This window comes from Patella vulgata, chromosome 3 (genome assembly GCF_932274485.2).
Source record: "Patella vulgata chromosome 3, xgPatVulg1.2, whole genome shotgun sequence".
Taxonomy (NCBI): domain Eukaryota; kingdom Metazoa; phylum Mollusca; class Gastropoda; family Patellidae; genus Patella; species Patella vulgata.
Window position 1 is genome coordinate 12,046,153 of NC_065881.2, and position 144,179 is coordinate 12,190,331.

The window sequence follows — 144,179 nt, forward strand, 5'->3', positions numbered from 1 at the left end:
ATCGTATAACAGTGAGTTGACAACCTATTGAGCAAAACACATAGAAATAATTATGTTTTGACTTTCTTAGAAAATATGAAATTGTAACTTTAAGTTTTGTGTGGTTTCAATCCCTGGTGTGAGCGTATGTGGCTTGGAGATAGGGGCGCCTTTTCAACCTCGTGGGTTTACTCCGGGTACTCCGGTTTCCTCCCACAGCAAAGGCCCCTGTCCGTGTGCTAAGATCATTAAAATGAAAATAAGACTTGTCTGCGATATCACCTTCGGTAGAAGCGGACGTTAAACACTAAGTACAACAACATAAGGTTAGGGTAAAGGTTTAAATGTATCAGAAACAAAGTATATGTTTTTATGAAATAATTCCATCGTTTTATATTTTGTAATATTCAGATTTTTGTTCATATATAATATCTGTTCGGCTATTTCTAATTTGTCTAAATTCTCGTTATATATTTTATGCCAACTTGCAAATAATTGTTTATAGAAGTATGATAAGGTTTTAATCTGCTGTGGATCGTAATTTGCAGACATCAAGATTAATGGATTGTAAGGATGTACACTTAGGATCATTAAATTTACCCAAAGTTGATTATTTCTGTATAGAAATTTCTTTATCTAAAATAAAAGATTTACACATGATATGTTCATGAATATTAATCATCTTTAGACCATTATTCTTGAGTGTCATTTAGCAATTGAGCACATTAAAAAAACACAACACAATTTATATGGAAAAACAATCACTGGTTTATACATATTAGGGTGACCCACCATAAATAAATATCTCCAAATATCTCGACAATTACGCCACAATATTTATATATATGCCAAGCCTCAAATCAGTTTCACACACTTATAGTCACTAAATAAACGATCATGTTGTACTTAATTAGCTATGACCATTAATCATCTATAAATAATAGACTGAAAACTGGTTCCAAATGTCGTCTATAACATCCAGACACTTTTGAGTAAAAGATAGGTTACGTGCCCTTGTTTTGAAATTAGTCTCGCTTAACCAGTCTATCGACCATCCTACGTCTGATTGACAGGTCGGGATAATCAAGACTACTTTTTTTACGAAACATAACAGAAAGCTAGAACAAGAAATTGAATTTAGAAATAAACACTTTAGACAACTCACGAATTGTTTTAAGAAACTTGTAAAAGTAAAATGAAACTACTGCTAGTATCATGTTCCTGCTAACGAAAGTGATTCAGAGATATTATTTGTACTAAACCAAAAGATGCCGCTCTTAACGGTACAGTTAATGATTAAAAAATAAAACAAACGTAATTTCTAAAGCTGCTGTAATAACCAAGAAGTTAAATTTTACTGCTATTCAAAATCGTCAACAATAGATTTTTTACGGCCGTAATAGTTGATATATTTGTAGAGAATTGCACATGCCATGGCTATTTATCGACTCAAAGAGAGTGCGGGGTAGTCAGAAATCAGTTCGAGACACGCAACTGAAGCGTGCACATTTAGCCGTGTCGAGACCAACTTTCTGTAGAGTGCACGGGTCATCCTATATCATATATACGAGGGGTGATTGACAAGTAGTGAGCCTCGATTGGAAAACCTGGCAACACAATGATACCACGTTTTGCACGTGCACTATTATGTTCCTCGGGCTCTGTCACAAACTTTCATCACATTCGTTTAAACTGTTTGGATGTGACAGGTCATAACAATCAAGTAGGGTCTGTTGTTATCAGAAAATGGACCATATCGAGGCGAGAGCTGTGCTTGATAACAACAAGATGATACTTGTCGAAACGTCGTGCTATATGTGCAAACCAGTGATTGTTTCTCAATATAAATTGTGTATAGGACATTTTATTTAATTTATCAATTATAGATTCTTGGGTATATAAACATTGCAGTAGGTAGGATATTTTTGACAAGCCAAATGTTTTGATTATTAAAATTTTCCCACTTAATGTAAAATTTGTTTTAGTCTCCATTTCCCTCATGCTGTACTTAGTTTGTCTAATATTTTGTCTAAATTAAAGATACATTATGGGAGATTAGATAAAGAGCTGGTAGTTCTCACTATAATAGTTAAAAACTAGATACTGTAAAGGGAATTTGCTGAAAATTTCAGTCAAATTGATCCACTATGAATCGAGAATTAAGCGATTGAAATTTCGGCCTAGCCCCGATCATTATTACTAAAGTCGGTACGATAAAAAAAAAATAGTCTCGATTATCCATTTCATGATTAAATCAGGAATAAAAGTTAAGCAACAAATCGGATCATAATCCAATAAATATCGCAGACTAACCTTGACATCGGGAGTTAAGTATGGTCTGGATAAGTTATTTAATGTCTAATTAATAATTTAGATAACATTTCAGGCTAGGCAGATTTAGCTCTTGCATAATGTATGTTTTAGATTATTTTGATAATCTTTGTCTGAAGAAAAAAAAATTGCCGAAAATCTTGATAGCTGTAGTGTTTAATGTTAGATAAATTGATTTAAGAACAGACTTCAAGGTCTTTATGTTAGAATTCAAATTATAAGCTTCTGTTTTAGCTAAGTTAAACGATTAAACCAAGATTAATTTAAAGTAGCTAAGTCTCTAAGTCAGTATCATCCAAAACCTTCGACAATGAAAACACGAATTATTTGTCAATTTTAATCAACATTGGTGTTGTGATCTTACCGGGAAAAGATGGGCTTCTGATATTCAATATTTATGACAAAATAAACATTTTACGATTGGTACACGAATCGTGTACCATGATGCGTTTAAGTGCAATTTGTAACAAACCACTCGGAAGAACGAGGTTAGACCTATTTCACAAGTCATGTCAAACGGTGACCCCATATTCTTATCTGGAGAGCATGTGCAATAAATACTATCAGTGTAGACTGGAATAACCAGGCGCTAGAGACTGACATTCGATTGAGACTTCTGGCGTATTTCGCCGAACATAACTGCTTTGAAATTAGAGTAAAAACGGAAACGATGAATGTAAATCAGTTTATTTACATTCATATTACATTATTATATATGTTGCGACCCATTTGTGTCAATTTGTAGGTCCCAAATATTAACGATTTAGCTCCTTTAAATTGTTTTAAAACATCTATGAGTTGCCTATCTGACTTATAGTCATTTAATAGGTTAGCAAGCCAATGTCTTACACCCACTGAGCCACTGTGGCTCCAAGGAGTTATAATGATGACAAGGAAAGTTGATTACATTATAGAGTAAACAGTGGTAATTGGTCTCGGTAGTGAAATAATTATGATTTAATACAAACCAATATAAATAAAGAACTATCTACATCTACATACAGAATGTAATGATAAACATGGGGGCTATTACACAACCAACACAGAATGTAACAAAACACGTTAGTCACATATATCGGTTCTGATATTTTACTTTTCCGACGTGGTTTCCCCTTGTCAGTGGTGCAGAACGGAGGGCCTGACAAGGACAGCTGTCTAGTCCTTCGGATGATACGGAAAACCGAGGTCCCGTGTATACATTGGAATGCACGTAAAAAATCCCTTGGCAGTTGGAATTCGATATAAGAGTAGGCGATAGTGCCGCTGCCCGGGCAAAATTTCCCTCATAGCACACTGTATGGCGTATGCCCGTCTTCATTAGCCCAGTATAGGAGCACAAGAGTAGGACGTTAAACCCCATTTCATTTCATTTCTGATATTTTACACAACCAACACAGAATGTAGCAAAACACGTGGTGGTCATGTATATCCGTTCTGGTATTTGTAACAGCCTTCAATATCAACATTAACAAAACTTTTATACAAGGGAAATTTTACATAATAAAAACATAATTGGGGTGCAGAACGTAGAAAAGCGAGACGTTAACCCACATTTTGTTTTAATATTGCCTTTAATAAATAACATTTTATATCCTGTAATATGTATCTTTCGTAGACCGACTTCACAATAAATATACACGAAAATCTCGAGAGTCTACTCAATAAGAATAAAATTATATTAGCAAACTAGAACAGGTTTTAAATGGGCACTAAATTTAAACAGGCAGTATGTAAGAGTATACAGGTCACAATTCTATGGAATACAATTACTGCTTATTACTGAGCGACGTTTCGACTAGGCTTCTCTAGTCATTATCAAGCTATGATAAATGAAAATGAAATGAAATGGGGTTTAACGTCCTACTGTTCTGCTCCTGTACTGGGCTAATGAAGACGGGCATACGCCATACAGTGTGCTATGAGGGAAATTTTGCCCGGGCAGTGGCACTATCGCCTACTCTTATATCGAATTCCAACTGCCAGGGGATCTTTTACGTGCATTCCAATATATACACGGGACCTCGGTTTTTCGTCTCATCCGAAGGACTAGACAGCTGTCCTTGTCAGGCCCTCCGTTCTGCACCACTGACAAGAGGAAACCACGTCGGAAAATCTGGGTGAACTTTCTTGGCCAATGCAGGGATCGAACACCCGACCTCCAGGCTAGCGAGCCAGCGTCTTAACCACCTAGCCATCGTGGCTCCATAAAAAATGAAAATATGACAGGACAATATATACATGTACACAACAATACTTAGTCAATGCTGACAAACAAGCGATCTCCCTTAATTACGTGTACTTAAAGGTATTCTAATTTAATAAAGGCTAATAGGAACATTCAATAATACCAATTAACCTAAAAATTGACTAATTGATTAATGGATAAGTGTTGTGGAGTATATACAATAATTAGTAGGTTTTAATAATGACAAACGTTGAAAGAAAATGAAATTTGATAAAGTGTTATGAACGACCCCTTTCACTGAAATAAACTCAAACCATTAATGAATAGATTGTTGTGGAGTATTTACAACGATTTGATGAGGTTTTAATAATGACAACATCCCAAGAAGATGAGATTTGATTGGTTTTGGATACACAAACATCGAGGAAGGGTAGTTGGTTATCATTTTCGGTTTCCATTGTGAATTTTATACGTGGGTGTTGCCTGTTGAGGTGTTGTAACAGCGTTTCTGGATCGTTGTTTGATAATAACAAAGGTATCACCCACTTACCTAAAGAAGCATGTTGGGGTAATGGTGGACGTTTGAAGCGCCTTCTCTTCTAAATCAGTTAAGAATATTTCTGAAATTAAAGGGGAGAGGGGGCTTCCCATGGGTAATCCATTGGTCTGTTCGTAAAAATCGTCACCCCAGGAGAAATATGTTGAATTGATGCATCGTTTCAACAGGAGTATGATATAAAACACACAAACTTATATGGAAAGCAATCACTGGGTTTATTTCACACTACGTTTCAACAAGTTCCTCTTGTCGTTCTCAAGTGAGTAATGACAGTATAATAGCAAGAGAAATCAAATATATACCACAAGGTGACAAAAACAATAATTAGAATTACTATGTGAATCCATCACAGGGCTGACAAACAGAGCCGTAATAACAAGGTGAATAGCAAGAGAGAGAGAGAGAGAGAGAGAGATGGGGTTTAACGTCCACTCGACACAAACTAGGTCATTTCGGGACTAACATATGGTTTAATTTTATTTACATAATTCGCTTGCGCGTAGGGGTCTTTAGCAGTGGGAGGAAACCGGAGGACCCGGAGAAAACCCACGAGGTTGGACAGGCGACCCTACTCCTTGCCACGTACAACCGGGGATTCGAAACCACGCCAGTCGACTCAATGACAGACTTTTTGATACAGCGCGCGCACGCTAACCATTCAGCCATCCACCCCCCGAATAGCAAGAGAAATCAAATATATACCACAAGGTGACAAAAACAATAACTAATATGAAACCATCAAAGGCTAATAAAAAGTACAATAATAACATTACAAAATAAACATTGAGGATATTGATTAAAAATTAATTAGAATTACTATGTGAATCCATCACAAGGCTCACAAACAGAGCCGTAATAACAAGGTGAACATCAAAGATATTGGTTAAGGATTAATTAATTAAGATATGAATCCATCTAAGGGGTAATGAACAGAGCTGTAATAACATAACAAAATGGACATCTGCGTTATGATATCTTAATGAATCCTTAATTAAAATTAAGGATTAATTAAGATATCATAACACCTTGGGAGATTTAATCCCTCGTCTCTATTCAGTTCAGGTTTAAATCTCTTGATTTGGATGGCTTCTTGTAGTTTTCTGGATTTCTTATTATGAAGCTGATAGTTTAATACTTGGACTTCAGAATAGTTGACTTGGTGGCGTTTGTTTAGTTTCAGGTGTTCATAAACAGCGGAGTTGTTGTCTGGGCTTCTCGATTGATGTTGTTTCAACCTCTTAACTAGTGGGCATTTGGTTTCACCGATGTATCTCTTCGAACAGGAACACGTGATTTGGTCACGCAGCCCTTGGGTTGTTTACCTGTTGAGGATTCCGTCTTTCCATTGGCACCAAGGATATCTTTTAGAGTTTTACCAGTTTTGAAGAAGACAATGATACCGATTTCTTTGAGGATCCTTCTTATCTTGTAAGATATATTTCCTTGAAATGGTACTGAAATGGCTATCTGGAGATCTTCTTTAGGGGGTCGGGCATTGTTTCTATTGTTGATGGTTGATGTAATGGTTTTCTCAACGAGCTCTCTGGGGTACTGATTTAGATTAATAAATACATTCTTAATATGGTTTAACTCCTCTTCTAGGTGGTCATCACTGCAAATGTTGAGAGCCCGGTGAGTGAGGGTGGCGATGATCCCCTTTTTTGTTTCGAGTTGGTGGTTGAGAACGACAAGAGGAACTTGTTGAAACGTAGTTTGAAATAAACCCAGTGATTGTTTTCCATATAAATTTGTGTGTTTTATATCATGTGCTCAGTTACTAAATGCCGTATTAGGATTTCAACAGGAGTATGATGTTGTCTGTTGATAGGGAAGTCTCTAGTGGGTTGTTAAAACTATCTATGTGCTTGCGTAGAATCTTCAGAGAGAGAGAGAAATGGGGTTTAACGTCCACTCGACACAAATTAGGTCATTTCGGGACTAACATACGGTTTAATTTTATTTTCATAATTCGCTTGCGCGTAGGAGTCTTTAGCAGTGGGAGGAAACCGGAGGACCCGGAGAAAATCCACGGGGTTGGACAGGCGACCCTACTCCTTGCCACCTACAACCGGGGATTCGAAACCACGCCAGTCGACTCAATGACAGACTTTATGATACAGCGCGCGCACGCTAACCATTCAGCCATCCAACCCCCCCAAGAATCTTCAGAGCCTCCTCCCTGGGTACATTTGTAAACAAATCTACAACATCATATGAGACCATCCTCCCGGGGTTTTGAATATTTTTAAGTGTGAGAAAGATAACCTATGACCGTATAATAGTGAGTTGACAACCTATTGAGCAAAAGACATAGAAATTATAATGTTTTGACTTTCTTAGAAAATATGAAATTGTAACTTTAAGCAAGTTTTTATTCATATAGCTGTAAGTCCTAGATTTATAGCTTTTAATCTTAGCTTAGTACAACAATGTTAATAGAATACATAGTAAGAGAGAGAAATGGGGTTTAACGTCCACATGATACAAACTAGGTCACCTTGGGACTAACATACGGTTCAATTTTATTTCAATAATATGCTTGCATGTAAGGTTGTTTAGCAGAGGGGAGTTGAGAAAATGAAATGAAATGAAATGAAGTTTAACGTCCTACTGTTCTGCTCCTAACCTGTGCTAATGAAGACGAGCATACGCCATACAGTTTGCTATGAGGGAAATTTTGCCCGGACAGCGGCACTACGGCCTACTCTTATATCGAATTCCAACTGCCAAGGGATCTTTTACGTGCACGCCAATGTGTACACGGGACCTCGGTTTTTCGTGCCATCCGAACGACTAGACAGCTTTCCTTGTCAGCCCCTCCGTCCTGCATCACTGACAAGGGAGAACCACGCCGGAAAATCTGGATGCAGGGATCGAACACCCGACCTCCAGGCTAGCGAGCTAGCGTCTTACCCACTTAGCCACGTGATCCCCTGTGGGGCGGAGGTCCCAGAGAAAACCTAGTACTTGTCACGTACAAGCGCGCCACTTGACTCAATGACAGACTTTATAATTTCACGCGGATTAAGTTTGCCTGTCCAAGTTCGTGGGTTTTCTCCAGGTCCTCCGATTTCCTCCCACCGCTAAAGACCCCTAAACACAAGCGAATTAATGAAAGACAATTAAACCCTAGATTGTGATGAGTTGACATTAAACCCTCACCGCCCCCCCCCTCTCTCCTCCTCTCTCTCTCTCTCTGTTGGCCGAGAAAACATAGCCTTGAACGTAGATTAGCAAAAGTAATCTCTCTCTCTCTCTCCCTCTTCCAGTGTTGGACGAGGAAGTTTAGATGAGTCGGTTTGAAAACATAGCCTTGAACGTAGGTTAGCCGAAGTAATCATTTAGAGTAATTTATTATAATTATGACTGATGAGTTGTCAGTTTACTTCATGGATCTATGAATGAATCAATGAATGAATGAATAAATCAATGAATGAATAAATGAATGAATGGTTTGTAATAGTTCTGATTCTGGGTAAAGCTATAACCATACATACTCTATCAATAACGCTTAATTCAGATAATGTCATTTATATCTGCTACAGGAATTCGCAATTTGTCTTAACCACAAGAAATAGATTAAATACTTATATACCGATTCCCTCTGCTACAGAAAAATCCCCATTTCTCTTAGCTGCCACAACTAGACTATATATTGACACAGAATAGTAGGACGTTAAGCCCCACTTTATTTCATTTCGTTTATATACCGATATGGGGGTTGTTTGGCCGAATGGTTAGCACGTGCGCGCTGTATCATAAGGCCTGTTATTGAGTCAACTGGCGTGGTTTCGAATCCCCGGTTGTATGTGACAAGGAGTAGGGCTACCTGTCCAAACTCGTGGGTTTTCTCCGGGTCCTCCGGTTTCCCCCTCTGCTAAAGATCCCTACGCGCAAGCGAATTATTGAAATAGTCGATTGGAGTTAAACCCCCTCTCTCTCTCTCTCTCTCTCTCTCTCTCTCTGTATATACGTATATAGTATATTTTTCGGAGGCTAACAAAAATGGGGATTCCGTAATATAGCAGAGGGTATCGGTATATAAGAGAGAGAGAGAGAGAGAGAGAGAGGGTTTAACGTCCAATCGACACAGACTAGGTCATTTCGGGACTAACATATGGTTAGGTTTATTTCAATAATTCGCTAGCCCGTACGGGTCTTTAGCAGTGGGAGCAAATCGGTGGACCTGGAGAAACCCCACAAAGCTGGACAGGCGACCCAATCCCTTGTCACGTACAAGCGAGGAATCGAAACCCCGCCACTTGACTCCATGACAGACCTTATGATCAAGCGTTTACGCGTTAACACAGTGATTCTCAACGTTTTTTACCAACAGCACACATGGAATACATGAAAATATAGCGGCACACCTGGCTAAATATATATGAAAAATATTTGAATTTGGAAAAATTCAAAAAGATGGTAAGTCAGACGGTATACAACCGTAGACCGAGACTAGTCATAAACACACAGAATGTCTCAAACTAAATAAAAACACAACTATGAACTTAGCAGTAGACACCAATGAATACTCAATTGGGATCATATAGTTTTTCGCATTTTCTTAGTGTGCCGTGAAATTAGGAAGATCTCGCGGCACACTGGTTGAGAATCACTGCCCTAACAAATAGACTATAGACAGAATCACCCTGCTTCATGAATTCGCCATTTCTCTCAGCCAACCACAAATACAATACATATTTAAAGACCGATCAGTGAATGACATGTCACATGGGGTGAGAAAATTGTCATCATTGATAAGGGAAATGTCACCAAGAATGAGAGAAATGTCACTAGTATCACCAGAGTTGGGGGATGTCACCAGGGAATGCAATATCAGCGGTCACGACGCCCTCCTTTAATATAAACCAAACATTTAAACATGCATTATACAAGAGCTAAATCTGCCTATTGCAGGTCTTTCTTTGGGCCTGAAATGTTTTCTAAAGTATTAACTGACCCAGGCCTTGATCAACTCTCGATGGCATCAGATTTCTCCGATATTAAATTGATTAGAATGGTTCAGCGATACTTTGATTTAATCAAATATGGAGAACCGAGATTTAGCTTCGATCAACCAGTACGATGGTTGAAATTATTGCACACGTCTGTCAAACCTTCAAAGGCTAATATCTTCGCTTGCAATAGAGTAATTTGAATGAAATTTTCAAATTATTCATTTTACATCATCTACTTTCGAACTATTATAGCAAGAATGGCTAGTTCTTTATCTAAATCTTACATAATGTATCTTTAATTTACAAATAAGGTATTACCTACTCACTGTATAATCATCTTAGAAAACAAGATCACAAATATTTTAATTTCACAATCATCTTTGTTCCTTACTGCACAAACTCAAATAAAATGAGGTTTAACTGTCTTACTGTTCTGCTCGTACTGGGTTAATGAAGACGGGTATACGCCATACATTGTGCTACGGCCTACTCTTATATTATATTGCAATTGACGGGGGATCTTATACGTGCACGTCAATTTTTCAATTTCCAATTGTCGGGGATCTTTAACGTGCTTCCAACTGCATACACGTCATCTCGGATTAGACACAGAGGAAACCAGGAGACCCAGGAACTTTCCTGTTCAATACCGGGATCGAACCCGTGACCTCCTGGCTCGTGAGCAAACACCAAACCGAAATTGCCCACCACGGCTACCATAGAACCATCGACATAACGTCGCCGTGAATAAATCTATTAGTTTTTATTCATGGAACTGTATCTTGTAATATAGTAGGGGGGGGGGGGGCTGAATGGTTAGCACATGTGCGCTGTATCATAAAGTCTGTCATTGAGTCAACTGGCGTGGTTTCGATTCCCCGGTTGTACGTGACAAGGAGTAGGGTCGCCTGTCCAACCTCGTGGGTTTTCTTCGGGTCCTCCGCTTTCCTCCCACTGCTAAAGACCCCTACGCGCTAATGAATTATGAAAATAAAATTGAACCATAATATGTTAGTCCCGAAACATTTCAGGCCTAAAGAAAGACCTGCAATAGGCAGATTTAGCTCTTGCATAATGTATGTTTAAAAATAAGCACAACAGTTCTATGGATAACAATTACTGTATTTCTATTGAAGATACATTATGGGAGATACGGTAACGAGTTGGCAGTTCTCACTATAATAGTTAAAAACTAGATAATGTAAAGGTAATGTGCAGAAAATTTCATTCAGATTGATCCACTATGAACCGAGAACTAAGCAACTGAAATTTCCCCCTAGCCTCGGTCATCATTACTAAAGTCAGTACAATAAACAGCATAGTCTCGATTATCCATTTAATCGTTAAATCGAGAGGGAAAGTTGTGCAGTAAATCGACTCACAATCCACTAAAGATCGCAGGCTAGCACTGCCATCTAGAGTTGATTATGGCCTGGATAGGTTAATTAATGTCTAATTAATAATTTAGATAACATTTCAGGCCTAAAGAAAGACCTGCAATAGACAGATTTAGCTCTTGCATAATGTATGTTTAAAGCTACGTTTCAACAATGATTCTCTTGTCGTTATCAAGCACATAAACGACAAGAGAATCATTGTTGAGAGAGAGAGAAATGGGGTTTAACGTCCACTCGACACAAACTAGGTCATTTCGGGACTAACATATGGTTCAATTTTATTCCCATAATTCGCTTGCGCGTAGGGGTCTTTAGCAGTGGGAGGAAACCGGAGGACCCGGAGAAAACCCGCGAGGTTGGACAGGCGACCCTACTCCTTGTCACGTACAACCGGGGAATCGAAACCCCGCAAGTCGACTCAATGACAGACTTTATGATACAGCGCGCACGTGCTAACCATTCAGCCATCCAACCCCCCGAATCATTGTTGAAACGTAGCTTTAATAGAAATACAGTAATTGTTATCCATAGAACTGTTGTGTTTATTCTTTTAATGTGTTCAATTACTAAATGCCATTCAAACAGTAATAATCCTCCCTAGCGACGACAATAAACATTATGATGAAGCCCTTGGGTATCTATGATGACGCTGCGTTAACCTAGAAAGAGACGGGCTGACGTTCAAACAAATCTCCAATTTCTTGAATCGTGATAAATAAAAGCCCACGATTTTACGATGAAATTCCAAGATTTTCTTTAAATCAATAAAATCTGTATATCTGTAGGTACACGGGTGATGTTTTATTTATTTAATAGATTTCGTCAGATCCAGAATAAGAGAAATCGTGAGAACTCCTACTATATTATACAGAGAGAGAGAGAGAGAGAGAGAGAGAGAGAGAGAGAAATGGGGTTTAACGTCCACTCGACACAAACTAGGTCATTTCGGGACTAAAATATTATGGTTCAATTTTATTTTCATAATTCGTTTGCGCGTAGGGGTCTTTAGCAGTGGGAGGAAACCGAAGGACCCGGAGAAAACCCACGAGGTTGGACAGGCGACCCTACTCCTTGCCACGTACAACTGGGGATTCGAAACCACGCCAGTTGACTCAATGACAGACTGTATGATACAGCGCGCGCACGCTAACCATTCAGCCATCCAACCCCCCTACGATATAAGTACACCATATATAAAATACTATTCCTGAACAGGGCTGTCGGTAATTTTTCACAGTTGATTAGCAGCACTGCTAATCAAAAAGTCCAATTTCGGCAAATTTGATTAGCAAATTTAAAAATTGATTAGCAGTTTTTCAGTTTCAATGTAAAACACCTAAATAACAAGATATTACTTTAATTCATAACAAATATGATTAGATTCCATTCTGACTATTCTTAGATTTTTTAGCACTGCCACAAGTACTTGTGACAGTTTGTGAATGTGATGTAGAAATTTAGTTAGGTCTTATGTCTGAAGCCAATTCTTGACAGTGACTTCCGAAGCCCCACTCATTTTAATTGTTATTTTTTTGTTACATTAGAAATCTGCGTTAGAAAACAATTTCGTCTGCTTTTTATCGTGTATTACTATTTTTGTTCAATCGGACACACCTCGATTAACTAGACACACACGATATAAACAATAATGTTTTACGGGAATTTTTACTTTGATTTATCATTTTACAATACGTTAACATGTATTTATTTTTTTATATTTTATTTACAATACGTGGGGGATACATTGGATTTATTTCTTTCAAAATGAATATGATATAATTACTTGATGTCTCGCAACGTGAGTGGTACTACTTGATTCCCTATTTCCGGTTTAATAGTCCCTATTCATAGAGTTATGTGTTATATAGTATTGTGTCTGGTAGTTCGAGAAGAAAATATCACACGGAGAATTCAGTTTTGTTTATAAAATTTTATTCAACATTTTATACACGTTGAAAGTGTTGAGTAAGCCTTCTAGTCTTCAAAATGTGGATTATTCTTGTGTCAATATCCAAAATGACAGGCATATTGATGATTCGCAGTAACTGCGAATCCAAAACGTTAGATTTTAATTTTTGGTTAGCAACGGACAAAATATGTATCGCAAATTGCGCTGCGATACTGGTTGTCGGCAGCCCTGTTCCTGAATAGAGATAAAAGTGGATTGTTTGAAAGTGTCGATTTGTTCTCTCATTTCGCTTTTATTCGACCAGTCAAACAGTGCCTAACAAAGGCTGGTACATTTGAAAGGGACGTGAAAAAGATTGTCTAAAATAGAATTAAACCACTTACGACTTCAGAGGGTCCAAGACATTTTCCCGAGCGAGTTCGTCTGCCGCCGTGGGGAAGCCCTCGAGAACTGATGACATAGCATGCAAAAAAGGGAATCACCTCGATAGCGGAGTGCATCTGCACCTCTCTAGTGCCTTGTCAGTGAACGGGGGTGGCTGTCATATATACTATTCAAAAAAAGTAGGGGATATTTGATTTTTAAGTGTTATTAAAGTCACCTAATGAAACTGACGAAGAAACAAATGACAAAATGAAATGAAGTTCACATTCATCGATTTATTCCAAATTATCGTTAGACTAAGTAAGGCACAGACTGACCATTATAAGGGTAAAATGATACCCGGGGTCAAACAGCAAAGTTACCACAGCATCACAACCAAGTCAGTAACGGGTAAATCCTCCTCTGTTTGCCAAACAAGCATTGATCCTACGTGGCATACTCCTAATGAGACGTCTAAGGTCATTTTGGTCCAGATTGTCCCATTCCTGTTGCAACGCAGCAGCAAGTTCTTGGACATTGGCAGGACGTTGTTGACGTTGACGTAACCTCTGTCCAAGCATGTCCCAGACATGCTCGATGGGGGAGAGGTCGGGACTCAGTGCTGGCCAAGGTAATGTGGTGATGTTCTGTTGTTGGAGGTAACCTGTAACGATCCTGGCCCTGTGACATCTTGCGTTGTCATCCTGGAAGATGAAACGGCGGCCATGACGTCGTGCGAACGGCACAACATGGACTGCCAAGATGTTGTCCCGGTAGTACTGGCCTGTAACACGCCCTGCAACAACATGTAAAGCCGTTCTTCCAGCAACAGTGATGCCTCCCCACACCATAACAGAACCACCCCCAAATCGATCACATCTGATGACGTTAACGTCTTGGAAGCGCTCGTTTCGACGACGCCACACCCTCCTACGTCTGTCCAAAAAATCAACAGTGAACCTTGACTCATCTGAAAACATCACATTGCTCCAGCGTCGATTATCCCAGTGTTGACGATCCCTACACCAACGACGTCTTGCCTGAATGTGATGATCTCTCAAACAAGGGATCACGCGAGGACGTCGGGCGCGAAGGTGACCCCTATGCAGTCGATTCCGAATCGTCTGGCCACTCACTCTCACACCAGAGTCTGTTTGAAGACGAGCGCTGATCTGATTTGCTGTGATGACACGATTTCTCAAGGCCAGGGTACGGATAAATCGATCCTGGGCTTGAGTTGTCGCCCTTGGTCGACCTGAGCGTGGTCTGTCCTGTACAGATTGTGTATCACGGTATCTGGACCATAGCCTGCTTATGACAGACTGAGAAACATTCATCGTCCGCGCCACAACCGCCTGTGTTGTGCCGATCTGTAGCATGCCAAGGGCACGTAACCTTTCATTTTGGGTAAGCCGACGCATATCAAAATTTGTTTTCTGGTCACTAAAACAATTAAACTGATGTTTCCACCCTGGAATTCAATGCCACAATGACTGTAACATTCAAAGTCAGAGTCGTGCAAATCTTGGGTTGGACCCCCATGATGATCCCAAGCATCACCTGCATTCCATGCGGTAGCTATTGGTGCGTTTGGGCGTCACATGTAACTGGAAATGTTTCTTCTGTTAGGTTCTATAGTGACTTTTTTCGTAGTCATTTGCATATTTTAGTATTATGCCCCCAAAATCAAATATCCCCTACTTTTTTTGAATAGTATAGAAGAACGGTACGTGTCTGGAGTTTGGTATAAAAAAAAGCCCACAACGTGATATGAGTGATATTAAAGTTTTTGATCAAGTTATTAAACGCCTTCATCTTTTCGAATCTTTGTATAATAGAAATAAATCATGTTTTGTCAGTTTTTTCAATTGTTTGCGCAATGACTTAACATTTCCTTGTATCATCAAAATTCTCGTTCTTTACAATGACTGGCAACATATGGTATTATGAACTTACGTTTCATAAAATAAATCAATATAGTTTTTTTTTGCCCTTTTTTATTGGCAATTCTGTTTTTAAATATTCCTTCACTATTAAAAAAAAATGTTTCTCAGGATTAATATTATTTACGATATTATCCTCATCAGTTTATTTGTCATTTCTCTGTCAACTTACAATGGCATATTTTTCAATTAATTATCCTTATTTAACATACATTATGCAAGAGCTAAATCTGTCTATTGCGGGTCTTTATTTAGGCCTGAAATGTTATCTAAATTATTAATTAGACATTAATTAACCTATCCAGACCATAATCAATCAACTGTAGATGGCATCGCTAGCCTGCGATCTTTAGTGGATTGTGAGCCGATTTACTGCATAACTTTCCTTCACGATTTAACGATTAAATGGATAATCGAGACTATGCTGTTTATCGTACTGAATTTAGTAATGATGATCAAGGCTAGGCGGAAATTCAATCGCTTTGTTCTCAGTTCATAGTGGATCAATTTGAATGAAATTTTCAGCAAATTGCCTTTACATTATCTAGTTGTTAACTATTATAGTGAGAACAGCCAACTCGTTATCGAATCTCCCATAATGTACCTTTAGAATTCTAATGAGTAAGACGCTGGCTCGCTAGCCTGGAGGTTGGGTGTTCGATCCCTGCATTGGCCGAGAAAGTTCATCCAGATTTCCCGGCGTGGTTCCCCCTTGTCAGTGATGCAGGACGGAGGGCATGACAAGGACAGCTGTCTAGTCGTTCGGAACGGTACAAAAAACCGAGGTCCCGTGTACACATTAAAATGCACGTAAAAGACCCTTGGCAGTTGAAATTCGATATAAGAGTAGACCACAGTGCCGCTGCCTGGGCAAAATGTCCCTCTCAGCACAGTGTATGGCGCATGCCCGTCTTCATTAGTCCAGTTTAGTAGCAGAACAGTAGGACGTTAAACCCCATTTCATTTCATTTCTATTACTGCTTATTACTGAGCGACGTTTCGACTAGGCCTCTCCAGTCATTATCAAGTAATGATAAAATAAAATAAAAATATGAAATTATCATTGTTTAATAATGGATTAGAGAAGCCTAGTCAAAACGTCGTTCGGTAATAAGCAGTAATTGTATTCCATAGAATTGTGACCTGTTTACTCCAGTTCAATTACTAAATGCCATTAAAACAATTTATATAAAAACGTAGAAGCAGATTTGTGTGTATCAAGCTTCAAATGACTAGAAAGAATCATATTCCTGAAGCAATGGTCCGAGAAATCCCTCCCTGCCTATTGCTGGAAGCTGCTAACGAATAGAAAGAATCATATTCCTGAAGCCATGACCCGAGAAATCCCTCTCTGCCCATTGCTGGATTGGCTTCTGATACTTGAGCTTTCTTCCGTCAAAAGGCAACACCCAGTAACTCATGTTTTCTTATTTTGAGAAAACAAAGGAAAACCTAATGAATGAATATTAAATCCCAACTTATCCATTTATTTGACTATTGAGTTACTAGGTTTTTCTGTGGCATACTAGGAAAATGAGAGAAGTTGCTAGGTTGTGTCATGGGTGTAATAGCTTACAAAATGAAAAGATCGGAATATCTAGTACAACAACAGGAAGCACAAACATACCCTAGTAACTACAAATTTGGTCCTAACTCAATTTTGATATAAAAAAGTGAGTTACTGGGTGTTGCCTTTTGACGGGAGTTTTGAGGGAGTGTGTCTATTCTTCAATCAAATCTATCCCAAGTAAAGCAAGTACATGACAGCCCTTCGTTTAATCTGGGATCTTCCCTAAAACTTTGGACAGTGATTTAAGGTATTTTTAAAAAAACGGTGAAAGTCTTGTTCGTCTACATACAGTATTGTTTACATGATATCTGTATTGCTAGCCTCGTTTGTCACGCAATTAGTTTTTCTGCAATATTCTGCTATGCACTGGTTATTTGTGCATAATAAAATCGTGAGTCGTGACGTAACGTTATGTTAACATATTTGGTCCAATTTGGAGTTTTGTTTAAAGCGTAATCATATTGTTACGCAGTTAGCTATTGGTTGTTAATCGGACTATTCACCAATCATAATTTTGAACAGAAATTTGCTTTCTTTAAAGCAGTGTTTAGTGGGATTAGCTCTAATCAAACGAGGGGGGTTGGGTGGCTGAATGGTTAGCGCGTGCGCGCTGTATCATAAAGTCTGTCATTGAGTTAACTGGCGTGGTTTCGATTCCCCGGTTGTACGTGATAAGGAGTAGAGTCGCCTGTCCAACCTCGTGGGTTTTCTCCGGGTTCCTCCGGTTTCCTTCCACTGCTAAAGACCCCTACGCGCAAGCGAATTATGGAAATAAAATTGAACCATATGTTAGTCCCGAAATGACTTAGTTTGGGTCGAGTTGACGTTAAGCCCTCTTTCTCTCTACGGATAATATTGCGCGAACATATGAAATGGAAATGAAAATGGTCACAAACTGTTTATATGTTATAACGGACACTGTTTTTACCAACTAGATGAAATAATAATTTTTGGTTTTACTTTACCCGTCTGCCCGAAAAGTTAGATTGCCTGAAAGTAAGGGGGCAGCTATCCCCCCTCCCCCGCCTCAGGATTGTACGCCTATGCAGTATTATTATCTTGAATTGTAGCCATTTACAGCTGGAATACAGGCAAACCGTGTGATATTGAATGATGGAATGATGCCATACACAGCCGTCTGGTTGGCGAGCCGCAGTAAAGGGACATAACTCGTTTATTACAGCTGACTGTGAAGAATATTGATGTCTTCATTCGGTCGTTAGTACAGCAGTGTAATATTTCTTTCTGTCTTGCATATTGGATTGGGAGTGGGCGTACTCAGGTGTTTAAAGATAGTCGGGGAGGCTGTACAGGTAGGATAAGGGTATGTAGACGGAAAGAGAGAGAAATGGGGCTTAAAGTCCACTTCCGCACAGAAAGAAATATTACAATGTTAACAAAACGACCGAATAAAGACGCATATTTCATTATTCCGGTCGGTGCAGAAACGTGGGACGTTATACCCTATTTCATTAGCCCGGTCGGTGCAGGCACGTAGGATGTTATACCCTGTATCAGAAACTTAGCCCGGTCTATACAAAAACATGGGACGCTATATCCTATTTCATTAGCCCAGTCGGTGTAGAAAAGTCAGACATTAAATTCCGTTTTATCTCATGTATACACTTATTTTTTTATTATTTTTTCTTTCTTTGTTTTTTTTTATAAAAAAAAAGAGGTAAATTACTCATTTCTAGAAGAATATTGCGCAACTGCTTGTCGAAAAGATATAAATAAACAAACCAACTGACATGATAAACAATTATTACTGCACAACACACGCGTAATGATTAAAGATGCATAATGTAAGATTTAGATAAAGAGCTGGCTATAATAGATTATGCAAAATGAATATATTGAAAATTTCATTCAAATTACTTTTATTCTGTTTGGAGTTTTGACAATATTTGCCATTGGTTGCTTATTAAATTCAAAATTGGATAATCGAGACTATGTTTTTATCGTACCGACTTTAGTCATGATAATCGAGGCTAGGACTAAAATTCAATCGCTCATATCTCGGTTACGAGTGAAGCAATTCGACTGAAATTTTCGGTATACTCCCTTTACATTATCTATTTTTTAACTATTATAGTGCGAACTGTCAGCTCTTTATCTAATCTTACATAATGCCCCTTTAATAAGCGGTGTACATATTAGCGTGGATTAAAGAGAGAGAGAGAGAGAGAGAGAGGGGTAACGTTCCCTCGACACAGACTAGGTCGTTTCGGGACTAAGATATGGTTTAATTTTATTTCAATAATTCGCTTGCGCGTAGGGGTCTTTATCAGTGGGAGGAAATTGGAAGACCAGGGGAAAAGGCAACCCTTCTCCTTGTCAAATACAACCGGGATTCGAAACCACGCCAGTTGACTCAATGACAGGCCTTATGATACAGCGCGCCCCTCTCCCCCCAACAAGTGTGGATTAAGCCGTAAGAAATTTGATATTTTTAGCGAATAATAGAAATGACAAATCTTTACTTTAACTCGATAAGAACTAGACAAATAACTTCTGTTATAACACTTATTATCTCCTCAACTATAATTAGTCTTTGTAGAAATCGCGTTTAAAGTGGTTTCAACCATCTCTATTAGTAAGTGCAGGAGGACCACACTACACGCAAAACAAAAATCTACAAGATAAACCTGCGGACAAGACAGAAAAAAAACATGGCACGAAAAAGAACACTTGGTAGATGGAATTCGAAATAAGAATAGGCCGTTACGCAACAGTCCGGGCAAAATGGAATGTACCCCGTAGCACACTGCCTGCGTATGTCCGTCTTCATTTGGGGGGTTGGATGGCCGAATAGTTAGCAAGTGCGCGCTGTATCATAAGACCTGTCATTGAGTCAACTGGTGTGGTTTCGAATCCCGGTTGTACGTGACAAGGAGTTGGGTCGCATGTCCAACCTCGTGGGTTTTCTCCGGGTCCCACTGCTAAAGACCCCTACGCGTAAACGAATTATTGAAATAAAATTAAACCATATGTTAGTCCCGAAATGACCCCATTTCTTTCTTTCTTTCCGTCTTCATTTACCAGTCGGTGCAGAACAGTAGGATATTAAACCCCATTTCCAGACCCGTAGCTGGCGGGGGGAGGGGGCAAGGTGGGCAAGATGGGCAGACTAACCAATGTTGGGCACGTTGGTAGTTGGTTTCGTATTACATCCAATGAAAAGGGCGCGGTTCGGTGCTGCCCCCTTGTCCCCACCCCGCCCCGCTAGCTACGGGCCTGATTTCATTTCATTCCAAAAAGAAACTGGGGTATCTTTAACCATCCATGGTGATGAACTCGGTGAAATGGTATTACTTCAATGTTAAAGTATTCTAGCCATTGGAATTCCGCCTGATAATGGGTATATCTCTACCAGAAATAGCAGGGACATATGTGCCACTGGTTGCCGGTATAGAACTATGTCTAAATTTAGATTTGACAAGTAAGGCATTTGATTCAAGGCTAAATTCATTTTATGGGAAACGAGTAAGAAGGCGTGTCAAATAGAAAATATTCACGCGCTCAAACGTCAGGTGAGATAGCAACACTATCCCGTTCATTGGTTAAAACTTATCTCGGCTATCTTCGGTATTTTCCGTGAGGTATTTAAAACACGAATAGCAAACATCTTGTATCATTGGGATAAATTAATCCGGGGTGTAATCATTCAAGTTAAACTGTGTGAAAAGTTTTTATTCATTCAGTTCATCATCCAAAATGTCTTCCCAGCGCCCGGAAATTGAAGAAGGATATTTGGGACCACAGTCCGGTCTCAAAGAAGCCGGTATGTCGCCATCATCACACAAAAAGGATGAATTTGTTATTTTGGAAAACGAAGTTGAAATAAAATTCGATGTCACTGCTCCGGTGAAATGCACCACTAATCTTATTCAATGCAGAACTGAGAAAGATATGAGCGAGTTTGTTTTCGTTCAGTCCAACCAAAAGGATAATACCGTTACGTTTGTCCTCAGTGTGCCGGAGTCTGGATATTACAAGTTTCAGATCTTCGCCTTGCCGAAATCCAACGAGAGTAAATCCCTTCCCAACGTGTACAACTACCTGATTCACTGTAAACAAGCCTTGAAAACTGTTTATCCATATCCCAAACAGTTTGCTATCTGGAAAGATGGATGTTTTCTGTATGAGCCTCTTATGTTGAACTCATCTGTTCGTCTTCGCAATGTCAACTTTAAGGTGAGTTATCAGTTTTAAATTGTACATTTATTTACGCGCAATATTCACTTTCATAAAGACCGGAGAGGTCTAGACAAAATGGCACTCAGTAATAAAAAGTAATTAAAATAGTAATTAAAATGTCTTGTTAAATACATGCGTCAATTGCTAAATGCCGCTCAAAGAAGAAACAGAAATAGCTTGAAACGTCGGAGTATTTGTATTCTATAGAATTCCTACCTGTATATTCCAGTTCAATTACTAAATGCCATTGAAATATTTAGTTTTGTCTTCTTGTATGCACACTTGATTAAGTATTTCAATAAATGATGCACACCAATAAGTGACGTGATGCTCATCAATAACTGACGTTTTTTGAAATAATGCACACCAATAAGTGACGTGGTTGAAATGATGCTCATCAATAAGTGACGTATTTGAAATGATGCACATCAATATGTGACGTGTTGTTTGAAATGATGCACACCAATAAGTGACGTGTTTGGAATCAGTCACGTGTTTGAAATGATGGAGATGTTAATCTTTAGTGATAATTGCGCTGAAGACCGTATTTCTTCTACTTATGTCCAGTTTAGGAAATGAAAAGACAAACACGCGATTGAGAGAGAAATGGGGTTTAACGTCCACTCGACACAAACTAGGTCATTTCGGGACTAACATATGGTTTAATTTTATTTACATAATTCGCTTGCGCGTAGGGGTCTTTAGCAGTGGGAGGAAACCGGAGGACCCGGAGAAAACCCACGAGGTTGGACAGGCGACCCTACTCCTTGCCACGTACAACCGGGGATTCGAAACCATGCCGGTCGACTCAATGACAGACTTTATGATACAGCGCACGCACGCTAACCATTCAGCCATCCACCCCCCCCCGCGATTGAATTATTACAGTATTATCAGGTACCACGGTGTGGCGGGTTGTTTGAACAGATTAAGATAATTTAATATCATCGAATAGTGACTTGTTTTTAAAAATTAAGTTAATACAACATCATCGAATAGTGACTTGTTTTGAAACACTAAACGGAAACCGACTTGTTTACCAATTCCAGTTTCGTTAGAGGGATGTCCTCTCTAAATATTCAACCAGCTCTTCTTGGGGCAACGCTTTTACGAAAATCCAAAAACTCCATCAATTCGATATGCTTGCTCCGTGAACAATTACACGTTGATATCGCGGACTTTGATTTTTGATATGACCTCACAATTTCAAGATGGCTGAATATTTGTTCATAGTACGGTTGTATTTGTTTCGAAAGTCATGTAGTAGATTTTGGTTTAACAGTTAATCATATGAAAACAAATACTTTTTTTTTATTTTTTTAGGTGCTCGTACCGAAAGCTAACGCCGTGGCTGTAGTTGTCGAGGGTGAATGGTTTCAGCTGGAGAAAAAGGGTGACGACATCTGGGAGACCAAGATTGACCTCGACAAATGGAGGGGCAAGGACACGAAGTTGACCCTGAACGCTAATCTTGAAGCTGATGAGACGAAATTTTCAACTCTTTTAGAATACAGGCTTTAAAAAAACAGCAAATAACTTTTTTATTTAATGAAAAGAAGAACGGAATGGTTACGTTAAGTGATATCGCCTTTCTGTATTTTACGCTAAGTTATAGCTAGAGGATGGTGTAATGGTTTGGTTTCCAAGGCAACATACTGACCATTGGATGTACATCAATTTTTGGAGACATCTTACTATTTGAACTGTTCAAAGAATTCTGGAAACTTTTTGTGTTCGTCTTGTTCTTAATGTTTCATTTTGTTTCAGTTTTTTTCACCCCGTTCAAAAAACACCACAATCATATTCAAATAAACGTTTCGTTCTGTTGAACAATGGCGAAGGTCTTGGTGACCAAATCATTGCACCAACTACATGTATAACGTATGGAAGCTTATAGGGGTCAATATCGTGCAGTGGTAGATATCGCGATATTTTTACGATAATATTTCAACATATTGTGATTGTTCCAAAGATTTTACGCCTGAAAAGACATTTTTTGCTAAGATGAATGAATCAACGCGCTCCGCTTGCATGTCGTCATTTCTTTTTCAGTGTGCATGTTTGTGCTAAAATATTGCTATTCTGGGGCTGTGTCAACATTGCATTTATCGCCATATGTCGACACATATGAATATGTTGACAAAGCTTCAGAATAGCAATATCTTAACGCAAACGCTATGACGGTATACAACACAGCGCGTTGATTCAAATAACTCGGCAAAAATAGTCTTTCAGAGTTTTGATAATCGCAACGATCACAATAATATGTTGACATCTTACCTTATTATTATCGCGGTATCCATCGCTCTATTGGCCCCGATATGCTTCCATGGTAACGTGCTTGTTTATTTCGTTGATTTAGGTCAATTCGGTTGTACGGTTGGTTTTATTCAACAAGACTGCTGTGTAAAAACTGTTGGGAGATGTTAAAATTTCTAGCCGTACAAACGAATCGTGTAATGCTAGATATTGTGTTTTCATAAAATTTTAATCATCGTGTTTTAAAATTTTAATGGTTTTTTCGTCATTAAGATGTGCTTGATGAAGCGTGGTCTTTTGTATATGTAATACATACAGCCGAAATTCTGGCGGGTGCTTTTTCCATAAAAATTTAATGTCACCATGGACATTGGCTTCCGGGCAAAGTTTTTTGGGGGGAATTCATCGCATTTTGAATTGTAAATTGTCACGTCGATAACTCCCAAACCTCTGTACAATTGGGTACCAAGGGAAGTCTTTAGATCTCCACGATTCAGGGTCAAAAACTTAACCTTGAACGAATTTTTTAAATTATAAGCTACGTCACTAAAACCACCCCCTCCTTTTCGTTTTAGTTTTATAAAGCGACTGTTCTATTTCTAATAGATCACTCTCCAGCACTCTATAAAACAGTGTTGTACCTAGCAAGAGACTGAAATTAGAATCAATCGAGTAGGGTCAGGGGTGGAAGGTAAAGTCTAAAAATGAGTGCCAACTGAAGATTTGGTCAAGGTCACGAGATGTAAACAAGGCTAGGGCACGTGATTATTGACGAAATTGTGATCTGGGGTAAGGGTTAGGGCTAGCCCAGTTTGACCGTTGACCAGATCTGCCTTAAGTTTTAGACCTAGCCCAGGGTGGAATACATTTGACTATTACAAGACCGTACAACCGCATTTTACCCAGACACCCAATGTCTTAGCGTAGCATGTTCATTAGTTGGTATTTATATATTGTTTATGTTTTTCACTGTCAAACATGCGCTGTGGGTGTTTTTTTCTGTTCAACTGTCAGACATGCGCTGTGAGTGTTTTAATCTGTTCACTGTTATTATTCTTGATAAATTCTTTACTTCATTTCTTATTCAAAATAAACATAATTTAAATGTTAAATAATTTTTGGTGTATTTTTTTCTGTTCTTAACTGTAGGAAAGGGGACAAACATTTTAAGACGCCATTGAGTCAACTGGCGTGGTTTCGATTCCCCGGTTGTACGTGGCAAGGAGTAGGGTCGCCTGTCCAACCTCGTGGGTTTTCTCCGGGTCCTCCGGTTTCCTTCCACTGCTAAAGACCCCTATGCGCAAGCGAATTACTGAAATAAAATTGAACCATCCCGAAATAACCTGCTCTCTCTCCCCTCTCGTTTCATAGAAGCAGAATCATAATTGTTTTTTGGTTTTTTGTTTTTGGTTTTTTTTTTTATTATTGTTATGTGGGGGTGGGGGGGCTCGGATCCCAGGACCATCGGGACATCTAAACACTGCCCCTTGCCTCACTGACAAAGGGGGTGGGGGGGCGTGTCGGAAAATCTCAGAAAACTTTCTCGGCCAACACCTGGATCGAACCCCAGATCTCATGATTAGCGAGCCTTACTCACAGAGCCACCGCGGCTCCAGAATTTTGTGGCACTAGAAATCTCCATAGACTTCAAGATGAAAACAATCTGTGATATTTTAAGCCGAGGTAGACGTGTTTTGATTTACTTGTAGTGAAGAAGTCCACCTGCTGTTCCAGGGGTAAAAGGTCAATTGAAATGCCGATGATTAAGAGTTGATTGGAATTTGATATGAAGGCATGCTGCACGGACGTATGATTCATTTACCTTTAATCGTAGAATATTTTTATTTCACGTTTTACCTTCCGTGTATTATTCTATAAATAGGTCAAGCTTTAAAGATGCATTATGTAAGATTTAGATAAATAGCTGGACGTTCTTGCTATAATAATAATAATAGTTCAAAAATAGAAATAAAAATTAATATTATATTGAAAACTTCAATCAAATTAATTTATTCTTTGTGAAGTTATGACTGTTTGAAGATATAGTCTAGATCGTTCATTATCTATTATGTTACTTGACATAGCCTCGATTGTCCAGTTTATCGTAAAAAAAAATAAATCTTGGGGATGTTTAGATCCATTCGATGATCTAGAGAGTTGATTATATGCTTGTCATATTAATAAATATCTAAATAACAATTGAAGCCAAAAGAAAGACCTTCTTTAGGCAGATTTATCTCTTACATAATGCATCTTTAAAGTCTAGATAACTGGCTGGACACGTAAAATGGAAATGAAATGAAATGGGGTTTAACTTCATACTGTTTTGCTCCGACTGGGGTAATGAAAACGAGCATGCCGTGTGCTATAAGGGAAATTTTGCCCAGACAGCGGTGCTATGACCTACTACTCTTCTTTCGAATTCCATCTGAAGCGGGATCTTTTACGTGCAAGCCAATGTATACACGGGACCTGGGTTTTTCGTCTTGTCCTACAGCACTGACGGGGGGGGGGGGGCACGCCGGGATATCCCGATGAAGTTTCTCGCAGGGATCGAACACGGGGCCTCCGGGTTAGCGAGCCAACGTCCTACTTACTGAACCACCGTGGCTTCCGCGTTACTTGCTGCTGTTATTTCTATTTCCAACTGTAAGGGAATATATAACGTACTGTTCATGGTAGACACTGGGCCTCGGTTTTTAGTGCAATGCCAACAACTAGACGCTGCAGTCAGCTGTAGGCGGTGCCGTCGAGAGCAGTAGCTAGACCTTGAACAAAAAACCACCTAGGACATCGTACACAATATACATACTCTAAGTAATTGAATCTATAATGCTTAATTCTCAATTATTGTTTGCTTCACAAGAGGTAGACGGGTCCCGTAGGCATTTCCTAGCTCAAGGTCAATTATTGTCCTCGCTGCCCACCACCACCACCACCACCACGAGATGATGAAGACGTGTTGCTCGCTCGTAACTGATCAAAGTTAAAGATACATTATGGGAGATTAGATAATTAGATAAAGAGCTGGCAGTTCTCACTATAATAACTAAAAACTAGATAATGTAAAGGGAATTTGCTGAAAATTTCAGTCAAATTGATCAACTCTGAACCGAGAATTTAGCGATTGAATTTTCGGTATATCCTCGATCATCATTACTAAAGTCGGTTCGATAAAAATATAGTCTCTATTATCCATTTCATGATTAAATCATGAATAAAAATTGAGCAGCAAATCGGATCCTAATCCAGTGACTATCGCAGGCGTGCGATGACATCGAGAGTTGATTATGGTCTAGATAAGTTAATTAATGTCTAATTAATAATTTAGATAACATTTCAGGTCTAAAGAAAAACCTGCAATAGGCAGATTTAGCTCTTGCATAATGTATGTTTAATTACGAGAACTTTATTTTAAAATAAAAGCATCCTCCCAAGTCTGCGTATCTCCGATAAAGCAAAACTAAAACCTAATCCGTTTTCTTTTACAGTACATATTTTACACAACATGACTAGAGTTTTTATACAAATTATTAAAGTTTTTACACAAACTATTAAAGTTTTTATACAAACTATTAAAGTTTTTATACAAATAATTAAAGCTTTTATACGTGTGTCATCAAGAGATATACCACAGTTTGCTTTCATCACAACACGAGATAGAATTCCTTCACGTGTATATACGTTAGTTATATACTTTAAATATTGCATGATTCAGCCGAACTTATATTTCATAAACACCACGATAACACACGAGCAAAAATTCACACGCATGCCTAACATTCCATATTAACTTTAATTTGCCTTAAAGATTCATTATTCAAGAGCTAAATTTGCCATCGGGTGCTCTTGATTTCAATGGATTTAATCACGATTGGCGGTTAGTAATCAAAGAAAATGGATAATCGAGACTTTGTTTACTATCGCAGCAACGGTAGCAATGACAATCGAGACTTCGCTATTCTTCAAAAAGCCCTAACATCGCTCAACATGAAGTAATTCGACTGAAATTTTCTTTCGTTATCTAGTTTTTAACTATTATAGCGAGACCTGTCAGTTCTTTATCTAAATCGTACATATTGTATCTTTTAATGTTTTCTTATCGAACCGCAGTCAATTGAGAGGGGGGATAACGTCCACTTGACAGGCGACCCTACTTCTTATCACCTACAACCGGGGAATCGAAACCACACCAGTTGGCTGAATGGCAGACCTTATGATACAGCGCGCACCCGCTAACCGCTAACCACGCTTAAGGCGTGTTTTTCATCATCAGCGTGGAATAGATAGATGGACGTACTGTGTTTCGGCTGTAGTCTATAAATCGTCAGTCGTGAATTAACTAGTTCTCTTTTACAATCTGAGAAAAATGAAATGGGGTTTAACGCCATGTGGGGAAATTTTCGCATTCCAACTGTTCTTTAACGTGCACGTCAATGTGTACGCGGGACGTCGGTTTTTCTTCCCATCCAAACGACTATATGTTGTCCCTTGACCTGCACCATTGACAAACAAGGGGGAACCACGCCAGAACATTCCCATGAGCTTTCAACGCCTTAATCACTGTTTTGATCGAGAAAGTTCATCGGAATGTTTCGGCGTGGTTCCCCACTGTCTATCAAAATGAAATGAAATGGGGTTTAACGTCCCACTGTTCTGCTCCTATACGGGCTAATGAAGACGGGCATACGCCATACAGTGTGCTATGGGGGAAATTTTGCCCGGGCAGCGGCACTATCGCCTACTCTTATATATTCCAACTGCCAAGGGATCTTTTACGTGCATTCCAATGTATACACGGGACCTCGGTTTTCCGTATCATCCGAAGGACTAGACAGCTGTCCTTATCAGGCCGTACCTTCTGCACCATTGACACGGGGAAACCACGTCGGAAAATCCAGATGAACTTTCTCGGCCAATGTAGGGATCGAACACCGACCTCCAGTCTGAACCAGCACCCGAACGCAAATGGCCCTAGCAATTGACTATTCAATATGGTGGCGACCATGTCAGTTGTTCCGCCTGCTATATGTTCTCCTATTTACTCATGTATTTTTAAAAAATGGTTAATTTTCCATACTGCTATGTGAAAGCAAGTTTAAAATAGGTTAAAAATAGGATTAGTCAATATCAGAATATTTTTAATTGGATTAATGTCACCCAACCAACTAGACCATTTCACGTGTACAGTTTTTTGTGGTGGGCCTATATATATATTCGAATAAGAAGATCCTAATCTGTCAAATTCATCAAAAAAAGACGAAAAAAAAATTCAAACTTAACATCTATACTCCAAAGCCCATTCACTAACTTTCAGGTGTTAACATGGACCCTATAATACCGACCAATGTGTAAATAACCCAACGGCAATCGGCAATTTTATTATATTTTGCAGAAAATCTTCTCAAGTGACAGTTATGTCAGCCATCTTTGAATTATCCCGACCGTGCTTTATCGCATGGTACGGCTGGTCACGACCACTGGTTGAACTAAATGTCATTCGCATGCAGATAGTTCGACTATAGTACGAAAATCCGTGCAACCCAACAAGGTCGGCCAGGCTAGCGAGCCAGCGTCTTAACCCCCCCCCCCCCCCGTCTTTTCAACCAAGTAACTCGCATGATACTCTTAAGCTTTCGGAAGCCGCCGTGGCTGACTGTTCAAAGCTTAAGAGTATCACGCGAGTTAATTGGTTGATAAGTCCTGATATAAAACAGAATTCTTGATGAATGTGTAAATGTTAAAGCACGTGTTTTATGTAAATAAATTATTAAGAAAATAAGAAACACATGTGTTTTATATAATATACATTAATAAAAGAATAATTTCACGAGCGTGTATTAACAAAATAAATATATATAACATATTATACTGGTAATACATTATTTTGATGTAAAATGGCTGCACGGGATAATTGGCACAAAACCTAAAAGCTATTTCTTACAGTCTACATATTACACAAACACTTGAGTTATGTCAGATCATATAAACATTAATAAGGTTGCTTCTAAACTTGGTGTATTCATGGTCAAATCTATTTGACAAGGTCAAATGCATATTTCCTCAAGGTTACGAGATGTAAACAGGGTTAGGGCACGTGATTGTTGCCGAGAATTGCGGGTTAGGGTTATGGTAATGCGTAGGGCTAAGTTTTATTGTTAGCGCTAGCCCTGTTTATATTTCGTAATTATGCAATTGACCTTGTTAAATAGATCTAACCATGTATTAATGATTTATCGTGTACCATTGTCACATGAAGCCGCGGTGTAGTGTATTTCGGAGTTTAGAATCGAAAATTTCTTACAAAATATCCAATATATCATGGTCATCGGTCGGCGTGGTTCGCCCTTGTCAGTGGTGCAGGACAGAGGGGCTGGCAAGGGACGGCGTATAGTCGTTCTGATGGTACGAAAAACCGAGGCCCCTTGTACACATTGGCGTGTACGTAAAAGATCCCTTGGAAGTTGGAATTCGATATAAGAGTAGGCCGTTGTGCCATTTCCCTCATAACACACTGTATGACGTATGCCTGTCTTCATTTTCCCAGTCGGAGCAGAACAGTAGGGCGTTAACCCTCATTTCATTTTATTTTATTTCTGCATATTATTATTGTGTAGCTTTGAGAAAATAATTTGTTTAAAAGTGTTCATAAGAGTTAGAGAGAGATGGGGTTTAACGTCCATCCGACACAAACTAGGTAATTTTGGGACTAACAGATGGTTCAGTTTTATTTCTATAATCCGATTGCGTGTCGGGGTCTTTAGAAGTGGGAGGAAACCAGAGGACAGTCGACCCGGCTCCTTGTCATTTATAAACGGTAAATCGAAAAGTCGCCATTTGACTCAATCACATACCTTATGACCTAAAGCGAACGCATTACACCACTCGGCCTCTCAACCCACGTGTATGAATAATAAAAGAAAAAGGAAAATAAACATGATGGATTGAATCCGTTTGACATTGGCTTTTTGTGCGGAGGTGCACGAATGTGTCTGCGTGTATTTTTGTTTGTTATGGGTTAGAAAAACGCCAGATGGAAACAACATACTGCCCCACTTCATGTCTCCATCCTTTCGAATCCGCCAGTGTGCTTGAGCTATATACAGAAAAAAACCGAATAGGTCCGAATAATACAGGAAAAATCTAAACAAAACAACGAAAGGTACCGAAAAATACCGAAGACACCGAAACATCTTTTTTGATACTATTTACAGAAAAATCCGAAAACCCCTAAACACCAAAAAATCACTAACTACCGAAAAAAAACTTTTTCGGTATTTTTCGATTTTTTTCGGAGTTTGTCGGTATATAGAACAATCGGTGTGGTTTCAGATGAAATTTCCACATTCATCTCACCAGTGTGCTTACATAAGAAATGTTCTCGTTCATCTCACCAGAATTTCTGAACGTGAATGGGATACAATGTCTGAATAAACAGAAGAGTTTTTTTTTTCTCAAGGAATGTTCCTGGTTGTTTATTTAGACTAAACATGATATTTCTGGCTTTATATTAATGAATAAAACTGAGTGTTAACAATTTTATAGTGTAAACTTTTATGTTATTGAAAATGCTAATATCTTAGTGTTTTAATAAACACGCCAATTTTAGTGTGCTATTCAATATTTTAGTTTGCTATTTAAATGCCAATATTTTAGCGTGCTAATCAAAATGCCAATATTTTAGTGTGCTAATAAAAATGCCAATATTTTAGTGTTTTATTCAAATGCCAATATTTTAGTATAATATTAAAATGCTTATATTTTAATGCGCTGTTAAAAATGCCAATATTTTAGTGTGCTATTAAAACGTCAATATTATAGCATCAGAAAAAGGGATCAATATTTTAGTATACTACTAAAATGTCAATATTTTAGTGTGCTATTGAAAATGTCAACCTTTTAGTGTACTATTGAAATGCCAATTTTATAGCATCATAAAAAAAGGCTAATATTTTAGTGTGTTATTGAAGATGCCACTATTTGAAATTGCTGTTATGAATGCTGTTTTTGAAAAAGGCCCACATTGTAATGTTTTTATTATTGTGTGTTATTATTAACTAGGTCAATATTTTAGTGTTTTATTTTTTTTTTTTAAAAAAAGCCAATATTTTTATAGAAAGGAGTTTAACATCTCGCCTCAGTATGGCCAAGAAGTGTGTGAATATCTATAATAATACATAAGAGAAATATTTATTCTATGAATAACTTATACTACTTAACCTTTTTATTACACAATTAAAGGGTCAATACTAACATGACTATCTTTAAATCTTTCATTATTAGCCGCCATATTGTGTGCAGATCGTGTAAAAATTTACACGATTCTCAGCTTTAATAACAGTACGGGCGCCCATCCCAGACTGACGTCATGGCGAATAATCGCCAGTTGCGTCCTTATTAGCGAGTCGCGATGACTCACTGAGTAAGGCATTAGGAGAACGGGGTTCTCGGGATTATCTGTGATGGTTATTATTGGGTAGTAAACTCATCCTTGTATGATATTAATAATTGGTTACGTTTTATCTTCCTTTAAATCTTATATGATACGAACTTGCTCAAAGAGAGCTAATCGTTATTAGCATCCATCGCCAATGTATAATGGCAGAACAACCACCGGTAACACAGAATCCAATAGTTCCCCCTTGTCTCTCTTGTCTGTGGCAAGAAACATCGTCTAGTCTGTCAGATGGGGCGCTAAACCGAGGTTCTGCGTACACGTTGGCGTGCGCGTAAAAGAACCCTTGAATTCGAAATAAGAGTAAACCATAACGCTGCTATCCTATGGAAGACCAAATGGGACAATATTCATGATTCATGTTTCTACATTCCAGTTTGAACATTTTAGACACGAAAGCAACATTCTAAACTGATGATTCTTGTTTCTACATTCTTGTGTCAACATTTCATGCACAAAATCAACATTTTAAACAAAAAAATGACTTTATGTTTCATTTTCGGCGTTTTATCGGTAACTATTATATATCATTAAATATTAAAATTGAAAAAATAATTTCTTAATTTTACACGACAAAGAAATCAATTCATGGGTTTCTGAAAGTATCTAAAAAACATCTGGAATTTGAATTCTTATGAAAATATTTTCTATGTTTCAAAAAGTCTTGAAGTTAAAATCTTGAAATGAAAATGTCCAGAAAAATATAACCCGGATATAGTTGAAAAGAAGGACGTTACACCCCATTTCATTTCCGACATTATTAATGCATCAAATTGAAAATAGAAATGAAATGAAATGTGGTTTAACGTCCGACTGTTCTGTTCCGACTGGGATAATAAAGGCGGGCATACGCCATACAGTGTGTTATGAAGGATTTTTTTTTTTTGCCCTGAAAGCAGCGCTACGACATATTCGTATATCGAATTGCAACAGCCAAGGGATCTTTAACGTGCACGGCAATGTGTACACGGGATTCCGGCTTTTCGTTCCATCCGAACGACTAGGCAACTGTCCTTGTCAGTCCCTCCGTCCTGCACCACTGACAAGGGGAAACCGGAAAAACTCTGATGAACTTTCTCGGCCAGGAGCGAACTCGCGCCCTCCATGCTAGCGAGCCAGCGCCTTACTACCTTTGCCACTGTGGTTCCCAAAATTGGCAATAGACGTTTCTAGAACGATGATGAGACTTAAAAGAGAACAAAAATTCTTAATCGACAAAAACAAACCCTTAAAACTAATATGATCACCACAAACAGTCTTATTTTGGCAAGACGCCATATAAATTAAATTCCCGAAATAAATGGTGTATCGAGTTTAACCAGATTTCTTTCTAGAACGTGCAAAATGCGGCATGTCATCATGTGTATCGTTCTCACGTGTATGTGAATATGCATGTGATCGCATTCATTACGTATAATTACATTATAATGACTTTACCTGTCTCGCCAGGAGTAATTAATGACGTCACGATTAATTAATTAAACAGTTGATCCAGACAAAAGAGTTGTGGGATATCTTTTGATGATAGAGAAGCCGGCCTTTATATATAACGTTACCCAAATAGTTTATCGTCGTTTGATACTATAAACTGATTTAGTCTAGGAGATTTATGAAATGAAATGAAATGTGGTTTAACGTTCTACTGTTCTGCACCGATTGGGCTAATGAAGAGAGAGAGAGAGAGAGAGAGAGAGAGAGAGAGAGAGAGAAATGGGGTTTAACGTCCACTCGACACAAACTAGGTCATTTCGGGACTAACATATGGTTTAATTTTATTTCAATAAATCGCTTGCGCGTAGGGGTCTTTAGCAGTGAAAGGAAACCGAAGGACCCGGAGTAAACCCACGAGGTTGGACAGGCGACCCTACTCCTTGTCACGTACAACCGGGGATTCGAAACCACGCCAGTTGACTCAATGACAGGCTTTATGATACAGCGCACACGTGCTAATCATTCGGCCATTCAACCCCCCGGCTAATAAAGACGGGCATACGCCATATAGTGTGCTGTAAGGGATATTTTGTCCGGACAGCGGCGCTACGGCCTACTCTCATATAGAATTCCAACAGCGAAGAGTTCTTTCACTTGCACGCCAATGTGTACACGGGACATCGGTGTTTCAACCCACCACTGACAAGGCGAAACCACGCCGAAAAATCCCGATGAACTTTCTCGGTCAACACGGGGAATCGAACACGTGACCTCAGGGTTAGGGTGCCAAGGTCTTACTCACTGAGCCACCGTGGCTCCACTTGGAATTTAAACTCCCCAGGTGAATTAATTAAGATCTACCTATATACAGTAATGGAATAATCTACCAAGGATCGAACACGTGACCTCCGAGTTAGAGTGCCAGCGTCTTACTCACTGAGCCACCGTGGCTACACGTTGAATTTAAACTCCCCAGGTGAATTAATTAGGATCTACCTGTATACAGTAATGTAATAATCTATCAAGGTCACGAACCTTGACATCCGCCCGCGCATTTAGTCTACACAACAACCACATTTATCACTATTCTATCATGAAGTGGCACTTTTCTTTAAGACAGAATCCATTTTGCCAAGTTGTTGAAATTTTTATCATCTGACCTTCAAGTAATATACAAGGTCAAGTGAGATGAGATGTCGAGATGATAATAAAACTGCTGAAGATTTAAATTCTGATCACAGCTGGGTCGATAAAACGCAGATAGGTAGAGATTAACCACATAGTTTCTTTGTCTATGACTATATGTAAAGACATCTACCGAGAGATACAATAACGGAATCGTGTTCTGCTCATTACAGTACCTGAAATTCTTGTCCCGATGCGTCATTTCTTTTTTCGCTAAAATATCAAATTTGGCACAGCTCTTTAACACTTTTTTGAAAAAAAAATAATAAAAATACTAACGCTAGATAACCTCCTGGTTTGGATTCAGTCAGATTTATTAATCAGGCCCTCGGGTTTCTCTGCTACCGATACACGCCCAATCTGATTAAAATACAGGGGCCTGTTTCACGAAATTTTAACTAAGATATAATCCAAATTTTAGTAATTTGATTGGATAATATTAAATTGATTTTAGTGCTTAGCCAATCAAAATTGAAGTATCTACTAAAATTTGGATTTTATCTTTAGTTAACGATGGGTTCCCAGAAAAGTATTTATCGGGTGGTTATTTCCAATAAATTATGGCAATTTTGGTATATATGGAAAGTAGAGATATCCAATCTTACTAGAAATATTCTGGATTCCCCGAAAAACATTCATGGAGCGTGTACAGGACTGAAAAGGTAAGGGTTCCCCTAATCAACAGCCCGACGATTAAGAACTTCTGCACGCGTGATGTCAAAGGTCACAAGCGAACATTGAGCGCTTGATGTACAAGTTGATAAACTTTATGAAGAGTTAGACGTACAAAACTTTCTGAGATAAAAATAACGGAAAAAGACACGGGTAGTGGATAATCCGAGAATTTAATTAGGATTCGATATTTGTAATAAATAGTAAGCGTTTAAAGACAACATCGTCTTATGTATGCAATGAATTCTCCTCTGACTCCCAAGACGTGACGTAAACATGGCCTGGTTTGATCGAATTTTAATAGCCTTGCATTCCTTCGCAATTACAATGTTTGAGAAGGATTTGAAGCATAATTATGACAAATTAATTAGTTTGAATATGTTTTTGGTCCATATATACCATTAAATCACCCAGTTTGTACGCGGGAACCCATCTTTAAGATTTCGAGAAACAGGGCCCAGATTTACATTTCGAATCATTTTTTTTTTTATACTTTCGATGGCCTCTACTACTTGAAGATCTGACAAGTTGTAGTGGGAGGTCGCGTCAGGGGTCATACGAGCGGCGTTTGGCATTTGATTAACCAATCAGTGATGATGTTTCTAGTAGGATACTCACAGTTCCGTGCATCACACCCCAAGAACTCGCCGTAACAGACCTTTTTTATTGGCTATTCCCTCATCTGAACCAGAACGCGGGTTATATAACAACTCTTCCCGATCCTAATGTAGTAAAGACAAGTTAAACGAAATTTTCAACTATAAATAAAGAAACTAAATAGAATCTGTGTTTTAAACATACATTATGCAATAGCCAAATCTGTCTATTGCAGGTCTTTCTTTAGGCCTGAAATGTTATCTAAATTATTAATTAGACATTAATTAACCTATCCAGGCCATAAGTGGATTGTGAGCCGATTTACTACATAACTTTCCTTCTCGATTTAACGATTAACTGGATAATCGAGACTATGCTGTTTATTGTACTGACTTTAGTAATGATGACCGAGACTAGGGGAAATTTCAGTCGCTTAGTTCTCGGTTCATAATGGCTCAATTTGAATGAAATTTCCAGCAAATTACCTTTACTTTTCTAGTTTTTAACAATTATAGTGAGAACTGCCAACTCGTTATCGAATCTCTCATAACGTACCTTTAATCAGATTGATACAAGCAGTATCGATGAAATTTCAATTCCACATATCTTTGTAAATACTGAACGGAATTGAACCATTAATGGATTGATATTCCTATTAGAGATTCACTCTTCACAATATTATAGTTTACGTGTGATTCCTATTGTTTTAAATAGCGTGGTTCTCCCTTGTCAGTGATACGGCTAACTTGGGCTAATGAAGACAGGCATACGCCATACAGTGTGCTAAGAGGGAAATTTTGCCCGGGCAGCGGCGCTACGGCCTACTCTTATATCGAATTCCAACTGCCAAGGGATCTTTTACGTGCACGCCAATGTGTACACGGGACCATCCGAACGACTAGACAGCTGTCCTTGCCGAGCCCTCCGCCCTGTATCACTGACAAGGGGAAACCACGCCGGAAAATCTCGATGAACTTTCTCGGCCAATGCAAGGATCGAACACCCGACCTCCAGGATAGCGAGCCAGCGTCTTACCCACTTAAGCAGTGGACACATTAGCCGAATCGTTCGGCCGAATCAATCGGCGCCGAATTTTATTCGGCCGAACGGGTGGACACACTAGCAGTGTTCGATCCCTGCATTGGCCGAGAAAGTTCATCGTGATTTTCCGGCGTGGTTTCATCTTATCAGATATGCAGGATAGAGGGCCTGACAAGGGACAATGCATAGTCGTTCGGATAGAACAAAAAACTGAAGTCCCGGTTACACATTGGCAAAAGATCCCTTGACAGTTGGAATTTGATATAAGAGTAGGCCCGTAGCGCCACTGTTCGTGAAACATTTCCCTCAAAGCACACTGTATGGAGTATGCCCGTCTTCATTAGCCCAATCGGAGCAGAACAGTAGGACGTTAAACCCCATTCCTTTTCATTTCATGCAGATCATAGCTTTTAGTTTAAAACGCTATAAATCCAATTACTTTATAAAACATTAAGAGGCGGTTTTCTTCTTATTTGATAAAACTGTTTAAAATATATTTATATCATATCAAATTTCTTAGAAACGATCTCACGAAACACATTAAATGTTTAGTGTCGGTATGTACTCTAAGAATTAGATATCAGAAAACCGCCCAAATCTAATTTCTACATTAGATTACAAACAAATTTATTATATATTTCCACTTTAAATTTGAGACGAAATATCATTTTTACTCAAGTATATCATATTATTTTATCTAAATTCTATTAAAACGCTGAACATCAGACAACTTATACAGGACGTAATCTTATCTTGAAAAAACGAATCGACTTTACTAAATAGTAGAAAAGTGATATCTCGTATTCATTAGCCCATTCCGGTCGGAGCAGAAAATGTCATCCTGTCTCCATTAGCCCAGCCAGGACAGAAAAGTAGGCCGTTAAACCCCATTTCATTTCATTAATTTAGCCCCCCCCCCCCCAAAAAAAAAAAACAAACAACAAAAGAATCAACACAATTTATATGGAAAATAATCACTGGTTTGTACACATATAGCACGACGTTTTGACAAGTATTCTCTCTCTCTTATCGTTGTACCCCCTTGTCAGTGATGCAGGATGGAAGGTCTGACAAGGACAGCTGTCTTGTCCTTCGGATGAGACGAAAAACCGAGGTCCCGTGTATACATTGGAATGCACGTTAAAGATCCCTTGGCAGTTGGAATTCTATATAAGAGTAGGCGATAGTGCCGCTGCCCGGGCAAAATTTCCCTCATAGCACACTGTATGGTGTATGCCCGTCTTCATTAGCCCAGGTTAGGAGCAGAACAGTAGGGCGTTAAACCCCATTTCATTTCATTTCAATTCTCTCTTATCGTTTATCAAGCAAAACGTCGTGCTATATGTATTTAAACCAGTGATTGTTTTCCATATAAATTGTGCTGTGTTTTTTTTTTAAGTACTCAATCGCTAAACGCTATACTCAAGCATTATATGCATAAGCCCAGTCAGAGTAGAAAAGTAGGAGAGAGGGAGAGAGAGAGAGAGAGAGAGAGAGATGGGGTTTAACGTCAACTCGACACAAACTAGGTCATTTCGGGACTAAAAAAGGATTTAATTAAATTTCAATAATTCGCTTGCGCGTAGGGGTCTTTAGCAGTGGGAGGAAACCGGAGGACCCGGAGAAAACCGGGGATTCGAAACCACGCCAATTGACTCAATGACAGACTTTATGATACAGCGCGTGCACGCTAACCATTCAGCCATCCAACCCCCCTAGAAAAGTAGGGCGTTAAACCCCATTCCATTCAATTTCAGTAAAGTTAATAAATCCTGATGAGAAATACCTCTGACTATAAATTTATAGTCTTAACTAATGGTTGGGGAGGAGGGAGGCGGCAATGGCTAACACGTGCGCGTTCATTCGTAAGGTCTGTCATTGAGTCAAGTGGTGGGGTTTCGATTCAACGCATGTACGTAACAAGGAGTAGAGTCGCCTGTCCAACCTTGTGGGTTTTCTCCGCGGCCTCCGGTTTACTTCCACTGCTAAAGACTCCTACACACAAGCGAATACTAGAACCATATGTTAATAACTGAGAGTCTTGTCTTGTGAAAATGGTGACTTATCTTCCATCGTTTTCTCTACGCTACTGTATGGTGTTTATATTAGTAGAAAGATTATTCCCACTTAATGACTCTTAAAACTTGAAATACCTTTCTGTATACTACGGTATGGTGTTTATATACTGAAATTAACAGTTGATAGATACATGTATATACGTCTATATACACATGTACGTGTAAACAGCTGACTGGAGTCATTATACACGTGCTGACGGATGTGGTGTATGTTTTATAATCTATAAATAACCAGAAATATTTTATATCTATAACTTTTGCTTTCATAGAAAATAAATTTCAGATGTACGTGATATTTTTAGATAGAAAGTTTTGCGTACTTGCCTAACCTTTTTTTTAAAAAATAAAGCAGAGTTTATGAAATGAAATGAAATGAAATGGGGTTTAACGTCCTACTGTTCTGCTCCGAACTGGGCTAATGAAGACGGGCATACGCCATACAGTGTGCTATGAGGGAAGTTTTGCCCGGACAGCGGCACTACGGCCTACTCTTATATCGAATTCCAACTGTCAAGGGATCTTTTACGTGCACGCCAATGGGTACACGGGACCTCGGTTTTTCGTCCCATCCAAACGACTAGACAGCTGTCCTTGTCAGGCCCTCTGTCCTGCATCGCTGACAAGGGGGAGCCACGCCGGAAAATCTGGATGAACTTTTTCGGCCAATGCAGGGATCGAACACCCGACCTCCAGACTAGCGAGGAAGCGTCTTACCCACTTAGCCACGTGATCCTCCGCAGAGTTTATGTGTTCGGTACTTATTCCACTTATGAGGCCCCTCGAAACCATGTACCCCCACAATCTGATTAAAACACAGATTCTATTTCGTTTCGTTTTTTATGGTTAAAAATTTCGATTTTACTTGTCTTTACTAGGATCTGGAAGAGTTGTTATCCTTGACGTTTCTGGGTGGCGTGAGGGATTAGCCAATGAAACGGTCTGTTACGGCGAGCTTTAGACGTGTCTTGCACGGAACTGTGGGTAATCCACTAGTAACATCAATGCTGATACGTTAATCAAATGTCTGACGTCATAGGGTCAAAAGCCGCTCGTATAACCTCGGACGCGACCTATTGCTAAAACCAGTCAGATCTTCATGTAGTGTAAGCCATCGAAAGTATAAAAAAATGAAACGAAAAATAGATATGTATTTTAATCAGACTAGAGAAAGATTCAAGCCTGTGTTAAAACACTGGGGATTGTGACAGATGTTTAATGACGGAGTGAGAGAAATTGGGTTTAACGTCCACTCGATACAATCCAGGTCATTTCGGGACTAACATATGGTTCAATTTTATTTTAATAATTCGCTTGCGTAGGGGTCTTTAGCAGGAGGACGCGGAGGAAACCCACGAGGTTGGACAGGCGACACTACTCCTTGACACGTACAACCGGGGAATCGAATCCACGCCACTTGACTTAATGACAGACCTTATAATGCAACGCGCACGCGTTAACCCCCGCTCCCTATGCTTAAACTACAGGTGTGTAAGAAAAGCTTATGACAGTGTCACAATTATTATACACATATACCAGAGTCCCCAGGCTTCGGGATGTCAAGCCTATAGGCAAATCCGGCACTGCTTGGTGGGTGGGCCTACATGATGGAAGGCCATTTTTCTTTCAACTACACGGGTGCCATAAATTGAACCCTCGCCACAAACGTTGTCATTATTCGTAAATTGTTGCAGGAACAGCGTCTAGTTGTTTGGTGGGACGAAAAACCTATTTAAGGCGCTAGCTCGCTAGCTGGATACCTCGGGTTTGATCCCGGTGTCAGCGGGAGGGGGGGGGGACAATGACAATATCTAGACATTCGGGTGGGATGAAAAAAAAACGAGGCTACGTGTGTGTTTACAGCAACGAACTATTGGCAATTGGAATTCAGCTGCTGCCCGGGCATAATTTCAGCCATAGCACACTGTATTACATTATGCCCGTTTCCATTAGCCCAGTCTGAACAGAACAGTCGAACGCTAAATCCCATTTCATTTCCGTATCCCCGACCTTTCTTAAGATTTGTTATGGGTTCTTTTACGTGCGTCTCAAGGTCTCCCTGGAAAATTGGGGTTCGTCTTATTTGAACAACTAGGCAAATCTACAGTTCTATTAAAATACATATAGCTCATAGTAACGAAAGAAATTCTGTGTTTTTATTTTCTACAGGTCGGCAGTAGACAGACTGATGATGATTGAAGGTTAATTTAACTATAAAATACCACGGTGTAAATCTACAAGACGCGCACCTGTTGTTAGTCATCTATAAATAGAATGATGTAGAATAGTTCGCCTAAACATTGTAAATATCACGGCTTATAATAGATTTGAAACTTTATCCGGTATACAATCTGAAATAGACAGTCTTAGATTACTGGACTGGTTCAAAGTGTGTGTGTGTATGAGAGAGAGAGAGGGGGGGGGGGGAGAGAGAGAGGGGGGGGGAGAGAGAGGGGGGATGGGAGAGAGAGGGAGTTTAGCGATAATTTTGGGCCAAGCCTCGATGATCATTACTAAAGTATGTACGATAAAAAAAATATAGTCTCGATTATCCAGTTTTTGATTTAATCATGAGCGTTAAGTAGCAGATCGGATTATAATCCAGTAAATATCGCAGGCTAGCAATGACATCGAGAGTTGATTATAATCTGGATAGGTTAATTAATGTTTAATTAATAATTTAGATAACATTTCAGGTCTAAAGAAAGACCTGCAATAGGCAGATCTAGCTCTTGCATAATGTATGTTTAATGTATTTTTGGATGAATCCAGTTTAATCTATTTCCATCTAACTGCTGCTCTTCTCATTATTCATGCAGTTTAGTAGGATGTAAAAAAAATATTATTCGGTGCTACAGAATAAATAAATAAGATATCTCAATCTGAAACGGCAGCCACGGTGGCTAAGTGGGTAAGACGCTGGCTCGCTAGTCTGGAGGTCGCGTGATCTATCCCTGCATTGGCCGAGAAAGTTTATCGGGATTTTCCGACATGGTTTCCCCTTGTCAATGGTGCAGGACGGAGGGCCTGATAAGGGCAGCTGTCTAGTCTTTCGGATGAGACGATAAACCGGTGCCCCGTGTATACATTGGCGTGCACGTAAATGATCCCTTGGCAGTTGGAATTCGGTATAAGAGTAGGCCATAGTGCCGCTGCCCGGGCAAAATTTCCCTCATAGTATACTGCATGGCGTATGCCTGTCTTCATTAGAGCAGAGCAGTAGGACGTTAAACCCCATTTCATTTCTCAATCTGAAGTTGCTATGTTTAGAATTCTAGAAGGAGTTATTCATACCCTGCCACGTGTACAACTCTCGCCATTAGGTTATTAAAAGCTAAATGGAGCAGACACTTGAACGCTGAGTCCAGAAGGCCAATGTACTCGGTTTAAGATGACCCCAGGCCACAAATAGAATCCCTTCGTTCCCTTCGTTCCTTGGATGATATCGCAAAGTGTTTCCTACAAAACGTGCTAGAAAATGCCAAAAAGTTTGCTTAGACCACCTTGGGATAGAGGAAATAGATACCATCGAACATACCTTTAAATCTACAGTGGGTCACTGTGGTCAGTGAGTAAGGGGTTGACTCGCTAACCAGGAGAATCCTGGGTTCGGTCCTTGTGTTGGCCGAGAACGCTCCTCGGGAATTCTCAGCGTGGTTTCCCTTTGCCATTGGTGTCTGGCAAGAAACAACGTCCAGGCGTTCGGATGCCTCGAAAATCGAAAGTCCCGTGTACACGTTGATTTACACAGAACTCTTGATATTGTAGTTGGAATTGGAAATAAGGGAAGGAGGTAGCGCCGCTGTCTGTCTAACGTTTTCATATTTATTCGCCCGGTTGGAGCAGCAAAGCAGAATGTTACACCGCATTTCAATTGTTTCTACACACAAAAAAAAATGCAATCTTTAATACAAGTTAAAATTCCGTCGTCATCGGGGCTTTTATCTGATTCAATTTTACTTGGCACGTGATAATAAAGTTGGCAACCGTCTCTAACGAGTACCGAGTACTTTTCGCGCGCTATTTTAGGATCCAATTTAATGCATAGTTCACACATTTTATGCCATCGACTCACAGGAAATATATTTGGTATAATGGTGTAGTGCATAAAACATATTCCTTGGTGCACAAATACACACTGTAAATTTTATGGCAAATCGTCAAGTTTCCCGAGGCAGGGTATGCTGCTAAGATTTTTTAAAACACCTGATTGATATATTGTCTGGTTGAATGATGATATTATGTAGTTGAATGATGATATTATCTAGTTGAATGATGATATTGCCTGGTAGAATGATGATATTATCTAGTTGATGATGATATAATCTGGTTGAATGATGATATAATCTGGTTGAAAGATGATGATATAATCTGGTTGAATGATGATATAATCTGGTTGAATGAAGATACTATTTAGTTGAATGATGATATTGTCTGGTTGATGATGTTATTATCTATTGAATGATGATATTGCCTGGTAGAATGATGATATTGTCTGTTTGAATGATGATATTATCTGGTTGAAGGATGTTAATATCTGGTTGAGTGATGATATTGCGTAGATATTCCGTGGTTGAATGAAGATATTGCCTCGTTTAGGGTTTGACGTCCATTCGTAGGGGTCTTTATCAGTGGGAGTAAACCGGAGGACCCGGGGGACCCGAAGAAAACCTACGAGGTTAGACAGGCGATACTTCTCTTTATCACGTACAAGGCGGGATTTGAAACCACGCCAGTTAACTCAATGACAGGCCTCATGATACAGAGCGCATGTGCTAACCATTCAGCCATCCAAAGGCATAGGGGTATTATGCAGTGGGAGGAAGCCGGAGGACCCGGAGAAAACCTACGAGGTTAGACAGGCGATACTTCTCCTTATCACGTACAAGCCGGGAATCCTAACCACGCCACTTGACTCAATGGCAGACCTTATGATCTAAGGCGAACGCGTTAGACCACTAACCAAACCCCGTTCCCAATAATACCTCGTCTACAGAAACAAGAGATGAGATTTTCGCTGTTTGCCAATTAAAGAAACAAGAATTCACCGTCTATTGGCCACGTGGAGACCAGATTTACACGCAATAGTCGATATATAGAATTGATGATCAATTTGGGACCCGAGTAAACGTCTACAAGCGTATCTTGCATTCTTGGCGCCGAATTACCATCAAAATAGATTTAATCCTACACGAATAGCGATAAAACAAATTCCGATTTTTTTAAGGAATAGATGAGACTTACATTTGGTAATTTTAATGGTGACAGATGAAAGGAGAATTTTGCAATGTCAGCGTCGTTTTGCTGCTACCGGGATAATAATGAAGGGCGTAAGTCATGTTGTGTGCTTTGGAGAATATGGTGCCCAGATAGTGACGTTGATCAGGGGGTCTTTTGTGTTGCCAATGATTTTTATACTCAAGAGAGAGAGAGAGAGAGAGAGTTCTAGTAAACCCACGAGATTGGACAGGCGATCCTATTCCTTGTCACGTACAAGCACGAAATCGAAACCATGCCACTTGATTGAATGGCAGGCCCTACGGTCTAACGCGCACGTGTTAATCTTCAGGGGTCAATATTATTACCCATGGAGCGAATGTCTTTGCATTTGGATGAATGATGTGTGTAATAAAAGAATATATTTTATTAGAACGGATTTCACTTATAAATTATTTTTCTGTAACACTTGATACCACGTTGTTGTTTTTTTTTTGTTTTTTTTTTGGGGGGGGGGGGGCGTTTTTTATTTCTTTTAATGCGAATGTTGTAGGCTATTACTTTATTTAAACAATGGGGTCGGTGAACGTGTAGGTGCGGCTAGCCATTGCAGGGGGCTGGTGGTCTAGAGTCCCAAGTAACTCAAGTAAATATTGCCAACTAACCTCGTAACGTTGTTTATCTACGGATGCCTCTCTCTCTCTCTCTCTCTCTCTCTCTCTCAATACGTCGAGAGAAATATGAAATTCATTTTCATTCGAATAATAATTCATTCAAGCAAAGCCTAATACAAATCTTCTGAGGGTTTTGTTTATTTGTCTGTTTTGGTGTTTTTTTCTTGGGGGGGGGGGGTATAATTTTTGGGTGGTGGGGATGGGGATGGGAGGGGGGCTAGGGTTTTGTTTTGCTTTGTTTTTGGTTGAGATTGTAAGGGGTTCCTTTCAGTGGGCCGGGGGGGGGGGGTAAATTCTATTGCGTGATGGTGAAGTGTGTGTGGGTGGGGGGGGGGGGGGGGTATTTGTTTCCCACTTAAAATGAATAATAATTTTCATGTTCCCAAATGTATTTATATAAAACCATTTATTATATTTAAAATCAAATCGTTTTCTTATTTTCATAAAGAAAACAACCAAAAAAAAATAAATAAAAACAAAACCAGAGAGAAAGAGAAATGTGGTTAAACGTCCACTAGGTCATTTCGGGACTAACATATATGTTTTGAACAGTGGAAACAGGTAACCGGAGGACCCGGAGAAAACCCACGAGGTTGGACAGGCAACCCTACTCCTTGTGCACGCACAACCGGGGAATCGAAACCACGCCAGTTGACTCAATGACAGACTTTATGATACAGCGCGCACCTGCTACCCCCCCCCCCCCCAACCCCGCCAAACCAAAAAAAAAAAAAAAAAAAAAGGGGCATATGAGGCTAATTAACACAATAAGGGTCAATCTAGTATAACTGTTGTTTAAATTTTTAATTTATCAATATCGAAGTGTGTTGATGGAGGTATAGCAATATAATCCTAACCGCATTTTTTTCTATATTTAAGAAATAAAGTTGATGGAAGAAAATAATTAACTCTGTAAAATACGTGATATTCAAATGTATTTGTATTTTCGCTACATTGTCATCTGGCTAATGATCAGTCATTGTGTTGAGATTTTGTTGTTATTTTGTAACTAGGCCAAGCCAAAGATTTGACTCGAGCGCCCTCTTAGTAATGGCGTCCAACCGGTAGGTTTCTTCTCGACTTTTCACTGAAATAATCCATGTTTATGTTCACTTTCGTTTAATTTTCAGGTATATTAATGTTGTAATTCCGTCTTTCGCAATGCCTTTTAAATGTTACTAACATTTAGAAACTTTGAAATTATGATGAATTTGAGTGATATGCAAATCGAAAAAGTACGTTGTTTTGGCCTTGTTTAACTCGACATTCGCGATCAAAGATGGCTGGCCATATTCGTGCTGTTGTCCCGTTATACGATAACTTTGTACACATTACGTATTACGTTTAGTGCGTGCACGTGTGATTTTATGTGCGTTCCTATCGATTATATATCACCGTTTCTTGACTTAATATTAAAGAAGTTAGGGTTTTTATATTAAATATATCAAAATGCATGGAATAAGTGTGCACAGTGTTTTACATTGTAACGGTTTTATTTAGGAAGGGGGATAACTCCATTATTGATAGTTGGAATAAGGTATCGACCCACAGTTATTTTTTCTCCATTGAGTTCAATTTTAAATTCAGATATATCTATGACATTTGTTTTGGGCTTTTTTTTAACATTTCAAGGCCAGTTAATATGTCAGAAGTACCGGTGTTGAACACCTAGCTTTTTTGATAAAATGCAAGGAGACGCGGTAGCTCAGTAAATACAACACTTGCTCGCTATCCATGAGGTCTCAGGTTTGCCCCCGGTGTTGGCCTAGAAAGTTCCTTGGATTTTTCCGGTGCTGTTTCCATTTGTCAGTGGTGCAGGAGGGAGGTCTATTAAGGACAGTGTCTAGTCATTTGGATAGTCCCAAAAAAATGAGGTCCCGCTATACATTGGCATACAAGTAAAAGAAATTTGCAGCTGTCAGGTCAAAAATTCCCACATATCAAAAAAAGCTAACATAACACAGCAATTTAAGGGAAAATCTCAGATGCAGGTTTATCTTCTACTTTTCTGCACCAACTGGGCTAATGAAGATAAGCACATGCCATACATTTGAACAGGACAACAATTGAACTTTAACACAGAACCTAGGTTTTTGTGAGTCCATCCGAAGGACTAAACACTGTTTCTTGCCAGGACTCCGTTCTGCATTCCTGACTACAGCAAACCATGCTGGAAAAATCCCTGGGAACTTTCTCAACCAAAGCCAGGATTAAACACTGGATACTCCTGGTAAGTGAGCCAGCGCTTTATTCACTGAGGGAGGGGTAGGGTGGCCGAATGATTAGCACATGCGGGTTGTATCAGAAGGTCTGTCATTGAGCCAAATATTATGGTTTCGATTCCCCGGTTGTACGTGACAAGGAGTAGGGTCACCTGTCCAACCTCATGGGTTTTCTCCGGATCCTCTGGTTTCCTCCCACTGCTAAAGACAAAGACCTCTACATGCAAGTGAATTATTGAAATAAAATTGAACCATGTGTAACTCTCGAAATAATCTAGTTTGTGTTGAGTAGCCGTTAACACCCCTCTCTCTCTCTCTCTCTCTCTCTCTCTCTCTCTCTCTCTATCTCTCTCTTTATTCACTGAGCCAGTTTCCTGTTGTATTTGAGAAATATGACGGGTTGTAAGGATTCTTATAATAGATGACAATAATGTGGTATGTTTTAACTCTATGCAAAGCTGTGAACTAGTGAGTGAGACGTTAGCATCGCGATTTGGGATGTCTTTTGTTCGATCTCTGGAGTGCCTGGCAAGGGACAACATATACATGTAAAGTTGCTCGGATAGGACAAAAACACACATAGCACACTTCATTTCATATGCTGATCAGTGCAGAACAGTAGGACGTTAATTCCCATTTCATAAAGTCAAAAATATATTAATGCACCTCTCCCTCTTTTCAGGTCTGATGTGGAATTGCAAAGAGTTGGTAATATTGAAGATGGACAATATCCGTCTGTCCATGATCTCATGTCTCTCAGACGTGAAGTTACGATACAACCACTCTCCGGGAATACTCTACAGCCCACTAGACCTACAGGAATTCTGAACCTGCGCGAGAAGGTTATCCAGATTTTTCAAGAGGAGTCCGAGAGAGCCTGTGAAGAAGATGCAAAATATCGGAAATTTCTTTTGAAAGGGAGACTGACTTTGACTGTCAATGGTGAGGATAGAATATTCATCGAAATAAACGACACCTACCCCCATGATAACGGGACAACATCGCAAGAAATACCATTAGAGAGTATCCCACCCGTTGGCCAAATTCAGCCAATGAACACATCTGGTACTCAAATCATCCAATCGGCTTTAAATTATGATTTTTCACCAACGAACTATATTGACCAAGCAATGATTGACAGAGTAACCTCCCTTGGACAGTTAGAATTGCTGAGAAGGTACACAGCTTCACAGATTACCCAGAAACCACCCATCGACCATAACGATAGTAACCATGGCGACATTGTCAAGGACGGAAATGAACCAGTTAATCTCAATACCATGACAGGTGAGTCAGATTCAGATTGAGTACGGAGGGCCTGACAAGGACAGCTGTCTAGTCGTTCAGATGGGACGAAAAACCGAGGTCCCGTATACACATTGGCGTGCATGTAAAAGATCCCTTGACAGTTGGAATTTGATATAAGAGTAGGCCGTAGTGCCGCTGTCCGGGCAAATTTCCCTCATAAGCACACTGTATGGCGTATGCCCCTCTTCATTAGCCCAGTCGGAGCATAACAGTAGGACGTTAAACCCCATTTCATTTTAGTGAGCTAGTGTTTTACCCAATTAGCCAGCATGGCTCCTTTGTTGTAGTGTCACTTAGAGGTGAAATTTGGAATTTTTGGGAATATTTAAGAAAATTATGGGCCTTGCGCCTCTTGTACCGGGCACTGGCTCTAGTTCTATAAAATTTGTTGTCTGTCCATCCTTGTTGCATTTCTCCAGTTCCTCCCACTGCTGGGGAGGGGGGGGGGGATGGCCGAATGGTTAGCGCATGCGCGCTGCATCATAAGGTCTGTCATTGAGTCAACTGGTGCGGTTTCGATTCCCCCGTTGTACGTGACAAGGAGTAAGGTTGTGCAAGCAAATTATTGAAATAGAATTGATCAATATGTTAGTCCACATTTCTTTCTCTCACTCTCTCTCTCTCTCCTCACACCGCTAAAGGCCCCTCCCTGCACGCCATTTATTGAAATCTAATTGAACCATGTTAGTCCCAAAATGATCTAGTTTGTTTCGAGTTTGACAGACTTATCTCTCTAAATAAATTCTGTAACATTTTGACAGCTGGGCATGTTCCTTTTAACAGCCATCTATTGTTTATAGGATACATGTAGCTTCCCAGTATAAACACAAATCCCATCAATATTTAAACATATATTATGCAAGAACTAAATCTGCCTATTGCAGGTCTTTCTTTAGGCCTGAAATGTTATCTAAATTATTAATGAGACATTAATTAACTTATCCAGACCATAATTAACTCTCGATGTCATCGCTAGCCTGCGATCTTTACTGGATTAGGATCCGATTTGCTGCTTAACTTTCATTCATGATTAAATCATGAAATGGATAATCGAGACTATTTTTTTTATCCTACTGACTTTTTAGTAATGATGATCCACACTAGGCCGAAAATTCAATGGCTAAATTCTCAGTTCTGAGTGGATCAATTTGACTGAAATTTTTAGCAAATTCCCTTTACATTACCTAGTTTTTAACTATTATTGTGAGAACTGCTAGCCCTTATCTAATCTCCCATAATATATCTTTGAATATGTGGTAATTGTGAAATAATGTGTCCAGTTATATTTAGTTTTAAAAAAATTACTTATTTTGTCAAACAAGTGACCTCAGAAATGACATTTTATGGATAAATAATGTGAAACTAAAAACCAGATATTATTAGCTTGTCTGATGCCATATAAAATTGGGCCCTTGGGAACATTTTACAAAATGACATTTTATGGATAAAGGCTCTATAAAAATAATGTGAAACTATAAATCAGATATTATTAGTCTGTCTGGTGGCATATATATATATAAATATATATTGGGCCCTTGCGAACATTTAACAAAATCAATTTATTCTGAAAAATAAAAATGTTATTCAATTTCTAAGTTGGTGCATTAAACGTACCAGAAAATGAAATAGTTGGTGTTGTAATTCAGAATAGTGCTTAAAGATCCATTCTCAGTATCCCCAGAGCATCGTTCTGTTCTACTCCACTAACCCCAACTCTGGGTAGTCTCTATCATCCAGAAAAATATTTTACGAATATAGATGCGTTGTTAACATTTGAGAATAATAGGTCATTGGCTAGATTAACAAGTCTTTTATATTGGTTAATGGTATAATTGAAATAATATTGAACCATATGTTAGTCCCAAAATGGCTGGTTTGTGTCGAATGGATATTAAACCACATCTCTCTCTCTTTCTCTCTCTCTCTCTCTCTCTCTCTCTCTCTCTCTGAAATTTAAATGGGCTATATCATTGCTTATTGATTTACATGTACAATACCCCCCCCCCCTCCCTTTAAAAAGGTTTTAATTTTGGGGTTAACCTCGTGACAGGAAGTGATCAAATAGGGACACTTATTTTCTAAATATGGTTAAATGTGACGTTAGTGATAATGGAAGATAATTAATAATTTGACTTTTTAAAATGTTTCTAGCAAAGAATAAAAATAATATCTTGATTATTCTTTTCACTTCATTTCAGGCAGTCCAATGTTTCCCAAAACCGTGGAGAATGATTCTGAGAGACGATCTGAATCCCAGTTAGAACCACAGACACCGATAAATTTACAAATAACCTCTAATCCACCAGTGTTTCCGTCAAGAACAACTTCGACCAGCGTCACTAACACGTCCCCGGTGGAAGAATCAACAAATTTACAACCGAAACAAGTACCTGCTCAAAATTCTGAAAACGCCTCTGAGACATTCCCAGTCCCAACTTCATTAAATAATAAAACTATCGACGAGAGTAGTATACAGGAGGCTCGCAAATGTTATTTGTGTGAGGAAGTCTTTGAAGACAGAATGGCCTTTCTTCTCCATGTTGAAAAACATTATCAAGATCTGGCACAAAAATTTCAGCAAGATCAATCGGCGGACACCCTACTACACCAGTTAGAAGAATACGGGATGTCGTTGGAAAAATCAAAAAATCAAACAAAATCCAAACAACCATCATCAAAACCCCAAAAGAAAACCAAAACTCCAAAAGCTAAGACCAAAACCCCACCCAAAGAATCTCAAACTGCTGCAGTTGTTTATAAAGAAGATTCAGAAGAGGATGAGAATTTTCTGGATGGCTTTACAGATGATGAGGCAAATGATCCTAATTTTGTTGAAGACAGCATCCTATTTTCAAAATCAAAACAAACTCATGGACCATCCACAAGATCAAGATCTAAAAGCAATTCAGATCACCAAACTCCTTCAAAACGGAAAAATCCAGTTTCCCGCAAATCAAAGAAATCGACACCCAGGACGCCCTCTATATTAGAATCAAATATCACCGAAATCAGCACGGACATAGACACAGAAGCTGATCCGTCCTTGTCGACTGAGAAAACACCAGAAAGCTCTCCTCCAAAGCCAAAGAAATCCAGACGTAGTGCAAACGTCACGGCCCCTTTCATACCTCGACAAATCAAAACCAAACAAACCCCGAAACTCAACCGGTTAACAACCACGCCCAAAATGGCGCTAAAAATTCGGATGAAGGAGAAAACCAAAGCGCTGGCGATTAAAGCAGCCAATGAAGCTATTGCCGTGACAGTGACTCCGGATTTAAAGTGCACCGAGTGTGATAAACAATTCACGAACAGAAAAGCTTACATCCGCCATGCCCGGCGTCACAACACGAAGAAATGCCAGTGTGATATCTGCGGGAAGTCCTTCTCCACTCTAGATTCATTGTGCCACCATCAACGAGGTCTCCACGGCAACACGAAACCCTACTCGTGTGAAGAATGTGGGCAGACGTTCAACTTCCATCACAGTTACAAACTACACAAGCAGAAGCACTCTGGAGAACGTCCGTATAAATGCGAACATTGCAACAAATCGTATCTTACGTCCAGTCATCTCAAGGCCCATTGTACGGCAGTTCACAACCAAGGCAAGAAAAGTAAATTCGTTTGTACCGTCTGTGGCAAAACCTTCAATTATCAGAACAGTTTGCGGACTCATCAGATGATTCACTCTGGGGAGAGACCACACACCTGCCCCTTGTGCCAGAAAGGTTTCGTTAGTCGTCAAGCTCTTAGAACCCACGAACAATCCTATCATGTGACCGCCAAGAATTTCAAATGTGATATCTGCAGCAAATTCTATAAATCAGAAATGTTACTCAATGTACACAAGAGACGTCACACGAGTGATGTCAGTCGTTTCATGTGCGACATCTGCGGACGACAATTTATGTTCAAATCGAATCTCGAGGCTCACAAGTACGTGCATCAGGACGGACGGCCATTTGGATGTGACACCTGCGGTAAATCTTTTAAATGTATGTCGTCACTCTACACCCATCAGTACACCCACAAATTGGAAACGCCCTTTTTGTGTAAACTTTGTGGAAAAGCTTTCAAGACGAAAAACTGTTGCAAGGCCCATGAAAGGAGACACACAGCTGAGAAAAGTTTTATTTGTCCAACTTGCGGAAGCTGTTTTCCGGACAAGGGCGGACTTTCGAAACACATACGAACGATCCACAATCCACACAAACATTTTGTTTGTAAATTGTGTAATAAAATCGGAACGCGCGCTGACAACATGCGCACACATGTCAAGAGTCATGGAAAGGATATCGGATCGGAGAACATTGAAAACTTTATTATTGAGGTTTTTAATCCTGACGGAGTCCCGTTAACCGAGAGTGTCATCAAAATGCCGACGGAAGCGAAACCAAGATACAGCACCAACCCAGTTTCTCAAGAACAGCATCCCCAGACGAACCAAGATCCCCAACAGCAGATGTCCACATTGAACTACAGTCAGCTTGATCTCTTTCAGTCGCCTTCGACAACCATGCAAAGTCATCTACCACAGAGCACGCTGCTTGTCAATAGTCAGATTCCCAGCTCGGAGCACAATCAGCACATGATTCAACATTTCACCCAACAGCACAACCTTGTCAATATCATCAGCCATAACAACACCATGACAACACAGCCACCCCCACTCCCTCAAGGTCATATAGCACACGCTAGCAACACCCATGTTCATGCCATGACTCCGCCTCTAACACAATCTAACAACTCAATGACACCTCCTTTGAGTCACTCCTCCAGGATGACTCCGCCCATAACACACTCGGTCACACCCACCCCTCCTATGGCTCAATCGATGAGTCCTTCACCCGGCATGGTACAGATGAACCCTTCCTATACAACCCTACATCCCCTGACAACAGAAACCATGGTGATGGGTGGAATGGGTGGGGGGTATCAACCCCTCTATGCACCGTATAAGCACCAATAGAACTGACAGGACATTGATTTTGGATGACGAAGCTCGCTGGAAACAGGGCACATGGGTTTTTCTATTTACACTAAAATAGGGACACTAGAATATTATTTGATCATTTTTATATAAATGCATGGATTTGTTAATGTTTGATTATTTTGAGAATTTTTTTTAATAGGTTTTTGGCTTTTTCATCATGCTCTTTATGTTAAGGATGGATCTCGTCTTGTTACTATAAATAGGCCTAGCTGTATTTGGTGAGGGTGGGGTTTCCTGTCATTTTTTAACAAAGCATTTACAAGAGGTAATGAAATGAAATGAAATGGAGTTTAACGTCCTACTGTCCTGCTCCTAACCTGGGCTAATGAAGACGGGCATACGCCATACAGTGTGCTATGAGGGAAATTTTGCCCGGACAGCGGCACTACGGCCTACTCTTATATCGAATTCCAACTGCCAAGGGATTTACAAGAGGTAACAAGGTAGCTTAAGTCACATATCGGACCACAAAATTATCTTTATTTATTAACTTGTTTAATGACCTCTTTGAGTGCAATGTATATCAATTTACTACACTAGGATTCTGGATGGCGTGAGAGATTAACCAATGAAACCATCTGTTACGGTGACTTCTTGGCGTGCGATGCACGGAACTGTGGGTAAACCACTAGAAACGTCAACGCTGATTGATTAATCAATGCCTGACGCCATAGAGTAAAAAGCCGCTCATACGACCTCTGACGCGACCTTCTACTATAACCGGTAAGATCTTCATGTAGTGTAGGCCATCGGAAATATAAAAAAAAACGAAACGAAATATAGATCTGTATTTTAATCAGACGGATTGTATAATAATAGTGTCAATCAAGGGAAGCGAATATTTTGAATTCTTGTTTAGATTGTTTTAAATGAATATTTTTATATTTGTATCATCTTATCTTGTTATAAATGTCTTAAAGTAGCAAATATTCTTATTATCTTATAAAACAAACCAGGCCCCGAGTTCACAGAGCATTGTCAGACTTAAAGATGGGTTCCCAGAAAAGTATTTATTGGGTGGTTATTTCCAATAAAGGTATGGTAATTTTGGTATATATGGAAAGTAGAGATATCCAATCTTATTAGAAAAATACTGGAGCGTATACAGGACAAAAATGTAAGGGTTCCCCTAATCAATAGCCCGACGATTAGGAATTTCTGCACGTGTGATGTCAAAGGTCAAACGCGAACATTGATTGCTTGATGTACAAGTTGATAAACTTTATGAAGAGTTAGACGTACAACACTTTCTGAGATAAAAAAGACGCGGGTAGTGGATAATCCGAGAATTTAATTAGGATTCGATATTTGTAATAAATATTGAGCGATTAAAGACAACATCGTCTTATGTATGCAATGAATTCTCCTCTGACTTCCAAGTGAAGTAAGTCACGTGACGTAAACATGACCTGGTTTGATCGAATTTTTATAGCAGGACATTCCTTCGCAATTACAATGTTTGAGAAGGATTTGAAGCAAAGTTATGACAAATTAATTAGTTTGAATATGTTTTAGTCCATATATACCATTAAATCACCCAGTTTGTACGCAGGAACCCATCTTTAAGAATTTACTCAAAATTGTTCACCTTATTTTAACTAAAGTATAGCCCTTTATAAAACTTTTGTTGTTTTAATGTATCAAATACATAATAAGACACAATGTGCAGAGTTTTATGTTTCTGGATCAAAGATATTTCTCATAAACAGTGATTGAAAGTTGAGTAAATTCCTGAGAATGCGTTGTGAACTCGTGGCCATATTCTATCTTTGTTAAAGTTGAAATATTGTTATTATTTATAAAAAAAAAACAAATGAAATTAAATGGGGTTTAACGTCCTACTGTTCTGTGCCGACTGAGCTAATGAAGATGGGCATATGCTATACAGTGTGCAATGAGTTTTCAGTCCTATCCGAACGACTATACGTTATCTCATGCCAGGCCCTCTGTCCGTCCTGCGCCACTGACAAGGGGGAACTGCGCCTGATAATCCAGACTAACTTTCTCGGCATACACAGGGATTGAACACTAGACATCTTGATTAGTGAGCCAACATCTTACTCGCTGAGTCACCACTTTCCATAGAGTTAAAGCATACTGCCTTGTAATCATCTATTATTTTAAAGAATCCTTACAAACCTTCATATTTTTCAAATACAAAATTTGAAAACACTAAAACTCTTAATTATGCTAGGTTCCCACTATCAGGATTCGCGCGATTGAAATCTTGGTTTTAAACATACATTCTGCAAGGGCTAAATCTTCCTATTGCAGGTCTTTCTTTAGGCCTGGCCTGAAATGTTATCTAAATTATGAATTAACTTATCCAGACCATATTCAACTCTAGATGGCATCGCTAGCCTGCGATCTTTAGTGGATTATGAGCCGATTTACTGTTCCAGTTCCATTCATGATTTAATCATTAAATGGATAATCGAGACTATGTATTTTATCGTACCAATATTAGTAATAATGATCGAGGCTAGGCCTAAAATTCAATCGGTAAAATCTCGGTTCAGAGTGGATCAATTTAACTGAAATTTTCAGCAAAACCCTTTACATTATCTAGTTTTTAACTATTATAGTGAGAACTGCCAGCTCTTTATCTAATCTCCCATAATGTACATGTATCTTTAATCATTGAGTAATCATGGTGATCCTATCAGGTCATATCATATATTGAGGTCAGTTGTAGCAGTCTTGTTAATCGTATTGATACATACCCAAACGTATCTGCGTGTAAGGTTTATTTACGATGAGCGACCTCATAAAGAGAAAAACAGTGAGATCTTTTTTTAAAAATCGCTAATACCAGAGCTGATAGGATTTCTTAATTAAAGTAACAATGCCCATTAGTACTAGACAGCTGTACTTGTCAGGCCCTCTATCCTGCATCACTGACAATGGGGAACCACGCCGGAAAATCTGGATGACTTTTCTCGGCCAATGCAGGGATCGAACACCAGGCTTGCGAGCCACCCAACCACTAAGACACCGTGACCCCCAAGACATATTATAAACAATAGGAATGAGTAAAGACTGATTATAAACAACAACAAATATCTACGGCTTGCAGACTCAAGGCTGCTTTAATAGTATCCAAAATGGATCTCTGATATTAGTTTGATAATAGAGAGAGACAGAAATGGGGTTTAATATCCATTCATGGTGGCTAAGTGGGTGAGGTGCTGGCTCGCTAGCCTGGAAGTCAGGTGTTCATCCCCGCATTGACCTAGAAAGTTCATCCAGACTTTCCGGTGTGGTTCCCCCTTGTCAGAGATGTAGGACGCAGGTCCTGACAAGGACAGCTGTCTAGTCATTCGGATGGAACGAAAAACCAAGGTCCAATTTGTACACGTAAAAGATCCCTTGACAGTTGGAATTCGATATAAGAGTAGGCCGCAGTGACGCTGTCCAGGCAAAATTTGCCTCATAGCACACTCTATGGCGTATGCCCGTCTTCATGTCACCAGAACAATAGGACGTTAACCCCCATTTCATGTCATTACATTTCGGGACTAACATATGGCTCAATTTTATTTAGCAGTGGGAGGAAACCGGAATACCTGGAGAAAACCCACGAGGTTAGAAATAATCTATAGAGAGGAGGGATGATTCATTAGAATATACTTGTACTTGTAGACGGGGGAATGCAATAAAATGATTTTCTGTCTCAATCTTTACACTGCTGGAAGATTATACAATAACTATCACATTTATTTCTTTTATTTTTTTATATTTCAAACTTGTCTTTTTTATATCTGTAGAAATTATTTTATCTATATTTAAATGTGCATATTCAAATTAAATAAATATATTCAATTAGCTGTGTAAAATTTTAAGTAATTTTATTATAAGTTAAGAGGCATAGCTGTACTCCAATCCTTGAGGTTTTAGTCCCAAATCTACCTGTTTAGAGAAGATCCTCTGACACTTTAACGAGAAACAAATGATCCCAAATCTGTAAGATCGAATCAGTGTGTCGATGGATTGAAATGAAATGGGGTTCTGCACCAACTCAGAACTGGGCTAAGGAAGACAGAGACATATACCATGTAGTGTACTCTAAGGGAAATCTTGTCAGGGCAGTGGGGCTACTGCCGTCTATCCATCGAATTCCAACTGTCAGGGTTCTTTCACGTGCACGCGAACTTGTACATGTGACCCTGGAAAAATATCTGTCCACATTGCACTGAACTTTCTTAGTCAACACTGGGAGCAAACCCAGAAGGGACTGAAACGTGATGGCATTCACGTAAAAGAACCCTTGACAGTTGGAATTTCAAAATACATGTAAGAGTCTGGACACTATTGGGCATGGGAGGTTGAGTGGTCTGTCATTGAGTCATGTAGCGTGGTTTTGATTCCCACGTGAACCTGACAAGGAGTAGGGTTGCTTATCCAACCTTGTGGGTTTTCTCCAGGTCCTTCGGTTTCCTCCCACTGTTAAAGACCCCTACAAGCAAGCGAACTATCGATATAAAATTAAACCATGTTAGTCCTGAAATGATCTAGTTTGCGTCAAATGGTCTTCAAACCCCATTTGGTGCAAAATGTAGGATGTTAAACCCCATTTCATTTAATCACGAGACGTCATCCTCTTTGTGAACAACTAGAATTGAATCAGAAGAATTAATAATGTCTCTGATTTCGTCTCTTTTAATAACGGAACTTTCCTCCACTGGGAGTAAACATTCAGCTTCTGTAACAAATGTATCTATGGAAACATGAGGTTCGATCGGAGTTGTCTCCCCCTCCATGACATCACCCGCATTCTGACAAAAGTTATGCAGAGCACAACACACTAATACAATTTTCACAACCTCCTCCATCTTACCATTCTCCACATAATTGAGTCTCGGAAATCTGGTTTTGAGTCTCTGGAAAGTCTGAGTAATTAAATCAAGAATCTGGGAATGAACGTGGTTGTATTTTAAGTAACTGTCGTCTGGCGTTTCCTCGTAAGGGGTCATGATCCAATCCAACAAAGGATACGCGAGATCGCCTATTAAAAATGTTCCATTTGGGAAATAACGGTTTGTATCTTTCTGGACATCCTCAAAGATGTCAGAGTCTTTTAATACAGCCATGTCTGCCATTAATCCTGGCCAACCTGTACAGCAATGTAGAAAGTTCATCTTGTGGTCACAGACGGCCTGAAATGAAATTTGAAAAAATGTGATGAACAACTCCTTACTAAATGATGTACATGCCAGGGACCCCCCCCCCACACACACACACACACACACAACCCCTTATGGTCCCAGAACTGAGACAGCCTGAAATGAAAAAAAAACCAACAATTAAAGCCCAGATCATTTTTTTTTAAAAATGTATAAATATATCACAAGGAGTTGTAAAAAGCCTTCCTTCCCCCCTCCATGCGGTAACAAGTAGCCTGAAATTTAAAAAAACAAAAAAAAAACAACAACAGATAAATAGAAAAAATTGATGAATATCTCAAGGAGATGTAAATGACCTAGATATCAGTATAAGTAGGCCTATGTATGGCAGGTCAACCATCATGATTGATAGCCAATTTATAATACATCCATATACGTGTACCTGTAATGCTACTGAAGATTTTCCTGTTTTATTCATATAAAATGATTCATTGTCTTGAGGTGTTTTGATGCGAACCTGACAAATGTCTATCGCACCAATACAGTTTGAAAATCCTGGCTGTTCTAGCGGGTTGCATAGAGCCGAATCACAAATCTCCTCTGGCTTCGGCCATCGAATAAATAAAAACATATTTTGATATATCACAGATATTGCTATGGTTACAGCTTCCAGTATCGCGCTCTCTGATAAGTTGTATTTCTGAGATAATTTACTTATTGGTAAATTGGATCCAAGATATTCTAGCATAATCAAAAGTTTGAGTTCGTCTCTAATGACAATGTCATTTTTTCCCGTGGTGACTTTCGTTGACGTTGGAATTGCAAGCGGAACTAATTTATCAATAAATAATTTAAGAAATTGTTCAAATACAGGCGACGAAATTCTATAAATAGCTCTAAATTTATCTGGCGGCAAAACAGACCAACCATTGGGCAAACTGGATGGTAATGCCACACATGGATCACTGTCAACGCGAACACTGTCATCGCTACTTTCGATTTTATCGTCTTCATCGCTTGTTTTGTCATTCGGTTCTGCTGTACTTTGCACTTTGTTTTGATAATGGTTCACTACAACCGCTGTCACGACATCGCCTATTTGCGAATCTGATAAAACGTCTGAAAATAACACATCATCCAAGTCAATATCTAAGAAATCCATCACAACAGGAATCATTGCTGTCAAAATTTCTTTGGGTTCGGCCATTTTGGAGGTAGAGTGGCCGTCCTTGTTTTTATCAAACATGGGAGACAACTTCATTTAAAGAGTAGGAGGCAGACCACCATTTTAATTAAAATTTCACATTGACTTCAATGTTAATTCTGGCCCCTTTGCCCACCTCCAACTTTTCTCCAAATTTTCGTTGGGCTGAATGCTTTTCACTACAGACAGAGGAACAAATGGTCATGTCTTTGCATTAAAAATTGTATGAGGTTGACCACCAAAATTTTGAGATACACAAACTTGAAGAAGCATACTAAAAACATGTAACTAGTTGCCGTACATATCGCCGTAGCCAACCTGATAACCCCGTTATCCTTCCGCCTCAAAATCATAAATATTTACCAAAACCTGGCAGAAAATGTTAATTCAAACCCTCTTCGTCCATTCTAGACCAAAAAATCAACAAAAATGGGCATGTAAAAGGGGAGAAAAGAGAGGGAGAGAGAGAGAGAGAGAGAGAGAGAATTGCTACAAATAGACGAACTACAATTGGGTACCGAGATGCTGAAATTTAATGGTAGTCTGCCTCCAGTAGAAAAAGATTCAGCCCACTTCGGTATCTGATGTGGCTCGGTTCCTGGGACCAATGTAATACGTAACATCTGGTGCTTTGCGCCCCAGTTTAGAATTTCTAAAGGGATATATGGAAACCCCTTATTTGAAATTGGGACAAATATTTGACAAAAATCGTTTGCATTTGGTTTATCAGATTACATATAGAATTAAAATGTATAGCAAAATGTGCTTCTTTGCATTATATAGATTCTAGATTCGGCTGAGTTCAACGACTATCCACGGCAACATTTTGATCTCATATTCTTGAATTATTTTAACTCTACCGAAGTGTTCTTAAGTGGTGGTGTTACTAAACACAGTAGGACGAATGGATGGACAAGGGTGGTGTTACTTAACATAGTAGGACGAATGAATGGACAAGGGTGGTGTTTCTAAACACAGTAGGACGAATGGATGGACAAGGGTGGTGTTACTAAACACAGTGGACGAATGGATGGACAAGGGTGGTGTTACTAAACAAGGTCGGACTGATGGATGGACAAGGGTGGTGTTACTAAACAAGGTCGGACTGATGGATGGACACGGGTGGTGTTACTAAACAAGGTCGGACTGATGGATGGACATCGGTGGCATTACTAATCATACAAATTAGCATATGTTTGTATATAGAAACTGTTCCAAATCAATATGAACTGTCACAGGTATTAAAATACCTTTGTTACATGATATTCAAAATTACACAATATTCAAAATACTTTTATTACATGATATTCAAAATTACACTATATTTAAAATTACACAATATCTAAAATACGTCTATTACATATAATACAAAATTAAGAACTATTAAAAGACATAGGCCTATCATCTACAGGTTCATTACGTCATAATGTACAACCTAAAAACTTATTTTTAATTGAAAAAAATATGCTTTTTTTTATATGACCTAGAAATCCATTAAATATGAATAATTGTTATTATAACATAGTTTGGAGGTGTGTAAATACTATAATAGACTTGTTGAAGACTCGATACGTCATTTGGCGGTATAGGAATCCCTTGCAAACTACCATAATGTGGAAGTTGAAACTCTAATGGGAATATCAGTCGGAATATGGTTCAGGTCCGCTCAGTAGTTGCAAAGTTATGATAAATTGTATCTTTATCGATCTATGTTGATCGAGTGTAAACAAGAGACCGCCGTCTTTTATTGGTAGTAGGAGAGAGAGAGAGAGAGAGAGAGATATGGGTTAACATTCGCTCAACAAAGACTAGGTCATTTCAGGACTAACATAGTGTGCATTGGGATCTTTGACAGTTGGAGGAAACCGGAGAAAACCCAGGAGGTTGGACATTTTGAAATTAACGTATGGTATTTATCATGTCAATGGTTACGAAAGAAATGGAGTTTAACGTCCACTCGACACAAACTAGGTCATTTCGGGACTAACACATGGTTCAATTGTATTTCAATAATACCCTTGCTCGTAGGGGTCTTTAGCAGTTGGAGGAAACCGGAGGAACCGGAGAAAACCCACGAGGTTGGTCAGGTGACCCTCTTTGTTACATACAATCGGGGAATCGAACCCTCGCCAGTTGACTCAGTGACAGACCTTATGATACAACGCACATGCACTATGCATTCGTCCATCTAACCCCCATGTATGTAACATGCTTTATTGGTTTGATGTGGCGTACGTTTGTCTGTAGCTGATTTTAGGGATACTAGGCGAAGCTCCAGCCACGGTCACCCAGTACAGTGTAAACACTCTACAAACCACATTTATTACCACATATTTTTTTAAATATTGACACAAGTTGCTTATATTACTGTATTGGATTGGATGTATTTTTGATAATAACTTACAAAGTTATTGCCCTTGATTACTTGAAGAACCTGGTGAACGTGCTAACACAATTCTTATATGATCTATTTCGAATTTATTTACATTATTCAGATGTGTGAGACACAAAAGCCTTTCGAATTTCAACAATTTATAAGTATTGGCCGTTGTTCACTTTGCGGAATAGCGGGTACTATTGGATGACAAAAGTTATATCCATTATTAATGGGGGTTGGGTGGTCAAATGGTTTAAGGCTTGCGCGTTAGACCACATACGTAACATGAAGTAGTTCGTCTGTCCAACCTTGTGGGCTTTCTCCAGGTTCCCGGGTTTTTCCCACAGACTAAAGACCCCTACGCACAAGCAAATATATTAATGATATAAAATTGAAACTTATGTCGAGTAGGCGTTAAACCCCATTTCTCTCTATATATATATGCATTATTCAGATTAGTGTAACGGATCTTGCGAGTGCCCTAGTATCATCCCATCTGCTTGAAACGTATGTGCATTGTACAGATTAGAGACACAGATTAGCAGCAACCGGGGAGATTACTTCTAGAGTTATCACCCTTGTTTACCCGCTTGAACCCCAAGGTATTTTCCATGCCTACAATTATTTCCTAAAATTAATAGTTGCCATTTTGGAAAGGGTGGCGTGCTCTTGTTAGTTCATCAAACTAACTCTAGATGGTCCTACACGTGTGACAATGGTGTCACTTTGGGCTTAAGTGCTAAAATAATTGAATTCATGTTATTGACCCTGTCCCCAACCCGCCTAAAATCAATGTGACGTTTAGACGTTTATGTCAAAGATGGCCTACTAGGGTTAATTTTAAAACATCTTGCGAACTCTATAGAGGCAACATTTATCAGATCTGATTGAAATGTATACGCTTTGTTCAACTCAGTGAATCGAAGAATGCTATCGAATATTGGATTTCTGATCTACACTAAATTTATTTTCTTTGTTGCATTGGCCGAGAAAGTTCATCCAGATTTTCCGGCGTGTTTCCCCCTTGTCAGTGATGCAGGGCGGAGGGCCTGACAAGGACAGCTGTCTAGTCCTTCGAATGAGACGAAAAACCGAGGTCCCGTGTATATATTGGAATGCACGTAAATGATCCCCTGGCAGTTGGAATTCGATATAAGAGTAGGCGATAGTGCCGCTGCCCGGGCAAAATTTCCCTCATAGCACACTGTATGGCGTATGCCCGTCTTCGTTAGCCCAGTATAGGAGCAGAACAGTAAGACGTTGAACTCCATTTCATTTCATTTCTTTGTTGCAATTAAATGTCTGATCATTCTCGGTATCCACAGTGGTATCGTTCCGCGCTACTCCACTAACCCCTGGGTCCATCCACACAAAATCAAATTATCCGCCCTTGATACTTCTGATATTTTTATCTACCAATCGAGTGGGCGAAGGGAAGTAACTCGCATTTCATTGCAACAAAGATTATTGTAGTGAACGTAAACAATGACGCCAAGACTGGTATGTGAACTGTTTTTGATTGATTAGTAGAATCAAGTTACATCAAGGGCAGATAATTTGAATTCGTGAAAACCCCGTGGATCGACCCAATGGTTAGTGGAGTAGAACCAGTTAGATGCTCGCTCGCTATCCTGGCGGACTCGGATTTTTAAAGATGCATAATGAAATATTGTTATAATAATTCCAAAACAGATAATGCAAAATTAATATATTGAAAATTTCATTCAAATTAAAGATGTGACAGAGATTATTTATTAACGTGGCAAGCCTCTTAATGGCGATCGTATTTCAATCCATTCAAAATCTCGACCATCCGATTATCTAAAGAGTTGATTATAGGCTTGGCATGTGAATATGTATCTAAATAATAGTTTATATAACATTTGAAGCCAAAATAAAGACCAGCAATAGGCAGATTTAGCTCTTACATAATGCATCTTTAAATCAACCTGCCCATAATGTAGTGGGCAATCTGATTAAAACACATGTCTTATTTCGTTTCGGTTTTTTTATCGAAAGTATAAAAAACGAAACGAAATATAGATCTGTATTTTAATCAATCAGATTGTGTATTGTGCGTCCATTTGTATTAAAAAAACCAACAAGAACAGTGGTGAGTGCCAACTGAAATAAAGAAATAAATCACAACCTTTTAACAAATGAAATTTTTACACCATTTATAATTCCGTTTTTAGTACAATAGCTTCATTTTTGATTATATTACAATACGAATATTTAAAAGGGGGCTATCCACTGTAATAATATAACCTATTTCAAAAGCAGAAAATAAGAATTTATAGAATTTCTGAAAATATTATGGAATCAAGAATAAATATTTTCTATATATTTTTTTACGTATTCAGGGAAGCTGCTGGTTTTTATGTCAAATGATATTTTGGCGCCTTACTGTAGGGCAGCAGTAGTAAATTTAACCCAAACCAATTGAACTGGTCGTTAAACAGTTTCCAGTTATAATATTATGACAGGTTGATATACAAAGAAATGAAATGAAATGGGGTTTAACGTCCCACTCTTCTGCGCCGACTGGGATAATGAAGACGGTAATAATGCAGTGTATTATGGTCTACTCTTGTCTCGAATTCCAACTGTCAAGGTTCTTTCAAGTGCATGCCAATGTGTACACGGGACCTCGGTTTTTCGTCTCTTCCGAACTACTATACGAATATAGAACTGTCACTGACAGAAAGTGTGTTAGAATATCATTGACTTTTCGTATGTAGATCAATCTGATTAAAACACAGATCCTATTTCGTTTCGGTTTTTGTATAATTCAAACTTTCGTTTTACTTGTCTTTACTTAGGCGGTGCTCGATTGTCAGTCCTGAAAGTCCCGATTTGACAGAATTGCAATCAAGTGATACGGAATTCAGCCCTGTCACAGTTCTGCCAGTCCCAAAAACCGAGGTGGTGTGAAGTAGAATCGTGACGTATTTTAAGTAACAAATATCTTTCAGCTGTCATGATTGGTTGAGATGGTTGAGATATTTTTTATGCAGTCGGCACATGCGCTGTACTCTGAAATTCTCCTTTTCACTCGATTGACATTATTTTTGGAATTGAGAGAATTTAATTCCGGAACGTTCAATCGAGTGCCCCCTTCATGTATTGAAGCCGCCGAAAGTATAATAAAACGAAACGAAATATAGATGTATTTTAATCAGATTGTATGTGGATCTCTTGCTAGTATACTATAATTGTGAGAGAAGGTAGGTTACATTAAAATGTATAATACACATCAGAAATAACACCCGGAACGAAATTTTAATCGTAATTTAATTATACACAGATAAAAAGGATAAAGCAATCATAAATGTTTTAAGACAAGTGTAAAGATAAAAGCACATGGGTTCGTCAAAAAAATCATTAAAATTAACGCCGTTGATTTAATTCGCATTTTCTGGACAATTCGAATTAAACAGAGGCCAGTCCAAATATTTTACACAGAACTTTTGCGTGGCATAAAGCCTAGCCCACAAACCACCGTACGCGGTTCGACCCGCACGGGTCATAGGGTTTGGTAGTTCGCAGACCAGCCGCAAGAAACCGGGTGCAGGACCAAAAGTCTCTACGGCCAGTCTGCGATCTTTACGCTGCCGAACACACGCGGGTAACGCGTAAATCTCACGCACGAGTTTACTATACTAAAATCTCCCCCGTAGTAGCACGTACGGCGGAATGTGGGCTAGGCATAAGATGCAGAATGTTGCGAAATTATAGAATGGAATCATTATTGGACTGATATTTTTTTTTCGAGATTTCACAATCCCTCAGATGACGACTGGATACTTTAAAACTACCGGTGATCTAAATTTGTCACCATATTTGAAGCGCAACAAGTATAAGTTCTGTGGAGTTTTGGCGCTATAGAAATGGTTTAGTTTAAATGGACATTTATTATTCTTATTTATCAATATCTTTATTTTATTTCAACGGCTCTGTTTTGGTTTACATGCCAATGTCTATTCAAACAATTAATTAAAGTTCTGAATGCGTCGAGAAAAGTCACGCGTACAATCCTCGGTTCGAACCTTCCATTGAAAACAGGTAACATGACTCAGTGACAAATCGAATTCGAAATAGAACAGGCGGAAATGCCGCTGCCCTGGAAAAAATCCCCCCTCCCCACGTAACACATTACTTGATGTCTGTCTTGATTAGCCCAGTTGGTGCAGAATGGTAGGGCATTAAAACCCCGTTTCATTTTATTCCCACTCAGGCATCCAGTAGAGGATGGGTGGGGATGCCAAGATGGTCGTCCTTGAAGAAGTTGCAAAATTATATATGAACCCCTATGCTTTATAATTTATACAATTATTGTAGGATTTCTTGGACATAAACAGTTAACAATACAGATACACATATAGGTTAACCCTATCCATTAATTTTTGGGTTACATTTGGCAAAACACAGCTCCGTTGATCTTCCACAACATCATGGATCACCCCTATCCATCATCACTGACGCCTTTTTCACACTTGTTGTCGTCTGAAACACAAAATTGACTCATTAACTTCAGTGGAACTAATTGCTATTTATTTCATTTCGGGACATTTTATTCCGTTCAAAGTATAGTCTCAATGTATAGTCGTTTGGATGTGGTGGTGAAAAAAAGCCGAGGACCCGAGTGCACATAGGCGTGCACGTAAAAGATTCCTTGGGAGTTAGATATAAGAGTATAGTCGTTTGGATGTTGGGCGAAAAAGTCGAGGTCCCCGTGTGCACATAGGCGTGCACATAAAAGATCCCTTGGCAGTTAGATATAAGAGTAGGCCGTATTGCCGCTGTCCGGGCACAATTTCCCTCATCGTACATCTTCATTAGCCCAATCGGAGGAGCACCGTAAGACGTTAAACCCAATTTCATTTAATTTCTATCTCACAAATTATCAACAACTATCCATTCTACTTGTACCAATCTCCACGGGTTTGACTGAAATACAGGACTCGTGGACTGGACCTACCACCCAAAATGAGGATCGCTGTACCAGTTTCCTCAATGAACGTAGTCACACGTGTTATTTGCAATACTTCATCACGTGACCTCTTAGGTTTCCGCACGTCTAATAGATTTTCTTTGTAGCCGATGTTGACAACACAAGCTACCAATAAAATTCGTTTAGTGGTGATTTGGGGGAACTTTAAAACCCCTGCGGATATAATAGGGATTTTGTTACTATTCAGAGCTAATTAACTCGCACCGATTTCATCCCTGTCAGGGGGGGGGGGGGGTTGGATGGCCGAATGGTTACCACGCGCGCGCTGTATCATCCGGTCTGTCATTGAGTCAACTGGCGGGGTTTCGATTCCCCGGTTGTACGTGACAAGGAGTAAGGTCGCCTGTCCAACCTCGTGGGTTTTCTCCGGGTCCTCCAGTTTCCTCCCACTGCTAAAGACCCCTATGCGCAAGCGAATTATTGAAATAAAATTAAACCATACGTTAGTCCCGAAATGACCTACTTTGTGTCGAGTGGACGTTAAACCCCATCTCTCTCTGTTGACAACACAAGCTACCAATAAAATTCATTTAGTGGTGATTTGGGGAACTTTAAAACCCCTGCGGATATAATAGGGATTTTGTTACTATTCAGAGCTAATTAACTCGCACCGATTTCATCCCTGTCAGGGGGGGGGGGGGTGGATGGCCGAATGGTTACCACGCGCGCGCTGTATCATCCGGTCTGTCATTGAGTCAACTGGCGGGGTTTCGTTTCCCCGGTTGTACGTGACAAGGAGTAGGGTCGCCTGTCCAACCTCGTGGGTTTTCTCCGGGTCCTCCAGTTTCCTCCCACTGCTAAAGACCCCTATGCGCAAGCGAATTATTGAAATAAAATTAAACCATACGTTAGTCCCGAAATGACCTAGTTTGTGTCGAGTGGACGTTAAACCCCATCTCTCTCTCTCTCTCTCTCTCTCTCTCAGTAATTTTAGCGACCAAGCGAATATTCACAGCTGATCAGTTTGGTAATTAACTCGTACCGATGTCAACTCTCTCAATGATGAGTGTCATATATACATACAAACATTTTGATTGATCAAGTGAAAATTTGTTCTTTTTTTTCCTTTTCGACAACTTGTCAATCAAGAAGGTCTTTTACATTCCACCTAAACGTCATGTGACATCAACTCGTCAAATGTGTCCAATTGTTTTCCTAAACTATTTTATAAAGTTGACATGAATATAGGGCGCATTGTATAATTCTTTTTTTCACCACCAGCCACGTCACAAATGTTCTCCACACCTTGACAAGGATAAATGGCTATTAAATACCTTTCTTTTATTTGTTTTTGTTTTATTTAAATAAATGAAATAGGTGTTTAACATCCTTTATGGGACAATGAAATGAAATGAAATGAAATGAGGTTTAACGTCCTACTGTTCTGCTCCGAATTGGGCTAATGAAGACGGACATACGCCATACAGTGTGCTATGAGGGAAGTTTTGCCCGGACAGCGGCACTATGGTCTACTCCTATATCGAATTCCAACTGTCAAGGGATCTTTTACGTGCACGCCAATGTGTACACATGGCCTCGGTTTTTCGTCCCATCCGAACGACTAGACAGCTGTCCTTGTCAGGCCCTCCGTCCTGCATCACTGACGAGGGGAGGGAAAAGCTTACTACCAGTTTATTTCCGCCAGAAAGCGACACGCTACTGTCAATCACAAGGGTCTTAACTCTATTTCTGACACCAAAACGGCAATCACGGGAAAGTCACGAAGTAGTCTCAAAGTAAAGATTTATAGCACACTAAATGTCTGTCTGGTATGAAATATGGGTTTTTAGACAATAATATTAGTGCTATTTTAAATATCGACACGAAACGAAGCTTTATTGTGCACCACGTTGCTCAACCCAATTCTGATAAACAGCTGACGTTAAAATTTGGGGGGGGGGGGGTGAATGGTTAATGCGTGCGCGTTGGATCAGAAAGTCTGTCATTCAGTCATGTGGCGTGTACGTAACAGGGAGTAGGGTCGCCTGTCCAACCTCTTAGGTTTTTTCCGGTTTCCTTTCACTGCTAAAAACCCCTACGCGCAACCATATAGTCCCTAATGATTATAACGGTTCGGTCATTTAATGATTTCATTTAAAAATGGAGAAGCGAGCCAAAGACTCGAATAACCAGTACGGTGGTAACGATCAATGCACACACCTTCTCAAAACTACAACCATTGATAACTTCGCTCCAAATAAAGTAATTTGAATGAAATTTTGGATATATTCATTTTGCATTATCTATTTTTGAAAGATTATAGCGAGAATGGTCAGTTCTTTATCTAAATCTTACATAATGTATCTTTAATCTGTGCTTAGTTTATTTAATTAAGAAACACGCTACACCAATCTGTTTCACAGAGGATTACGAAAGTCTTCTAATATCTCTGTAAAAGATGACGGCCTTCAACACGTACGTCACATCACGCGGCGTCAATCATTGGCTCAAAGGCGCCCACATTGTTTACATAAGACGCTACTGGTTTTACTCATTTTAATACCCATTTACACTAAATAGGAAATAATTTTTACGTACAAATACTTCAAACGTCTTTATTAATTTTTTAGAATTTAATTTGTCGGGGGGGAAAAAGTTAATATTTTTGGCTCATTAAGTCACATCGATGATTGTAGCGGCCTAGCGAATATTCACTGCGGATCAGTGTGACGCTACATAATAACCCACTCGGCAAACCTCGGCAGATTCCGTTAGTCTACATCTAGCCTCGGCTGTATGACGGTAAGTGATATGTACCTACGCCTATACAATTGCGATACGGCACCGGTTTACTTATTAAGAAAACTTGCCGCTTTTAAAAAATTGCGTCGTTCAAAGCCTGTGTAGAAATTTCAGTGCAAAGATGTCCTTGTTTGAAGAAAATCGGATAAACTTGAAAGAAAAACAGTTTCAGACTTTGAAATATTTGTATGATAAAACATTCTTCAAAAGCGTGGACATGGGCAACGCCGTCGGTCATTCGGAAACTCGAAAGTAGTTCCATTGGCGGACTTCGTCATACAGCCGAGGTTAGATGTAGAGTACTGGAATCTGCTGAGGTTTGCCGAATGCATAATAACCTTCTAGCTTGCAGTCAGTCGGAGTTAAAATAGACCTGTTGAATCTGTTCGTCCATATCAGAATGGCAACAGCATAGACTGACGAAATTCCAATTCAACATATGGACCGATATTACTATCACAGATTAATCTGCCACGATATTGCAAGGAATTTCTATTGCGCTAAAATGATGCAATGAGAATTTAAAGAAGACAACTCAACATCATCCACAGTCTTCGACATTGCAAACATGACTTAATGATCAATTTAAATCAACAATGATGTTGTTATCTTATTGTGAAAAGATGGGCTCCTTATATCCTACATTTAAGACAAAATTTTCTAACTGGCACACGAGTCGCGTACCAGAATGCTTTCGAGCGCCATTTGTAATGTAACGACTCGATGAACGAGGCTAAACGTACCCTATAGACGAATACTGTCGAGGTAGACTGGAATAACCAGAAGCCAAAGGCTGCCATTCGCCGAACGTAGCTGATCAGAAATTACAGTAATAACAGAAACCGTTGAATGTAAATCAATTTATATACATTCATAATACATTGTTAAATGCGTTGTGGCCTTCATTTGTTCATTTCTAGGTGCCGAAGAATAAAGATGTAGCTCCTTTAATGAAAGAGAGAGAGAGAGAGAGAGAGAGAGAGAGAGATAGAGCGAGCGTTTAACGTCCACTCGACAAAAACTAGGTAATTTCGGTACTAGCATATGGTTTAGTTTTATTTCAATAATTTGCTTGCGCGTAGGGGTCTTTAGCAGTGGGAGGAAATCGGAGGACCCGGAGAAAACCCACGAGGTTGGACAGGACAAGCGACCCTGCTCTTTGTCGCGTAGAACCGGGGATGCGAATCCACGCCAGTTGACTCAATTGACAGGGCCTTATGATACGTGCTAGCCATTAATGAAGAAAATATCGAAAATTAGAATTCAGATTCCATAAAACAAAAAAAAACAACAAATACTTACAATGGAAAGACTTTGTATGGCGCCATCATACCGGAAGTGAAGTGAACATCAACGTCACTATTTACCATCCAACTTCCGGGATTTTCTGCAAACATCGTCACAGCTTCTGACATTCCGGGATAAACTTCAACAGTGTCCGTTCTTCTGTTCATCTGGCTCTGTCTAACAACCGTGTTACCATTGAAATGCACTGTATTCAACCCTGTCTTGGCTCCGAGCGCGTATAAATACCATACGACCGTTTCATTTTGTAACATCAAGAGACCCTTTAAATTTCCGTACAATTCCCCGTTAATGCTGAACTTCTTGTTGCTTTCTTCAAACAGTGCATCTATATCGAATTCAGTGCCTAGTCGTCCCTTTGCATGTTGCTGGATATTGTCATCCAGATACCAGCTCAGGTTCTCATTAAACATTTTGAACAAGAGATGGAATTCTCTAGAAACATCCCTTCGTCTATTGTTCTGGTCTAGCGTGCCTTTACGACAAATTTCCATCGGCCCTACCAATCCAGAGGCCACGTCACGGGTCCGGTCCACTGCAGAATAATACAGATGTGGAATGCAGTTGGGGTCGCCTTTTCCTGGTCCTGATCGCGCAGCTACGTACCAACGATATATAACAGTTTGTCCTGGTTGAACCGAATGTTGTCCTGTGATAGGGCGACCATCACTGTAAAAATACCCTTCGTTGGACTTATTCGTCATCAAACCATGCGCATACATCGAATACGGTCTTGACGCATCGTTGTGAAATAGAATTTCTATAAAGTCTCCAACTTCAGCTTGGATAACCGGGCCTAGAATTCCAAGATGACTGGCGTCGAAGCCCCGTGTTACAGGTGTTGAGAAGCTTGTATCCGTATACGCCTTGAAGACGGCCTTTTTGTACACAGTGCCAATAAAATTGTTGTCGTGTTTGATGTAGATGTTTCCATCTCTGTAAAAGAATAAGTGGGAGAGAGTGTGTGTATGCGAGAGAGAGAGAGAGAGAGAGAGAGAGAGAGGTGGGGGGTGACCACCCGTGGAGTATGATGGTATAGAAAACAACAAAATGAAATGAAATGAGGTTTAACGTCCTACTGTTCTGCTCCTATACTGGGCTAATGAAGACGGACATACGCCATACAGTGTGCTATGGGGGAAGTTTTGCCCGGGCAGCGGCACTATGGCCTACTCTTATATCGAATTCCAACTGCCAAGGGATCTTTTATGTGCACGCCAATGAGAAAATAACGAGTTCATGTAACTAATTTGTAAAAATAAAGCTACACATTAATCATTGTTTTATGTTTCTGAGTTTCTGAGAGAGAGAGAGAGAGAGAAAGAGAGAGAGAGAGAGAGGGGGTTAACATCAATTCGACACAGACTAGGTCATTTCAGGACTAACATATTGTGCATAGGGGGTCTTTGACAGCTGGAGGAAACCGGAGAAAACCCACGCGGTTGGACATTTTGAAATTGTTTATTTCAATAATTCGCTTGCGCGTAGGGGTCTTTAGAAGTGGGAGGAAACCGGAGGACCCAGAGAAAAAACACGAGGTTGGACAGGCCACCCTGCTCCTTGTCACGTACAACCGGGGATTCGAAACCAAGACAGTTGACTCAACGACAGGCCTTATGATACAGCACGCACGTGCTAACCTTTCGGCCATGAAAGGGGATTTACATGCTGGGGTTTCATATCGATCGACTAATCTCTCATCTTCAATAGAAGGCTTAATCTCGCTTTAACTGCGTTCATCTTAGCAAGGCCTTCACGTAATACCCTGCATATTTCGGCACTAATTTCGATTGGATATTCACTCAGCTTGTGAGCCTATCAGGGTCCTCGATAATCGCGAATACCAAGTCTCGCGCTTTCCAACTAAAATGTCTACCTGTGATAATCGAGTTGCAAAGTCCACGTTTCGTTCAATGTCAAGGTCGCTATGTCCCAACCTCTGTTTGGACGTTACTGTTCACGCGTCTGCAGATAACGTAGCTATAAGTTCGGGAATTGTAAAGTAATCTAGCAACGTCCAGATGTTGCAAAACTCGTAGTCGTTGCTTCAGAAACATGGCTCTCTCTAGGATACAGGTAAATTGACAGAATTTCAACCCAGTGTCGCGGAAGTTCTGTCAGTCCCGACAACGAAGGCGGTGAGAGCAGAACCGTGACGTAATTGAACACAAATTCAATTGCATGGTTGGTTGAGATATTTTCTTATGCAGTCGACGCATGCGTTATAGCCCGAAATCCCCCTTTTCACCTGATTTAGCAGTGAAAGGAAACCGGCGGACCCGGAGAAAACCCACGAATTTGGACAGACGACCCTACTCCTTGTCACGTACAAGCGGGGAATAGAAACCACGCCACTTGACTCAATGTCAGACATTCTAATTACAGAACAGTAAGACAGTAAACACTGTTTCATGGGCGGGGCGATTTACACAATACTACCCATTATTATATATATATAATAATACTACCCAATACTGCCCGATACTACCCATCACTACCCAATACTATCCATTACTATCCATTACTACCAATCACTACCCAATACTACCTATTAATACCCAATACTACCTATTAATACCCAATACTACCCACGACTACTTATTCCTACCCAATACTACCTATTACTACCCAATACTACCTATTACTACCCAAAACTACCCACGATTACCCATTACTACCCAATACTACCAATTACTACCTATCACTACCCAATACTACCTAATACTATCCATTAATATCCATCACTACCCAATACTACCTATTACTACCCAATACTACCAATTACTACCTATTACTACCCATCACTACCCATTACTGCACAGTACCACCTAATACTACCCATCGCTACCCAATACTACCCATCACTACCCAATACTACCCATCACTACCTAATACTACCCATTACTACCAAGTACCACCCAATAATGCATTATATGAAAAATATATATTCAAAAATACTTACGCTCTGGGATCATTTAGACCTATCCCGGATACAAAATCTGATTGTACGGTGGCGTAATCCCAATTGACCTCGGTTGCAGCAACGGCAAATCTTCTAACCGGCGCGTTAAAAGGAGGTAACTGGATGTTTGTGTAAATGTTTGCAACGGGAGTAAATGGTTGCCCAGGACACAGGCGAACGGTATACTTTGCGGTCATCCCCATAATGTTCTGTTCATTTACAAGGGATAATAACGCCCAAATACCTGCAAGATATATAACAAAGCATATTATTATGATTATTTAAATATGGGATAAGGGATGAGGCGGGGGGGGGGGGGGGGCTACCCGAACACTATTGACTGCTCTGTAATATGAAATGAAATGGGATTTAACGCCTTAACGTTCTGCTCGGATTGGGAAATTGTGCCCGGGCAGCGCCGATAAGACCTACTCTTATATATATTTCCAATTGCTAAGTGATCTTTTACATGCATCCCAATGTACATGGTACCTCGATTTTCTGACAAAGACCAACGTATAGCCGTGATCGGATGGTACAAAAAACATAGGTCCCTTGTACACATTGGCGTGCACGTAATATATCCCTTGGCAGTCTGAATTCGAATTAAGAGTTGCCAAAATTTCCGCCATAGCACACCGAGGTCTTCATTGGTACAATCGATGCAGAGCAGTAGGAGGTTAAACCCCATTTCATTTCATTTCCACTGTGGTTCAATTTTCTCCCAACAATTTTCTTGTTCGTGGGGGGGGGGGAATCACGTGGCTAAGTGGGTAAGACGCTAGCTCGCTAGCCTGGAGGTCGGGTGTTCGATCCCTGCATTGGCCGAGAAAGTTCATCCAGATTTTCCGGCGTGGTTCTCCCTTGTCAGTGATGCAGGACGGAGGGGCTGACAAAGAAAGCTGTCTAGTCCTTCGGATGGGACGAAAAACCGAGGTCCCGTGTACACATTGGCGTGCACGTAAAAGATCCCTTGGCAGTTGGAATTCGATATACTAGTAGGCCGTAGTGCCGCTGTCCGGGCAAAATTTCCCCCATAGCACACTGTATGGCGTATGCCCGTCTTCATTAGCCCAGGTTAGGAGCAGAACAGTAGGACGTTAAACTCCATTTCATTTCATTTCATTTGTTCGTGGGGATCTTTAGCTGTAAGAGGAAAAAGGATATACTCGCAACGTTGGTCAGACCAGGCGACCATACTCTTGTCACGTACAAACTTAGGAACAAAACCATGCAACTTGACTCAATGACAGACCTTATAATCTAAAGCGCACGCGTTAAATCACTCGGGGGGGGGGGTGTTGGATGGCTGAATGGTTAGCGTGCGCGCGCGCCGTATCATAAAGTCTGTCATTGAGTCGACTGGCGTGGTTTCGAATCCCCGGTTGTACGTGACAAGGAGTAGGGTCGCCTGTCCAACCTTGTGGGTTTTCTCCGGGTCCTCCGGTTTCCTCCAACTGCCAAAGACCCCTATGCGCAAGCGAATTATTGAAATAAAATTAAACCATATGTTAGTCCCGAAATGACCTAGTTGTGTCGAGTGGACGTTAAGCCCCATTTTTCTCTCTCTTTCTCTGTTAAATCACTCGAATCACCCGACCCCACTCACCCCGAAAACACCCCTGAATACCGGCGTCATTAATTTAAATATCAAATATTCGCGATCGATCACTATGAAATTTTTTTAAAAATACGGCATATACCTGGCATATCAGGAACCATTTGAACACTTTTTGTTGAACCTGAAACCAACCCGACGGTATCGCTATTTCTACCATTGTCAGCGAACGTCTGGCCTTGGAAATGAGCACTGACGTCATCAGCAGAATGACCAATAGTCATGATGTGCCACACTACGTTATCGCCGGAACACATATCCAAACCGGGAACATTGGCAAACGAATATCCATTGATACCTGTAAGTATAATATAGGCTTAGTACAGTGCATCTTCAATAGAAGGCTTAATCTCGCTTTACCAATCTGGTTAAAACACAGATCCTATTTCGTTTCGTTTTTATAGTTCAAAATTTCGTTTTACTTGTCTTTACTATACTTGGATCTGGAAGAGTTGTTATTTAACGCGTGTTCTGAATGGTGTCAGGGATAAGCCAATCAAACGGTCTGTTACGGCGAGCTTTAGGCGTGTTTTTCACGGAACTGTGGGTAATCCACTAGTAACATCAATGCTGATTGGTTAATCAAATGTCTGACGTCATAGGGTCATACTGTCGGTCTTTTGACCCCTGACGTGACCTATCGCTATAACTTGTCAGAACTTCATGTAGTGTAGGCCATCGAAAGTATAAAAAAAACGAAACGAAATATAGATCTGTATTTTAATCAGATTGCTCGCTTTAACTACGTACATCTAATCAAGGCCTTCACGTAATAACCTACATATTTCTGCACTAATTTCGTTTGGGTAGAAGCCCAACTTGTGAGCCTATCAGATTCCTCGATCGTTGCGTTTTCAAGCTAAAATGTCTACCGGTGATAATCGAGTTGCAAAGTTCAAGGTTTATTCAATGTCAAGGTTTCCGTGGAGGTCGCGATGTCACAACCTATGATTGGACACTACTGCTCACGTTTCTGTAGATAACATAGCTATAAGTTCGGCAATTGTGAAGTAAACAAGCAATGACCAGATGTCGTGAAACTCGCAGTCGTTACTTCAGGAACATAAGTACAGTGATTCTCAACCAGTGTGCCGCGAGATCTTCCTAAGTGTGCCGCGAAATTTTGATCGGCACATTAAGAGAATTTCTCACTAAAGAAGCGTTTTGACTAATGAAATACGAAACACTGCAATAGAGTAAGTCCATAGCTGTGTTTTTCTTTATTTAGTTTGAGTCATTCTATGTGTCTATGACTAGTCTATGTCTACAGTCTTGCCATGTTTTTATTTTGCAAAATTCAAATGTTTTTCATATATATTTAACCAGGTGTGCCGCTATTCTTTCATGTGTTCCAAGGTGTGCCGTTGGCAAAAAAAGGTTGAGAACCACTGGCTTAATATAACACAGGGTAAATTAAGTGGGTGCAATGACGCGCATCGCGTCATGGTTTTGAGATTTCCTGCCCGTTAAAGGGAATATTGTTCAAATGGACAAAAATGGATCTAAAAGCACATACTAATGTAATATCAAAGTATATAAAGTCATAGTTATTCAATTTATAAAACATTTTTTTTATTTATGTTCGGTGAAATACGTGAACAACCAAAACTGAACGGCATCTGTTTACGTCTGCTTAGTCCATTTTATAGGTTTTATTATTATTATTATTTTGTCGTTTGTAAATCAACCATTACTATTTACTTCTTCATTGTCTTATAGGATATGTTTTTTCTTTGGTCATTACAAATGGCACCCGAAACACACGAAATACACGACTCGTGTAGTGATGTTAAAGTGCCCACATCAATATTGATCTAAATGTACCAATATTGAATTCTAATTGAGTTAGAGGTTTAGCTCTTTTAGGTTTTTGCGACCTCTCTAAAATCTAAACTATCACGTGATTTCAATGTAGTTTTAAACGATATAGTAGTAGTCTTAAGTCATGAACCACCACGCCCCGTAGTAGTCTATAGTCAATCATGAACCGCCACGCCCCAGTATTAGCCTATACTCGACTATGAACCACAAAGCTATTTTTTCATGTGTTCCAAGGTGTGCCGTTGGCAAAAAAAGGTTGAGAACCACTGGCTTAATATAACACAGGGTAAATTAAGTGGGTGCAATGACGCGCATCGCGTCATGGTTTTGAGATTTCCTGCCCGTTAAAGGGAATATTGTTCAAATGGACAAAAATGGATCTAAAAGCACATACTAATGTAATATCAAAGTATATAAAGTCATAGTTATTCAATTTATAAAACATTTTTTTTATTTATGTTCGGTGAAATACGTGAACAACCAAAACTGAACGGCATCTGTTTACGTCTGCTTAGTCCATTTTATAGGTTTTATTATTATTATTATTTTGTCGTTTGTAAATCAACCATTACTATTTACTTCTTCATTGTCTTATAGGATATGTTTTTTCTTTGGTCATTACAAATGGCACCCGAAACACACGAAATACACGACTCGTGTAGTGATTTTAAAGTGCCCACATCAATATTGATCTAAATGTACCAATATTGAATTCTAATTGAGTTAGAGGTTTAGCTCTTTTAGGTTTTTGCGACCTCTCTAAAATCTAAACTATCACGTGATTTCAATGTAGTTTTAAACGATATAATCATAATCGACTACAAATAGATTCTAGCATGCCCCACACAGCCCATAGTTTTTCTACACGATCCACAATAATATAAATATTGTTTAGGTTGTGTGAACCACCACGCCCCAGTATTAGCCTATAGTCGACCATGAACTACCACGCCCCAGTAGTAGTCTATAATCGATCATGAACTACCACGCCCCAGTAGTAGTCTATAATCAGTCATGAACCACCACGCCCTGATAGTAGTCTATAGTCAATCATGAACTACCACGCCCCAGTAGTAGTCTATAGTCGATCATGAACCACCACGCCCCAGTAGTAGTCTATAATCGATCATGAACCACCACGCCCCAGTATTAGTCTATAGTCAGTCATGAACCACCACGCCCCGGTAGTAGTCTTAAGTCATGAACCACCACGCCCCGGTAGTAGCCTATAGTCAATCATGAACTAAAAGGCCAAAGAGTTAGCCTATAGTCAATCATGAACCACCACGCCCCAGTAGTAGTCTATAATCGATCATGAACTACCACGCCCCAATATTAGCCTATAATCGACCATGAACCACAACGCCTCAGTAGTAGTCGATCGTGGGGCAATGGCGGCTCAGGGGGTAAAGTATAGTGACGGCTGACTAACTACCCGGGAGCTCCAGGGCTCGATATCAGTGACAAGAACAAACTATCTAGTCGTTCGGATGGGACGTAAACCCCAGGTTCACCCGTGTACGCTTTTTGGTGTACAATTTGAAGTCGATGAAGAGGCGACCGAAACGCCACTGTCTGGGCAAACTGTCAGTAGCGTGTTCACAAGAAAATAAGTCAAAAATAATATTTACTCATCATCTTATTGGATAATATAAAGGCCTCTTCCTGTCTCTGGGGAACGGTTACTGCAGCTCCAAAAGTGGTGATGGTTGTGTCCAGATATCCGGCTTTATTCTCATCAAACATTTTAAATAACAGGAAAAATTCTTTTGTTATATTATTTACCTGTAACAAAAAAAGAACACCATTTTTAAAATAAACAAAATACAAGCACAACTTGTTGGTCGCCCCTGCACCGTTTGGACACTTGTTGATGACCCTTGCACCGTTTGGACACTTGTTGATAACCCCTGCACCGTTTGGGCACTTGTTGATGACCCCTGCACCGTTTGGGCACTGCATTCTCGACTTGGACCTAAATACAACTTCTTGGTCGACCACCCTGCACCCTTTGGACACTTGTTTGGACACTTGTTGGTCGCCCCTGCACCGCTTGGACACCCCTTTGGACACTGCATTCTCCACTTGACCAAAAGCCCAGCTCAGTCCAGCATTTTATTGTTTATTGTTTGGATGGGGGAGCGGAGATTACCCTGATAGCACACTGCATGGCGTATATTCTTCTTCATTAGCGAAGTCTGAGCAGAACAGTAGGAAGTTAACCTCATTTCATTTCCGTTTTAATGTGACAAACATTTGAACATATTTACCGGTTGATTATCGGCTTTTAGCGTTCCTGTTCTGCATATCAATAGAGGTCCAATCAACCCAGCATTCACATCCCTCGTGAAATCCGTGGCGGAGTAATACATCCTGACAACACAGTCAGGGTCATTGGGTCTAGTGACGTTGGTAGGAACTTGAAATCTATACTCTTTTTCGGAACCAGCGAATAACCCTTTAAAAAAACAAGAATAGATTCCAAAAATATGAGAATTTACTTTGGACGATGGTTGGAACTTGAGCTCCGGCAAATAAACCTTTTCATTTCATCTCTAAGCAAGAAAACTACGCATTCCTGAAAATATAAGTTTTCTTGCTTCTCGATGAAATAAAATATGTTATTCACTCTAAAACGACAAATATCCTCTATATAATGCAACACAAGAACAAGTCTCAAAAATATGAGAATTTATGAAAAGTACAGCAGTATTGACGTTGGACGATGGTTGGAACTTGAACTCTGTAATTTCATTCGGAACCAGCAAATAATTCATTATGTAAAACAATGGAGGGAGAGAAATGGGGTTTAACGTCCATTCGACACAAACTAGGTCATTTCGGGACTAACATAAGGTTCAGTTTTATTTCGATAGTTCGCTTGCGCGTAGGGGTCTTTAGCAGTGGGAGGAAACCGGAGGACCCCGAGAAACCTATGAGGTTTCTTTGACACCACTGTTTGTACAAGTAGAAACACCAAAGTATTTTCAAAGAAACCGATACACATCAACTATTGTTCAAGAGCTCCTTTCACCCCAAACATACCTTCTCTGCCTTCATAAAATCTCAGATTCACCGTTTTCATAGGATATGTATTCAGAAGACCGACTTTGAGTCAGCATGTACGCTGCTATTTAGCAAACTAACAGAAAGGGGATACTCCAAACGCTATCTCCCGCTTTTAAAAAAAACAATACTCAAGCTGAACTTGCCGCCAAAGAAACAAACAATATGCAATTAGCAGTTAAAACTAAAACTTGTGGGCACCTAAGATGTCAAACATACAAAATCATAAATATATCCGACCAGTTCCATAACAAAACATCTGGCACACAATTCCCAATATCAAACCAACTTTCATGCAACGGTTCAAACATAATTTATCTAATTCCACGTAGACAATGTGACAAACAATACGTTGGAGAGACTCTAAATGCACTTAGGGAAAGAATTAACGGTCCCCGGTAAAACATAGTCACCAAAAAAGACAAACCTATCTGAATTCACTTCAACCAACCAAATTATGACATTTCTAATATTATTCTCACGCCAATGGAAAAGACTAAGAACGACTTTGAAGCTCCAGAAGAAATTAAAACGTTTAGGCTAAAAAGAGAAAAATTCTGGATTGACAAATTGAAAACAGCAGCCCCATAGCTAGCGCAATAGCACGTGAATCCAAAATCATCGGAAAACACTATACTGATCTCCAAGAAAATCACCCAAAAATCTTCACACAAAAACTTGTAATTGCATATTCTAAAAATAAAAATCTGAACGACATCCTTGTGCACAGTAAATTGGGCTAAATAAGACCAGTCCTTGCCCTATCCGAAAGCAAATAATATATCAAACCCTAGCCCTAACCCTTAGCAAATAAAATCAACTAGATATAAGAATCCCTAGCCCTAACCCGGGGATAGTGGAGCATACACATTTTTAGAAAATCCAATCCTTAATAGGAAACACACTAATGTGACTCTAACCAGAGAGACTCAAATTTATTCTTTTTTCTTCAGAAACAAAAATACCAGAATACCACAAGCGCTACCATCACCAAAAACAGTGAAATCAACTTTGTATATAAATCTAATGTATTGTGTGTATCTTTATAACACTAGGAAATATCACGAACCAAATTTTCATCATCCTAGGTCAGTGCTTATGTGGAGACTTAACCTCCCCCCAAATTCTTAAAACTAACCCAAAATCTCACCAACAATCACGTGCCCTATCCTTATTTACATCTCAGCGATTTTGACGAAATCTTGAGTTGGCCTTAAAGGGACATTAGGTAAGATTGGCTAAAGAGCTGACAGTTCTCGCTATAATAGTTTTTAAAAATAGATAATGAAAACAGAATATACTGAACATTTCAGTCAAATTGTGTCACTCTGAACCGAGATATTAGCGATTCAATTTTAGGCTAGCCGTGATAATCATTACTTACTAGTCTCGATTATTCATTTTTACGTTAAATTATCCATCACGAAAATGGATTCAAATCCACTAAATATCGCAGGATAACCATGACATCGAGAGTTTATTTTAGGCTAGCCGTGATAATCATTACTTACTAGTCTCGATTATCCATTTTTACGTTAAATTATCCATCACGAAAATGGATTCAAATCCACTAAATATCGCAGGATAACCATGACATCGAGAGTTTATTATGGCCTGGATAAGTTCATTATTATCTAATTGATAATTTAGATAACATTTCAAGCCTAAAGAAAGACCTGAAATAGGCAGATTTAGCTGTTGCATAATGTATGTTTATGAAACAGATCAAGTCCTACAATGTTTATCTTACCTGATGAGTAACCCGAATTTTCGGGTATAGAGTAGAGAGATTGCGCAGTAAAAGAATATGTCTTTGTAGCTTTGTTCTGCAGGTGTACTATCACCTCCTCGCCTTCTTCAACTCGAATAACAGGTCCCATTATTCCCATATGTTTCTCATCCGGTTTTCGATCTATTGGAGACGTGAAAGTTTGGTCTAAGTATTGGATATATCTTGCTTTGATATATTTTCCGCCAATCTTGGCAGTTTTATCAAAGAAAAGGCTAGAAATCGGTCTGAAAAAAAATGTAATGAAAGAACTCTGCCAGTTGGTTTGAGAGTATAAAGGAAAATGAAATAAAATGGGGTTTAACGTCCTACTGTTCTGCTTCGATTGGGATAATGAAGACGGGCATACGTTATAAAGTGTGCCATGAGGGACATTTATATATCTAATTCCAAATGTCAAGGGACCATTAACGTACACGCCAATGTGTACACGGGACTTCGGGTTTTCTTCCCATTCGAACGACTATACGTTGTCCCTTGGCAGGCCCTCAGTCGTGCAGCACTGACAATGAGGAACCGTGCCGGAAAATCCCGTTTGATTTTCTCGGCAAACGCAGTGATCGAACATCGGACCTCCAGGCTAGCGAGCCAACGTCTTGCCCACTTAGCCACCGTGGCTCACTATTGGGGAGACGACTAGTCAATTTCTTTCACAGAGGATTATGAAAGTCTTCTAATATCTTTGTAAAAGATAACTGTCTTTAACACGTACGTCACCCAACGCGGCGTCAATTATTGGTTCAATGGCGTGTGCATTGTTTGCATAAGATGTTACTGGTTCGGGCAGAATGGTGCCTTTTACTCATTTTAATACCCATTTACAGTAAATAGGAAATAATTTTTACCTACAAATACTTTATTTATTTTACTAATACATAAAAAAAATGTTTTAGAATTTAATTTGTCGGAGGGAAAAAGGTAATATTTGGGGCTCATTAAGACGCATCGATGTCATCTTTATCAGTGATTGTAGCGGCCTAGCGTCTATTCACCTCTGATCAGTGTGACGAATAGTAACTACGCAGTAGCTCTGAATTTCCAACTGCTTTCTTTTTTCTGAAGTCGAAGCGCTTTTACGGGAAGATGGATAAAGGAGTCCAGACCCCACTTTCAAAAAAAATTCTCCGACTTAGTTAAGAATTTACTCAAAATTGTTCGCCTTATTTCAACTAAAATAGTGTCCTTTATAAAACTTTTGTTGCTTTATTGTCTCAAATACATCAACAAGAAACTATATGTAAAGTTTTGTGTTTATGGATCAGAGATATTTTTCATAAACAGTGATTGAAAGTTGAGTAAATTCTTAACATAGGTCTGAGAATGCTTTGTGAAACCGGGCCAGGAGAATCTACTGGCTTTACGATAACTTCGGTCTTCGGGAAGACAGACCCCTGAAAAACTACCATGTAATCTCAAATGAGAAGTGGTATCAGACGTTCTAGAAAGGGTAAGTATACCCTGTCATGTTTCCAAATGTTACGTACCCCTCTGTTAGAGTTGTATTCGTAAGTTGATCTTGTCCAGACGATGCATAGTCCCAGGCGTCCTCCTCTATACTCAAGAAGTACGCTCGTGTCTGTGTGGTTACCGGAAGTGATGCATTGGGATACAGACAATCGTTCACAACAAAGAAGGCGGACATTCCGTCTGTTTTAAAACAAAAGAGAATGTTTAAAAACGTAACTAAGGAATTTGAAAACAAATATACATATTCAACCTATGAGTAAATGAAGGTCCCTTTAACGATAAAACAATGTCTGGAATCCTCAAATGAAAAGTAGTATCACGTGTTCTAAGAGTTGGAGAAAAAGAGAGAGAAATGGGGTTTAGCGTCCACTCGACACAAACTATGTCATTTCGGGATTAACATACGGCTCGATTTTATTTCAATTATTGGCTTGCACATGGGGTTCTTTAGCATGGGCGGAGCCGGATGATCTGGAGAAAACGGGTTAAAGCATTCGGCCATCCAACCCAACGTCTAATGTAGTTCAGTCAGTCACTTAAAATTCGGGAGATGCTAATTATAGGCCATTTGGAGAGGTTCGGAAATTTCCAGAGTCAACAATGGCGGCTTTGGGGAATACAAACCCTAATCCTAACCCTTTTTAGAAGACTGAACTTGAATCCAATTAACAATTTACCCCTCTTAAAACGGGACTTCCCCAATCTGCCTATAATTAGCATTTCCCTTACAAATCAGTTGGGAATAGAATGAAATAGTATCATTTAACATGGTTTCGGTTTTTTTTATATATATGGCCTTCACTAAATGAAGATCTGACCGGTGGTAGTGGAAGGTCTCGTCAGGGGCCATACAAGCGGCCTGTGACCCTAAGACGTCAGTCATCGATTGACCTATCAGCGTCTGTGTTTTAAGTGGGTATTTGTAAATACGACTTCTGCTTCGATTTGTATTCTATCGCTGCGAATGTTTAGCCACAGTTCCGTATGCTAGACGACAAGAACTCAACTGAACAGACCATTTGATTGGCTAATCCCTCACATCAATCAAAACGCCATTTATTTAAGAACAATTCCAGATCCTGGTGTACTGAAGACAAGTAAAACGAGATTTTAAATTATAAAAAGCGAAAATAAATTGGATCGGTGTTTTAATCAGATTTCGTCTTTGAACCCATGGACATCTTCACGAAATCTTAAACTAAACTGTGTGTGAGTTAGTTTTATTTAACGTCCGCTTCCACCGAGGTGATATCGCAGACAACTTAAACTAAACTAAGAAGGGAGTCTTTTTATTGGCTAAGATCTAGCATTCTAAACCAATGAAAAGATCACACCCTTAAAATATTTTAGTTTAAGTTTCCATGAATAAGATATGTTTACCTTCGTAATGGTCTTCCATCATGGAGCTAACTCGATAACGTCCAGGACCATGTGCTATCATAAAACCAGCTTCCGTTGTCCCGGGATACACAGAGGCTGTGCTCTTTCTGAATGAAAAGAAAAACTGTTAGTAAACACACGAATTACGCAAAACGAATGGAAGGTTGGACAGGCGACCCTACTCCTTGTCACGAACAACGGGAGATACGAAACCACGCAAGTTGTCTCAATGAGAGGCTTTATGATACAGCGCGCATGTGCTAACCATTCGGCCATCTAGTCGGGTCCGGCTAGTTGGACTTTTTGTGACTAAAAAGATTACGATCATCAGGATGCCCAATCAAATGATATAGGCGAAGAAATATGGCCGCATTCACTATAATGTTCTGGAGAAATGAAATGGGGTTTAACGTCCTACTGTTCTGCTCCGACTGGGCTGGCTAATGAATACAAGAATAGGCCATACAGTGTGCTGTGAGAGAAATTTTGCCCGGGGCGCGCCACTATGGCCTACTTTTATATCGAATTCCCACTGCTAAGGGATCTTTTACGTGCACGCCAATGTATACACGGGACCTCTGGTTTTCGTCATATCTGAACGACTAGACAGAAGTCCTTGTCAGCCCCTCCGTGCTGCACCACTGACAAGGGGAAAACCACGTCGGAAAAGCCCGATGAACTTTTCTCAGCCAATGCAGGGATCGATCACACGACCTCCAGGCTAGCGAGCCAGCGTCTTACCCACTTAGCCACTGTGGCACCATGTTGCGGAGAGAATTATGAGTGGTGGTCAACCTGGTTTCAAAAACATGTTATAGGTCAAGAAACTTTGAAGCAACCTGGGAGAGCATTACTGGTCTAAATCCAACTAGTGGCGATGGAGCTAAAACCACGTCACTTAACTCAATACCAGACCTTATGACTAGTGGTGATGGAGCTAAAAACTGAACTTACTTCTGATGCTGTATTTTCATGACTTGTCCTTCAACAAATATAGAATGAGCATCCAATTCATCACCAAAGGATAAGAAATACCAAGCCACCTTATCACCAGCACAAGTCGCTAATCCTTCTAAATTGGAAAACGATCGTCCATTGATAGAGTGCATGATGTTGCTCTCGACCCAGTGGATCTCGCCCATCTTTCTCGTTCTCTTACAGACGAATATGCTTCCACATTGTCTCAAGTTCTGATCCATATACCAACTCTGGTTCTCGTCGAAAGCTTTACTGAGAACAACCAGTTCGTTACTAACATCGTTTCTTGTGTGATCATAGTTAAGTGTGCCTGAAATGGAATACAATTAAAATGGGTTTTAATAAATGGGGGTTAACGTCCACTCGACTCAACCTATGTCATTCTATTTCAGTAATTCGTTTGCTGGTAGGGATTTTTAGCAGTAGCGGGAAACCGGAGGACCCAGAGAAAACCCACGAGGTTGGACAGGCGCCATAGTTAAGTGCACCTAAAATAAAATGCGTTTCGACGTCTTTTTTTTCTACAACCACAAGGCCAATAACGACAGACATATGCCATTGTTAAAGCATGTTCCTGAAGCAACGATCGCGAGTTTTACAACATCTAACCGTTGCTGCAGAACTGGGAAATTCCTGAAATTTTGCGCTCGTTGTGTTTACACGTGATCAATTAGCATTGTCCAATCAGTGGTCGTCGCACATAACACACTGTAAACAAATATGGCGTCCTCCATAGAAACTCTTTGTTGATCAGGTATGATTTCCAGCAACCTTGACATTGATCGAACCTTGAACTTTGCAACTTGATTGTCACATGTAGACATTTTAGCTATAAGCGCGAGACTTGATAATCGTAACGATATTTTCAACGAAGGAATCTGATAGGATCACAAGATGGGCTTATACCCAATCAAAAATAGTGCCAAAATATGCGGGGTATTACGTGAAGGGCTTGATAAGATGTACGTAGTTAAGGCGAGATTAAGCCTTCTATTGAAGATGTTGTTAAAGATACATTATTCAAGAGCTAAATTTGCCTATTACAGGTCTTTCGTTTGGTCTTACATGTAATAATAATTATTAATTAAACATTTATTAACATGACGTTCGATGCTGGAGATTTTACCTAGATTAGAACGGTTCCGCCATTTGATGATTTAATTTAGAAATGGAAAAGGGAGGCTAAGACTCGAACATACCAATACCGTAGTTACGATAATACAAACTACAAACAGTGATAAATTGGCTCAAAATAAAATAATGACAAGACCATAATCAACGCTCGATGCCATCAGATGCTCGAGATTTGAACTAGATTAGAACGGTTCCGCAATTTGATGATTTAATTTAAAAATGAAGAAGCGAGGCTATGACTTCAATATACCAGTACCGTGGTTACAATAATAAACAATCCATGCACACAGCTTGTCAAAACTACAGTGATAACCTGGCTCCGAATAAAATAATTTGAATGCAATTTTCAAATTATTCATTTTACATTATCTATTTTTGAACTATTAAAGCAAGAATGGACAGCCCTTTATCTAAATCTTACATACTGTATTTATAAGTGTACCTGAAATGGAATGAAATGTGTTTCTATATTTCTCGTGTTCTCTTATCTAATGACATTCAATTACTTCATTGAATTGTCAGATATCCTCTTACAGTCCCATATAACAACTTTTGGTCTTCGAAGGAATTATTAGTGAGCAGAAATTCGGCCGTGTATCTGTTATCACTCGTCACATCAGTCAGTTATATAGAGAGATGACTGGTGTTTTCCTTTGGCGTTCGTCACTTCCGATTCAGGAAACCTGTATTACTCAGCTATCGTAGCAATGATATCTGTGTTAAAATTATATTTGGAGTGTTTAACCAGCTCTATCACATATGTGATACCAATATTGTCCTTTAATGTCATACAGTGTTTTATGGCGGATACCTGTCCTGACAAGGGCGCTACGGTATACAGACAACTCATGCCACAGACAACCCATCCCAAGACAAGTCATCCCAATATCAGAAAACTCATCCCAAGATAAAAAGACAACCCATCCTAACTTTAAAACATGGGTCGAAATATAAGACAACTCATCCAAACAAATATAAGTGCTAATTATATTTGTTTTAATACAATTGCTTTCTTTGAAGACCATTCTGATTTTGTTATAAAAATGTGTTATCTTAAAATTGATATTGTTGTTTTAATAAAATTGATATTGTTGTTTTAAATATTAAGTTGTTTTAAGTTTCGGGCGCTCTGTATACTTTCCATAGCGTACACGTTTCAATTCATTCTTTGAACCATGTCATGTTGATATCGTTTCCATATCATTGTCTGATAGAAATTCGTCAGAATATGACATATCCTTATTTTTATATATGAGTTTCAGTATAGTTAATATCTTGGGATGAGTTGTCTTCTAACTTGGGATGATTCGTCTTATATTGGGGTGAGTTGTCTTGGGAAGAGTTGTCTTTGGGATGAGTTGTCAGGTATTCGGCGCTACATCCTCCTATTTCGATTTCTAAGTTCCGGGATCTTTAACACGCTTTCAATGGTAGACAAGGAAGCTGTTTTTTTCGTCCCATCTAAACGACTAGAAGCTTTTCGTTGCCAAGTCACCCGTCTTACACCACTGATAAGTGTAAAACAAGGGCAGGAAATGTTGGGGAAACTTCTCGGACACCATTGTGTAATCGAGCCCGGAAATTACTGCTTAGTGAGCTCCGCGGATACACGCACACGATCACACACCGTCCGATATACTACACGTTACCCAGACGTTTCGTTCTAGGTCCTATAAACTAGGACTGGACGTTTTTTATTGTCAGGTCTTCCGTCTCGCACAAGAGGTCTAGCTACTTCGAGAATGCAAGAAGAGCTAGTTGTAGACAGACAGCGCAGGTTTAGTATGGGGAAAACCAGACTAAAACACCCAGAAGACCTTTCTTGGCAAACATTTGGTATGAACTCAGGACCTCCTGCTTCACTGAGTCTGGAAACAGCGGCGGACCTTAATCGTCCACCACCGGGATCGAACCCTGCTTAGTGACTACCACACACCTGTACGCACACACGCACACATACAAACCCGTAAAAGTGGAAACTTACCTTTTTTACAAATGAGTAAGACACCGATTAATCCCGAGTTTGTGTCTTTCGCCATATTGATATGAGAATGATAAACATAGGGAATGCACGGTGGGTCAGATTCTGACGGTCCCTGTGTTATAACCCACGTGTAATTGTGAACCTTGCCCGGTAAAACTACGTCATCCTCTTTAGAATATCCCGAGGAACCATCCATATAAAGAGCACCTGAAAGCAAAATGTGAATTTAACTAAAAACCTGGAGTGAGTGAGTGAGAGAGAGAGAGAGAGAGAGAGAGAGAGAGAGAGATGGGTTTAACGTCCACTCGACACAAACTAGGTCATTTCGGGACTAACATATGGTTTAATTTTATTTCAATAATTCGCTTGCGAATAGGGGTTTTTAGCAGTGGGAGGAAACCGAAGGACCCGGAAAAAACCCACAAGGTTGGACAGGCGACCCTACTACTTGTCACGTACAACCGGGGATTCGAAACCACGCCAGTCGACTCAATGACAGACTTTATGATACAGCGCGCGCACGCTAACCATTCAGCCATCCAACCCCCCTATAACTACATGCAAATGCAAGCAAATATCATTGAATACAGCCATTCAATACAGCCATTGAATAACCGATGGTTGTATTCAAAATTTCAATGGCTTGGACACGTACTACTTTTGTCCAGAATGACGTCACGTTCAAAATGACGCCAAACTGTCATGACGTCACCACTAGGCAAAAGATTTTTTGTAAAAAAGAAAGAATTAAGAAGAAAGGGCGGAACCTATGATGAATTTTAACGTATTGGTGATGATATTTTTTTGATAATCTGGATAGTACAGTGTATTTTAAGATTTGCATGTAGTTATAGAATAAAAACAGCACTCAGTAACCATTGAATACCACTCGTGTTATTCAATGGTTCACTTGAGTGTATCCCTGTATGATGACAGTTAATGATTTAATTAAAAAATTGATAATCGAGACTTTGTTTATTATCATAACAACGACAGCAAAAATAATCGAGACTACACTGTTCTTTCAACGATGATAACTCCGCCCAGAATGATTAAAATTTGACAGAAATTTTCAACATATCTCTTTTTCATTATCTATATTAGCAAGAACTTTCAGCTTGATATCTAAATTTTACATAATGCACCTTTAACTACATGGAGCGTGCACGTTTTCAGTTGCCCACTTGGTGCAGAAAAGTGAACGTTAAACTATGGTGGCTGTTAGCGGCCATTCAAATGCAATCTAAATCGTCACAAAATCAACCCGCCAACACGACAAAATAACCCGACGATCGTCGTCTTCATTTCGTCAACTTGTCGACTTGTCGCCTTCGACTTTTCACAATCCGACAAGTCGACAAGACGACAAGTCGACAAAATACAATTATTTCGACAAAATACAATTATTTCGACAAAATACAATTATTTCGACAAAATACAATTATTTCGACTTGTCGTGCGGCGACTTGTCGCCTCGGAAGTTAATCTGTGCGCATGCAAGTTATCCAATCAGCAAATGCGCAACCTCGAGTTTGACTTCCGAGGCGACAAGTCGCCGCACGACAAGTCGAAATAATTGTATTTAGTCGAATTGTCGACTTGTCGGGTTGTAAATAAGTCGAAGGCGACAAGTCGACAAGTCGACAGAATTCACCCGACAAGTCACAAAATGAAGGCGACGATCGTCGGGTTATTTTGTCGTGTTGGCGGGTTGATATTGTCGACTTGTCGACTTGTTCCCTACTTTACACGGCGACGATTTAGATTCATTTGAATGGCCGCTAACAGCCCCCATATTAAACCCCATTTCATTCATCAATCTTACCTTCCGAGGGTTTCTTGTATGACACACCGTGTGCATAAATGGAGTATGCGCGAGTTGCTTTATTTTTAAATCGAATTTTTAACACATCCCCGACCTCGGCACGGATTATTGGTCCCACCAAACCCATATGTTCTGGTTTCGGCCATTCCACTATATATTTGTCATCTGTGTAATGTTTATACACGACCTTTCTATAAGTTGCTCCAATCTGATGAGCATCGTTTTTTATAAACTTGTCGGCATATCTGAAACGAGAAAAATATCGTACATAAAAAAGAATAGAGATAAATGGGGTTTAACGTTCATTCCACACAAACTGAGTCAGTTCGGGAATAACATGGTTCAGTTTTATTTCAATAAATCTCTTGCGCGTAAGGTTTTTTAGCAGTGAGAGGAAACCGGAGGACCCGGAGAAAACCAACGAGGTTGGACAGGCGACGCTACTCCTTGCCACGTACAACCGGGAAATAGAAATCACCGCAGTTGACACAGTGACAGGCCGTATGATGTAGCGCGCACGTGCTAACTATTCGACCCCCCCCCCCACCAACAAAAACAAAAAAATAGAGAGAAACGAGGTTTAACGTCCACTCGACACAAACTGAGTCATTTCGGTACTAACATATAGTTCATTATATTTCAATAATTCGCTTGTGCGTAGGGATCTTTAACAGTGGTGGATACTTGGGAATCTGGAGAAATCCGACGGGGTTATAGGGTGGTGATCCTCTCACATACACGTGTGGGATCACAACTACGTCATTTGACTCACGGACAGAACTTGTCATCTAAACCGCATGCAAAACTGATTACAATAAAAAAAAAACTAATTGTGATTGAAAATAAGATACACTATCACTTTGGCTGATAACATGTGGGAGTTTATCCCAGAAAAGTGGAGCTTTAAGCAAAAATGATCGTTCATACGGCCTTTCGATCAGGCCCCGCTTTCACAAAGCATTTTCGCAGACTTCAGTTACGAATTTACTTAAAATTGTTCGCCTTATTTTAACTAAAGTATAGCCCTTTATATAACTTTTGTTGTTTTAATGTATCAAATACATCAATAAGAAACTATGTGCAAAGTTTTGTGTTTCTGGGTGAAAAAGATATTTCTCATAAACACTGTTCTGCTCCGGTTAAGCCAGTGGTTCTCGACCTTTTTTTGCCAACGGCACACCTTGGAACACATGAAAAAATAGCGGCACACCTGGCTAAATATATATGAAAAATATTTGAATAAAAACATGGCAAGTCAAACGGCATACACCCGTAGGCAAAGACTAGTCATAGACACATAAAATGACTCAAAATAAGTAAAGAAAAACACAGCTATGAACTTTTAAAGTAGACACCAGTGAATACTCAATAATTTGGGACATGTGTTGTGTCCTTGCACACTGATCAGAAGCGAATATTCGCTAGGCCGCTACAATCACTGATAAGGATGACATCAATGCGACTTAATGAACCACAAATATTAACTTTTTTCCTCCGAAAAATTAAATTCTAAAACATTTTTTTTATGTATTAGAAAAATAAATAAAGACGTTTGACGTAATTGTAGGTAAAAATGAATTCCTATTTAGTGTAAATGGGTATTAAAATGAGTAAAAGACAGCATTCTGCCCGAATCAGTCACGTCTTATGTAAACAAAGCACGCGCCATTGAACCAATGATTGACGCCGTGTGATGAGACGTCACGTGTTGAATGTAGTCATCTTTTACAGAGATATTAGAAGACTTTCATAATCCTCTGTGAAACAGATTGGTGTCCTTGTACAAACGAAATAAATGAAATTAAATGAGGTGTAACGGCCTACTGTTCTGTTCTGCACCGACAAACGAAATAAATATCGATGAATTTTCTACGGATCACTCAAAGGTGGTTGGGTGGCCGAATGGTTAGCACGTGCGCGCTGTGCTGTATCACACGGTCTGTCATGGAGTCAACTGGCGGGGTTTTGAATCCCGGTTGTACGTGACAAGGAGTAGGGTCGCCTGTCCAACCTCGTGGGTTTTCTCCGGGTCCTCCGGTTTCCTCCCACTGCTAAAGACCCCTACGCGCAAGCGAATTATTGAAATAAAATTGAACCATGTGTTAGTCCCGAAATGACCTAGTTTGTGTCGAGTGGACGTTAAACCCCATCTCTCTCGATTTTGACGAAACTTAAAATATAGGTCTTTCTTCCAAATATCTCGGTTCCTTTCGATATTGGCAAATATCGGGTCATGTCATTATGAATTATATCATCATCATCATATAAACAATGGATAAAAAAATTTTTTTAAAAAAATGTAGAAAAATAATTTAATTGTAATTTATTTTCAAATCATCATTTTATGTACTTTGTTAAACGATAAAAACATCCGCGCCTCGAAACAATCCATAAAAAGAGTGACAGACAATATGTCGGGATAGTTTATGATATATGAGCCGATTTATCATTTTTATTACATATTAAGCCAAATGAAAAGCCTTTCTGGGATGTTTATAACTTTCTATCAGGAATATGAATCTTTATAAATATTTGCCCGGTTGTGATTTCAGAGAGAGAGAGAGAGACAGAGAGACAGAGAGATGGGTTTAATGTCTACTCAACACAAACTAGGTCATTTCGGGACTAACACATGGTTCAATTTTTTTTTAGCAGTGGAGGGAAACCGGATTACCCTGAGAAAACAAAACCCACGAGGTTGGACAGGCGACCCTACTCCTTGCCACGTACAACCGGGGAATCGAAAAACCGTCATGTTGACTCAATAACAGACCTTAGGATACAGCGCGCACGTGTTAACCATTCGGCCATCCAAACCCCCTGTTTTGATTTCAACATTAGAAACTTTATCAAACTATGGATGAGTGATTAATATTTTTCGGAAAATATTTAAATTTCTCACGTTTTAGCGCTAATATGTATTCAGATTGATTATTTGACTAAAAAAAAAGAAAACAAAATCTCTCGGATTGGATATAGTCAGACTTAAAACAGACCCATCAATTAGGTTCAAGGCAAATACAGATGGCGGCGCTCTTGATACATATTGTGGCAGTAGCGATCGGTGGAATTTCCATATCTTTGTAATACACAACGGGATCATTTTGGTCTGATATTCCTATTAGAGATTCATCTTTCCCAATATTATACTTTGCGAGGAGGCTTCACGCGGATAATCTTGTTAGAAATAAATTAAACATACATTATGCAAGAGCTAAATCTGCCTATTTCTTTAGGCCTGAAATGTTTTCTAAATTATTAATTAGACATTAATTAACTTATCCAGACCAAAATCAACCCTCGATGTCATCGGTTTTCTCCGATATTAAATAGATTAGAACAGTTCAGCCATATTTTGATTTAAGCTAAAAATGGAGGAGCGAGACTTAGCCTCGAACACCCAGTACGGTGGTTGAAATTATTGCAAACGTCTTGTCAAACCTTCAAAGGCTAATATTTTCGCTCGCAATAGAGTAATTTGAATGAAATTTTCGAATTATTCATTTTACATTATCTATTTTCGAACTATTATAGCAAGAATGGCTAGCTCTTTATCTAAATCTTACATAATGTATCTTTAAGCTCTGTAGGGATTTCCTTTCGCCATAAAAGTACATACATCAAAAAAGAACTATACTAATGGTAGAGAGAAATGACGTTTAATTTTCACTCGACACAAACCGATACATTTCGGCACATCAGCAGTACTCAAATCAAGAAATCTGTTCGGGTTTTTTTTTTGTTTTTTTTTTTTGGATGGGGGGGGGGGGGGGCCAAAAGACGTACGGCTACTTTTAATAAACGAAATGCAATGAAACAGTAAATCCTGAGGAATTTTCTCAGCCATCACCGGGAGGGAATCCGAGACCCCCTGGTTACCCCAACTACTGCAGCTTTCTAAATAATACAACAATGGTGGCCAACAATATCAGATCAATATCTCATAAAGCAGATAATATTCGAAACAGGCAAACTTGTGTGTGTGAGAGACAGACAGACAGACAGAGGGGGGGGGGGGGTAACGTCCACTCGACACAAACTAGGTCATTTCGGGACTAACATATGGTTTAATTTTATTTCAATAATTCGCTTGCACGTAGGGGTCTTTAGCAGTGGGAGAAAACCAGAGGACCCGGAGAAAACCCACGAGGTTGGAAGGCAACCCTACAACTTGTCACGTACAACCGGGGATTCGAAGCCTCGTCAGTTGACTCAATGACAGGCCTAGTACTAGTTTTGTGATGAAATGAAATGGGGATTTAACATCCTACTGTTCTGCTCCGACTGGGATAATGAAGACGAACATACGCTTTGCAGTGTGCACTGAGGGAAATTTGCCGAGGCAGCGGCACTATGGCCCACTCTTATATTGAATTCCAATTGTCAAGGGATCTTTTACGTGCATGTCAATGTATACGCGGAACCTCGGTTTTTCGTCCCATCCAAACGGCTAGACAGCTGTCCTTGTCAAGCCCACTATCCTGCACCACTGACAAGGGGAAAACACGGTGGACTTAACACAAGCAGTAAACGCGTTTTAAACAGTTACAAGAACAAAGGTCCATCTTTCCTAATTTGATTCATTAAGCATATTTTTAACTGAAGGCACGATAAAATCCAAATTTATGTAGTTACTTCAATTTTGATTGGCTAAGCACTAAAATCAATCGAATATTATCCAATCAAATTAATAATTTGATTTATTATTATCAAAGGGACACTATAAGCGACGTCTAACTGATCACGCGCCGCGTTTGGCGCATGCTCCGAAAGTTGGCCATTCAAGCTCCACAGGGTTAATGTAACAGAAGATAATATTCTAATTTTTAAATATTGAAGACAAATATATCTAATACAACACCAAGACAAATCTACCATGGAGACAATTAATATATCCCAAACTACGCCAAGACAATTGAACCATGGAGACAATTAATATACCCCAAACTACGCCATTTGGATAAAGGGGTCTTTACATGTGGGAGGAAACTGTCACGCACAAGCAGGGAATAGACACAATGACAGACCTTATGATCCAACGCTGACGCGTTAACCCCCCCCCCACACACACACACACACACACACACTCCAGATCTTGGATTATTTCGAGGAAATGCTGACGTACCTTTGTTTGTGAGAACTTTGTTTATTGGCGCCGGTTGGCGCGTAACTCCATCTTATTTCCTCGCTTGCCATAAAATACTCTCGTTCAACAGCACCCACATTTAAAATTAATCCAAGAACTTTTAAAATTATTGCTAATCGCAGGCTAAACATCACAGATGAAAGCATGATGCTTGCTGTTCGTGAGTCTAGCAGCGGACTTTGCTATATGTGTCCTGTGACCGCTCCTTCCTATGCCAAGTTTGAAAGGTAGGTGACGACGATTGGCATCCAATTCATGTATAAATGCAAAATGCAAAATGAAAAAATGATTGATGCCTAAAATAAGATTGATATATATATCTATTTATGTTCGGATGTCAAATGGTGGAGATCTTTTGGCTGACATTTTTTTTATGAGACAATAAACCACAGACACACCACTTTCAATATGATCTAGATGACATAACTCTATTAAAATCATAATATTAAGGGGAACTGAAAAAGGTTTCGCTATGAGTTTTTCGTACTTTGATTTATTTTGTGACGTCAGCCAATGTCGTAAAATGAAAAGTGGTTCAACAAATTACTTTTCTGAACCAACAGGGTTAAAGAAATGAAATGGGGTTTAACGTCCTACTGTTCTGCTCCAGCTGGGCTAATGAAATGAAATGGGGTTTAACATCCTACTGTTTTGCTCCGACTGGGCTAATGAAGATGGGCATGCGCCATACTGTGTGCTATGAGAGAAATTTTGCTCGGACAGTGGCGCTACGGCCTTCTCTTACATCGAATTGCAACTGCCAAGGGATCTTTTACGTGCACGCCCATGTGTACACAAGATCTCGGGTTTTCGTCCCACCTGAACGACTAGACAGCACTAACAAGGGGAAACACGCCGGGAAATCCGGATAAACTTTCTCGGTCAACACCGGAATCGAACCCGCGACCTCCAGGCTAGCAAGTCAGCGTCTTACTCATTTATCCACCGTGACTTCCCAGGGTTAAAGATACATTCTGTAAGAGCAAAATCTGCCAATTGCAGATCTTTCGTGTTGGCCTCAAATGTTATATAAATTCTCATTTAGACATGTATTAAAGATACATTATGGGAGATAAGATAAAGAGCTGACAGTTCTCACTATAATAGTTACAAACTAGATAATGTAAAGGCAATTTGCTGAAAATTGATCCACTCTGAACCGAGAATTAAGCCATTGAAAGTTCGTCATAGCCTCGATCATCATTACTAAAGTCTGTACGATAAAAAAAAAACATTGTCTTGATCATCCATTTCATGATTAAATTATGAATGGAAGTCGAGCATCAAGTGGGATCATAATCCAGTAAATATCGCAGGCTAGCGATGCCATCGAGAGTTGGTTATTGTCTGGATAAGTTAATTAATGTCTAATTAATAATTTAGATAACATTTCAGGCCTAAAGAAAGACCTGCAATTGGCAGATTTATCTCTTGCATAATGTATATTTAACATGTCACGCCCATAATCAACTCTCTTGAACTTTGGATGGTTTTGATTTGATTGGCAGTTAATGATTTATCTTAACAACAGTAGCAATGTCAATCGAGACTACACTGATCTACAAACGACGATCACTCCACACAGAATGACGTTATTTGACTGAAATTTTCAACATATTCCCTTTTCATTATCTATTTTTGAACTATTATAGCAAGAACGATTTAAATCCGATGACAGTTAATGATTTAATTTAAAAATTGATAATCTTAACAACAGTAGCAATGACAATAGAAACTACACTGATTTACAAACGACGATAACTCCGCATAATTTGACTGAAATTTTCAACTTATTCCCCTTTCATTATTTATGTTTTAACTATTATAGTGAAAACTGTCAACTCTTTATCTAAATCTAACATAATGCATCTTTATTGGGGGGGGGGGGCATTTTGCCCGGACTGTGGCGTTTCCGCCTACTCGTCATCGAATTCCAACTGTTAATACTAAGTTCCAACTATCACGATTCGTGGTTTTAATCGTGGAGTAATCGTTGTGATCGTATCAGGTATTATTATATATTGAGGTCAGTCGTAGCAATCGGGATGATCGTATCGAAACGTATTCGAGCGTATCCGACTCAATAGGGACAAGCCTATCGTGAAGCAGCGCAAGACAGTAGGAACCTTGCATAAGGGTTCTTTAAAAGCCAATATCGTGTTTTATGGGCGAGTCTTCAAACTTTTGTGACGTCATTGTTTTTATTCCACAATTTACTAGTTTTGATACTTTACTTACAATGCTATCTATGTGTTTATTCCTTCTACAGTTATGTTAAAAGTAAAAGATTTTATCACCCAATAATACATTCTACAGTAGACATAGCTTGTGTGATGAATTTCATAATATCGCTTTACATGAATTTGATTGGTCAATCAAAATGGAACTACTTTTTTTTTATTTTCAAAGAACAGTAACTTCTTTCTTATTAAAAAGGAACTATTTTTATTTAATTGACCTTGATGGAAACAAAATCATGTATCATTACGTCGTAATGTAATCAGGTTCAGTAAAATTGAAATCGATAGCAAAGAATAATATTTATTTATTTGTGCATGTAAGAAGGGATTTGGTAATAAATAAAATCTCCTACTCGTCTTTTTTATATCTAAGATATCAACACCCGTCGATAAAGTAAAATAAATACTCGGCAAAGCCTCGGGGTTTTTTTTACTTTATCGACTTGTGTTGATATTTTTGATATAAAAAAAAACAAACTCGTAGGAGTTTACGTTCACTTACTTCTTTGATTTGTACCTGGTTCATAAATAATTATTTTGACTACTTTACTATTATTTACCGTGGTTTCGATTCCCCGCTTGTACGTGACAAGGATTAGGGTCGCATGTCCAGCCTCGTGGGTTTTCTCCGGTAAAAACACCTACGCGCAAGCGAACTATTGAAATGGTAGCGCCGAAATGACATAGTTTGGACGATTGAATGTTAAAGCCCGCGCCCTCTCTCTCTCTCTCCCTCTCTCTTTCTCTCTCTCTCTCTCTCTCTCTCTCTCTTATTTACTGATATGGTTTACTGATATTTGAAAAAGCTCTAATCTGTTTTACAGTAGCCTCTATCATTAAGACAAATATACTACGTTAAAGATTAGGAGGTTCTGGGTGACCGAGACTAGGTTCACAGCGGTAATGCAAAGGCCTTCTTTTAACTATATAGAAGATGAATGAACTTAAACGGTTTAAATGTGACGCAACATCATACGGCCTCGATAGCCCTTGCGTTTGGAAAGGTTCGTGAAGCCATGAATAGTAAAGGCTACGCCCCAAAAATTCGGCTTCCGGTAAACTTTTCAGAAATATAAACTTCATTTTACTCCGGTGGGTAACGGCGGTGAAATATCGAGAGAAAAATGGGTTTAACGTCCACTCCGGACTTGCATATGGTTCAATTTTATTTTGTGGGGGGGGGGGCTGGAGGACCCGGAGAAACACCACGAAGGCTGGAGAGGCGACCCTACTACTTCTTCTCACGTTGCAACAAAATTTGCTTTGGGTCACCTGTCCAACCTCGTGGGTTTTCTCCGGGCCCTCCGGTTTCCTCCCACTGCTAAAGACCACGACGCGCAAGCGAATTATTGAAATAACATTGAACCATATGTTAGTCACGAAATGACCTAGTTTGTGTCGAGTGGGCGTTAAACCCTCTCTCTTTCTCTCTCTTATTGAAATAAGATTGAACAATATGTTCGTCCGAAAATGATCTAGTTTGTGTTGAATGGATGTTACACTCTCTCTCTCCCCTCTCTCTCTCTCTCTCTCTCTCTCTCTCGTGCCTTGAAATAAAATTAAAATGAAATATATCAACTTACTCTTGTTTGTCAGAGTTTTGATTATTGGCACCGGTTGGTGCGTAATTCCAATCCACTTCTTCAGAAGCCATGAAATATTCTCGTTCCACAGCACCCACGTGTAAACATATTCCAAAAATTGCTGCAAGTCGCAGACATAAAGCTAAATGGGTTCTCATCCCCCGTGTGTTTCGATTTAAGAATGCCCTGTTGCTTTGCTGTTGTTTCCACCTGCAATAAAGCAAGATATATATATTTATATTGTCTGCGATATCACCTCGGTGGAAGCGGACGTAAAATACAACTAACTACTACTACTATTTACATATATATGGTAGCTAGGCAACTTTATAACCAAATTACATAAGATGGGTTTTAACCTCCTGCTGTTCTACTTCGAACGTCTATACGTTGTTCTATGCCAGACCCTCTGCCCTGCACCACTGACAAGGCGGGGGGTGGGGTAGAAAATTCTGGTGAACTATGTCGGTCAACACGTAGATCGAACACGGGACGTCCAGGTTAGCGAGCTAACGTCTAACTCACTTGGCCACATTGGCTCCCCAGTTATATAACAATAATATATTATTCTGTTTGTATAAATTATGATAATAACAATAATAAAGCGATCATACCCTGTGTGTATCCTAGCTTACTGTGTATAGAAGTTCCAGCACTAGTCCAAATATACTGTATAATTAACTATGTTAAAAAACACCCGGTCAATACCAAGTCTTTCAGACGGCTGTTGGTAATAATATTTATTCTGACGTATAAATACCGTCACAGGGATATATTTATTCTTTGAGCTCACGCGTCGAAGGAGAATGGTACATGAACTATAGTCTATTCATTCGCTGAATTAATTATAAATTTGACACATTTATCTGATTTATGACGCCATAGGGCAGGCTTTTAATTATATTGGCACTTTTAGTTGTCACTGCGACTTTTCAAAATAAAAGTTATTTAAAGTTTAAACAGTTCATATATATTAGAAAAAAAATAAATAAAAATAAAATAAAATAATAAGCTATTGTTTCTATTTATATGTGGAAACGAAAAGCATAGCGTTTAAAGATACACTATAGGGACATTAGATAAAGAGCTGGTAGTTCTCACTATAATAGTTAAAAACTAGATAATGTAAAGGGAATTTGCTGAAAATTTCTGTCAAAATTGATCCACTCTGAATCAAGATTTTAGCGATTGAATTTTCAGCCTATGCTCGATCATCATTACTGAAGTCGGTACGATAAAAACATAGTCTCGATTATCCATTTCATGATTAAATCATGAATCAAAGTTGAGCAGCAAATCTGATCGTAATCCAGTAAATATCGCAGGCTAGCGTTGATGCCGAGAGTTGATTATGTTCTGAATAAGTTAATTAATGTCTAATTAATAATTTAGATAACATTTCAGGCCTAAAGAAAGACATGCAATAGGCAGATTTAGCTCTTGCATAATGTATGTTTAACATCATACGTTTCTAAGAGATACGGTTGCCCTTCGGTGTGAAATCCATGATGTTTCTTGACCTGTGGCATATTTTTTTAACATTACCACTAAGACCCCATCATGCCACAGTCATGATGGTGGTTGACCGTTTACATTTTTTGCTAGAAATATCTTTGATCCAGAAACACGTAATTTATTATTGGTGTATTTGATATATTAAAACAACACAAGTTTTATAAAGGGGTTTATAAATTAGTGAAAATAAGGCGAACAATTTTGAGTAAACTCGTAACTTAAGTTTGAGAATGCTCTGTTTATTTAATGGAATTTCTAGTCAGTGACGTCATTTTGGTTGGCGATAACTCTAATTCGTGTCACTTTACTTCCTGGTCCTTTCGTCCCCGTGACAGAAAATGGTAATTTAAACTCTCGTCTTCGATTTTAGACCAAGAAGACAACAGAAACTGTAGACCAAGACGACAACAGAAACTTCCTGAAAAATGGGGGGGGGGGGGGGAGAATTTCTATATATACATGTAGAGGCACTGCATTGGGTATTTCCGGAGTCCAAAATGGCCGCTTTATATATGTGGGTATTTTGGGGAATATTAACCCTAGCCCTAACCCTTTTAAAAGAGGTAAAGGGTAAATTGGATCCGTGTACAGTCTTCTAAAAAGGGTTTGGGTTAGGGTGTCAAAAATGGCCGCTTTATATAAATGAGTATTTTGGGGGAATACTAACCCTAGTCCTAACCCTTTTAAGGGGGGTAAAAGTTAAATTGGATCCATGTTCAACCTTCTAAAAAGGGTTTGGGTTATGGTTCAGGTTCGTATTCCCCAAAAAATTTCATTTATATAAAGCGTCCATTTTTGGACTCCCGAAATACCCGAACCCCCCCAACCGGCCTACAATAGTTAGCATCTCCCCCCTGCATTCGCAAGAAAACAGGGGAAGTAATTGCTAGTCTTACTCCATATCCGGTATACTAGCACCGTCACGGTTTCGATGTATTATAAGTCCGCTTAGTACAGAAAGTGGGGGGTTAAATCCCGTTTCGTTCATTTGTTTCTTTTTACAAGTTTCAAATAGACATAACTTATTTAAATATTTGTTATCTAAAAATACAACATAGTTTTTTATTTAGTGACGATATATTATTTGACTGTGTGTGGTATAAATGTCTTAATTTAAAGGAGCGCCTAGAAATGGACACACGTGGGTCTCACCGCATATAATAATATAATATAAATGTATATAAACTGATTTACATTCAGTCAGTGCTGTTTTTAGTGTAATTTCTAATCAGTTATGTTCCGTGAATACGCGAAACGTCCAAATTGAAATACAACCTTTGGCGTCTGGTTATTCCAGTCTACACCGGTAGTATTCCCCTGAGGGGTTAATGGCGCTCGAGAGCATTCCGGCACGAGATTCGTGTGTCAATATTCATTTTGTCTTAGATATTGGATATGTCGAAGATTGTGGATGATATTGGATATCAGACCAATAAGTCGTGTTTGCATTGTCGAAGATTGTAGATGATATTGAGTTATAGACTTGGCTCCTTTAAATCATCACGCGAGCCCGATATTTCATCTAGTATAAAGAATGTCGGATTGCCACACCATCATCAAAGGATGACGTCACATCTGTATTTTACAGTATATATTAATCAATATATTTTGAGATTTCTTTATTCATCGTGGTATAATTAGGGGTGTCATATTTGATAAAGCTTTTAGTGTGTTCCGTGAACATTACTTTATAATTTGATAGGTGATGGCAATATAATATATTTAAACAGCGTGTTATAATGACAGATACAGCAAGCCCACTTAGCACGCATGACTTAATGATGTCTTATGTAAGATTTCGATAAAGAACAGGGGCCTGTTTCACGAAGTTTTAACTAAGATAAAATCCAAATTTTAGTAATTTGATTGGATAATATTAGATTGATTTTAGTGTTTAGCCAATCAAAATTGAAGTATCTACTAAAATTTGGATTTTATCTTTAGTTAAAATACTGCAACTTCATTGGATATAATATGCAAATTGATTTTACTGGTCAGCCAATCGAATTGCAGTATTTCTTAAAATTTCGATTGTATCTTAGTTTAAGTTTTCGTGAATAAGGGCCCAGGTCGTTTGAAATAGATTATGAAAAATAAATGGATTGATCATTTCAGTCAAGGGGGGTTGGGTGGCCGAATGGTTAACACGTGCGTGCTATATCATACGGTCTGTCATTGGGTCAACTGGCGGGGTTTCGATTCCCCGGTTGTACGTGACAAGGAGTAGGGTCGCATGTCCAACCTCGTGGGTTTTCTCCGGGTACACCGGTTTTCTCCAAATGCAAGCGAATTATTGAAATAAAGTTGAACCATATGTTAGTCACAAAATGACCTAGTTTGTCTCGGATGGACGTTAAACCCCATTTCTCTCTCAAAGAGCTGGATGTGGTTGCTGTAATAGTTCAAAAATAGACAATCAAAAATAAATATATTGAAAATTTCATTCAAGCTACTTTATTCTGAGCGAAGTTATCACGGTTTGTAATTTGATAAGCCGTGTGCATTGGTTATTTATGATATTAACCACGCTATTGGTATATTCGAATCTTAGCCTCGCTTCTCCATTTTTAAATTAAATCATTAATGGCGAAACCGTTCTAATCTAGTCGAAATTTGATGGCATCAGTTGTCAAGTACCATTGCTACCATTAATAATAAATGAAGTCCCTATGTTCCATTTTAACATTTAACGAAGATATGGCAGATATTGTCTGATCCCTTCAATATCCAAGACATCCGATGAACTAGAGAGTCGATTGTAGGGTTGTTCAGACAGCGGCTCTACGGCCTACTCTTATTTCGGATTCCAACTACACGCCGAAAGACTAGACACCATCCTTGACAGCCTCCCCCCTCCCTCCCCTTGCACCACTGTCAAGGGGAAATCGCGCTGGAAAATCTCGCGGAACTTTCTTGACCAATACAAGGAGCGGACCCGAGACCTCTCGGTTAGCGAACCAGCGCGCCTTCCATGCCACACAATCATGTCGACATCCGGTCGTTCCTGAGGTTTTACGTCCACTTCTGCCTTGGATAATATCGCAGAAATCCAATGTACTTTAAATTTTACCGTCTTCACCGGGCCAGTTGTTTAAGAAAGTTAATTCACTATTTCATGTTAACGTTATTCTGTGAACGTATGGGAGTGGCTGGATTATGTTACTCATGTTAGTGTGTCACCGATCAATCAATCAATTTACCTGGGTAATCAATCAATCAATCAATCTGATATCAGGAAGTTTATCGAGAATAATGTTCGACACTGTCTTATTATAAACAGGTGGGGAGCACTTAGACAAGCTTTAAAGGAGCTAAATCGCTAATATTTGGGGCCTAGAAATTGACACAAATGGGTCGCAACGCATACAATAACGTAATATGAATGTATATAAATTGATTTACATTCAATCGTTTCTGTTTTTACTGTAATTTCTAATCAGTTAGGTTCGGCGAAATACGCCAGTATTCTCAATCGAATTTCAATCTCTAGCGTTTGTTTATTCCAGTCTACGCCGATAGTATTTATTGGGCATGCTCTCCAGATAAGAATATAGCGTCACCGTTTGACATGACTTGTGGAATATGCCAAGACTCGTTTTTCGAGCCCCTTATTACAAATAGCACTGAAACGCATTATGGTACACGATTCTTGTACCAATTGTAAAATGTTTATTTTGTCTTAAATATTGGATATCAGAAGGCCATCTTTTCCCGGTAAGATCACAACATCAATGTTGATTTAAACCGACAAATAAATCGTGTTTTCAATATCGAAGATTTTGGATGATATTGAGTTAGAGACTTAGCTACTTTAAGTGAAGTTTTCCATCCGTGAAAACAGGTTATTTACAATTATAAAAACAATACAAAGTCAGTGAGTTTACACATCACAGGTGCTTGAAGGGCGTGACTCAATATAAATGTCGACAATGGGATTATAGATGACAGCGATTTTTAAAAATCTGTGACTTTTTGATATACAAGGACTTTTTTATTTTGTGTTTTTACCCATTTTCTTTTCTTTATATATATATATTTATATATTACGCCTTTAAATGTAAATAACTTAATTAAATTAACCTATCCGTAATATCATATTTTAATGTATTGGACGTTAAATTTGTAATAAACAACAACAACAACAGCAACACATAGTCAGTGTGTTTACACTTCACAGGTGATTAAGGGGCGTGACTCAATATAATTGTTGACAATCTTCGACATTACAAGCAGGAATTATTGGCCCACTCCGATCAATATTGATGTTGTTATCTCGTAGGATTATATTCAGTATTTAAGACAAAATGAACACTTATGGTTTAATTATGACAAGAAATAGGGATCGTACGTAAATAGTGTAAACATATGGTATATGAAGTTTGTGGACCCTCTAGAGGTCACAATTTTGATCCGATTTTGATGAAACTTGAAATACATGTTCACAACCCAATGATCTTGGTCCCTTCCGATATGCGCGCACATTGGATCGTAAATTCCTGAATTATGGCCCTTGATTGTATGAAAATTCGCGTTTTTAGCTTGTGGTCCCTCTAGAGGAAATCATTTTAATCCGATTAAAAAAAAAAAAAAAAAAAAAAAAACGTTTGAACATATCACCGTTACACCCTAATGAAGGTTGAGTTCGAATTTTGAGAAAATCTTACCAAAACTGCTGGACAAAATGGCTGCCCCTCGTACGCAAATAGTGTAAATATATGGTATATCAAGGTTGTGGACCCTCTAGAGGCCACAATTTTGATGAAACTTAAAACATATCTTTATATCCCAAAGATCCCGGCCACTTTCAATATTCGAGCATTTCAGACCATAACATCTTGGAATATGGCCCCTGATTGTACGAAAAATCGTGGGGTTTTCTTGCAAAATGTAAATAATTTAATGAAATCCTCCTGTCCATAATATCATGTATAATGTATTGGACGTTGAATTTGTAATAAACAGAGAGAGAGAGAGAAATGGGGTTTAACGTCCACTCGACACAAACTAGGTCATTTCGGGACTAACATATGGTTTAATTTTATTTACATAATTCGCTTGCGCGTAGGGGTCTTTAGCAGTGGGAGGAAACCGGAGGACCCGGAGAAAACCCACGAGGTTGGACAGGCGACCCAACTCCTTGCCACGTACAACCGGGGATTCGAAACCACGCCAGTCGACTCAATGACAGACTTTATGATACAGCGCGCATACGCTAACCATACAACCATTCAGTTGTATAGGCACAAACAATACAACTTCCAAAGGTTCTTTTACGCGCACGCAAATGTGTACAGGGGACATCGGTTTTTCGTCCCATCCAAACGAATATTCGGTGTCCTTTGCCAGGTACGCCGTCCTGCATCACTGACAAGGGGGAACCACGCCGGAATATCTCGGACTTTCCGGGTCGAAATAGGGATCGAACACGGGACCTCAAGGCAAGCGAGTCAACGTCTTACTCCAAAATATCTAACCGTTAGTACACTTCCTAAAGTTAATACACAAGTTAGTACTCAAGTTAGTACACTTTTTAAAGTGAATACACAAGTTAGTACTCTAGTTAGTAGACTTCTTAAAGTTAGCACTCAAGTTAGTACACCACTTAGTAGACTTCCTAAAGTTAGTACATAAGTTGGTAGACTTCTTGAAGTTAGTACATAAGTTAGTAGACTTCTTAAAGTTAGTACACAGGTTGGTAGACTTCCTAAAGTTAGTAGGCTTCCGACAGTTAGTACACAAGTTAGTACACAAGTTGGTAGACTTTTTGAAGTTAGTACACAAGTTAGTAGACTTACTAAAGTTAGTGCACAAGTTGGTAGACTTCCTAAAGATAGTACACAAGTTGGCAGACTTCCTAAAGTTAGTACACAAGTTAGTAGACTTCCTAAAGTTAGTAAACAGACTGGTAGACATGTTAATACACCATTTAGCAGACTTCCTAAAGTTAGTACACAAGTGAGTAGACGTCTTGAAGTTAGTAGAAGTCTTGAAGTTGGTACACAAGTTAGTAGACTTCTTAAAGTTAGTACACAAATTAGTAGACTTCCTGAAGTTATTACACAAGTTAGCAGACTTCTTAAAGTTACTTCACTTCCTAAAGTTAGTACACAAGTTAGTAGACTTATTACACTTCTTAAAGTTAGTACACATGTTAGTAGAAGTCTTGAAGTTATTACACAAGTTAGCAGACTTCTTAAAGTTAGTACACTTCCTAAGTTAGTACACAAGTTAGTAGACTTAGTACACTTCTTAAAGTTAGTACACCGAAGAAACGGATTATATTCTATTTATAGAAATATGATTCTAATAAAAGTGTAATAATCCCACCATATATAGAGTGGGCCAACGAGTACACACTTACGATATGCCTAGGAACCACGCATGAAATCACCGCAGCCATCTTGGAATAGTGACGTCATATAGATGCGCAATTATTCAAAGAACAAGCATGCCAAGTTTCATGTCGGTCGAAAATCGTCTTCCGCAATGCGACTAACGAATGTTTCTAAATCTGAAGGCACTGAATTTCATATTTGCTGTTTATTTGTAATTTGACAGGTGGTTGTCAGTTACAACTAGACATGACGTCACGGAGCTTTAAATCGTGAATGACCTTAAAAGGGACCCTTATTTTATAACGCGATCAAGCTGAACATATGTAGAACGAGTCGTGGTATTTAAGAGTAGATCGTAACGCAGTTGTTCTGGCAAAATTTGCCTCGCCTCATACCACACAGGCGTGTACCCGTCTTCAATAGCCCGGTCGGCGCAGACAAATAGACCGTTACAGGTGGTCAAAATGTCTAACGAATGTGCTTTAGATCATACGGTCTGTCTTTGAGTCAAGTGGTGTGGTTTTAATCGCACACGTGTACGTGACAAGGTGTTTGGGTAACCTGTTCAACATCATAGATATTCTCCAGATTCACAGGTTTCCTCCCACTGGGAGACCTGCGACAGGACAATTTACCCAAAACAACCCCTCTCTCTCTCTCTCTCTCTCTCTCTCTCGTGGCAGTTCAGGTCACATCATAGTCGTGACAGGTACTAAAATGTATTGTATATTTCAATCTTAGTTCAGAGTCTAGGTTTCTTTTCCATGTTGTCACTTTTGTTTTACCCTTTTCAACCCCAGCTATAATTTCTACTTGAATGACGACATTTTGTTTGATTTATAACTGAATATCGTAGAAGTGTGATTGGGGTATTAACCTGCCATTACAAGGGCCGAGGGCGGATCACCCATATGTTAGTTATTTCCAAAACAACCCTCTCTCTCTCCCTCTCTCTCTCTCTCGTGGCAGTTCAGGTCATATCATAGTCGTGACAGGTACTAAAATGTATTGTATATTTCAATCTTAGTTCAGAGTCTAGGTTTCTTTTCCATGTTGTCACTTTTGTTTTACCCTTTTCAACCCCAGCTATAATTTCTACTTGAATGACGACATTTTGTTTGATTTATAACAGAATATCGTAGAAGTGTGATTGGGGTATTAACCTGTCATTACAAGGGCCGAGGGCGGATCTATGGGCGAGGAACCAGCGACCATCCCTTATACCAGCGCAAAGAGGCTGGTCAGTTCCTGTTCATGGTCGTATGTGTTACCCGATCCTTGAGTTTAAAGATACATTATGTAAGATTTAGATAAAGAGCTGACCATCCTTGCTATAATAGCTATATTAAAGATGCATTATGTAACAGGTCAAATATAGATAAATGAAAATTAATATATCGAAAATTTCATTCAAATTACTTCATTCTGAGCGAAGTTATGGCTGTTTGGAGAACAATGGAGTCTCGGTTGTCATGCTACAGTTGTTACAATAATAAACAAGCTCTAGATTATCCATTATTTTATTAAATTTTTAAACGACAATCTTGTTTCAATCCATTGAAAATCGCGTGCATCCAATGGTCTAGGGAGTTGATTATGGTCTTGTCATGTTAATGAATGTCTAATTAATAATCTATATATATAATATTTGAGGACCACATAAAGACGTGCAATAGGCATATTAACTCTTACATAATGCATTTTTAATAAAACATCTGCTAACGAGAAAGATAACATATCCTCTGAGTTTGGTAATGATTCTATACATTGTATGGTTCTATCCACCCACCACCCACACCCTAAACAATTTCTGGATCCGGGCATGTGTTGGGTCACCAGAGATATAAGTTGCGACGTATTTATTTGAAGAACTGTCACAGTCAGCGGTAAATACAACCAGATATATAGGTTGTGTCGTATATTTATTTAAAAGACCTGCCACAACCGGCGACAAATACAACACTCAGTGGTATTGTCAGTTATGTTAAAGTAGCTAAGTCTCTAACTCAGTATCTTCCAAAGTCTTCGACATCGAAAACACGAATTATTTGTCAATTTAAATCAACATTGGTGTTGTTATCGTATCTTGAAAAGATGGACTTCTGATATCCAATATTTAAGACAACATAAACATTTTACCATTGGTACACGAATCGTGTACCATAATGGGTTTCAGCGTCATTTGTAATATGGGACTCGAAGAACGAGGCTAGACATATTCCACAAGCCATGTCAATTGGTGAAGCCATATTCTCATCTGGCGAGCACGCGCAATAAATACTATCGGTGTAGACTGGAATAATCAGGCGCTAGAGATAGCCATTCGATTGACACTTCTGGCGTATTTCGCCGAACATAACTGATTTGAAATTAGAGTAAAAACGGAAACGATTGAATGTAAATCAGTTTATATACATTCATATTACATTATTATATGTGTTGCGACCCATTTGTGTCAATTTCTAGGTCCCAAATATTAGCGATTTAGCTCCTTTAAATTAAGGAGCCTTTTTTCATTTCCAAAGAAATTTGGCTCAAAAACACATACATTTGATTGAGATATTCGGCTTATTACAAACTTTGTTTTTAAATCAACGAGATGTGATAACTCAAATGTCATCAACATAAAATAGATTGACAACTTAGTTAATAATGTTATGTTAAAGTCACGATTTCGTGCATATCTTAAAGTTTATGAGAAAACGAAAACGAAAAAATAACAATTATTATTAATATAATTTTTTCTCCACAATCTGCCCAGAAGCGCTTTATGAAAAGAAATGCACGACATAATTCGAACTCTTAAAGACTCTTATGTGTGATTTTAGCGCTAATTAGCAATGACTCTCTTGAATAGTATAATATTGTGAAAGTTGATTAGCAGTCCAAAATGGTCTATGTAATAAGAGCATCGTCATAATTATTTACTTAAACCGAATTGATGGGCCTATTTTAAACCCAAATTAATCGAAGCCGGATGATTTTGTAGAGATGGTATGATGATTGTTTCTTATACATGTTAAATGATCATAGTACATATTGCCGTGGATTAAACCCGTCAGTAATTTTATATTATAATTTTTCGAAAAATACAAGTCACGCATCGTTACTTTAAAGATACCTTATGTAAGATTTAGATAAAGAGCTGACAGGTCTCGCTATAAAAGTTTAAAAATAGATAATGAAGAAAGGAATATATTTAAAATTTCAATCAAATTACTCATAAAATGGCGACCGTGTTTCAATCCGTTCAAAATCACAACCATTCAATGCTCTAAGAATGAATGAATGAATAAAATATTGTTTAATGGCACGTCAGCTCCAACCGGGACACATTGCGCCAAACATATGGTGATATTTACGAGACATATTAAAGAAATCACAAAATATTAATATACATAAATAAAAACAAGTATCACAGTTAACACTATTAAAATTAAATAATCTTATTTTATGTATATCAAATATTTAAAAAAAAAAATATCAAAAAACAGTGTATATACAAATTAAAATTTTCTATAAAAATGTGCCTCCCTTAAAAAATCTAACGCTTTACAATATAAATAAATTCTGTAATGACTGACAACATAAGTATTTGGATCTAATATCTTTGAGATGCTTGCACTAAATTAGAACGTGCTTCACTGTCAACGGAACTTGACAGTGTTCACACTCTGGCTGAGGCTCTCGTTTTGAGATGAAAATATGAGTTAAAAAAGTGTGACCTATACAATGCTCTCAGAGAGTTGATTAGGGATTGTCATGTGAATAAATGTCTACTTAATAATCAGCCTGGGCCCGGTTTCACAAAACATTCTTAGTCTTAAGTTAAGAATTTACTCAACTTTCAACCACTGTTTATGAGAAATATCTGTGATCAAGAAACAAAAAACTTTGCAGTTTGCATATAGTTTCTTGTTGATGTATTTGATACATTAAAACAACAAAAGTTTTATAAAGGACACTACTTTAGTTGAAATAAGGCGAACAATTTTAAGTAAATTCTTAACTTAAGTCGGGGAATGTTTTGTGAAACCAAGGCCTGTTCTTAAAGCTTAAATAAAAACTTTAGTACATGACATTTATATATTGCAGGCTTAGGGGTTTTTTTGTTTAGTTTATCCCATGGGTACAACGCTTCCAACTTGTATTTTTTCGTCTTGATTGAAGAATGTGAGGTAAAACTCCCTCCTATTTAGTGCAAATGCATGGGTACGTAAAATACATGTAGTACTACGTCTTATGTACATAGGTGTACGGGCCTATATGGGAGGTGGGGGCATATCATTTTAGCCCGAAAAATACGGCGGCAGTACAAGAAATAACAGTACAAGATAGTACCCGATAGGCAAGTATAGCACCTAGCGGAAAACATTTTCTGGATTTGCGGTTCGAGCTTCAGAACTAAACATCCCGAATCAAAATCAAAGCTCTCCCACAGGTCCGCGATACAAATACAGATAGGCCTGTGAAGAGACAACCCCCAATCATGGGTAAGACTTTGAAGAGAGGCGATTGGGAACGCTGTCGCTATGGCAGGGAGTTTGGCCAGCTGATCTCGGAGCAGTGTGCCCAAAGAGCGGCGTAGGAGGCCGAGCGACAGCAGTTTCTGAGAAAGAGGGATTTCCTCTAGCTATTATTGCGACAGACCCACCGTGAATATCCTCATGCTGTGGGTCTAACCTGTGAGTTCAACTTTTAATAGAGTAAATTCGGATTCCATTTCCAACTCAACAAAAAGGGGGTTAATTATTTTATTACCCGTGAGTATGTCGTTCAAGTGCAGGGTCCAGAAAATCCAACAACTCTTCGAATATTGCCTTTGAAAATCGGTATTTAGGAATAAGATGGTCATGCCTGAAGTTCTCAAATGGGTTCACTCGAGGCCGAAACGCTCTCAAAGGGCGACGAAATGCCTATCGGACCACTAGAGGTGTTTTGTCCCCCAGAGAAAAATCGCCTATCGGCCTTTGGTCGGAACCTGCCGGTGTTTCTATACGCCTTCCCCAATCGTGGCTTTTGACCTTGGACCGATAGACTCCGTCAGTTGCTATCTGAGTTTCCTGACGCTCGTTCCTGATATCAACCAAAATTGCTTGATGTGGGGATAAATAATTCGGAAAAAACGGCATACTTTAAATGAGATGACGAATAAATGAACTCAAAGCCTGGGGCTTGGCTGTAACGATGGAAGCAGTAGATGGGAGACGAACAGAAATCGTAGAATAATCACCATACTTAAACCATGGCCCTTGAAGGAGAGATTGGAACACCGTGAAGATAGTATCTCTCTTTTCACGTTCTGTAAGATTCGAAATCGACCGGAGGAGGGGATATAGACCACAGTGGCGTCCTAAAGAAATGGGTATTCGCAACACTGTAACAGATTAATGTAGCCTAGTAATAATGAAATATTTGGTTTTAATTGAGTAATAGGCTTACATAAATCCCATCAACTCTTTTACTTCTCTACATTTCCAAATGTAATACGATGCATTGATTGCTGCCTTGTTCAAATGAAATAAAAACACCCGGAATACCAACCAATATATATAGAGAATCTCCTACCAGTCTTTTTTGATATCAAAAAATATCAACACAAATTGATAAAGTAACAAAAAACGAGGCTCTGCCGAGTTTTTTTTTTTTACTTTATCAACGAGTGTTGATATTTTTGGATATCAAAAAAGACGAGTGGGAGATTTTATTTATCACCCAATCCCTTCTTACATGCACAAATAGATAAATATAATTCTTTGCTGTGGATTTCACTTTTACTGAACATTACGGCGTAGTGATACATCATTTTTTGACAGCAATTCAACCATTGCAAAGTCCTTTATATTGACCCAGTGTTTCCATCAAGGTCAATTGAATAACAATAGTTCTTTTTTAATAAAAAAAAGTTACTTTTAATAAGAAATGAACTGTTCTTTGAAAATAAAAAAAAGTAGTTCCTTTTCAACTGACCAATCAAATTCATGTAAAGCGATATCTCTTAAGGAGATGAAATATATCACACAAGCGATATCTACTGTAGAATGTATGATTGGGTGATAAATAAGTTTATCCCGCACTGAACACTCAAGTATTAAAATGCTGGGACTGGAAGCCACGGCAGGTAAGACGCTGGCTCGCTAGCCCGGAGATCGCGTGTTCGATCCCTGCATTGAATTACCGCGGCCCTCATAAATGTTATAACTACTGTCAACCAGAACATGTCGGTGAAACCAGGAAATCTTGCAATGTAAGATTAGGAAAACCATAGATTAGGAAAACCCACATAAATTACTGTCATTTCAAACAAAATCCCTGTAACGAGTGCGGCTATAATTGGCAATTACAATAATACCCCTTGCAATTGTCAATGCTCCAAGTCCCCTTTCAAAGAAATGAAATGAAATGAAATGTGGTTTTATGGCACATCAGCTCCAACCGGGATATATTGCGCCAAACATATGATGAATTATTCGAGACAAAAAAAACCCCGAAATCACAAAAAAATATTTATATCCATAAATAAAAACAAGTATCACAGATAAGGTATACCCCTTTCAAAGACAAACATAATAAAGGGGAAATTTGCATATAATACAGACTGAAAATCTTAAAACTATTTTCCGCTTTAGATCAAAGTTTAGGGAACAACCTTAAATGCACAGAAGCTTGGTTAGATAAATTTTGTTTGGGATTCATTTGGATGATACATGAATCACCCATTCCAAAAAAATGGCGTCTCGCTGTTGCATTGTGGGAGATCCGTGAGCAAACTCACGAGGAGGCCATCAATGCTTTGCATGGGATTTCTCTGACCAAATTGCGAAAAACGCCGATTTTACTGTTATTTTAAGGATGGAGGATATTTCATACGATGTGATAGAGACTTGGAAGGTTGATGCACTTAAAAAATACCTGAGAAAGCGAAATCTTAAGTGTACAGCGCTGGTCTACTCAGAAACACAAATGCAGGTGATAATAATTGTTTGTTACCATAGTATAAAGTATATAGGGTCTAAATATGTGATGTCTAAACGTAATAAACATGTTTTTTATTAAGCATTCTTAATGTACCCTGTGCTATTTATTTCTATGCAACACTGTACACTCACAATTAGAGTATTGACCTGCTAAAAGTGACAGCAATCATCTGATTAAGTTTTGACAGCTGTTTGTTTTGAAGTTTTCATTTTACCTTTTTGCGATCTGTATACTTTAGAATGTGCTTTCTGAGGTATTCCTTACGTGCATCAACCAGCTGTGTCTCTATCACATTATATGAAATACCCCCCATCACAAAAATTAACGTATAATCGGCGTTTTTCGAAATTTGGTCAGAGAAATCCCATGCAAAGCAATGGTGGCCTCCTCGTCAGTTTGCTCACGGATCTCCCACAATGCAACAGCGAGACGCCATTTTTTGGGAATGGGTGATTCATGTATAGATCATGCTCCGTGATCTTTTGTCCTAACACCTCCATTTCAGGCTACTAAAGAAGGACATACGCCATGTAGTGTACTGTGAAGGGTATTTTGCCTAGGCCTACTCGATACAACTAACTCATGTTGTCGTAGTCGAAAATTCTTAAAAGAAATGGAGTTCACAAAACCATTTCTGTTCTCAAAGTTAAGAAAGTTCTCAAATATAGCGTACTTAAGACCGAGTGTAAAATGGCCGCTGTACGACGTCTTCGACGTTTGAGGAGACGACAACTGTTTAGGCCTCGAGTTTTCTATGAAAGGGATGATCCTTTAAACCGCCTAGACGACAATGAACTTTTTTGGGTGTTTTCAGTTTCGCCGTGAGTCTATCCTTGGCTTTTCATAGAAGACCAGGGACTTTAATTATGCCAAACCCATCGTGGCATTCGGTGCAGAACACTTCGCAGTTACACCGGCTTTAATAGCTTTTTCATAATTGATAAAAACAAACACACCTTAGAAACTTTAGATAAAATTAATCAAAAACTTAGAGCTAAATCAATAGAAACGTTTGACTTTTCTACTTTGTTAGGGAGTTCAGCCAGTGACGTCATACGTCATGAATAATGGCGAATCTATAAATTTTACATTAAAGTATTTATTAGTACAAACAATATCGCTTGACTTTACATGCAAAGTATTTTATCATTATGTCATTTAAACATCCTGCTTCAAAATAATCTGGGGTTTTTTAAGGGGGAAAATGTCTTGTAGCTATTTATATTTATCGTTGAAACTACGTTACTTTCTGTTACCGCTCCAATGACGGCGCCGTTTTGACGCTCTCAATATGACGGGTTCCCCTCTTCGTCTATAAATAGACACGATTTCGCGTTTGCTCACCTAGATGAACCGTACTTGGATGTTTTCGGAATTTTCCGTAGTTTCCGATCGTGTGTGCCCCATTTTGATACGAGCAGACGACCGGAAACGAGAAGTAAACACATGAAAGGTAAGTGACATTTTAGTGGAATTTTGATAGACCCGAATAAAAAATTTATTGGAGGCACCGATATTCTGATTATTCAACACGTTAGAGAACTAGTAATTACAAATATTAAATAATTTTCATCCATAAAATCATATGCAAATTGTATTTTGTATCGGCAGGTTTTCGCCACTTGACCCAAAATGGCCGAGCTTGACAGTTCTCCACTTACGGATACAACGAACCATATCACTGTTGATTGTTTGGTAAATCAGTCTAGTATTGGTAAGAAATCAACTTTTCCCTCCAATTTGTATGCCCTGTTAGTACTAAACGCTAAATTAATTATATAATATGAACGAAATGCTGTTATACATCGAATACGGGGGTGGGGGGGGGGGGTGAACGATAGCAAGAATAGCGTTGAAGACGCCATTTAAACATGCAAGAGCAAAATCTGCTTATTACAAGTCTTTCTTTAGGCCTGAAATGTTATCTAAATTATCAATTAGACATTAATTAACTTATCCAGACCATAATAAACTCTCGATGTCAAGGCTAGCCTTCGATGTAGGCTGGATTAGATTCCTATATGCCGCTAACGGCCAAAGATAATAAAATCAGAAAAAGTGGATAATCGAGACTATGCTGTTTATATTAATGATTTTAGTAATGATAACCGAGACTATGCAATAATTTCACCGGCTTCTTTCTCGGCTCATAGTGGATCAATTTGACTGAAATTTTCAGCAAATTACCTTTACACTATCTAGTTTTTAACTATTATAGCGAGAAATGCCATCTCTTTATCTTATCTCCCATGCGCAATGACAAAATGGCTGTTCCGTAAGTTATTCTCTGCCTATGCAAGCGCACGTTGAATTATTTGTTTATCTATAATATTTTTTTATAAACAAATCAAAGCCAAATCCTTATATTCTGTCTGGCATGGTCAGTGATACCTGTAACAATTATTAAAAGGAACATTCTTCAAATAACTTTGTTCTAGCGAAATAAATATGTTATTTATTTTATAATTTAAAATGACAAAATAAGATTACGTGGAGAGTGAATAGGCCTAGTATTGTAATTGTATAACTATTTTCCCCTATATATCCGTGATAGACTTAATATTCTTATTGGCAGTTCAATTTACTGTTGTCATTTACCTTGCGTTGGAACAATGTAGTTAGATTTTCAAACTTATATAAAATTTACACATCAATTCTATAATAATTAAATATATTATATAGAGAATCCCCTTCAAGTCTTTTTTGATATCAAAAAAGACGAGTAGGACATTTTATTTATTACCCAACCCCTTCTTACATGCAAAAATAAATAAATATTATTCTTTGCTATAGATTTCTCTATTACTGAACCTGATTACATTACGACGTAGTGATACATCATTTTTGACAGCAATTCAATCATTGCAAAGTCCTTTATATTGACCCAGTGTTTTCGTCAAGGTCAATTAAGTAAAGATAGTTCATTTTTAAGAAAAAGAAAAGAAAGAAGTTACTTTTAATAAAAAAAAATGAACTGTTCTTTGAAAATAAAAAAAGTAGTTCCTTTTTGATTGGCCAATCAAATTCATGTAACGCGATATCTCCTAAGTAGATTATGAAATTTATCACACAAGCGATATCTATTATAGAATGTATTATTAGGTGATAAAAGACTTAGTCTACACCTCGAGTCATTTATTTTGCACCATGCAGACACAATGAAAATAATTTGATGTTTAACAAAAGAACATATATTGACTTTAAGCTTTTAAATATAATTCATTAAAAAAAATCCTACATTACTTGATTTTTTAGAGAATACCTGTGCAAGTCAAATTCTCACCTGGCAATTAACTTTGTAAGTTATTTGCCTTTGACAGAGCATGTCATTAATATGACAAGTTATGTTATGTTAGACGACTTAATTTATAGCGGAATGCTGAAAACGGAGTAAATAATGCTAAAATTATGCACATTAGATGCATAATATGCAAATTTAGTATGCATTATGATAATTAACTGTTTTGGGGGGTTTTTTTTGCATCAAATCCCCTCAACTGGATGCACACTTATTCAGTACTAAAATGTGATAAGTTATGTTATATTACACGGATTAATTTATAGCGAAATGATGAAAATGGAGTAATAAAAAAAGTTAAAAATGATGCAAATTAGGTGCATAATGTGCAAATTTAGTATGCATTATGATAATTAGTTGTCTGGTTTTTGCATAAAATTCCCCCTCGACTAGATGCACGTTTATTCAGTACTACAATGTGATAAGTTATGTTTGCTAGCTTAATGTTAAAATAAATGATATATTTATTTTTGTCATCGCATACAAAAGCCAATACATAGTTAAAATTCAACAGTAGTGTTTATAACTGAAGAAATATGTGAGAAAAGAGAGAAAATGTCAAATTTTTTGCTAATTAGATTCGTATTTTCAATTTTTTACAAATTTTTGTGATGATATATTCAATTGTTAATGTTGTAAAATTTTATTAGATATCTTCTAAAATGACCAAGTTATAGTTTAATAACAATAAGATTCAAAATATTGTGTTAATCAAGGTGCCATTGTCCAATTAGCCTTAACATTAAGGAAGTGGATAAACGACCGGATTCGGTTCCTGACGAAAATTTACAACGAAACCGGATTTAGTCTCTGATTGGCCAATTTTATCACGTGGTTTATTAGCGGTCTTTTCCAATATGGCATTCTTGTTGGTGCTGAATTTACGGCTCTAAATTCACTTTTAGAGGCGATGAAACAATTTGAATTTAAGAATGAAGTGACATATTGGCGAAGAGATACGCGGACATTAGAAAATGCAAGAAAGCGAGGAATTAACGTTCCTAGGGTTAGAGTTAGCCTAACCCTAACCCGTAGTGGAGAAATGTTGGGAACCGAACCTATCGCGATAGAATAACCACGTAATGAAATTGGCCAATCAGAGACGATATCCGTTTTCGTGGTAAATTTTGGAAGGAACCGAATCCGGTCGTTTATCCACTTCCTAATAAAAGTAAATGGCTATTTTAAGTCTCAACTGTCTTTACATTGTGACATTTTTTAAGATTAAAAACCTCCATAAAATCTTAACCCCTCAATCGATTTTAATAAAATAAATGATGAATAAAAGCTTGGAATCGCATCTGTTATAATATTGTGTTCATTATTGTATTTATGTAATTATGATTTTCTGACTGAACTCCTTAACTTTGTATACTATGCTTCAACATTCAGATCTTAAAGATAATTTGGATTGGTTTGTGGATAAAGCTTTTGATGGAGCTTTCGAAAACTAAGGCAGAAACTAAATAGCCATTTACTCAGAAGATGCTAATTGGATTATAAAACGTCGGAATGCCGACACTGTGGTTTTTGGCAAAGAAAAATTCCAAAACATTATACATTTTCTCATTGACAATGCCATATTTGATAATACAGAAATTCGAACTCTTAAGGTCTAACGGTGATACTAGTACATTTAAACGTTTAATTTTAAAATCGGATACAAATTGTGACCTCTCGAGGGTCGACAAGCTAAAAACGTGATTTTTTGTACAATCAGGGGCCATAATCCATATGTAACGATATAGAACTATTTCTTTCTAGAGTGGAATAAAATCTCTTTAAGTGCACTGCCAAAGGCAGAACACAATTACCTATTTTAAAAGAAATTTCGAAACTTCCATTTCTTCAACATATCAAGTTTGACATACCGACTACATATTGGATAATAATCTAATTGAATAATAACTTTAAATTTACTGCAATTTCCTAAATCTATCTGGATTATCGCCCTTACTTTATGCGTTTATATAAATACATTTTTATAGTAGATTTCTTTAAAAATACCTCGTTTGCATATCTTACAGGTTTTTTAAACTTATATTGTGTGCAATTACATAGCTGAATAATTCCGATTAGTTCCTAAATTGATGTTTAATATTAATAACCTTTTGGCGTTGTCTTATCGCCCTTTTTATTGTTGGTTTTTATTACATTTAATTTTCATTCTTGACGTCATTTGGCAAACTACCGCCTTTTACATCACGTCATTCTAGCTAAGAATTCCGATTAGTTCCTAAATTGATAGTTTATTAAACTTTTGGCGTTGTCTTCTCTGGATTATCACCCTTTTTATTGATTTTTATTATCCCGCGCCGAACGAAGTTAGGGAGGGATATTGAAACGGGGTTCGTCCGTCTGTCCGGTCTGATTTCGTTTCCGGAGCATATCTCATAAACCGTTCAAGATATCTTTCTGAAACTTTGCACACATATCAACCTATTACAGTAGTTGTGCCTTTTGCTATTTAGGAATTTCTGGGATTTATATTTTTTTGTGTTTCCATGGAAACAAATTTGACTTAGTTTTTGGTGTATAATTTTGTTTCCGGAGCATATCTCATAAACCGTTCAAGATATCTTTTTGAAACTTTGTACAGACATCTACCCATTACAGTAGTTGTGCCTTTTGCTATTTAGGAATTTCTGAGATTTATATTTTTTGTGTTTCCATTTCCATGGAAACAAAAATGACTTAGTTTTTGGTGTACAATTTTGTTTCCAGAGCACATCTTATAAACTGTTCAAGATATCTTTCTGAAACTTTGCACACACATCAACCTATTACAGTAGTTGTGCCTTTTGCTATTTAGGAATTTTTGGGATTTATATTTTTTTTTTGTGTTTCCATGGAAACAAATTTGACTTAGTTTTTGGTGTATAATTTTGTTTCCGGAGCATATCTCATAAACAATTCAAGATATCTTTTTGAAACTTTGTACAGACATCTACTCATTACAGTAGTTGTGCCTTTTGCTATTTAGGAATTTCTCTGAGATTTATATTTCCATGGAAACAAAAATGACTTAGTTTTTGGTGTACAATTTTGTTTCCGGAGCATATCTTATAAACCATTCAAGATATTTTTCTGAAACTTTGTACACACATCAACCTATTACATTAGTTGTGCCTTTTGCTATTTAGGAATTTCTGGAAACATAAAATTATCAAATCTGAGAAATTCAAAATAAGAGGATGTAGAACTTACATTATGTGCACCTGTAATACCAATTTTTTTTTCAGTTATAGTATATGATTCACTCATTATTTACTTTACGAAAGTCTAACATGATCAACATATTGTATTTTGTTAAGTTCACTTTTTTGTATAATTGTTACTTGAATATCTATATTTTGCCGCTTCATTGTTATGCTTTCATAAACCATTTTCTCATCAGTTTCTGGACATTCCTAAAGGAGAAGAGATGTTTGTAGTAAATCATTTACTCATAAACTTCATTTAAATACACATTCAACTATTCATCATTAATTTTAAAAACCTTGCTTGTATACATGTACATTTATTACTGTTACAGAGAGGAAGAAAGATGAATAAATGTGAGGATTGTACTAAATCATTTATATGCCAGCGTAAATGTCTGCAGTACAGTCGTAATGATACATTGCATAAATTATAGGATATATGATTCCTGTTCTAGGTTATTTGGGTATTGGCAAATGTACTATTCTTTCATTGATTGGCTCAAAAATTTGTAACAATACAAACAGCTACATGTATACATTACCAATAGCATAAAGAAGTTATTTTTCCTTATTTCTTCCAAACAAGTGCAAGGGCGCGGGATGTTGATGACTAGTCATCTTGTTACATTTAATTCTTGACGTCATTTGGAAAACTCCTGCCTTTTACGTCATGTCCTTCAATCAGCAGACGACTGCCCTCGAGACAGGTTGTACTTTCCCCGTTTGCTGGGATATATACTCGAACTTTGTAGTCAATACTCTTCAATTCTTGTTTCTCACCATAACATAAGACCATTTAGTTTTAGACTACCTGGCTTTTCAAAGCCTATATTTCACCCGATATGGTTACTTGTATAGGTAAGGGGGGTTGGATGGCTGAATGGTTAGCGTGGGCGCGCTGTATCATAAAGTCTGTCATTGAGTCGACTGGCGTGGTTTCGAATCCCCGGTTGTACGTGGCAAGGAGTAGGGTCGCCTGTCCAACCTCGTGGGTTTTCTCCGGTTTCCTCCCACTGCTAAAGACCCCTACGCGCAAGTGAATTATGTAAATAAAATTAAACCATATGTTAGTCCCGAAATGACCTAGTTTGTGTCGAGTAGACGTTAAACCCCATTTCTCTCTCTCTGTATAGGTAATTTTTTTACTTCAATATGCTTACAGGAGATTTAAGGGATTCGAATACCAAGACAAAGAAAGGTTTAGTTATGAGTGAGAGAAAGATCGGAATGAAATGCAATTCGGCACTCTGTAAGAAATCTTGGAAAAGAGGTTGTTCAGAATTAGAAAATATGAGAAGAGATATACATGTATTTACTAAGTTTTGGGTTGAGTTGCGTGATTGCGAGAAGCGCCAAGTTTTTGTTTCAGCTTTATTAAAACGAGTTGACATTTAATGTGATAGATACAAAGGAAAATATATAGTTTTCTGGGGTTATAAGTTTTAGCATACTTTTTGTTCATCGAAAGTTTTTGTTTCAGCTTTAATAAAACGAGTTGACATTTAATGTGATAGATACAAAGGGAAATATATAGTTTTCTGGGGATATAAGTTTTAGCATACTTTTCGTTCATCGAAATCAAATGATATTCTAATGATTTTTCTGGTATGAGACAGAACTGATGTCAAAAAGAGATCTAACAATTATGAGACTTGGAACAGGAAAAGGGTACGGCAACACACCCTTAGAGAGTAATTATAGCTGGACAGGCTGGTACATCTGCGTGGTGACTGGATCAAAAAATGATACCGGCGCGGGTGAGTAGAGAATAAAATTGAAGTATCCCCGCACAACAGACTTGTAAAAGTAGAGGATCCTTTTAATAGATCAACGTTTCGGGTGCAATACCCTTTTTCAAGATTGAATTATAGTAATCCTGTGACGCCTTATATACAATAGAGGTGGTGACGTCACAGGATTTTAAAATTTATTTATGTACAATAAACGATTTTTAAAAAATGATCGTTAAAAAAAGGGTTGTTAAATTTAACTATGTACAAATGTAATTTAATAAAACAAAATGATAATAAAATTATTCGATAGTAAAAAGACAAGAAAATTTATTACTTAAGAGTATAAGAGATTAGTTAAAATTACTAATTAATTTAAAATGAAAGGTGTGTGCATGATAATATAGAAAAGAATGAAAATAATCAAGGATGTGTGAATGATATAAAAATGAATGAAAATAATGAAAGGTGTGTGCATGATAATATAGAAATGAATGTAAATAATGAAGGGTGTGTGAATGATAAAATAGAAATGAATGAAAATGGTGAGGGGTGTGTAAATGATAATATTAAAATAAACTTTATTTCTAATTTAATATGTACAACTGAAATAAAAATTCCAAGTCAAAGAGAAGATGAAACCCCCACACTCGAAAAAGTAGGAGGGCGGAAGATTCCCCTTATAACAATGTGGTCCGGTTTGAATCTCAGTGATGCATCTGAGGGAGAGCAGGAACCAGTCCGTGTAGATTAGATTAGTAAAGATAATCCCCCAGGAACAAACTAGATCAACACTGTGTGAATTTAAATCAGTATAATCTTCACCAAAACGCGTTTCGGGCTAATAGCCCTTCATCAGTTGGCAATTTGAACAATATTAAAAAATAATCCCAGATTAGTGGTATATATACAAATTTTTGGCGCATGCGCCTTAAAATAAATTGGGATTAAATAATCCTTAGGTTAGGACTATTATTTAAAAGATTGAAAAAATAATCCCTATACTGGGATTAAAAAATGTTGAAAATTAAAAGATGTAGAAATTTAATCCCTGTACTGGAATTATATTAAAATATCAGTGATCAAATTAAATTTTTCTGCTAACTGCTTCCAGGATTCTTCATATAAGTCTGGATCTTCTTGAGTAGGGTTCATTACGGAAACATTTTCTTCTTTCTGTTTTATTTCGGGAACATTTTCTTCTATGTTGTAAGAGGTCCCATCCAACTCCGGGACGGAGAAGGCAAGGTCTTCAAAATTTATTGTTAAAAAAGAGGAGCGTTGGCGGGCCTCAAAAGGCGGGATCCATATTAATGGCTTTTGTGGTATGCAGGTTGGGGGTGGTTCGACGGTCATCTTCTTCTTATATATGGATGACTTCTTTTTCTTCAATTCTTTTTTTTAGATGATTCTTGTTTTTCTTCTTTCGTTTGGTTATAAGATAACGGTCTTTTTCTTCATTGCTCCTTAAGTGATGAATGTTCTTCCGATGGCAAAATTGTCATTCTTAACAGAAACGATTATATTGAAGAAGGACTGCGCCAACTCAACAACTGTGAATTCTACAAAACTCTTAAAACTAATCTAACTACTAAATTCAATGAAGAAATCACCAAATTTCTTAACTACACCAGCAAAAATAATTTATTAGATCCGGACACCGTAAAATATCTCAAAACCAAATATCCAAGAACTCCAGTTTTTTACATGCTGCCAAAAATCCACAAACCAAACAACCCAGGGCGGCCAATTGTATCAGCGGTCAATTCACCCACGGAAAAAATCTCTCAATTTTTCGACTATCACCTCAAAGAAGAAGTTAAGAAAGCCAATTCGCTCATTCAAGACACCACTGATTTTTTACGAAAAATCCAAGAAATCCCGAAACTCAATGAAAAAACCATTTTATGTACGGCAGATGTTACCAGTCTCTACACATCTATACCGCACAACCTAGCCATGACTACTTGTAAAAAAAGCTCTACAAAATCGAGAGGACAAAACTGTCCACTCATGGATTTTACTACGTTTTTTAAATTTCATCTTAAAGAAAAATTGCTTCATTTTCAACAACAAATACTATTTACAAAACCAAGGAATTAGTATGGGTACCAAAGCAGCCCCCAGCATAGCTTGTATTTTTATGAGTGACTTAGAAGAATCTTTTTTTAGAAAAAAACACCACGAAACCTCTTGTATGGTACAGATACATCGATGACATTTTTTTCCTGTGGCCCTCTAATGTACAGAGTCTTATGGACTTCATAGAGGAGTTCAACAATCTCCTACCTTCTATCAAACTCACTCTTGAGTACGACCTCAACAGGATTAATTTTCTAGATGTAACTATTTATAAAGATGCCGAGAATCAACTTCAAACCAAGTTATACTCAAAACCAATGATAGCTTCCTGTATCTCCACTACCTAAGCTGCCATCCTATTCATCAGAAACGTAATCTACCTTTTAGTCAAGCTCTACGAATTTGCCGAATTTCCAGCACAATCACGAATAGAGAATTATCCCTTAGACACTGTGGGATCCAGTTTCTTAAAAGAGGATATCCTAGTGATCTTATTAACCAATCTTTTGATAAAGCCCTCCTAATCAACAGGGACGATTTGCTTAAATATAAGGATAAAATTATCAACAAATCGCTAACGTTCGTAACTAACTTTATCCCACGTGTTAATTTAAAAAAAAACATCAGTAGAGAATTTACTATATTGGATAATAGCATTGAAACCCGATCTATTTCAAATACCCCGTTTAAAGTTTGTTTTAGACGCAACAAAAATCTCAAACATCTACTAATATACGTTCCGATATTTCAACTTTTTTTTACCGCGACCAAAAGGTTGTTATAAATGCGGCAATAATTGTTCCGTTTGCCGACATTTAGTTATCACTTCGTCTATCGAATCACTTGTTAACAAAAAGAAATATTATATTAAAAGCCATCTTACGTGCGATACCCCATATATAATTTACGCTATTTCCTGCAATTTTTGTGGGATACAATATATCGGCCAAACCTCCGATACATGCAAACGCAGATTTTATAATCATTTAAGTGACATACGGAATTTTAAAGATACCCCTGTAAGCAATCATTTTAATATTGACAAACACACTATCAATATAAAAATCCTTTCAAAAACTTCGCGTAATCTAAACAAACGATTACGTCATGAGGAAAGCTTCATAACGTTGCTAGCAACAACTAGCCCCGGTGGACTAAACGAATTGGCATAACTATTTTTTCAAACATTCTTCCAAAATCTTTTTGCCGAAGATGGACGCAACGGCCCATTGCAGTCTTTGTAATACAAATTTCACCAGAAGACACAATCTTTATAGACATCGGAAGAACATTCATCACTTAAGGAGCAATGAAGAAAAAGACCGTTATCTTATAACCAAACGAAAGAAGAAAAACAAGAATCATCTAAAAAAAAGAATTGAAGAAAAAGAAGTCATCCATATATAAGAAGAAGATGGCCGTCGAACCACCCCCAACCTGCATACCACAAAAGCCATTAATATGGATCCCGCCTTTTGAGGCCCGCCAACGCTCCTCTTTTTTAACGATAAATTTTGAAGACCTTGCCTTCTCCGTCCGGGAGTTGGATGGGACCTCTTACAACATAGAAGAAAATGTTCCCGAAATAAAACAGAAAGAAGAAAATGTTTCCGTAATGAACCCTACTCAAGAAGATCCAGACTTATATGAAGAATCCTGGAAGCAGTTAGCAGAAAAATTTAATTTGATCACTGATTTTTTAATATAATTCCAGTACAGGGATTAAATTTCTACATCTTTTAATTTTCAACATTTTTTAATCCCAGTATAGGGATTATTTTTTCAATCTTTTAGATAATAATCCTAACCTAAGGATTATTTAATCCCAATTTATTTTAAGGCGCATGCGCCAAAAATTTGTATATATAACACTAATCTGGGATTATTTTTTAATATTGTTCAAATTGCCAACTGATGAAGGGCTATTAGCCCGAAACGCGTTTTGGTGAAGATTATACTGATTTAAATTCACACAGTGTTGATCTAGTTTGTTCCTGGGGGATTATCTTTACTAATGTATAACTGAACATGATAAAAAGATACAACTCAATGATAACATATTCATTCCTCAAGTGAAAAATAGTAGCGTAAAATACATTGACATGCATTCTGTGGAAATGAACTGCGCGGAAGAATCGAGGTACATGCTGCCATACTGTCAAGTTGACCCAATTTTAAAAACATTAAGACATAATAAAAATAAACTTGTGCAGTTAGATTTTGGAATTTTTGATATTTCTGGCATAAAATTGAAAGAAAAGGAAAATATACTTATGAGTTTGGGTGAGAATGTCGATGAGTGTTTGGGTGAGAATGTACGTGAGAGTTTGGGTGAGAATGTGAGTGAGAGTTTGGGTGACAATGCCAGTAAGAAAGTGAGTATGGAAGATAGTTCTCAGTAATAGTCATTCTTTTTCCCCCAACATACTTAAGGGCAACACACAATTTCTAGATTTTTATACTGGTAACCCTCATTGTGATCAAGCATCAGAGTTCATGCCTCCTCTAAATCAAATAAATGAGATTTTAAAAACAATGAGGACATCTAATAAAAAAATATGTAAAATTAAGTTTTGGCACTTTGGATATTGATGGTATCAATTATTTTCTAGCAAAAATTAAAGAAAAAGAACAATTCTGTATTATAAGAAATCACTCCACATGGTGCAATACATAAACCAACACCATTAACACGAGAAAAAATTAATAATGACCATATAAATAAATTTAAAATACTAGCTAACTCATATGCAATGAATTATTTACATAACTTTAACGATGGTCAGTTACAAGTCAGTGATTTAAGAACTATTCCATGTACAAGTTGGTTGGCTGATACAATAATATCATTTTTTTACAATATTTTCAATAAAAATAACAATTCATTTTCTTTCTTTCTAAATCATATTAATGTTTCAAGATACCCTAATATTGCAATAAAAATAATAATAATAATACGTTTTTTTAAATCGGATAAAAATTATGACTTCTATAGGTTCCACAAGCTAAAAACGCTATTTTTTGTACAATCAGGAGCCATAATTCAGGAAGTTACGGTCCGATATGCGTGAATATCTAAAGGAACCAAGATCTTTGGGTTATAAACTTATATTTCAAGTTTCAACAAAATCAGATAAACATTGTGACCTCTATAGGGTCTACAACCTTGATATACCATGTTTTTACGCTATTTGAGAACGAAGGGCGGCCATTTTGTCTGTCAATTTTGGGCTGAATTTCACGAAATTCGAACTCAGCCGTCCTTAGGGTGTAACGGTGATATAATAATACGTTTTTTTTAAATCGGATAAAAATTATGACCTCTATAGGTTCCACAAGCTAAAAACGCTATTTTTTGTACAATCAGGAGCCATAATTCAGGAAGTTAGTCCGATATGCGCGAATATCTAAAGGAACAAAGATCTTTTGGTTATAAACTTATATTTCAAGTTTCAACAAAATCAGATAAACATTATGACCTCTATAGGGTCCACAAGCTAAAAACGCGATTTTTCGTACAATCAGGGGCCATAATTCAGGAAGTTACGGTCCGATATGCGCGAATATCGAAAGGAACCGAGATCTTTGGGTTATAAACTTACATTTCAAGTTTCAACAAAATCGGATAAAATTGTGACCTCTATTGGGTCCACAACCTTGATATACCATATTTTTACGCTATTTGAGAACGAACGGCGGCCATTTTGTCTGTCAATTTTAGGCCGATTTTCACGAAATTCGAACTCAGTCGTCCTTATGGTGTAACGGTGATATAATAATACGTTTTTTTTAAATCGGATAAAAATTATGACCTCTATAGGGTCCACAAGCTAAAAACGCGATTTTTCGTACAATCAGGGGCCATAATTCAGGAAGTTACGGTCCGATATGCGCGAATATCGAAAGGAACCGAGATCTTTAGGTTATAAACTTACATTTCAAGATTCAACAAAATCTGATAAAAATTGTGACCTCTATAGGGTCCACAAGCCAAAAACGTGATTTTTCGTACAAACAGGGGCCATAATCCATGAAGTTTCGATCCGATACATGCCAATATCGAAAGCAGCCGAGATCTTTTAGAGATACACCTATATTTCAAGTTTCGTTAAAATCGGATAAGAATTGTGACCTGTAGAGTGTCCACAAACAAATTGTGGACGGACGGACGGACGGAAACACAGACAGGCGGACGGACAGGGGCGACGGCATAATACGTCCACATGAAAATGTGGGCGTATAAAAATTGTTGTTTCATCAAGGATTTCCAAATCCTGAGTATAAATATATACATCAGCCATCATATAATATCAATGTACACAATTGTTCTAACGACTGTTCCAAACTGTATCCAAGACAAACATGTGATTCAATATGTGGTATTGCAACTATTATTTGTTCTGCAATAGCTGTATATGATTACTTAACATTTAAAGAGTTTTGTCCAAACATTTATAATACTAATTCGGCAAATAGTGGTATAATGTTTCTTAAAAGAAACATTTCAGATTGGTCGGATTATTTGAGACTAGTAATTATTAACTGGCTAGTTATAAGTCAAGTTTCCCTTGAACAAATAAAAACTGTACATTATCCAGTTCATCATTCTAGACTCTCCCTAAAGAAAATCAAACCTTCATCAAGCCAAAGTACCAAAATTAAGCCAGTAGACAAAGAAAATATTAACACAAATAATTCACATGGTACCCCTGAAAATAATAATATAAAGAACAAGCAAGACTTGTTTAACTGGCTATATCAAGATATCAAGATAAAAGATTTGTTTCAAGGGAAACTTCACTTATATTTAAATATAAAAGATAAATATATACGTTTAATATATATATCCAAAACAAAAAAAGTTTTAATAAGTTTAAATGCAGCCAATTAGGATTTGCTGATATTGAATGTCAAAATAATATAAAAGATTTTATTGGAAGTGAAAAGGCATTGAATTGAATTACTGGTAGCTTGGGAGAAACTTTATTATTAAAACGTTCAGAGCTTTCTCCTGAAATTCAAAATTTAATTGTAAAAGATCCTAATCTTTCTTTCATAAAGAAACGAAATCAGTATCATCTGAGATGCACATTAAAATTAGGCAAAATAAAGAGCAAGTTTTTTCATGTTAATTCAAATCAAAAATCGCAACAATATATTGATATTAATAACTTTTTGGCAGATAAAAACAATTGTTTGAATTGGCTTACTGATGGAAATTTATCAAAATGGACATTTTTAAAAACTGTAAACACTGGCATTGATACAAAAAGATTTATAGATAATATACAGTTTGATCATAGAATTGAGTATAAAAATAACAAAAAAATATCTACACAAATATACGATGAAGATACACCTAAAGTATCAGTAAATACTCATCCAAATTGGGGGGAAACGCATCGCTCAGATGAACATTATACTTTTGTTGATGGGTACATTGGCAAGGCAAAAAATTTAGCTCAGTCTTATTTAAAATGTTCAGGTAAAACCTCAGCTTGCAAAGCTGGTTGTGGTTTTCTCTTAACAGAGATCGATAGATCCCCTTATGTTAATTTGTGTAACAAATGTGAATACCAACTTTTAACCAAAAATTGTATGAATTGTCATTCATGCAACAGCATTTCATGGTTTAAAGATGAGGCTGATTTAGATATTTGTAAGCATGTTTTCAATATTTAAATAAACATCATAGACCACAAGCAATTTATAATCTAAATAAGAAAAATGAAATAAAGCGCCATGATGCACTTTTTACATGTAATTATTGCTTAAAATTTGTTTTACGGAAAGACCACAAAACACAGTGGAACATTTATATATTTTCATCAAGTTGTCATAACACTGATGTTATTCAGATTAACAGATGGGGACTAACACTTGGGTTTAGGGATAAAGTTGATGAAGCTAGAAGTTCATATAAAACAACACCACAACAGATACTAGCAGGTCATATGACCATGGTACCTGTTTATACAGGTACTAATTATATTCAGTGTACTGGGTTTAAATGTGTTATGAGAAGTTGGTGTGAATCGATGAGAAAAGGTATGGATGGCTTCACAATTCATCAGATTTATTAAAGAATCTCTACCAGAATTTTTAGTTCCTAACAAAATAAAAACTGCATTAATAAAATATTTAAAAGATAACTGGTATGAAAAAGCATGTGGAATTCAAGTTTTAACGCTGAAGTTCTTTTTTCGGTCCCCATAGAATATCGTAGAAATTGCTTATTACTTACTGATAATGCAACTGAGAGAAAATTTCGATCCGTAGAAGAAGCTGATTTAAATAACCTTCTCAATAAACAATTATACAAATTTGTTATTGCTGTTATTAATAGAGTTCTCAATCGTGATTCTTTATTTGCATCAACCTCTGGTAAACACATTTACACCATCACTAAAAAAATGGCAAAAAAGAAAGTAAATTGGCAACAGTAGGTATCAATCTGGTTGAAGCTATAGGTGATAAAGAAAACGGCTGGTATCTCGTACAATCAAGTTCATGCACTGATAATACAGCAGAAATTTCAAATGACTTCTGCTTTGCAAATAGGGGTGAAGATGAGTGTTTAATTGACCATGATTATTCTCAATCACAAACAACTCTTCACAAAAAGGTTCAATCACAGTCTTCTCATTTAAATTCTGAAATAGAAAACACAAATGTCGTGTGTAGAAAATTAATAAAACTTTTGACAGATTTGATATGCTCATATTACAGGACTGAAACTATAACATTTTTACCTGAAGAACTCATAAATTTACTTGATGATAACAAATATATCTGTAATATAAAATTAGGCACATGTACTTGTTTGTATTTTATTGTACGAGGGCAGCCCTACTTCTGTAAATACCTATATGCTTGTCTTTCCGTCCACCATGGTGAGAACGATCTAAGAAATTATTAGAACTATTTTTGAATAGTGCTCCAACAATACCTGAATATTTGAAACGTTTTGTCAAAGTAACTCCTCCAACACCTCCAGTTTTAGACCATTTGGATTTACTAGAAGAGCTTGCCCATCCTGCAACTGAAAATGATTATGCCAAAATTAGAAAAGGTCAATTATTAAAACTTTTACATGATATAAAAATTTATTGTACTAATTATGGAGGACCATTGGCTACTAAACAACCCAATAACACGGGGAATAGACGAAGGGATGGGCCTCTAAATCCAGATCGTTATACTCTAATAGAACCAACAGAAATAAATACTGATCCATACTGTCCTCAAGTAAAATTCCCTGAAAATAAACCTTGAGCCAGGGGAAAAGATTTTAATCAAGTTGTTGACGAAGCATATTCATTATTGGAAAGACATGTCACTGATTCTAAAAAAGTATCAGATAAACAAGATTGTAGCAATGATGATATAATTTTGGATTTTACTCCTGAAACATGATTATGCCAAACTTAGAAAAGGTCAATTATTAAAACTTTTACATGATATAAAAATTTATTGTACTAATTATGGAGGACCATTGGCTACTAAACAACCCAATAACACGGGGAATAGACGAAGGGGTGGGCCTCTAAATCCAGATCGTTATACTCTAATAGAACCAACAGAAATAAATACTGATCCATACTGTCCTCAAGTAAAATTCCCTGAAAATAACCCTAGAGCCAGGGGAAAAGATTTTAATCAAGTTGTTGAAGAAGCATATTCATTATTGGAAAGAAATGTCACTGATTCTGAAAAAGTATCAGATAAACAAGATTGTAGCAATGATGATATAATTTTGGATTTTACTCCTGAAACATCTCATACTGATATTTTAGTAGAAGATGAAACTTTGCGCAGAGAACCAAGAATATTAAAGAAAAAGCTGTTGGAAAAAACCATAATGTGCGGAATATGTTTTGAAAAAAATGCAACACCGATATTTAAATGTGCAAATGTTTTAGAACTTCAAAACCACATAAAATTTACACATGAACCGATTATTTGTTTGAAATGTCATAAAGAGAGTGGTGCTCTTGTGGGATTTAATAATAATAAATCTTTTGAAAAACACTTAAGTGCTGATCATTGTATTACTCAAAATTCTAAAATTAACAATAAAGCAAAATTATTCACCAGTAAATCTATTTCTAATTCTGATAAATGTGATGGATTGACTGATAATTTGATAGAACTAGAAAATAATATTAATGTTGATTGTTCAACTACAATTGAAAATATTTCTAATGAATTACATTGCTCTTTGGATGAAAAAATTCCAAAATTAAATCAATCATCCAAGGTTAAGGGAAATCCTGGTTTAGCCAATTAGGCAGTTGGTGAATTAAAAAAAAACTGATGACATTAAAATTTTGAAAAATAAAATATTTAAATCCTTTGAAACAAATGATCATGAAAAATATTTTTGTCCGAAGTGCAAATTGTTGGCGGATTGTGACCCACCCACCATAGAATGTGAAAAATGGTTTCATTTTCATTGCGTTAAACTCAAACGAAAATTTTCTGGTGAATGGTTTTGTTCTGAGTGTAAATGATTCTTGTACCTTATTGATAATTTTCTTTGTATTTTAAAGATGAGTGCACTAGGGTTAATTTTAACACCATCATTGCTACAATTTAAGTGAAAATTGCTCAGCTTCTAGCTTCATCAAAGATCATTCTGATTTACCATTTTACTTACAATGACGAGGTCATTGTCAGCTATAATACTACAGACAAGTAGAGAAGGTATCCTTCTGTATATAGAAGAGTACCCGCACGGCTGAAAAACTCTGCAATGGTACCCGACTGCCCATGAGGGTACCTGTCACGCCACTCTTCAAACATGATAAATATAAAGTCATTTCATTCACAAGACCTTATTTTATTCATCACTTTACAATGGGCTACTTTACACATAACTATAATCATAAGTTCAAAACTAAAATTGGCTAACCGTCTATAAGCTTCAACTATAATTTGGCTAACTGCCGAGAAACGTCTCTCTTTAATCCCCACCATGCCATGTGCTTTTTCTCGCTCTCTACTTACTTCACTTATATTTTTAGTCTCTTTTTTCCAGACATGGAAGTGTACATTAGCATTATCTAATAACTATTGAAGGGGGGTAACTCCAAATAACATCTTACTAAACTTGGATTCTTTGATTTACATTAACGTTCGGATAAAATGAAAACACAAATAGCGCCAAGTGCTTCCTCTTTGCATTTAAACATATAAGATCAAATAACAAAATTACATATATTATTACACTCGCTACCTACAACAACTACTTAGTACTTGCTTTACTTTCAATTCCACTTCCACTGACTGCAGAAAACACAAGAGTCAAACAGCGACCTCAGACGATATAAATAGATACAGCCAGTCACTCGATGCGCACTCGTCTTTGCGCATTGTACTTTGCACCTCCGTCATGTTTGATGCATTTGCTTGAAGAAGCAACCCAAAGGCATGGTCGGTCTTGCTACAATTCTATTTGTATATTAATGTCGACATCATCAAAACTTGAAAAGTGGGTGTCTTCGTTCGATTCCATTTGCTTATTTATTTATAAAGTCACATGACACGTGTCTCTGATCATGCGATGTTATTTCCATGGAAACGAGTTGACTCCAGGTGCAAGAACGCTCATGTCGACCTAGTTGCAGCAAGTTGAACATGTATGGAAGCGTATTTGGGTCACTACTTATTGAGATAATATCGCAACACATCGAACTAAAATATGTCAACATCATGAGTTATATTACAAAAAATCGACTTAATAAGTCGACTCGACGCATTAAATTCACCTCTAAACGACAAAAACTATGTCGATATGTTTACATCATGCCAATAGTCGATTTGACTCTAAATCAACAAGTCATATTTTAATGCAATATAAAGACTTAATAATGTCGCCGTTTTCAGTTATGTACCACGTGCTTAATTTCATTGCCCGAGATTGCTTATTCATGAAAGTGCAGCCAATGATGGGGTTTAACATCCACTCGACACAAACTAGGTCATTTCGGGAGTAACATATGATTTAATTTTAGGTGTCTTTAGCAGTTGGAGGAAACCGGAGGACCCGGAGAAAACCCACTAGGTTGGACCGGCAACCCTACTCCTTGTCACGTACAACCGGGGATTCGAAACCACGCCAGTTGACTCAATGACAGGCCTTTTGATACAGTGCGCACGTGCTAACCATTCGTCCCCCCCCACCACCAACCTCCATAATGGATATTAAAATCTCCGACAAAGAGAGAGAGAGAGAAATGGGGTTTAACGTCCACTCGACACAAACTAGGTCATTTTGGGACTAACATATGGTTTAATTTTATTTCAATAATTCGCTTGCGCGTAGGGGTCTTTAGCAGTGGGAGGAAACCGGAGGACCCGGAGAAAACCCACGAGGTTGGACAGGCGACCCTACAAAATCTCCGACAATAATTGTAGAATTCACCCCTTTCTTGTCAATTATATCTACCATAGCTGAAAATTCATCGGTTAAAAAAATTGTTTGTTTGTATATAATTTGTATATAATCCTAAAAGACTTACTATCAGCACTTATTACTGTTCCAAGCACCAAAAGAGTTTTTTTGCCATGTGTGGCTACAACTGGGTTATTTTGCTCTGATTTCTTCAAATATGATATTTGAAACTTGTGTATAGTGTAACTAAGAACTACGTGATTACTGTGTGAAAACGCGGGGAGATTTTTAGGAGAAATTTGGGATTATCATGTTTTTGGATAGAACATTGCAGTTCAATATGGACATGTTTGTGCTATTTTTAGTATCGGCTTTGTCCTTGTCAATACTACTAGCCTGAACCTTGTGAACTGTCAAGACTAAATACTATTTGGACGAACAATAGAGTTAACAATGTTGTGACTTTTACCATATTCCTGAAGCAATGTACTGATAGCAAAATCTTGGGGTTTTGACGAAGTGTGTCAAATTGTAATCGTCCAATCAAATTTCTCCTGAGTACAGTAGACTCAAGGGGGTTTGTATGACTGACCGCTTATCGGGAATGACCACCTAATAAAACCGCAATGTTTGTTAGTACTGATATCAAGTAAAATTGTACGTGTTGATGCATCAGGAGCAAACATCAATACTCGCTAATGGTTAGCACGTGCGCACTGTATCATAAGGCCTGTCATTGAGTCAACTGGCGTGGTTTCGAATTCCCGGTTGTACGTGACAAGGAGTAGGGTTGCCTGTCCAACCTAGTGGGTTTTCTCCGGGTCCTCCGGTTTCCTCCCACTGCTAAAGACCCCTAAAATTAAACCATATGTTAGTCTCGAAATGACCTAGTTTGTGTCGAGTGGATGTTAAACCCCATCATTGGCTGCACTTTCATGAATAAGCAATCTCGGGCAATGAAATTAAGCACGTGGTACATAACTGAAAACGGCGACATTATTAAGTCTATATATTGCATTAAAATATGACTTGTTGATTTAGAGTCAAATCGACTATTGGCATGATGTAAACATATCGACATAGTTTGTGTCGTTTAGAGGTGAATTTAATGCGTCGAGTCGACTTATTTAGTCGATTTTTTGTAATATAACTCATGAAGTTGACATATTTTAGTTCGATGTGTTGCGATATTATCTCAATAAGTAGAGACCCAAATACGCTTCCATAGAACATGTGCAACTGACTGCAACTAGTTGCTTTGAGTTGTAAGAGGCGCTCAGGTCAACTTTTTTTTCAGTTGCTCCCAGTTGCCGAAAAGCCAGTTGCAAGGTCGACATAAGCCCCCCTTAATGTCAGTATATTCGACAAAACACATATGGTTTTGAAGTAGTAAAATAAACGTCAATTTATAGTAACATACCAGATACCACGCTGTATAGTGTTTTCTATTCACAGGCATAACGATTTCTTTCCCGAATAAAATCTTTTTATTTTTAAGTGCACTGCTAAAGGCGGTACACAATTATGCATTTTAAAAGAAATTTCGAAACTTCCATATCTTCAACATACCAAGTTTGACATTTCTTATAATATAAGTATATAACCAACTACATATTGCATAATGATTCAATTTAAATTTTTATTTAAAATTTTTCTGTAGATTTCTACCTATAATCTGGATTATCGCCCTTATTTTATGCCTTTATAAATACACTTCCATACTACGATTTCTTGTGTGGGATTTTACGTATTATATTTTGTGCAATTACATAACTTAATAATTCCGATTAGTTGCAAAACTGGTAGTTTATTAACCTTTTGGCGTTATTTTATCTGGATTATCGCCCTTTATAATGTGGTGTTTTTATCACTTTCTAAAATTTTGACGTCATTGACAACCTAGCGGTTTTTTTTATTAGGCCACGTCATTCAGTCAGCAGACGACGGTCTACATTTTCTTATTTGCTTCTTTCAGTATTGTTTGTTTTTGTGATGGGTGAAACATTTACCCTACTGTGTTCAATATTTCTCGATTCTACTGAATACTATTACTAAAACGTTTCTTAATTGACTTAGACTTTAGTTTTAGACTACCTGGGTTTTTTTTATACATTTCACCTAGGCCTATGTGGTTACTACAATATGCTTACATTCATATTTCTTGTAACATATAGCAGATCATGATTAATGATTGTTTTCAAATTGAGTGAAGTCTGGGTCACTACAGGCCCGGGACTATGTAGCGCAGTGGACGCTTACGGCTAGCCCCCGGATCAATTCAGTCATTCACTTTATTTTGAATTGTGCGTTTGTTTGTGATTTCTACGTAATATGTCTTGTCCGTATATTTGGGGGGGGGGGGTGTAAATTATGTGTGGTGCAGTACTTACTATTAATATCTGATATTAAATTCAGTTGTCATTGGATCCGGGGATGTCTTGTGGATGCCAATGATGACACCCAATAACCATTCGTTTGTTTCACCGTCACTACAGTACATAGATGTTTTAATTTCTTGTTGATAAGGTCAAGGAGGTATTGAAAACTATATCTAACTTTAGCTTTGGGTTTTTTTAGGACTCGTTTTTGGCACTGTTCTGTGGGTGTGGAAAATACTCAGTTAGTTCTTTTCAGTTACATATGCCTCTTTAGATATTACTTTCCTCCTTTGGTGTAGGATGTATGCTGATGTCATTTTCATTTGCTGTTATTGGGATGTATATTATTGTTTATAAGTTTATCGATGGTTAATTTGTTTTGGGATTTGTACATGACACAGTGTTCTTGGATCTTTTGAATTTAATACATGTTGATAAAATCTGATGTTGGCAATTACGCCATACGTTTTTCATCGTCAGTTGTAAAAGTAGATAATTGATCTTCCATGTCCAGAACTGTTTTCCATACAGAGCCTGTTGCCTGGAACAGTGACTCAGTATGATTTTCTTGCTCTGTTTTCTACTTCCTTCTGTTTTTCTAACAATTGGTCTCTCCGCTGTTTCTTTATTTCCTCTTTTGTATTTTGATATTTATTATGTAACTGGGTGACATTCCGTCTGGCATTTTTGAATAATTCTTCATTTTCTTGTTCTTGTTGATCTTTTAACCAATTATATGTCTTATTTTTTCATCCACATAACAAAGTTTAATGTGTCATGGTCGTTGCATTGGATTTATTTCTAATAGTAATACTGCAAAATCACATTCCGAGATGGTATTTGTTGATGGAACATTAGCACTGTAGTTTTAAAACCTCATTTGGATTATAATATTTTCCACCAGGTACCTGGTCTGCAGCTTGCCGTTCTAAAATTACCAATAAGCTGCAACACAACATTTCCAGAGCCTGTTTGGTCAACATATTCAGCTCTTCGTCAGAGTTTTCAATTCAAAAGGTTTGTGTTACTGGTACCAGGCGTAAAAGACTTTACGTTCAGACACACTCATGCCATCAGGATCGTATTTTTCGGCGGGTGGATAAGGACCCACGTACGCATAATGCTCTGACTTGTTGAAAACATGATCTTCGGTTCGGTGAGACCAAACGTCTTGGATAATCTCCTAAAGAACACGTGTAAAAATTTCAGCTTATCTGTTGCCAATTCTGATGAAAATCTATGTTGTACAAACTTTCCGTATGAAAACGTCTGGAACGGCGCTGTTGTAGCCTGGTGTGTTCGCTATTGTAGAATGCTCTTATCTAGCAGGCGCTGGCTCCTTTATATACGTTAAAAGGTTGATAACGCCATTTTAATATAGAATATGAAAGATCTTTGTAAAAACAATCTCAATACGTAGTACAAAAACATATGACATAAAAAAAAAAACATAATATGAAATAAAAAAATATATGACATAAAAACATAATATTACATGAAATAAATGAATAAAAACATATAATACGACATAAAAACACAGTAAAAAATAAAAGCAATAGTAGTGTAAGAGAATCATTCAATGTAGTGCTGTCGGAAAAGATGTGTTTTGGGGTGTTTTGTTGAAGGAGTCTAGGGAGGAGGCATTGCGAACAGAAAGAGGGAGAGAGTTCCATAATCGAATGGCAGCATTAACGAAGGCACGCTTGCCGTACGTTACCTGGAGGGACGGTCGAGCTGGCTCAATAAGAAGTAGGCTACCCCAGCTGAAGAACGGGTCCGCCTCTGTGGAACTCTCTGTGTTAAAAGATCAGGGCCCTTATTCACGAAAACTTCAACTAAGATACAATCGAAATTTTAAGAAATACTGCAATTCGATTGGCTGACCAGTAAAATCAATTTGCATATATCCAATGAAGTTGCAGTATTTCTTAAAATTTCGGTTGTAACTTAGTTTAAGTTTTCGTGAATAAGGGCCCTGGCAGATAAGGTGGTGCTAGCTCAGTAGCAGATTGAGACATTTATAAGTGAAAGTGAGAATACAATGTATTCAAATCGCTCTTTATGTACTGTAATCAAACGTCTTAAAAGGCCTTGTTTAGGAACTGAAAATAATTACATAGCAGTTTTAGAGATGATTACATTTTCATGGACGGTAATTTGAAAAATTCACATACCCGAAAGGCCACAGCCTATTTCATTGAATATTGTAAAAAACAAACTACCGCAGTCTCCTTTATAACAATCCGTCAATTGAACATAACAACGTCAATATTTACTAATTTAGTGCCATTCATATATTTCTAAAATGTAACTAAAAATTAAAACTTGTATAATCACCTTTTATCACGCCGCAAATCATTGCCAAGGGTCATAACGATACCAACTTTGACCTGTAATGATATTATATCTAAACTGAATGTGCATTTCTTTTATTACAGTCTGGAGATTTTGTAAAACATATAACTTTAGAGAAGGTGCAAAATAATGGAAATGGTTTCGAAAAAGTCTTCAATTACCAGGTTGGTTATTACTGAGTAATAGGAGAGAGAGAGAAATGGGGTTTAACGTCCACTCGACACAAACTAGGTCATTTCGGGACTAACATATGGTTTAATTTTTTTTACATAATTCGCTTGCGCGTAGGCTCTTTAGCAGTGAGAGGATACCGGAGGACCCGTAGAAAACCCACGAGGTTCGACAGGCGACCCTACTCCTTGTCACGTACAACCGGGTATTCGAAACCACGCCAGTCGACTCAATAACAGACTTTATGATACAGCGCGCGCACGCTAACCATTCAGCCATCCAACCCCCCGAGTAATAGGAACACTAATGAATTGTTTTATACATGTAGGGTTGTCATTGAGTTACCTGGCGTGATTTCGATTCCCGGTTGTACGTGACAAGGAGTAGGTCCTCCCACTGCTGAAGACCAACCACTACGGGCAAGCGAATAATTGAAATAAAATTGAACCATATGTTAGTTCCGAAATGACCTGGTTTGTGTCTAGGGGACGTTAAACCCCATTTCTCTCTCTCCCTCGTTTTATACACATACAATCCATATTCCATTTATTCACTCGGTTTAGAAATCTTGGCATGTATTAAGATTGACTTGATTTGAGCCAAAAGGAGACTTTCAAACTTACCTTTTTTCTCTGTATTTTGACAGCATTAATGGCATGTGTTATGTAGCCGCCTGGTCCGGAGTAACACAGCCATTGAGGTTTACCAGGCTTGGATTCAAAGTACGGATGAGGCTTCTCACATGCGAATTCCCAATTATTGAAAAGTCCTTGAAAGGAAAAAGGAATATATTAATGAAAAGCATATGTATTATATGAAATTAATTTTAGCATTGGGGTAGTATTACTCAGAACATGTGATGTACGAATCACATGGTTGTATTTCTTTTCTTTCAGGGATGGAAAAAAATATAATCAGTTTTATTAAGTTCATAAATCTGCATATTTAACGGCGCGTACAGATACACAAGAACATGTTAGACTGAATCAAGGATTAACCCGTTGACATAAAAGATAAAAGTAACTTGGCACTAGTTACGAAGATTTGCTACCGTACTTTTGGTGGCTTATCATTTGGCCTTGCAAACTGGTTTGTCTTGAAAATGGAATTGACAATTTAATAAATCTCAATTAAATTCGGCCAGAAAAAAATATATCAAAACTGTCGTAAAATGGCCATGGGCTGCTACTTGCTACAAATGCAAAAGGAATTCCAACTGTCATGTCAAGGAATTTTTTACGTGCACGACAAGGGGGTACCACGCCGGAAAATCTGGATGAATTTTCTTAGGGATCGATCACCTGACCTCCAGGCTAGCGAGTCACCGTCTTACCCACCGTGACCCCCCCCCCACCCTATAGCTGAAATGATCATATGTTACACAATCAATCTGATTAAAATACAGATCTATATTTCGTTTCGTTTTTTATACTTTCGATGGCCTACGCTACATGAAGATCTGAAAAGTTATAGCGATAGGTCACGTCAGACATTTGATGTTTCTAGTGGATTACCCACAGTTCCGGGCAAAAAAGGTCAAACACTCGATTCGACAGACCATTTGATTGGCTGACCCCTCATTTCAAGCAGAACACGACTTAAATAACAAGTCTTCCAGATCCAATAAAGACAAGTAAAACGAAATTTTGAACTATAAAAACGAAATAGGATCTGTGTTTTAACAAAATTGTTGCCCAATGAAAGTTGAATAATACCAATTTAATTTTCTTTTCCTAAATTACTAATTTTAACCCCTTTAGCGTGATCTGTTATTCTGTCCGGTTTATCGCCCTTATTATTGTCAGCGTTTTTGACGTTCTGTTGCCGTTGGTTGCCGATCGTCAAGACTAGTCCGTCGTGTTTTATCATTTCGACTGTCTCTTCATGTATTCACTCATTCAGTGCTCCGGTTTCTTGTAGCGCATAGTCCATCATGAATCACGCCAGTATAACTTATAATACTTGAACGTTTGGGAAATATTTTCCTTGGGTCGCTTCGTTTCCCATGGTTAATCAAGCATGTATCACTGCTGCTGAACCCCAGACTCATCCTCTCAATACTTTCGTTGTTTATAAATTATTGTTTGAAATGTATAATTGTGTTTTGTGTGTTGCGCGACCATGGTTCCCATCACGATGCTACTGCAAGGAGCTCATGAAGTTGTTTTTTCTTTTCTCGGGTGAAACGTTGTAAAAAATAGCTAGGTACCCAATACACGGAACCAATCATCTTATGTAATTCGCCATCGTCGATCTAGTTCTGTGCTGCTAGTAGTAGTAGAGTTAACACCGGGGTTACTGTGGCGTTTCTAGTGTTTATTACTATTAGAAACTTTTTAGGGGGGGGGGGGGGGCGTTCCATCCTAACACTTCAATCGGAAGCCTTAAGTGAACCGAATAACCACTGGGGGGTTTATCGTCGTCAGCTTCTTTTTATAAGGGGACCAATCAACACGAGCGTTACTAGCGATGATAACGTTATAGCCACCACCTGTTTGACATCGCTTGCTTCATTATCATTGAATAGTGTGCGTAAATTCATCTGCCTAATTATACCAAAAGGACAAGGTAGATACCCGGGCATTATATTGTTATAGTAATACATGGCATTATATTAGTAAGTGCAGGGGGGGGGGGGGCACGCATAATTTACACAAAAACAAATCCACGGATAGTACGCATAACAAACTAATATATCAAATTAAATGAATGGATACGGGGCCTAGCCGTAAGCGTCCACTTTGCGCTGTGTAATCCCGTGTCTGTATTGTTACAGACTTCACTCAAATTTGAAAACAATCCTGAATATAACCCGCAGAAACCATTGTGTAATGCCAGCATGAGCTATAGCATGAGCATTACACAATATAGAAATATGAATGTAAGCATAGATTGCCTATACAAGTAACTATATCGGTGAAATATACATAAACAGGTAGTCCAAAACTAAAAGCTCTAAGTTCAGTGAGAAACATTTTAGTATTCAATAGAATCGAGGTATATTGAATATATAGTTAGGGCATATGTTCCATTTACCACAAAAAAAATAGAGTTAAAAACAAACAATACTGAATACAAAGAAGCAGATGAAAAACTAAACCGTCTCAAAAGACAGCCGTCTGCTGACGTGACGTAAAAGGCGGTTGGTTCCCAATGACGTCTCAATGAGAGGGTTTCTTAGCAGGAACATTTCCGATGCTTCGAATACCGTGGAATCTTTTGGAACTTGAATAGATGTTTGCTCCGTCTGTGATAGGTTTTCCCTATTTCCTCCAGAAGCAGACCAGGTAATCGGCATCCGGTCGATTACCCTTTAACATAGGGCAATACCCCTCACAAGTCTGGTAAAATCTATAATCTGTTTGTGGTCGTTCAATTTCGATTGTGGCGTCTCTGGCTTCGATACACCTGTTTATGGCTCGGGACGTTGTCCTCTCAATGAGAAGGTTTCTTA

The 144,179-nt window shown here is 38.2% G+C and overlaps 5 protein-coding genes across 5 annotated transcripts; 2 read left to right on the top strand and 3 right to left on the bottom strand.

The window, feature by feature from the left end:
- The first annotated feature begins 20,808 nt into the window (after nucleotides 1–20,808).
- Nucleotides 20,809–24,768, top strand: LOC126816223 (uncharacterized). Its single transcript, XM_050542525.2, has 2 exons — nucleotides 20,809–21,391; nucleotides 22,718–24,768. The coding sequence occupies exons 1-2, from the start codon at nucleotides 20,912–20,914 to the stop codon at nucleotides 22,913–22,915; spliced, it is 678 nt and encodes a 225-aa protein (XP_050398482.1). The 5' UTR covers nucleotides 20,809–20,911; the 3' UTR covers nucleotides 22,916–24,768.
- A 21,289-nt stretch (nucleotides 24,769–46,057) lies between these two features.
- On the top strand, nucleotides 46,058–57,353 carry LOC126816144 (zinc finger protein 142). Its single transcript, XM_050542356.2, has 3 exons — nucleotides 46,058–46,064; nucleotides 47,905–48,509; nucleotides 50,729–57,353. Exons 2-3 carry the CDS (start codon nucleotides 47,972–47,974, stop codon nucleotides 53,500–53,502), a joined length of 3,312 nt encoding a protein of 1,103 aa, XP_050398313.1. The 5' UTR covers nucleotides 46,058–46,064; nucleotides 47,905–47,971; the 3' UTR covers nucleotides 53,503–57,353.
- Nucleotides 57,354–57,448: 95 nt separating this feature from the next.
- On the bottom strand, nucleotides 57,449–59,872 carry LOC126816188 (putative nuclease HARBI1). Its single transcript, XM_050542454.2, has 2 exons — nucleotides 59,092–59,872; nucleotides 57,449–58,682 (listed from the first exon to the last, which is right to left on the bottom strand). Exons 1-2 carry the CDS (start codon nucleotides 59,854–59,856, stop codon nucleotides 58,110–58,112), a joined length of 1,338 nt encoding a protein of 445 aa, XP_050398411.1. The 5' UTR covers nucleotides 59,857–59,872; the 3' UTR covers nucleotides 57,449–58,109.
- Nucleotides 59,873–64,393: 4,521 nt separating this feature from the next.
- Nucleotides 64,394–79,472, bottom strand: LOC130012337 (hephaestin-like protein). The gene is made up of 5 exons (XM_056100045.1): nucleotides 79,324–79,472; nucleotides 75,957–76,169; nucleotides 74,254–74,497; nucleotides 71,289–72,227; nucleotides 64,394–66,736 (listed from the first exon to the last, which is right to left on the bottom strand). Exons 1-5 carry the CDS (start codon nucleotides 79,436–79,438, stop codon nucleotides 66,721–66,723), a joined length of 1,527 nt encoding a protein of 508 aa, XP_055956020.1. The 5' UTR covers nucleotides 79,439–79,472; the 3' UTR covers nucleotides 64,394–66,720.
- A 460-nt stretch (nucleotides 79,473–79,932) lies between these two features.
- Nucleotides 79,933–101,004, bottom strand: LOC126815313 (hephaestin). Its single transcript, XM_056099992.1, has 9 exons — nucleotides 100,899–101,004; nucleotides 100,285–100,494; nucleotides 91,316–91,560; nucleotides 89,491–89,697; nucleotides 86,349–86,682; nucleotides 85,395–85,501; nucleotides 84,032–84,194; nucleotides 82,509–82,774; nucleotides 79,933–80,150 (listed from the first exon to the last, which is right to left on the bottom strand). Exons 2-9 carry the CDS (start codon nucleotides 100,440–100,442, stop codon nucleotides 79,933–79,935), a joined length of 1,698 nt encoding a protein of 565 aa, XP_055955967.1. The 5' UTR covers nucleotides 100,443–100,494; nucleotides 100,899–101,004.
- Between the last annotated feature and the right edge of the window lie 43,175 nt (nucleotides 101,005–144,179).

What these genes read in the sequence shown, in the direction of transcription:
- LOC126816188 (XM_050542454.2), bottom strand. Translation starts at nt 59,856, where the DNA reads ATGGCCGAACCCAAAGAAATTTTGACAGCAATGATTCCTGTTGTGATG. An exon ending in AATCTTCAGTAGCATTACAG is followed by an intron (nt 58,683 to 59,091) that starts GTACACGTATAT and finishes ATTTCATTTCAG; the next exon opens with GCCGTCTGTGACCACAAGAT.
- LOC126815313 (XM_056099992.1), bottom strand. Translation starts at nt 100,442, where the DNA reads ATGAGAACCCATTTAGCTTTATGTCTGCGACTTGCAGCAATTTTTGGA. An exon ending in CAAAACTCTGACAAACAAGA is followed by an intron (nt 91,561 to 100,284) that starts GTAAGTTGATAT and finishes TTCTCGTTTCAG; the next exon opens with ATATGCCGACAAGTTTATAA. An exon ending in AAATTCGGGTTACTCATCAG is followed by an intron (nt 80,151 to 82,508) that starts GTAAGATAAACA and finishes GTTTTTTTAAAG; the next exon opens with GGTTATTCGCTGGTTCCGAA.
- LOC126816144 (XM_050542356.2), top strand. Translation starts at nt 47,972, where the DNA reads ATGTCTCTCAGACGTGAAGTTACGATACAACCACTCTCCGGGAATACT. An exon ending in TAATCTCAATACCATGACAG is followed by an intron (nt 48,510 to 50,728) that starts GTGAGTCAGATT and finishes ACTTCATTTCAG; the next exon opens with GCAGTCCAATGTTTCCCAAA.
- LOC126816223 (XM_050542525.2), top strand. Translation starts at nt 20,912, where the DNA reads ATGTCTTCCCAGCGCCCGGAAATTGAAGAAGGATATTTGGGACCACAG. An exon ending in TTCGCAATGTCAACTTTAAG is followed by an intron (nt 21,392 to 22,717) that starts GTGAGTTATCAG and finishes TTATTTTTTTAG; the next exon opens with GTGCTCGTACCGAAAGCTAA.
- LOC130012337 (XM_056100045.1), bottom strand. Translation starts at nt 79,438, where the DNA reads ATGTTTGATGAGAATAAAGCCGGATATCTGGACACAACCATCACCACT. An exon ending in ATTATCCAATAAGATGATGA is followed by an intron (nt 76,170 to 79,323) that starts GTAAATATTATT and finishes TTATACTTACAG; the next exon opens with GTATCAATGGATATTCGTTT. An exon ending in AATGGTTCCTGATATGCCAG is followed by an intron (nt 74,498 to 75,956) that starts GTATATGCCGTA and finishes TATATCTTGCAG; the next exon opens with GTATTTGGGCGTTATTATCC.